Source organism: Tachypleus tridentatus, chromosome 9 (assembly GCF_004210375.1).
Source record: "Tachypleus tridentatus isolate NWPU-2018 chromosome 9, ASM421037v1, whole genome shotgun sequence".
Lineage (NCBI taxonomy): Eukaryota > Metazoa > Arthropoda > Merostomata > Xiphosura > Limulidae > Tachypleus > Tachypleus tridentatus.
Window position 1 is genome coordinate 53,247,165 of NC_134833.1, and position 144,179 is coordinate 53,391,343.

The 144,179-nt window shown below is 33.2% G+C and overlaps 1 protein-coding gene across 3 annotated transcripts; it reads left to right on the top strand.

Moving 5' to 3' along the window:
* The first annotated feature begins 70,493 nt into the window (after positions 1-70,493).
* LOC143225258 (uncharacterized) lies at positions 70,494-113,453 on the top strand. Of its 3 annotated transcripts, none has more exons than XM_076454338.1 (8): positions 70,494-70,541; positions 84,845-85,026; positions 87,927-88,069; positions 98,719-99,694; positions 105,109-105,232; positions 109,071-109,264; positions 112,568-112,741; positions 113,164-113,453. In XM_076454338.1, the coding sequence occupies exons 1-8, from the start codon at positions 70,509-70,511 to the stop codon at positions 113,327-113,329; spliced, it is 1,992 nt and encodes a 663-aa protein (XP_076310453.1). In that variant the 5' UTR covers positions 70,494-70,508; the 3' UTR covers positions 113,330-113,453. The 3 variants fall into 3 exon arrangements, with proteins under 3 accessions (XP_076310453.1, XP_076310456.1, XP_076310455.1); XM_076454341.1 differs by having other exon boundaries at positions 98,815-99,694; XM_076454340.1 differs by lacking the exon at positions 70,494-70,541 and adding an exon at positions 70,712-70,918.
* Positions 113,454-144,179: the final 30,726 nt, after the last annotated feature.

A 144,179-nucleotide genomic window follows, 5' to 3' on the forward strand; every position in this document is an offset into this window, starting at 1 on the left:
TATTTTAGTGAGTATAAATATTTTTTTAAAAACATAATACAAAACATTAATTAAAACAATATTAGAGACAAGAGAATAGTTAAAAATTTGTTCAATATATATTGAATGTACATATTTGTTTGCTTGTTATTTACTTTAATTGTCCCTAATTTTGAGAGTTATGAACAATAACAACTATTGAACAACGTACAGTGAGATTAACCATATATTATAACGCCCCCAGAGCTGAAAGAACGAAAATATTAGGTGACGGAATTTGAACTTATAATTCGCAGATTGCGAGTCAGGTGTTTGTTTGTTTTTTTAATTTCGCGCAAAGCTACACGAGAGCTGTCTACTTCAGCTGTCCTTAATTTAGTAGTGTAAGACTAGAGGGAAGCTAGTCATCTCACCCACAAACAACTATTGGACGATTCTTTTACCAACGAATAGTGGGATTGACCGTGACATTATACTGCCCCTACGACTGAGAGAGCGAGCATGTTTGATGTGACGGAGATTCGAATCCGTGACCCTCAGATTTCGAGTCAAGCGCCTTAACCACCTGGGCATGCCGGACCGCGAGTCAGGTAGCCAAGACACCTGAACATGCAAGGCCGTATGTTGAAATTAAATTCAGAATTACGTATTTTTGTCATTAAGTTTAAGTATTTAATGTATTAAAACTGATTATATACTTATTGTTTAGGATGCTGATATATGTGATAAGTATAGTTCAAAATCTTAAGCCCCCTAGTGGCTTAGCGGTATGTCTACAGACTTACAACGCTATAAAACTGGGTTTCGATACACGTGGTGGACAGAGCACAGATAGCCCATTGTGTAGCTTTGTGCTTAATTCAATGCAACCACAACAGAATCTTAAATTTAACGAACCATTGTTGATTGCGAAAACATATATTCACAATTATCTACGTTATAAGATTAATATTTATTGTTTTGGATGATGTTTCATGTGATAAGTACAGTTCAGCACCTTGAACAAATTATGTAGGTCGTAACATTTAACGTCCATCAAGCTGTTTAATTTTGTATAAATACTTTTTTCTACGTCCAAATGCACTTCACAAGAAAAGAGAAACACAACAAATAATTAGTGAGTTAGCTGTCTCCAAAATTAAGACTATTGTTTTCTGCGTAATTTAGTAGAGGTGAATAAAAACGCTATAACACAAAAGCTTTCGAAAGATGAGCCGTTCTTCCTCAGGAACAAATGTTCAGGTTATGTTGTTTTTATTTATTTCTATCAAGACTTGTTAACTTACGTGTTTTTTCTAACATCAAGCATATATATAATCTAGCAAATATTGATGTTTTGTGCCTGTCCTCATTGTATTACCTTTTATCAAACCATGTTGCGTTTTACCCAAATATACCTCTGACTTCTCAATTTAAGCGTATGATTTAAATGTCAATTGCCATTTAAATTACAATGATCAAATGTAATATCTGGATATTCTTGGGACACCAGAAATGTGTGGAAAAAGGAGTGGTTTGAGCTGATACTCTTAAGCAAGTCAATATATATATGTTTCATTTCTTAGTCGATTTCAATAGATTATGAGATACAGTTCCCTGAAAAATTATTCCCTATAATTCAGTCTAGCATCTGTTTATAGTTTAAATACGACGGTTATAAGTCGTTCACTGTTGAATTTCCAAAAATGGGTTTAGGAACTTTTTGTGAGCTATATCTTAACGGCCTGCAATAGCAATAAATATTCATGAGGTGGATGATAAAAATAACACTTTGGCAATGATGTATGTTATAGTTTGAGAAAGTGTCAATCTTGTTTTTATAGTCGCAAATCTCGTTTAGGAAGCAATGAGTTTCACGAACGTGAATGTACGCATGCGGTATGGAAATGTATAAAGAACAATAAATATCTCTCATAAAACTGTTTCTCCTTAAAAAACCCAGAAGAAAACAATTGAATATTCACGTTATAAACGTTAAGTTTGATATAGCGAATTACTTTGGAGAAAGCGAAAATGAAATGTAAATATTTCTGAGGTAATCTGCCAATGTTTATTACCGACGAGTAATGTAGCATCATTTACATAATATTATAACACAATAGTACGTGCTACAGTACGGTTTGAATCGGTATCTATATAAATGTAATAGTACCGCTTATTGTACGTTCATGTAACTAGTTCGTACGATGAAGGTAGATCTTCACCATAAATGATGTGTGAAGGCTAATTAGATCCATGCGGGGGTAAATAAAATTTTAGTTTTGCTTCTTTCATTTTGAGGTTTTTGTAAGGCCCGACACGGCCTCGTCATCTGAGGGTCGCGGGTTCGAGTTTCAGTCGCACCAAACATGCTCGCCGTAGGGGCGTTATAATGTTACGGTCAATCCCACTATTCGTTGGTAAAAGAGTAGCCCAAGAGTTGACAATGAGTGGTGATGACTAGCTGCCGTCCCTCTAGTCTTACACTGCTAAATTATGGACGGTTACCGCATATAGCCCTCGAGTAGCTTTGCGCGAAATTCAATTTCAAAAACACGTTTTCGTGTTATTACCACTACTTCGTCCCATGTTGATGGATCTTCAACAAACTTGACATGAAGGTTGGGTGGGTCCATACGGAGATATATACAAGGTTGCAAACACACATTTTATTGTTTGTAGTCTTTATAGACGTTTTTACGTTTTTTTACAATTTCAAATAAGAGAAACAACTTTTCACATCCTAAATTAACCTTTTATTGACCATGAATTTACGTAACTTCCGGTTCTCCGCTGTGACAGCGATAAGTTTTCGAATTTACAAAGCTACTGGTACTCCAGCTAGTTGTATGATGCAATATTACATGATATAGTTCCACATAAATTATTGTTACATTATTTGAGTAAGTTTGTTTTAGTAAATATATAGATATCAATTATTTCATTAATCAAGAATTCCAGAATAAATTTTACGAAACAGGAGAAAAATATTTCTTGTTTGGCTCCCCGCTGGGACATCTGTAGGTCTACGGGCTTAAAACACTAAAATCAGAGGTTCGATTCCCCTCGGTGGACACAGCAAATAGCCGAATGTGACTTTGCTATAAGAAACACACACACACCTCTTGTTTGTTTGTTCTCGAATGTTCGCTAAATATTACCCCGATAGTCAGTTCTAAATTTGAGCTGAATGAGAAGACTGAAAACAGTCAACACACCGCCAACCTTTGGTCTACGCTTATATCGCATAATAAGCTTTGACGTTACTCTTATAACATATCTACGGCTCCAAAGTGCAATGGAAGATTTTCATTTTTATAGTAACAAAGCTGAACAATGGATTTTAAAAATATAATGTTGTAAGTACAGTGTTACTATTCTTCATTCTTACTTTTTCTGGTTCTCTCAGTGGTACAGTGGAATGTCTGCGGATTTATGATACTACGCTAAAAATAGGGTGTTGATACCCATGGGGAGCGGAGCTTTGAGTTTAACTATAAACAAACAAAATTTACTTCTAATAATTTTATTCTTCTGCCATTGAAAATTAAATATTCGATTTAAATGAATTGAGAACTGTTGTTCTATATTAAGATCAAAATCAGGCAATGGACTTTCTTCACTGATTTCTGTCATTTTCGGATTTTTATAGCTTAGTTTCTGGGACACATTTTGGAGGAAGGTATTCAAACATACACGGCGATCTATAAGATGTTATGAGTTATACAAGACGTACCAAAAACAGTGTTGATAGTAACAATAAAAAATTGAGTTTTTTGCTGCTAGTATAGATTTTGAAACTACAATGTTATAAATACAATGTTATATATCCCATATTCGTTTTGTACTTAATTTAAAGATAAAGAAGCTGTTGAATCTAATTAATTTGTGATAAATCAGAAATATTGATAAATAAACACTTACAAATTATAGTTTTCTTTTCTTTTTGGCTGTTTTAATCTAATTTTAATCTAATTGAGGAACATTAAGGCAGATCTGGTTGAATACCACTATATATGAATGAGGTTAATAAACATGTGACCGACTTTTGTTTCATATAATTATAGACGGCCAAATTTTAAGACCAAAGATAATGAAATAGTATTTGTTTGCTATTAAAGGTAAAAAAAACATGGACCAGAGTTATCAGGCCCGGCATGGCCAGTTGGGTTAAGACTTGTAATCTGAGGGTCGCGGATTCGAACCCCTGTCGCACCAAACATGCTCGCCCTTTCACCCGTGGGGCCGTTATAATGTGACGGTTAATCTCACTATTCTTTGGTAAAAGAGTAGCCCAAGAGTCGGCGGTGGGTGTTGATGACTAGCTGCCTTCCCTCTAGTCTTACACTGCTAAATTAGGGAAGGCTAGCGCAGATAACCCTCGAGTGGCTTTGCGCGAAATTCAAAAACGAACAAGGGCCACAGTTATTAAAATATTAAATGCCTTTTTGCCACGACACTTTGTGATTTTACTTTCTGTCGGAATTACAATAAAACAGTTATAATATTTTTAATTATTACACGTCATACAATTACACATTAGCTACTAAGCACTACTGAATGTGGATTAGACGTTCTTTATCTCATGATTTAGGATATCTTGATTATCTGTTTTAACTTATCAACACACTTGCTGCAATTGGGTTAGGGTGACTAATAAAGTGCTAACACCAATAAAACACTTTGCAAAAACAAACATAGGAAAGATATTTATATTGAGGCAGCTAAAGTTTAGCATAAGTGATTGTTTTACACAATAAAAATCGACAGTAGAATGTTAAGAAGTCAGTTTTAAATGATGCGATTTAAAGCATTACAAAGTTTTATTGTAACTGTCAAAGTTTAGGAAAAAAAGGCCCACCTAAGAACAAATTATAGATAGAGGAATATTGGCATTCCAAAAATTCCAACACCAAACAGAGTGGGGAGCATCCTTAGAAGTATAGGGGAAAATGCAGGATATGCAAGGAATTATAATCAGCTAGAGGAAAGTGTTCGAAGGTGGCTGCAAAGAAATAAAGAGATCCATATTAGAAAATGGTACTAAAGCTTTAAATTTCACGTGAGTGATATAAATAATCACAACTAGAAACTATGGAAAAGTAGTGATTTGGAAAAGGAATCACGAAAAGTTCAGGTAACTATGAGTGAAACTGGGCATAAAATGGAGTTGTTGACTTTTTTCTGTTGTAGTTAGATGAGATAGTGCCAACAATGACGCAAAACACGTTTAAACTAATCTGTATTAATTACAGAAGATTGAAGAGCAAAGAGGAAATATCGATTGTTACTCTTTAAAAAGTTGACTGCACTACGTCGTCATACAGCTTTTGAAAGATCTACTGAACGGTATTCAGTTTGATATGTTGAAAAATAAGCCTTATACTTAGTATTAGAGCGTTAAATATACATAAAAATGTTAATTTATATCTTGCAATTAGAGTTTTTGCTAATATTATATGCATGTATGTATAGATTTTTAAGAAAGAAAATTTCCGTGTGCAACTAAACCAAAGAAACAGCTTCATTGCACTTGTTAAAGTGTAGGGTGAAAAAACTATATAACCCACAAAAAAATTAAAAAATCTTCCAGAAGGAAGAACTCGGCTGATTGTAACAATACTTTTATTCCCTACACCGCGACACAGCGGTATATCTGCGGACTGATACACTTAGAAATCTGGTTTCGATACCCGCGATGGGCAGAAGACAGATAGCCCATTGTGCAGCTTTGGGCTTAATATTAAACAACAATGCTTTTAATAAGTGGACTTCGGGTGACGTTTTTGTAACATATAAAAGTTTGTTATATAAATATTTTAAAACAGTTGAATTGGGCCCGACATGGCCAGATGGTTAAGGCACTCGACTCGTAATCTGAAAGTCGCGGGTACGTATCCTATCACAACAAACATGCTTGTTCTTTCAGCCGTGTGGGCGTTATAATGTTACAATCAATCATACTATTCGTTTGTAAAAAATAGCTCAAGAGTTGGCTGTGGATGGTGATGATTACCTGCCTTCCCTCTTACACTGCTAAATTTGGGACGGCTAGCGCAGATAGCCCTCGTGTTGCTTCGCATATAAGTCTTAATAATTTTGTGTATGTTAATCTTGTAGTGTAATATTAAACTTTATTTTTCATGATGACGACAAACCCACTTGAAGCAAAAACGTATTCTAAAGACGGCTGATATGGGTATTAAAACCTTAATTAAAATAAAGGGTTAAAGGGCGCGCATATTTAGTGTGATTGGAACTTGAACCCGCGGACGTCAGATTGTTGGTTGAATTCCCTACTTCTCTGACTACACTAGATCTAGCATATTCCTTTCCTGTCTAGTAATCATGAATGTTCAAGGTATTCTAAGGTTAGTTAAAAGTCGTGTTTGTTCTAGATGGTATGTGAATTAAAATATTGAAAAAATAAAAAAACAATATCAAAATTCAGTAAAAAATAAGTTGTTTTAAATTTCTTCAGATTTCATATCAAACATCCTTGTCCTTTCAACCATGAAGGCGTTATAATATTATGATCAATCCCACTATTAGTTGGTAAAAGAGTACCCCAAGAGTTGGCGGTGGATGACGAAGACTAGTTGTCTTTCCTTATAGTCTTACACTGCTAAATTAGTGACGGCTCGCGCAGATAGCCCTCGGGTTGCTTTGAGCGAAATTTAAAAAATGCAAACTAGAAATCAAACATACATTAAAGTAACGGTTTCGACCTTGCGATATTTTTTAAGTATGTTCCAAAATAGAAATAAAAACTGGACTAGCGAACGTAGCTATAAATATTTCTATTCAAGAAATTCGAAACGTAATTCGACGTTGAACAACGATACAGTTGTTCATGTTAATTTTCCGAACTATCTCAAATTGTCGAAAGTGATTTTCCTCCAAACAATCAATCTACCTCAAAACTATTCCAGAGTCTCTCTACGAAAGCCTTTAATTTCACTGTATTAATTAACATACGGTGTTTAAAATCAGAACAGTAAAATTCTTATAATCTCCAAAAAATCAATCAGGACATTGTTTTATTAAAATGAATGGATAAAAGAAATTCTGTTATTGTCATCAGCTCCTGTCAGCATCTCAGTGACATGAACATCATGTTAAATAATTTGGTATTGTGCAATTAAATGGTGGTTTAAAGTCCAAGCAACTGTGGAAACTAAATCCTTTTTACTACAGCTGAAGAAATCTGATGAACCTTCTAATGATTTATTAAACTTATTACAACTTTCAAATTCTCTTACGTCATAAAGATATGCCCTACGAAAAAAACATTCATAAGCAAAATGCTTTCTTTACGTTCTATAGGCTCTTCTTATAAATTTCACAGATATAATCTCGATAAACTCCATGTTTGGGTATTTGTTCCTTACCTCATTAAAGTTTCTTCTTTTGTCGAACACTCTGAATCTTTTGTCTCAAGTCTAAAGAATTCCGAACTGGTCGCAGTTATGGTTAACTTTGATGCAGAGGATATATTCATTTTGCTCTGGATTGTCTTAAAAACGAAAACAACCGTTGGTCTTTATTTACGATATTTCTTTGTAACTTTGTACCAAACTTTTCTAGTTCTTGTACAAATTTTCTACTTTATAACGTCGACTATAACCACATCAACAATGCCATAATACCATTTTTACTCTTTAAAGAAATTGAATTATATCGATAGTTTGGTGTTTTTACATTTTAACATAACATCGTGTTCATGTTTACAATTGAAAATGAAATCTTTAGAAACTCTTCTTATTAGACATCTTGAATGAGATGTGGAATTTAATTCACAATACTGTTTTTTCGTGTATGTGTTTATGAAGTAAGACGATTCTGATATTGTTAAATTATGGGAAAATAACACTGTTTAGGAATGGAAGAATGAAAACAAAGGACCAAACTCTATTAAGAAGGTGTTAAGCAAACTTGGATCTTAAATGCAAAGTAGCACAATGAGTTATCCGTTCTATGCTACCAAAGATTAACGTTATAAGAAAGAATTTAAACTTGCATGTAAGCCTTCCATAGATGTTTGACAAACTTATATATATTGACGAAATGAAACACTCAATTTCAACTTTTTTGTAATTTTTATTAAGTCAGTATATCTTTAAAATATTTCTAACATGATAATTGTGCAAGCTCATTAACAAACGTAAATTATGTAATTCATCTAAAAAATTTCCTGGAGCGTGGAATACTAGTGAGTAAATAAATGTTGTTCTTTCTTTTTACCCATCATGAATCAGATGTAAGATTGAAGGTTTCTAACACTAAAAATCATGTTTCGATACACGTGCAGGCTGATTACAGCACCAATAGACCCTCGTTTAACTTTGTACTTAAAAAGAAACAAACAAACTATTACAGTTTCTTCGTAATACTAGGTGATGTGCATGATAAACGAAGGGACTAGTTATATAGGAACGTCATATCAATATATAAAAGGCTAGAAGCAAATTTTTCAATGCTTTCTTTTATTTCTTATGCCCAGAAAGGTGCTTTACACTCAAAATAAAGTACACAATAGTCCATCTATAAGAACAAGTTCATACACTTCTATTCAGCTCACAAAATTCTGCTTTTGTAACCCAAGTTTCCCTTAGCTCGAAGGTCGCCAAAACAAATGAAGCACACAAATGTTTTTTGTATTGTAATGTATTATACTTTATAGACGATTTAGAAAATAAATAAACTCTATGATTCATTTCATAGTTCCAAAATAGGTATGATTGCTAAGAACATTATGTAAAGAGTAACTGAATGACCAAATATTTGCATTTTAGATTATACGATCCATGAATATAGCAACTTTTTCAGCTGTACTAATTAATGGAATCCTTTAACATCCATTACTTGAATCAGACAGTATATTATTTTATCTAATAATTATTATTAAATTGGTTAATTAGCCTTGGAGATAAAATATGGACTATAAAGGATCTTTTGCTCTTTCAAATTGCCTCTGTATACCCATGACAAAAAAGAAAAAAGTGAAATTAAACTCATCTTTTATTTTTGAGGAAAGTGTTGACTCCCCTTTCAAATTTGCTTAAGGCGTCGGCTCACACTTCAGCTGAAAACAATTTATTTCCGAAAGTACTTACCTTGTTAGAAAGACAAAACTGTCTTAAGTGGTGCCTGAACCGTGTTTTCAAACTTTAATTTTCTACGCTCTCATCTTATTATCTTCAACATTCAACACAAAGAAATCATAATGTTTTACCCTATCGCCACCCCGAATAATATTACCTTGCTTTTCTCAAGAGAACATAACTTAAGGGATCTTAACCTACACACTAAGATAACCCTTTCCTTATGGAATCATCACGATAACCCTCGTCTGAATACTTTCTAATAAGTCTATGTTTCTTAGTAGATAAAAATATGTAATTTATGCACAAAATTATAAACGAGGCTTAATTAGTAATGTCTATAAAATGATAATTACATTTTTATTTAATTCTAATCAATATATTTAAACATATAACCGAAAATTTGCGACCCGGCATGGCCAAGCGTGTTAAGGCGTTCGACTCGTAATCCAAGGGTCGCGAGTTCGAATCCCGGTCGCACTAAACATGCTCGCCCTTTCAGCCGTGGGAGTGTTATAATGTGACGGTCAATCCCACTATTCATTGGTAAAAGAGTAGCACAGAGTTGTGGTGGGTCGTGATGACTAGCTGCCTTCCCTCTAGTCTTACACTACGAAATTAGGAACGGCTAGCGCAGATTGCCCTCGAGTAGCTTTGCGCGAAATTCAAACAACTAACCGAAAATTTATTATGTCCCATATATTTTAAACGTGTTCCCAAATCATTGTATTACTTTCCACTCACTATAATTGAATGCCACTTTCAGCTATTTGTTCAACTTTCAAATTGATCCAAGTCATTCTGTAGTACCTCAACATCCTCAGTACAACTAGAAATACCCAACAGATTAATGTTCTCAGTAAAAGTTACCAATTTTCTAAATATGCCATTATCAATGTTATTAAGTAAAAAAAAAAAAAACCCAAATGTTAACTCCACTAGTCACAAATTTCCAGTTTAACTGAACTGCATTAATAACTCTGTTTTCTCCCATCCAAGCATCCTACAATCCAATAAACTAGTGTTTATCCATAAATTACTGATGTGATTTTCTGACCGAATCTTTTTGTGGCACCTTATCAAGAGCCTTTTTAAAAATCTAATTACACCACATTCACCCTTTATACCACCTAGATAACAATATTGTTAAAAGGCTTAAGAGATTAGTAAAACGAAACTTTTCCTAGAAACTTTTATTTTTCTTTCATTTTACAATAACATATTTACTAAATAGTTTTGTATAACTTTTTCACTACATAAATAAGTCTATAACTTTCACTGTTTCTTATTCTCCCTTACAAATACTAAGTGTAATATTAGTAGTTTTTAATACTGAGAAACCTAAAAAAAAACGAGAGAAAGAAACTCGTATATCTTGACCTTGACCTTTAAACATGTAAACATTTTCTGCATTTGGTAATTTATCTTTTTGTAACCTCTGGATCTTTTTATTTATCGTCAAAGGAACAATAAGTACATTATTATTCAGTTCGTTTCAATATTTCTCGTATAATGCCCTGTTTTACCATTAATATAAATAAGTGCTAACTTATTTTCTTGCAAAAAACAGATGAAAAGAAAATTTTAAATGTCAGCCATTTCATACTCTTGAACAAATCCCTGTCATAAACAACGAAGGCCCAATCTCTATTTTCACATTTGGGTTACATTTTATATATTAAAAATAATCTTATTAGCTATTAGCTTTAACATTATGAATCGTTTCTTATAAGCTCTTCTTGCCTTCCCGTGTTTCACTGCATTTTACATCACATCTTTTAGCCCAACCCTCTATAATATATTGTAATTGTAACTGATCTCCTTTATTTCTTCAGTAAGTCAGTTAGATTCAGTCTTCCTACATCACTTTTTGACTCGTTTTCCTAATTCAGTGACAGTAAATCTTGTCTCGTGGCATTGAAAGTGGCTTTCTGAAAACTAAGACCTAAGATTTATTTCTTATGGATTACAACGTGCTGCAGAACATCGAATAAAGTTACGCTATAACCATTTCTCTACATACTCTCCCCTCTTTCAACTTGTACAACAATATTTAACAATGTTTAACGATGTAATATTATTATTTCCTGTTTGATATAAGATCCAACATGAACCATTTAAAGAAGCCTTCTCTACTTGACTTCACAAAATCCTAATCAACATGTCTAAAATTTATGCTCTCCATGATTATTGCATTTGTATCTTTATTAACATCAATGACCACGTTATAAAATTTCTCGTTCGTGTCATTCGTCAGATCGGTAGTTTTCTATACCAATTACGAATCCAATGTTTCCTTCCCTTTAAAATTATTTTTCTAACCTACCTTTCATCTTATCAATTATCCCTTTACTATGCATCTAGTATCAATGTAGAAAGACACTGTAGTCTTGTAAATAAAAGTATATATCTCTATTAAATAACTTAAGGTTGTACTTCCAAAATAAATTAAGCTTGTACTTCCAAAATAACTTAAGCCTGAACTTCCAAAATAACTTATTTTATAAATGTCCACCAAACACCTAAATATGTTTTATCTTAACTCTTATTATATCACAGCGTTTCATCTCAATTTAAACCTTATGCTTATTCATATTTTCCATGTACTCTAAGCATTATGTGTTCATAAAGCTATTATGTTTCCCTCCAAGTGGTATCGAGAGAAGTTTAAATGTTTATGTTAACTTTATATTTATAAATGTACATATCTTAAAATGTATTGCGAAATTCCCGCTAATTCACTAAAGTTGTAGAAGATTATCGAGTGTAAGAATGAACAGTATATGTATGTGTGTAAACACTAGTGTATCGTTAATGTTGTTGTGCATGCTGAAATTTCTAAAAACTCTCCTCACGCCAAGCGACACTATATGTTATCGGTTTGCTGTAGTCGAGGTTATCTAGACCTCAGAAGCGATAACTGTGTTTAACGCTTATTAATAGGGGACTTTAGATATTTTAATCAGAAACGTTTATAGATTCGAATGCTACAAATATTTTAACTTCATTGAATTCATTATTATTATACCAGTCAACAATATATTCTTCTCAAAATGTTTTCGTCACACCGTAGTCTGAAGTAATATATTATGAATTCTAAAGTTTTTATTTCTCTTTGTAACAAGATCACAAGTTAAAGTGGGGTAGCTTAAACAGAATTAACAAATAAGAGCTGGAATACCAATATATTGTGTGCATGAATGACTGATCCTCATATGTGTAATTTGTATAATTTTGAAATAAGTGGGAAAGGGGAGTAACTAGTTTTAAATTATAACAGTGGTTTTAACTTCTTATGTTGGCTATAAATTATAATATTACAAGTTATAATTATCATTTGTATTGTGTAGTAGTATGTATATAAATATCTAGGTGTGTCCTTGAGTGTCAGTGTGCACAGTAAATGAAGGAATTTTAATGACTTAGTTCGATTATATGCGCTATCCATCAGTACTAACCAGATTAAGTTGATGTGATATGTTAAAGTATAAGGTTTAATAAAGGAATTAAACTTTTTATGAAATGCTGTTGTTAACTTTTCAATAAAATATACGTGTATATCATTATCTATACACCTTACTATATCATTTTATCATCAATTTATTCACATATCTTTTTAAAATCTCTAAGGTATTTCATCTAAATCATCAAAAAAGGTGTCTACCTCTGGTTCACAAATCACATTTTATTGCCTGACTGAAATTCCTGGCCACTTTTTATTTTTTATTTCTTTTCTCTTTCTGAGAAGTACTACCATTAAATTGAAAGTGGAATCGTTTTTAAAGCTTCGTTATTTTTTCATATCAAAGCGGTCTGAAATGTCAGGGATCTAAGAAAAAGAAATTTTCCAGAAGCTGTATGTAATAGCTTCAGATAAACTAGTTTCTCTCATAAAACTTTACTTCTTTGAAAACTGTCAAGTATATTTTGTAAAAAAAAAAAAAGTAATAATAATCATATCAGAGATAAACGACCCCTTTTTGAATTCAGTTTCTCTGTTTCTTAATTTCGCGCAAAGCAATACGAGGGCTATCCGCGTCAACAGTCCATAATTTAGAGTATAAAACTAGAGAGTAGGCAGCTAGTCATCACTACCCACAGCCAACTCTTTGGCTTCACTTTTACCAACAAATAGTGCGATTGACTGTTACATTATAACGCCTCTAAGGATGAAAGGGCGAGTATGTTTGGTGCGGCAGGGATTAGAATCCGCGACCCTCTAATTACGAGGCGAACGCCTTATCCGCCTGGCCATGTTGGATCTTCATAAACTGACTCAACAAATGCTTAATAAATGATACAGTGAGTGAATTATTACTGTTTGTAACCTCATATTGTTATTCATGTAAAAAGATGATTTTGGAATTTTGTGTTTTGAAATTAGGTGGGTTTTTTCCTGATTCCATTATTTGTGATAGTTAATATTTATATTTGTTTTATTGTTCATTAACATCAATATCAGATCAGGCACGTGTTTACTAAATGTTTTTGGAAAATGCTAATTTTATTCCTAGTGTTGTAACAACATGATAAATTGTTTTTTCGTTTAGCCCTGTTTCTAGCGACGTGTTATATTAGACCGTGATAGTTAGTAGACGGACTTATCAAACCTAGTTGAATGCAATAAGTACCACGTAAGTCAGTTGAAAATACTGCTGGCGTGTCGGTTTCTTGCTGCTTATTTACACCTTTCACTATTCACGTCTTGTCATAAAGGAACCTATTGGGGATAAATTATATTGTCATCTATAAGTGTGTGTATTTGTGTTTTTCGTATAGCAAAGCCACAAAGGACTATCTGCTCAGCCCACCGAGGGGAATCGAACCCCTGATTTTAGCGTTGTAAATCCGGAGACATATCGCTGTACTGGCAGGGGGCTCATCTACAAGAAAAGACTTAAAATGAAAATAGACTTCTAATCTGTGGTTCAAGTCGTCAACGCAATGAGACGCAGGTCATATCACTTCAGTGTAGACGTACTACATTATTTAAGAATACGGTTTTCATTTACAAATATAAATTTATTTGTCGCAGTATTTCGTAGGTATACATAATAAATTACGACAAACTCAGATTATTTTTTATACGTATTTCACGTTTCTCTCAGATGCAACTGGACATAAAAGTAGCTTATTATCCCCAAATGCTTTTATTTATTGCATATCAACTTCGTACATGTTAATTTTCCAGTTACTTTTCAACATACCCGATATAAGAAATGAATATCATGCTGCAAAAGCTCAGTAAATATCTTTGTTGCATACAGCGTCCTTTTTCTAGAGATAAATTTATTTAGGCTAACGTAGTCACTTAACTATGTAAAGTAGTTATTTTAGGAATGAAATATATATGCTAAAAATAAGTAAATATGTGTGTTTGTGTGTTTTTCATATAGCAAAGCCACAAAGGGTTATCTGTTCAGCCCACCGAGGGGAATCAAACCCCTGATTTTAGCGTTGTAAATCCGGAGACATACCGCTGTACTAGCGGGGGTCAATAAGTAAATAAATTCGTGGTTTCACTATCAACTACAAGCTCTGCTCAGTAAGGTTTATTATGTAAACCATAATAATGTCTAGAAAGCTCGTCATTTACCTAGCTGTTCAATAAAACTTTTTAATTAAGGCTGATTTCCTTTCTGGTCAATCTTTGATTCTCAAAAGGCATACTAGCCTTTCATTAAGTAAATCATTAATAGGGTCTGATTTTCTGAAGTATCCGGTAAATTTATAATGGAATATTTAAAGTTAATTTTACAAGATACGAAAACTGGTAAAGATGCCAAATAAAAAACATTTAGAGAGCTTAAACAATGAAAAATAAATCACGTAAGCAAATGAATTAAAATCTCATAAACTAATTTACGAGATACACTACATGGTCAACTTCAAAATTCAGTGCTTTTATGGTTACTCATTTCAAAGTTCAGATTATGATATATGTTCAACATTAGCATGATTAAGGTTCCTTTGTTACTTGAAAATCGTACAAATTTTCACGATAGGTATTGGCGCTAGCCGCCCCTAGTTTTTAAGCAATAGACCAGAAGAAATGTGCCATATAATGGGAGTTGACCGCCACACGTACGACGCACTCACATTCCGGAAGTACGAAGTATTAGGTTTTGTTATCTTTTGGCAGCAACAGAACGGGAACTATGCTACTTAATATTCATATTCCGGCACTTTAATCACTGGGCCACGCTTGGCTTACTTGGTTAACTAATTTCCAAAGTGACCCTTTATGCAATACATAAACCTATGTAAGCAAAGTCAATCGAAAATTTCAATAACGGAAAAATGAAAAATATATGATTTATTACGTCTAAGAACCCGTTAAAAAAAGTTGAAATTCGCCAAAATATGTATTGAGTCTCGTGTTTTTTTCCTAACTTAAATATTCCGCTCGTACTCTCCGTAGTGTAAAAAGTGCAAACACTTCGTGTAGTCTTGCACTAAGGAAAGAACTCCTCGATAAATCATTTGATTTCATGATGCGTGGAAAACATTAGACGTATTCGTTAGATATATCTTAGGTTTATGTGTGTAACAACAGTTCCACCTAGATCGTAAAGCTATTTATTTCGTTTAATTCCCAGCGTAATAAATTCTACAAATTATTAATCAGTATTATGTGCTTTCCATCAAGTACCCGTTTTACTTTCTGTTTACAAAATAAGCAAAAAGTGAAAAATCAGTTTAACGATAGCCACATGAATATAAGTTGAAAGTTCAAAACTGATTCTTTGTAACGTATGGACCAACCGATTTTATTCACTCAGTGCCTGTGTGTTTTTGAATTTCGCGCAAAGCTACTCGAGGGCTATCTATGCTAGCCATCCCTAATGTTGCAGTATAAGACAAGAGGGAAGGCAGCTAGTCATCACCACCCACCGCCGACTTTTGGGCTACTCTTTTACCAACCAATACTGAGATTGACCGTCACATTATAACACCTCCACGGCTAAAAGGGTGAACATGTTTAGTGCGATGGGAAGTCGAACCTGCGACCCTCATATTACGAGTCGAACACCTTAGCCCACCTGGCCATGCCGGGCCCTTAAATACAGAGCAGAAACATATTCCCGGTTTTGCAAGTTAGAATTGACGAATATTAGTTGGTTCCCTACATAAAAAACACATTGTCTTACTCTCTCAGAGTAAATTGCTTTCCTGCTACGTGTAAGTCAAGAAAACGATACTTACTTTTTACATAAAAAAATAGGTGATAGTAAAACAGTACTAAAGGAAATAAATAGTACCTTAAAGCTACTAGTTATCGAATTATAGTTTGTTTGTTTGAGGTTAAGTCCATAGCTATCTGTTTTTAGTTGTATAAGCTTTCAAGCTTACCGCCGTGCCAATTGAGGCTTTCTAACTGTAAACACAAGTGCTTCAGTGAAGTGATTGATGCAATGAAATATCTTTTGACACTTAGGATAAAAAAAATTAATATTGTTATAAACATGTTTCCTCAAAATCACCAAAATTTCCAACCTCGTTTAAATTAGACATGTTTTGACTTCAAATTAAAAGACAGGATGAAATAATCTTGGTTCAATATATTTCAAATAAACAAGGACTATTTGAGCTAGCTATCTCTAATTTTGAATAGTGTGAAGAAAGTTAGTCAACTCTTGAATAACTCCAATTGTATAGCGTGATTTGACTGCAATAAAGAAAATCCACAAAAACATTTCCAAGCTTAAAGTCCAACTTTGCCAGAAACATCTAAAATTGAAGATTGGAACAGACTTGACTTCGTCAGGTGGTTTAGACCAACCAACACTATAGAAAACAACAGGCGCAAACAAGAAAATAACTTCAAGTAATTTTCAAAAAACCAAAAAGAAGAGATTAAAATGTTCTTACCTGTTAGTCTTCCTCCTTCCAGTGATGTCAACATAAACAAACCCAAAATTAAAGAAGCCTTACTCATACAACAATTTAAACCCAAAATAAACCAATATAAGGGAACGCCTTTATACCTATATCAGTATAATAAAATAAATAAAATTATATATTCAAACATCTAACACCGCCCTCTACATTCCGACACTCAGTTACGCAACCCCTTCCAAACATGTGGTCAGCTTCCGATCAGTTACCTCTTTCTTTCTTTGTGAACCTGACGATGAACGAAAAAAGGTCGAAACGTTGTTCGCTCTTCTATGTATAATATTTTCTCAACCCAAACGAGCCGTTTTTGCATATATACTTCCTCCTTCCGTTTCAAATATATCTTGTGATCCATTAGCTAATAATCACATTTCTGTGTTAAACGTATGTTTACCTTTGTTTTTGAACATAGTACTTTACCTATGGAACAGCTTGCTGCTACTCTTGATGACGAGAAACCCACTTGAAATAAAAATGTATCTCAGAACAGCTGGTATGGGTATTAACACTTTTATTGATAAGGAGAGAACAACGTTTCGATCTTCTTTGGTCATCTTCAGGTTAAGAAAGAGAGAGTTTGAATGTGACGGTTGATGGACATATGTCTTAGGGACGAGAGTATAAACGGGTACGGGATTGTAGGAGGCGTTGCAGGTGGATGTTAGGTTATTAATTAGTATAGATATGAAGGTGTTCATTAATATTAGTTTAAGTTTGGTTTTAGTTGTTGTATAAGTAGGAATTCTTTGATTTTGTGTTTGTTTGTATTTGTTTCCCTACTTAATACGTGGGTGTTTTGTAAGGTTATGTTGTGTTTATTTGATTTGCAGTGTTCAAAAAACGTGTGAAGGTGTTTTTTGTGTTCTTTGAATATAGTTTCCATTTTTCTGCTTGTGTCTCCAATATAGAAGTCTTGGCAGCTGTTACATTGTATTTTATAAATTATGTTGGTGGTTTGTCTGTCAATGTATTTTTACATAGTATGGACTTTAGTTTTGTACCTGTTTTTTGAAGAAATTTAGTGTTTACTGGAATGTTGTGTTTTGTTATAAGTTTTTTCCAAATGTTGGTTAGTTTGTCGCTGATGTAGGGAACATATGGTATGTAGCAGTATTAGGTTTTGTAGTTTGTTGTATCTTGGGATTTATTGTTGTTTGTTTGTTGTTGGTCTGGGTGTGCGCGTATAATATTTTCAACGGATTTTGGAGAAAATTTGTTGATGTTGATGAAGTGTTGTTTCATTTTGTTTATTTCGTCGTTAATTTTATCGGGTGAACATAGTTTTATTTGGTTTCTTAATCTGTTGAGATTTTGTTTTGTTTCATGTGCTTAGTCCCAGGCAATGTATAATCCAGTATGTACGTTTTGTATATGTGAATCAAGCAATTGCATCATCAACATGCCTGTACCAGTATAGTGGTAGGTGTAAAGTTGAATTGATCGCTTGTGATTCAATCTGTGTCACAAAAATGTTGACTAGAACTGGTGGCACGGGATTTCTCATACTTGGGCCATTTATTTGTAGGTAGTTTTGGTTATTGAACATAAAGTTATTATTGGTGGTATTTAATTCTATAAGGGTTCCTAATTGGTTGCTGGGGACATGTATCAATGGGTTGGGGTCTTGGTTATAAAGTTCTAAAGCTATCTTGTAGGCTTTAGTTGCTGGGACTTCTATAAAGAGGGAGATTACATAAAAACTGGAAATTAAAACTTTATGATTTAGTTTATTAAGAATAGATTTAAAGTTAAAAGAGTCTTTGAAAAAGGAGCCGGATGATGTCATATATTTAGAAAATGCCCACGTTATGTATTTACCGAGGTTGTAATTAAATGATTCGTAGGTTGACATTATGGGTCGTAGTGGACAATGAGGCTTGTGAGATATGGGTGCCATATCCTCACACACTATTATCCTCCTTTTTCACATTTTTCAATAAAATTAACAAAAATAACATTCTTTTCATTGGTCTGACCAGCATGGTCAGGTAGTTAGGGCGCTTGACTCGTAATCTGAGAGTCATGGGTTCAGATAACTATCACAACAAACATGCAAGTTCTTGTAAAAGTTAGAACATATTTCTAGCACTTCTGTTCTTTCTGCTTTAATGATATTTTCCTTTTGGTCCACTGCCTTTCTGTAATATTTCTCGATCATTTATTTCCTTTTATGTCTTGTTCTCGCTCTTATTTTCTTTTTTGACAGTTTTGTTCCGTTTGCCACTTTCTACCCCTTACTTTACTTTGCTGTTTTGTTCCGTTTATCACTTTCTACCCCTTACTTTACTTTGCTGTTTTGTTCCGTTTGCTACCTTCTACCCCTTACTTTACTTTGCTGTTTTGTTCCTTTCTTATTTGGAAATAAATTCACACAAATCATGAAATCTGAAATCTGACCAATTCACGTTGACGATAATTTTATAATAAAGCGATGTGGAAAACATGAATTACCTGATATCTCATCGAATTCTTAAAAACTTGAGACCAAATGTTATAATTTTGCACACAGGAAGTAGAATCTAATAGCTTTTTTCCTTTAGATATGCTAAAGTAAAAAAAAAAAAAAAAAACAATAAAGAGAACACGAGTACACATAGGAAACCTCCTTCCGTCACCAAGCCACCACACATAAGATCCATCTCATCACCACTACAGAAAAGTCCTCCTATTTCACCTGCGTTACGCTATACAACTTTATATATACAAACAAGGCTTACAAAGTGGATTACTTAAAGAATGTAGTACAATGTAGTCTTCAACCCAATATAATGGATAGACATTTTATTAAACTTTAAACCCTAAGCCTTCAGTAGCACAGCGGTATGCCTGCAGACTTACAACTCTTGAATCCGGGTTTCCATACCGGTGGTGGACAGAGCCCAGATCGCCCAATGTTTAAGTTTTTGCTTAATTACAAACAAAATCAATACCGGAAAAAATGTTATCTCTAGCCTATTCCCTATAAACATTTTTTTTGTGTGTTTTTATGCTCGATGTTGTTGTTTTGAATTAAGCACAAAGCTACGCAATGGGCTATCTGTGCTCTGCCCACAACTGGTATAGAAACCCGGTTTTTAGCGTTGTAAGTCCGCAGACATACCACTGAGCCACTGAGGGACTTTTATGTTCGAAGAAAACAGACCAATGTTTGGTCGAGATATTTAATATATTCCCTAATCAATAAATAATAAACTTATTATGCTTATAATCGTTGTTTGGCAACTTATTATTTAGGATAGTAGGTTTTATAAGTCTTTTATTTTCAATTAAACATATGCACACACGTACCTAAGTTTGGTTCATACAATGGGCTGCACTTGATAATATGTAGATATAAATGTCAGCACACATAAACAAGTGAAATAAACTGCTTTTTTGCAATCTATTAAAAGACTTAATCTAAACTGTAAGTACTATTAATCTCTTTCACATACTGTTGGATAATTACACCAACTTAGTTACTTTAAACCCTTTTATTTCTGCTTGTTTTTGCGCGCTCTTAAAGGCTAGTGAATTAACGTCTGAAATGCAGTTTTTAAATCACCAACTTAAACCCCGGGCAAGCTTTATACGTCTCAAGCTCAAGGGCCGTAAACAACGAGTATTATTTTTTTACTTATTCTTCAATTGTCCCTTTGCCTTTGTTTGTTCCTTCATAGTGCCGTAATTCTTTCAACACTGAAGACAATGTTCTAAACGAGCAGCTTTAATAGACAAGGTTCATGTTGTCTGCAGTCCAATATTACGTTTAATATATATTGTTTATTCTTAAACGTAGTTATTAAGCACTTAAGTAAAAGCCATCCTTAGCACATCTTAAAAACTGCGATTATTAATCTTTTGTTTTTGAAATGAAATAAAACTTGAACGTCGTTAACACGTGACAAATTTCAAAAGGTTGAAATACGACTGTTAATTTGTATTTCATTATTAACCGTCAAAGGCCTAACAATCGTAAAAACTTCTTACAGCGATCTTTCTTTCAATGGTTTGTAACTACATCTGTACACTGCTTGTTCACCTAAGTTATTTAAAACTGTTCAGTTATTAACGGTATTTTAATACAGATTTTTGACTAGGTCTAACGATGTCTCAGTCATGTTTCTTGTACCTTTTATTTCATCTGTGTTGTCAGAAAAAAAACATAAAACATAAAAGATTTCTCGATTTCTCACAAGTTATGGAAATTAAATGAGCACATATAATAGAGACAAGATACCCTGTGGTCCAAAATCAAATAATCCGCACAAAGTAATATGCATCCAAGTCATACCTGCTTATTTCAAATTCACTCATTCTATGGTCCGGCATGGCCAAGCGCGTTAAGGCGTGTGACTCGTAATCTGAGGGTAGCGGGTTCGCGTCCCGGTCGCGCCAAATATACTCGCCCTTTCAGCCGTGGGGGCGTTATAACGTAATGGTCAATCCCATTATTCGTTGGTAAAAGAGTAGCCTAAAATTTGGCAGTGGGTGGTGATGACTAGCTGCCTTCCCTCTAGTCTTACACTGCTAAATTAGGGAGGGCAAGCACAGATAGCCCTCGAGTAGCTTTGTGCGAAATTCAAAAAACAAGCAATCACGCATTCTATTAAGGCGTTTACATCATAACTTAACCACCTATCATAAAAAATTATTGTTTTGACGGAGTGGGAGCAAAACATAAAACAAACAAAAACAACAAGTATATAATTTTGAAAGCTTTTTATAAACCATATACAAAGAACTGATTTCAAATACATTTGGAATATGAAATTTTCAAAAGATTTATAACTTGTAACAGTTTACCTGAGGGATGTGACCTCTTTTGTCCAACACGTTCATAAGAGGTTAGCTATAAATAAGGGTTTGCTCAAACCGAAAGGACTTAATGGGAGAGCTAATGGCGCTCTAAAACCTCTGTTGTTACCCTCACTGCCTTGTGGGTAGGACCAAAAGTTCAGAAGGCTACAGGAAGAACAACTATAAGAAGAAACCCGTCAGCAACGCACCCAGCCACCACATTGATGGTAACCCAAATTCCTGCCAAATAATGAAAGGAAGAAATTAAAAGAAGGCCCTAACGCTCGAGGCCCCAAAAGGCAAAGACAACTTGTAGCCTCAGAGAAGCTATCTCTTAATGACATGTTACGATTAAACCCTAAATGGAGTTGTAAGGTCGAAAGAGCGAAAACTGATTCTGTCAAAATCATCTTATGTACATACAATACAAAAATAATCAGAGCTGGAAATGAATTTGAAAGATTAACCTTGGAGCTAAGAAAAATATCTTGAGATGTTGATAGAGTGAGTGAAACGAAACACAAAAGAAGGAAGACTCAGTGAACTAAAGGAAGACATATGGAATTCGTTTCGGGAAAAGAAAAGAAAACACAAATGCAAAAGGCATAGCAGTTATGATGTGTCCAAGACTAAAGGACTACACGTTGAAAAGTTTGAAACAAATTCATACTGAGTTATATCCTGCAAATTGAAACTTCACGGTGGTAAATCACTCCATGGATTGTTAATCCAAGAGTTCATGATCAGTGTTTCGTTCCTGCAAAAATTCACCTCGCACTTTGGTGCTGGTACCATACTACAAGAGTGACCCTTAAACCCAGAAAGCAGTCAGGTGATAGGTTTTTCGGTGAGTACAGTTGAATGATTGCTCTCCTAGAGTCTACCATTTCATATTTAAGATAAGCCTTATATGTGGTTTTGCGTAAAAATTAAAACAAGCAGACGGTTGTTGTTGTTTTGAATTAAGCACAAAGCTGCACAATTGGCTATCTGTGCTCTACCCATCACGGGTATCGAAACCCGGTTATTAGCGTTGCAAGCAGATGGAGTAGCAAGCTGAATGTCTCTACGGAAATAATGAAAACTTAACAACGTTTCGACACTTTTGTAGTTGTCTTTAGAAGGATATACTGTAGATATTAACCGTTCTATTATCCTAATTAACTTTTTGGCTATACGATTTTGCACAATCTGGTACAGTCACAGTCACCGTCACTACTATAAAACGGTATTATTGTGTAGTTTGAAAACGCTTGTACATTAACGGAACATGTTTAAGCCTCTGTCATATCCAACATTTTTCTTTTCACACCACCCAACTTCAACTGAAATATTTCTTTTAACGTTTGGGATCGGATTACATGGAAGATGATTTTTCATATCTTAAGTTTACGTCGTTAGAGGAATCTTGAACGATTTGAAGCAAACATGGAGCCACTCTGCGGGTCTCTCTTTGATTTAGAGAAACATCACTCGTTAAGTATTAATATGGAGAACACGACTCTAAGGTTTACACGAACATGTTAACTTTATTTGTCACAATAACATTTTCTTTACTAAAGATTGTTAGTATGTGAATTTATACAGTCATTTAGAAGCTGTTCAAAAGGTTATTGATTAAATATGGTGCAATTAATTATCAAACTTAAAAGTTTAAAAACTTTAGATCCTTCTATGTCACAAGGATTATTACGTTACTTGAAGATGTCACCAGTGTACCAAGAGGCAAAAAAATTATGTTTTTCGAAAAATAAAGTGATAATTATATGTATATGTGTGTGTAAGAGAGAGTGAGTATATTTATTAATGAATAGGGAATTTGAAAAACAAAAACTAAAAGTATGTCATCTCTTATAATATCAATAAAATGGACTCTACCAGAATACTGCCACGTGCTGTTTATTTTTATTATACCTAGTCATCATCTAACTAATTAGAAAATGTTACACAAATACAAAGCGTATATATGCAATCATACTATGCGCATCATTAATAGTAAATTGAACACTTTCATGGCTCCAGGAACTGAAATTCTACACATTAACCACATAGAAATGAAACTTCTGACTTAGTAAAACTACTTTGCAGGAAAATTGCTGCAAGATTCAGCACGTAAGACTTTCAAAAGAGTTTGTAAAACTGGTACTGTTAGTAGCAGAAGTTGTCCAGGTAGGAAATGTAATAGTAAATATTTCATGGTACATTATTTACTCGGATAACGACGATCTAATACAGATCTTGATAAAGACTTTGCTGCAAATAGAGGTGATAATATATATCCGGGAAAATCAAAATACATATTAGAACAAAGATGTCTCAATGGACTTGCATCTACTTGAAAACCGCTTTCGGAAAGAGGTAATAAAAAGACCACCCATCAACAGTCGAATAAGCATAGCTGAATTTATTGTTGTTGTTGTTTATATGATCGAAGATCTCATTGGTCTCTAAACTATCAAGACAGTTTGTTTGGCGAAGGAGAAGAGAGCAACATCATATTCAATGAACACAATGAGGCAGGTTGAAAGATTAGTCCAAGTTTATTATTGCATCTCTACTAATGGTGTTATTGACCTCCATAAACTTGATGGCTTCCTGTTCAACAACAAGAAAAAACAAAGTCTTATCTTCAGGAATACGACAAAGACCTGATATGAGCTTTCTCGAGGCTATACGGACTATGAAAAACTGCGATAGATAAAAGATGAAGAAACTTGGCTCCATAGAAAGAAGTATTTGTTTGTTTGTTTCTCTTAAAAGTGAAGCCACCGCGGAGAATCGAACTCCTGATTTTAGCTTTTTAAATCCGGAGACATACCGCTATACTAGCGGGGAAGCGCTATACGGAAGTAAAGGAGGACATTGAAACAACATTCCATTATGGCGAATGGATAAGTTGCATGGATGCATGAAACTAAGGTGTAACCCTTTGAATAGAGCAAAAAGCTAACACTCAAAATATTAATATTAGTGCACTGTTTAGCTTATCTAATGTGGCTCTTATAATGTTTTATATTAAAAATTCATCACCGAGATGGCATTACTCGTTATTTGTAACTTCTATATATGTATTGCTAGTGCTGTTCTGTAATTCTATTCATTACAGTACATAAATATACACATGTATAATTTAATCTACAAGATTTATGTTCTGCACCGTAAACTCGTTTTGTTTTATAGAGCGGTGGGTACTGTATTAATGACGGTCAATTAAGAATTAACCCTGGCTGTTGTTCATTCCCTGCCTTCCGTCTAGCGTATAAGCTCAAACTTAGAGAAGGCTACGCTCACATTGTTCTTCTATAGCTTTGCGGGAAAATTCTAAACGAGAATTCTACAAGTATATCCAATTCTTGATGACGAGAAACCCACTTGAAATAAATATGTATCTCAGAACGGCTGGTATGAGTATTAACACTTTTATCGTAAGTATACCAATATTCCGTTTCACAAACAATGTATATATGTATTGTAGTTCCCTGCATTTCTTTCAGTCTTTTATTGTTTTATTTTCTTTATCTTGGCTATCTGTGATTAAATTCTTATTGTTGTTATTGTCACAACAAACTTACAAGAGAAAATAGTAAAGTTTTCCTTGTAGAGTGTTCGTCTTTAGAATATATTAAAACTAACTGTATTGAAATAAAATAGTATTTATGGTTAAGCTTTGGTCAAAATGGAACTATTTCTAACAAATCTGTCTATCTAAATAAATAATTTTAATCTTTTCACGTTCGACAGTTAGAACTGATTTTCCAAAAGACTAAGTTCCGTTGATAAAATTAAACAAGGTTAAATTGCTCTTTGATTTAAAAAAATTACTTATTTAAAGAACGTATCATTACGAAAATCATAGAAGACGTACGATTATTATGTGAACATCACCTTGAAATAGTGTAAGGATATTACATGAATTCCTCTCTATAGACAGTGTAAGATTATTCTATCAGCACTTCCCCAGAGATACTGTAAGATTCTTCAAGAGCACCGCTCCAGAGATACTGTAAGATTCTTCAAGAGCACCGCTCCAGACATACTGTAATATTCTTCAAGAGCACCGCTCCAGAAATACTGTAAGATTCTTCATGAGCACCGCTCCAGAGATAATGTATGATTCTTCGAGAACATCACTCCAAAGATACTGTAAGATTCTTCAAGAGCACCGCTCCAACCAGAGATACTGTAAGATTCTTCAAGATCCCCGCTCCAGAGATAGAGTAAAATTCTTCAAGAGCACTGCTCCAAAGATACTGTAAAATTCTTCAAGTGCACCGCTCCAGAGATACTGTAAGATTCTTCAAGAGCACCGCTCCAGAGATACTGTAAGATTCTTCAAGAGCACCGCTCCAGAGATACTGTAAGATTCTTCATTACCATCACTACAGAAATAGCGTAAGGATTTTGTATGAATATGTACTTCAGTTTTCTTCTATCGCTGTCGGAATGAAATATAAGAGCAGTCCATATCAAGAAATATGTTCTGTAATTCAGGAAGGATTAATGTCCTTAACAATAAAATAAGGACTCTACATCTAAGTCCTTCCTTAAACTTCCATGAAAAACTATTCTTAATGTGCTATCCTGATTTTAAAATATTTTAAAAATTCTCGTTTGCGCTTATAATATTTCAGCATGTAAGATAACAACTGAAACCAAGAGATGTTTACGTAATGTTACACACAGTCACAAAAATAAAAACTCATTAGTTCTCAAAGTTTTGGTTGGATATCAGTACATTTTGTGTTGTTTCTAAAGTTTCAACATTTTTCTGTTTACCCGTCTACTATCAACTCTGATTTTGAAAAAAACAGTTTATGAAGTAATCAGCTAATATTATGAATAACAACCTAGAAAAATAATGCAGCGCTATTTTTAATCTTATTTTTCTTATGTTTTATTATAGATTACGTATACCATTTTTCCAATAGGACACGTATTTTGACCTTTAGCAACAGTGTCACAGCGGCATGTCTGCGGATTTTCAAAAGTAACAAAATACCTGTAACCAATATTTTCTGTGCTGAACTTTATTTTTCCTCAGATAGAATTACATATATACCTAAGTGCACATTCAAGATAAGAAATCATTAGTCATATTTGTTTAAAAAAAACTATAGATAATACAAACTTTAATATACCCGACATCTCTAAACACATACTTATCAAAGGATTAGGTTTCTTTAGATAAGCCTTTCTACATCAACAAGGTTTGAAGAGTTCCACTCTTTCTTGCTGTTTGTTGCAAAAGGAAGTTTCACTTACGAAAATAAATTCTGTAGATGTGGTTTTGTTTTAAGTCCAACATAATTCTGAAATAAACCTATAAACCTTTCATTCGTTGTTAAAATAAACACCAGAGGACATTCTGTGACTGTTTTGAACTGGGTATTTTTACTGATATGTGTTTGTTAAATGTTAAAAAGTTCTGGTTAAAACGAACGGCTTAATTAAGCTTGTCTGATAATTATTGGCTTCAAAAATCTCAGTTTTGTTATTTCTGCAACATTGTCTAAAAGTATCTGTTAATGTGCACTCTGTTAAAGTTTAAGTGTAGTCTTGTGCGAAATTCAAAACAAACAAATTTGTTTCAGTGAACACAACTTTTATAAAAGGGAACTGGTATTGTATCCTTCCCTCATAAGCTTACTAGGCTTACCTCCACTGTTGAAGTGAATGCGAAACGTATTTAATTGCGCTAGTTAAATTTAATATAAGGCTAAGTATTCTTTATTATAACAAAGCAGGTTTTTAACACTCATTTTGGAATAATTTAATGCTCATCTAGCAGGGACTCAACAAAATGTTCGCGATCAACATATGATGAGTTAATGTATACGAGAAGCATTTGGTGATTTAGCACGAAATAGGCAATTGTTTTAGTGAATCTAATGACAGTTATATATATTTCTGCAGAGGTGTCATTATTCTCTGGTGCATGAGTAGCCTTGTGAACAATATGAAACTCATTAGAATTAAGTTTTTGTAGTTTATTTTAAATGGAGAAACATTAAAAGGTAATTTGAGGGTCTCGAGTTCGAATCCCCCGTCACACCAAAGATACTTGTCCTTTCAGCCATGGGGGTTTTATAATGTGCCGGTCATTTCTATTATTCTTTGGCAAAACAGTAGTCCAAGAAATGACGGTGAGTGGTGATGACTAGCTACTTTCCCTCTCGTCTTACACTGCTAAATTAGGGATAGGTAACGCAGATAGCCCTCGTGTAGCTTTGCGCGAAATTCAGAACAATCAAACAATCAGATTACAAAACTGATAAATATGTGCTAAGATACTATGTTGGTAAGTAGATTTTTTACAAAACACGCAAACAAAAAAGATCTAATTTCAAAATCGATATGGAAAGTTAAAATATTACTTCTTTTAGGATCATGGGTAACAGTGGGATGAATTAGTAAAGTAAATTGATGGTGAGCAGCCTGCTGAAACGATTCTTTTGTGGAGCCTTGAAAGGATTTATAAAAGTGTATTGAAAGGTTGTTTTTCGATCTGACAGAAATCAGTTGTTATATAGTTAAGTTAAAAGTTAGTTTTACTGATTGATTGATCATTTGAAATAAAGAACAAAACTACACAATGGACTATCTGTGCTCTACCCACCACTGGCGTTGAAACCCGGTTTCTATCAATGTAAATCCACAGACAATGCGCTATACCATTGGAGGACAGTGAGTTTTAACTCAAAAGGATAAAAATCGAACAAGATTCTTTACTATACGAAAATACACGCGCACACTCTTAATTCAGAAATATGTTTAAATGTGCTTGTAATTGAGTTGTCCCATTGCAGAAGTTTCTATTATAATGAGTTAAAATTCCGTTTCTAAAGAGGTTGTTTTATTCAAGAAATAAATGTTTGTTGGATTCTCAGAAGGGTTTTCTCATTCCTCGAGTTTGTATTTTTAGAGTTTCTAACGGAGTTTTTCATTTTCAGGCATTCGCATTCCATATATTTCTCACTCTTAATAAGAATTTATAAGAACAATTTGCATATGTTAATGCAGTGAAAGAAAGAACCAATATAATGAAACTGAATGTATTTCATGGTACCACTTTGAAGATATATACAAGAATTTGAAATGGACAAGAATTCAAAAGCTTCCAGCCACATTTTAAGAGAAGTTTCCCCAAAACAAGAATCCCTAAAATTTAGTTTTATGTTAATATATGTGCACTTACATGACTGTGCAATGCGTGTATATATTAATGCTTATATATAATATTACTGCTACAGTTTAATGAAAATATTAGCATTACCAACAAATATAAAAACATCTCGATGGTCAGTAGTTTTCAAAATACCAGTTTTATAAATGAAAGGTAATGTTCAATAGATTAGATTTAAAATAAAACCAGTCTTCAGTAACGTAGTTTAGCTTATTACTGAACGTCGTATGCTTCTGAAACTACTTCTCAAACATGATCATAATTTCTGCTCAAATAACGTCATTGGTGTAATTTCTTCTGAAATGACACAGTAAATTTAATTTTCTGGAAAGATATAACCCTTGAATGATGGTTTACGAGATGCTTTTTCGAATGAAAGAATTAATACTAGTGAGGATAAAATCTTTCAAAGGCCCACTTGGTTTGAAACAAGAGACAACACGTGACACTGTTAGTAGGAAGTATCTATAGAGATTTCTCAGCAGTCCTCCAAAACTGGCTCTTACTGTGGTGGTTAATAACAAAGGCTTTTAGGTACATTGGACATCAAAACCTTGAACACTTCTCACTTTGGATATAAATGCGAGTGAAAAAGCTATTGTGGGAATAAAACTATATAATTTATCTTGATTATTCTGCTTTTGGTTGCTTTACGAAACGTGGCCACTGCTGACACATTACACAACGTGAAATAACATAATTGCTAACTAAGTCTTAAAAGCATTTTCCAAAATCAGGCAACGGTATCACATTACGCATCTTTATTTGCCACGAAATCTTATGTGCAAGAATTAAATATCTTTTTTCTGTTCTTATAGAAAATTATAGATTTATATAATGAATCAAAAATAATTTATTTCACTCATTCCGTGAAATATAACTTATAACATTTTCAAACGTTTTTACTGAATGGTTTGTTTGTTTGTTTTTTGTTTATTGTAAAGCGGAAAGCTAAAAAACAACAACAGGTTCTCAGTGTTCTGCTCGCTGCGGATATCAAACCCCGGTTTTTAACGTTATAAGTTTCAACAACTGAAGGTTTATTGAATAAATTTAAGGATCTATTAGGGGAGTACAGAAAGTAGATGATGAAAACTTTTATCGTATTACGTAAAAACCGAACATTATATTCGTGATTTTGTATCACATATAAGTTAGTTGCTATTTGTTTTTCCTTATTAATACACGTGTACTTGTTTTAGGAAACAAATATGAAAGATGTCGCACGATTATTTGCTCTCGAAGTAATTTCGCAGAAGTTGATGGTTAATAACATGTGACTAATAAACTAACTAGATTGGTTACTTTAATCAAGGACCGAGAAACAACCTGGCTCTAACTCATAACTCACTTTGCTTAACATGATCAACATGAAGTGGAGAATGGGGAACTAGAAACCCAACTATATTGTGAAGCTTTTTGCGGATTGTTTTTGTTTGTTTGCCTTTGAATTTCGTGCAAAACTACGGGAGGGCTATCTGCGCTAGCCGTCCCTAATTTTGCAGTGTAAGACCAGTGGGAAGGCAGCTAGGCATCACCACCCAATGCCCATTCTTGGGCTACTCTTTTACTAACGAATAGTGAGATTAACCGTCACATTATAACGCATCTTTGGTGTGACGAGAATTCGAACCCGAAACGAGTCAAACGCCTTAACCACCTGGCTATGCCATGTGAAAGTTTCGAAAATATGTTTGGAATAAAACAGGCATTACTGCCTAATAAATTCATCTATTCAAAAGAACGTATTGTGGAACGTGATTTGAAAGATATACCACATTTCGAAGGAAACCTGTCAGCTTGTTCGTACTATATTTCTCACATAAATTCTAACTAAAGATATATTAAGTTTATTACAGCGACAATACTGTAGCCTGTGATAATCCTCTCTCTCTCCATAGAGTCAAAACACAAACAAAATGGTGACGTATATTTTATACAGCAATCTCTCGAGCTCAAAAATCCTTCTAAACAAATTTAACAAAAGGTCATAGCCCTCTCGTGGGAATTTCTGGGTGCTTAAATCTGCTCATTGATTCAGTTTTCAAGTGATTTTTCAAACTAAATTCTTAAAGATCCACCAGTCTACAAAGTCAAAAGCACAACAGTCCGTGGATTTAAGGATCAAACTACTTTAGAAATGATAGTTGTTAAATTAAGCACACGATACCTCATTTCACTCACGACTGTGCTTATACATTTCTTTTCTGAGTGTGTGAATCCTAGCAACAATGGTCTCTGTAAGCTTGTTTATAGCTTCATCCCTTGGAGACTATACTTTGAGAAAGAAAAACAAACTGAAAGCCCAATCACAAGATACCGTATTTTACTTTCTTAAAGTCTTCTTTGCATATAATGTTTTAAATCTCTAGCTTTTGTCCCTCTGATATTTCGAAACACACCAATCAAATGAACTGACGTAAGGTTTAAGCAAGATTTACGTATTTACACAAGACAGCGGTGTTATACACAAAGACTAATAGTTAAAAAAAAAAGTTTATCCAAGTTAGGATTGTTAAACATTTTGGCACCAGGCAATGATTCTTAAGGAAAAACAAAAATGGCCCTTATAGTTATCGTTTTTTTTTTGTCTATAATAAAATTAATTATTTTTTTCTTCTGAATTTTTCCAAGTGACAGTTTTGCCACTGCAGGTTTTTTTTTTCAATTTACTTTGCGCACATTTGTTTCATTTTATTAAAATTGATTTTAATTATATGCTTGTTTTTTGTTTGTTTGAAGTTAAGCATAAGGCTACACAATGGGCTAGTTGTGCTCTGCTTGCATTACAACGGGTTTCGAAACCCGGTTTCTAGCGTTGTATATCCGCTGTGCCTCTAAAGAGCTTTCCTTTTGTTACTCTGATGTGTAGGCTGAACCTTAATTAATGTGAATGTGATTCATTATACACACTGAATGAAAACAAAGAAGAACTCAAGATAAAGAAAATTAATAAATGCATTAATATTAAAGTAACATTAGTAATTGCACATAAAGTAAAATTCATAATCATACAGATAATTTAACATTAATAGTTGCACATAAAGTAAAATTCATAATCATACAGATAATTTAACATTAATAATTGCACATAAAGTAAAATTGATAATCATACAGATAATTTTAAATGAATAATTGCACATAAAGTAAAATTCATAATCATACAGATAATTTAATTTCTTAAACAAATAAATGAATCCTAGCTCGATATAAAGTTTCCGAACCAATTCAAATAAGTTAAGTTATTAGTCAAGTTCCCAAAACTGATGAACCAAGATAAGCTTCTTATAAAGTTTAGAAAACTCATGAATCAGGCCAAGCTACTTGTTTAGAATGTAAAACTAACTAACAAACTGCACTAAGGTGTTTGTTAAGATTTCAAAATTAAGGAATCGAGTTGAGATTCATCTGAAACATTCAAAACAGTTGAGTTAAACTAAGTTACTTGTGAGTTTTACACAACCAGCGCACACGCCCAGCATCCTGTTAAAATTCTCAATGTTGTGAATCAAGTTAGGCTACTTGTCGTTGTCAAAACTGGTGAGCATTCATCTTGTGCTAGTATTCTCTGAACAAGTTTCAAAAACCAAACATAGCAAAGAAGACAAAAAAGACGCACATTTGATCCGAATGATGTTTCATAAGCCTCATCCTAAATCATCAAAACAAAGGAAGCATATTGTGAACGGGCTCCGGGATGGGCAGATGGTTAAGGCACTTGACTCGTAATCTGAGGGTCGCGGATTTGAATCCCCATCGCACTAAACGTGCTCACCCTTTCAGCCGTAAGGGCGTTATTGTGTGACATTCAATCCCACTATTCGTTAGTAAAAAAATAGCTCAAACGTTGGAGGTAGATGGTGATGACTAGCTGTCTTCCCTCTAGTCTTACATTGCTAAATTAGGAACGGCTAGCGCGGATAGCCCTCGTGTAGCATTTCACGAAATTCAAAACAAACTAACAGTTTTCTGAAAATAAGACTCAAAAACCGCTTACTTAGACACCGAAGAGAAATATTGTTTTATTGTAATTATTGTTAATTACGAAACTACACAATGGGCTATATGTGCTCTGTCTATCACGGGTATTGAAACCCGAGTTGTTGTGCCGTTAAGCCTTAAAAGAATAGCAAGTAGCACTGTCGAATAATTATTTTTAAATTAAAACTTAAAATTTTGTTGTTGTTATTTTAATAAAGAAAACAAATATACATTAACTATTAGTCATGTATCAACTTCATTATTATATAAATATCATATTTTCATTCTACTTTTTTATTTAGTTCTCATGCTGGGAGAATAAAACTAGTTTTTATCTCACCAAATCTCTGTTCATTGTGCTTTGTAGCGATCATGTTGCTATAATATCAGTTCTTGCTATACAGACTTTCCACGTCTTTCCACAAGCTTCTTTCTGTTATTTCCTAGACGTAAACATTTTGAATGTAACGAAGTAAGTGCTTCTCCTAAGGATGTAAAGTGTTCACATGTAACACCAGAGGTGGATCGAATCACAGAGTGACGAATCCTAGCTACCAGTTTTAATGTCTTCCTTTCATCCATTAACTATTTCAAGTTAACCACAAGTTACAAAACGAAAAAAAGAAATTTTAACTTAAAGGTAATGAATAAATCAGTCAAAATATATATTATTACGTATAATCTGACTTTCTGCCATATAACGTTGCTGCTCAAGTTATGGGGTCTAACCAGTTTTGTAAAGATGTTTATATGAAGTGTTCAGTCTCCCGCTAGTACAGCGGTAGGTCTACAGATTTACAAGGCTAAAATCTGGGGTTCTATTCACCTCAGTAGACTCAGCAGATAGCCTGATGTGGCTTTGCTATAAGAAAACACACACACGAAGTATTTTTTCATTAAGTTTACAGATTTACAAGGCTAAAATCTGGGGTTCTATTTCCCTCGGTGGACTCAGCAGATAGCCTGATGTAACTTTACTATAAGAAAACACACATACATGAAGTATTTACTTATTAAATTGCCATAAGTTCATGACTTCGTTGGTTACAGAATCCTAATAATACATATGTCGCATGAAAAGTGTGAATAAACAAGCCATCAGCATTACAGTAGATTTCATTAATTACTTATGGAACTCTTAGGCATTTTACCTAAAAATTAATGATTTCATTGGTTAGTTTAGTCACTTCTTTGAACTTATTCTTGCAACACAAAAAACGTAAAAGCAATCCTCATTATGTGGAGTCCATCGGTAATGATCAAAGCGAATACACGTCAATAGTTTGAGAATTAAGAATGATTTGACTTTCGTAGGACGACTAGGTTGATTAAAAGTTTACTAAATATTTTTCAGTTGTAAACCACAACTATTAATGTTTAACTACGAGATCTAAACAAACTATTAATTGACATTAATGTGATCCTTAAATTTTTTATTTGTTATTACTACTTTTTAATATAAACTGCATTTTATGCCCACGTGAAACTAAATAACCAAGCTGAATAGAACTAGAGTTCACCTACACATTCCCAAATTTTGAACTAATAACCAGTTAGAAGGCCATTAAAACGGTTCTGTCCGGTTTTCAACTGAGTAAGAAATTGTATATCAGTCTTACAACTCACCCACAGCTGAAAGTGTCAAGGATGTACAGCGACTTCAATAAATACCCCACTAATCTCCCTTACTGTGATTTTTATTTAACACCATCATGGTGCCATCGATAAATAATTAGCTTTTCTTGTGAACATTCCGCTGAAAAGTTAGTAAACATTTTTTTTTCAGATATAATAGTGTTTTATGTTAAACAATAGAAAGAAATCTGAGTACAAAATGTGAAGACAGATTTAGCAAAGTGAAGAGTGTAATTAGTAAATCAAATCATTTTTATTGTTAGAAATACTCCGGCTCATAAGATTAACTCTGATGATTCCTCAAATAATTAATGTCAATAAAAGCAAATATATTTAATTGCTAATCTTCGCAAAATATTTTAAGACACTTTTACGCACGTAAATAAATAACCATAGAAGTACAGACACCAATATAAACACGACATACTAAATTATTATTTTACAATAACTACTATTCATAGGGATAAAATAACCTCAACAACAAATTTTAAAGAAACAAGTTATATATAAAAGTTTCAATAAACTTTTTGAAGTTTTATAACGAAACTGTAAATGTATATATATATATATATATCTACGTGAACAAACGTCGTTTATGTTAAGGCAGATATTACTTATGATTGAGAAGTACTGTAGAGTAAATGAATAACTAAATGGGAAAAAAAAGAAGCATACTAAGTCCACAATTACAAATTGCATGTTGATTTTGTTTCTGAATTTCGCGCAAAGCTACACGAGGGCTATCAGCCATTCCTACGTTTACTTCTTTTTTTTAACTTTTCCTTTATTTATTTTTAATATTTTGTGTTTACTTTGCTATTACCGTACAAATTACTCAGTGGATAAAATACATAAAACTGTACTTGTTTTCTACATCATCATCTAAAAACTTTCAAATAATCTAGCTCATTCTTAAAAAATCACTTATACTAATAAAAGGACTTAATAATTACTTTTCAACGATAAGTTTCTCTACTTTGTTAAAACTGTATATTATAGCTAAGAAGGTTAGTTCTCTAACGTCAAAGAATAAGAATTTATTCAATGCTTTGTGATCAAAAAACAAAACTTTCCTAAAACAAATACAGTATTTAAAATTATCTAATGGACCTAATAACTACGTCGTCATTTCATAATTTGGAATTAATGTTATAATAAAGTAAAATAATTCCTAAACAAAACATTCTGCTGTGATTACCATTCATTTATAATCAATGATTTATTTTCAAAAACCGGTAATTAATAATAGATTAAATGCAGTTTAAAAAAAAAACTTATCGTTGTAACAGTACTTATAATCATTATGCAGTTTTAAATGTGTATCAATTATGTAGTAAACAGTTACACGACAAGGTAGCAATGTAAATAAAAATAGCTAACTTGGTCAAAACAATCATAGTTAGTTATCACCATTAGATTCCATCTAGGAACATAGGGCCGCAATCGCTTGCGGATTCTTCAACAAGTATTTAAGTGAGTAGGTTGTTAGCCCACTGCACCGAGCCGTCCCTAATTTAGCAGTGTAAGACTAGAGGGAAGGCAGCTAGTCATCACCACCCACCGCCAACTCTTGGGCTACTCTTTTACCAACGAATAGTGGGATTGACCGTCACATTATAACGCCCCCACCGCTGGGAGGGCGAGCATGTTTGGCACGATGCGGGCGCGAACCCACGACCCTCGGATTACGAGTCGCACGCCTTACGCGTTAGACTATACCAGGCCAAATCAATCATTCATCAACATTAAAAATATTACATTTTTCCGGCCTTTCCAATATTATCGAAAGCTTTAAGAAAGGTCACTAGAGTCAGCTACTATCATATAAAGTTCCAAGAAATATTAGATTTCCTAATGATTTTTATTAAATTCGTTTATTTACGTAAGAGTAAACGCCGAATTTCAGTCACCTATCACGTTCTAAAATCATACGTGATTATGAAGAAACAGCCACCTATAGAGCTGTCCTAAAAATAATTTATCTTAAGAGAAATAAGTTTCCTTAGAAGAAATGGAAAATTACAAGTTTTATTCAAGAACGTTTAACAATGGTACAGGTATTTCAAAACCATCTCATACTAAATACATAAATTCGTTTTTGGCAAATTAACAATGTCTCACTTTTTCTTCCTCTTTCTTTCTACAACATGTACCAAACATTGCAAGGATCAGTGAACACTATCCAAAACAGGTAATGCTTACAACAGTTTCACTTAGAACTTGTGTTGATACGTTGAAGAAAAATGACAGAAACCATACTTATCACCAACTGCGGGTTTTTAAAACACCCTGTACCATTTATAGGTTTTTCTAATAGATTAATACATTTCAGGGAAATTGATTTTCCCTGGAAGGTGCTCTCCTGGGGCAAAGGTAAGTCTAATGACTTATAACGCTAAAATCATACGTTCTATTCCCCTCGGTGGACATAGCAGCTAGCCTGATGTAGCTTTCCAATTCACTGAAAGACAAATAACTTTTGAGACGTAATCACTCTATCGTATTCTAGCGCTTCATATCTAAGTTCAAGTTGGTTGTATAATTACTGATTTGTTTAATTTCATTATGATTTAAAGATATGTAGTTATTATATGTGAAGCTCTTGTTAGATACAGGTGTTCTACACTCTTGTTAGGTGTATGCATATCTATGGGTAAAGAAACATAGTATTGACTATAAGTCTGAGAATGAAACTGCTCTTATAATTCTAAACAAATCTTAAAACGTTTATATCACATTAAGAACAGTTGCTTCAAATCTGATTTAGTTTAAGAGAATTGAAGAGTTAAAATGGTAACATTATTGTTCATATACTTGTTGATAAAGCAAAATCTGCTGTGAACAAAGAAAAACCTGCACGACACATAATTCCAATAATCGGTTTTAATATTAACACGGACTTGAGAACTGTAGCAAGTACATGTTACCTGTATTAGTATATCGCTCTTCACATGTACTTATCTAAGAATGATTATGCAAAAGATTAGAAGTACAAGGAAAATATCAAATGAAGGAATGACATAGTGAAGTCATGCGTATATTCGTGAGATCTGTATCGAGTGTGAGTTAACTTAGTTTGGCTGATTCTTTTATTTGTTTTTTGTGTGTCTTATAAGTGTATTTCCACTAACGATTCGTGAGCCATTTTTATCCAGCTACTTTTTGTCTTTAGTTTCGTTCCTCTGGGGGGATCATTCATGTGTACAGGTAATTACGTCTTTCCCAGGAGGAGTAGATAATTCAGACAAGCTGCCTGAAATCTGCAAGGAACTACAAAGCGCTCCATTTTTTTGTAAAGCATCGTATATAGCAATAAAATGGTGATTTTAAGCTTGAATTATGCTCTATAGACATAATGGTTGGCCAAGTCTTTGCTTTTCAAACGATTTATTGGTTCGATTATAGTAAAGTCACTTTAGGCTATCTGCTTTATTCGTCATGTGGAATCGAAGCCCGGATTTAAGCGTTGTACTCTGTAAACTTACCACTTTTTCACTGGGAACTTTTCGATCACCACAAGTAACTTTTCAGTATGAAGTATGTCTTGACACTGTGAGGTTATATTTGATCGGTAATGTTATTTCTGATGAACGTGACTGTACTTCACGAGAAGGATGTCGTATTGAATAATAGTGAATTTCCTGACAGTGGAAATTAACATAAAGTTACAATATTAAAATACACACATAAACAACGTTTCGTAATGCATAATTAAAATCTTTATTTAAACCGATCAACCACTGTAAAAAATCACTCTAGATGTTTCAACGTGGTGTTGTCTCATTATACTCAAGAGTGTAGAAAACAGTTACATTGTGACATCTGTAGATGGCGTGATACTCTTTTTTAAGTTATAAACTAGTAGTTGCATGGCCATGGCTTTTGTGGTTACAGTAACCGTTTTTCATTCTTCTAAAGATTTTGGAGAACCACGTAAAGTGACTTTTACAACAATTGGTCGATTTAAACATAGATTTGAATTGTTTATTATAAAACATTGTTCGTTTGTGTATTTTAAATATGTACAGAAGTACCTTGAACTTTAACCTTTTAATACAACGTAAAGTTTTTATTTGGTTTGCTAATGATTGACAAATTATTCGGCTTATAGTTGTTGTGGTTTTTTACGCTCCTGATTTTTTAGTAAAACATTTTTATTTTTATGTGGTTTAAGAGATTTTAATTATGTTTTAAATTATTATATAGATAATAGTCCCTCAACTTAAGTGAATAGCAAACTAAGAATTATATTAAATGATAGTTTGGATATTTTTCTTCGATACTGTTCTCCTTCCCATAAATAATTTACGTAGATAAAAAAACTGGCTTGTGATGCAACTCATTGCAATCTAAATTGGATAAGATTTTTTTGTTCGGAAGCATTATCGTTCATAGTTTTCACATGGTCGTTCTTTCCCTATAGTAATCATAATGTGTCTTATGTTTTACGGCAGTACCTAGAAAGTCTGATGTATAGACCTTTAATAATAAATTTGTATAAGTTATAGAGTACCTTACTGCTCTTAAATATTTGATACTCGGGAGTGAGAATTGGGTGTCATGTAAAGTAGATTGAGTTTTTTTTTCTCTTTTATATTTTGTTTAAACAACCTTTCTCTGAAATTTATCTGTATTCACCGCATTTACAGATGCAGTTATTAAGCCCAAATCTAAGTTCTGACTAGAGAACCATCGTTTGACAGATTTCCCTAAATATCATTTTAATATTGCTTATTTCTTGAATATCATCTAACATAGTTAGAGTTTCGAACGATTAAGAGAACTTCGGGTTCGTGCGTGGTAAAACGGTTTGAAGAAACGAAGATAAGCAATCAATTATTTTTAGAAACTGAACAAATTTGGCAGCATAGGAATCATACAGGGAATCTATAGGATGAAAATTTCGCTTATAGTTACATAAATAATGTTTAAGATTGTGAATTTAGCTATTATAAAGACTTGTTTAGGAAAGTTGTTTTTGATAATGATTACATGTTTATTTTTGTTTCTCCTTTATCCAAGCGATTATCAATTTTAAAGTGCAGATATGTTAGGATCTCTATACATCTGGTGATAGTTACATGGGTTAAAGAGTATGTTTGTTTCTTTGTTTCTTAATTTCGCGAAAAGAAGTGTAAGACTAGACGGAAGGCAGTTAATAAACACCACCCACCACCAACTCTTGAGCTACTCTTTTACCAACGAATAGTGGGATTGATCATCACATTATACTGTTCCAACGGCTGAAAGGCTGTTTGAATCATCACTTTAACTTATTAATAACAAACTGAAATAATCATCAACTGATGGTGAATATTTAAACTTAATTAAAGCAATGTAAGTTTAAAAGCAATCACATATTGCAAAGTAATGACTTGAACATAAACGTTATATCAAATTTTTAAAATTATAATAATGTTTATTCATAAAACAAAACTTGTAGGTTGCTTTCCATATATCAACAAATGAAGATTTTGTGATCATTCAATTCTTAAACACCCTTCATCTCATTGACCATGAGAAAAGCATGGCTGTCAACTTTCATATTTTGACCTGGAATCCCTTTAGAATACTTAACATTGTATTAAGCGTCAACCTACCATGTTTGTTTGAGATTGACTCAATAGGCTGGGAGTAATTAACCAACATACTTTACAAAACAGAAATGGGGTTAAGTTCAATATTGATTCCCTTAAGACATTCCTCATACTTCGTAGTGTTTACACACAAATGTTGATTGAAACTGGTTGAACAGTCTCGAAGAAATTAGGGTGCAAAGAAATATACAAATATATATTGTTTGTTTGTTTTTTACTTTCGCGCAAAGCTATTCGAGGGCTATCTGCCCTAGCTGTCCCTAATTTAGCAGTGTAAGACTAGAGGAAAGTCAGCTAACCATCACCACCTACCTCACTGCTGAGCCACTATGATACTGTTTGTTTTTGTTTCTCAGAGTGATGTTCTACAAACGCACTGCTGAGCAACTATGATACTGTTTGTTTTTGTTTCTTAGAGTAGTGTTCTACAAACTCACTGCTGAGCCACTATGATACTGTTTGTTTTTGGTTTTGAATTTTGCACAAAGCTACTCGAGGACTATCTGTGCTAGCCGTCCCTAAATTAGCAGTGTAAGACTAGAGGAAAGGCAGCTAGTCATCACCACCCACCGCCAACTCTTGGGCTACTCTTTTACCAACGAATAGTAAGATTGATCGTCATATTATAATGCCATCACGGGGGAAAGGGCGAGCATGTTTGGCGCGACGGGGATGCGAACCCGCGATCCTCAGATTACGAGTCGCACGCCTTAAAGCGTATGGCCATGGCGAGCCAGGTTTTAAGTCGTGTGGTTCAATAACATTAATTAATCTATATAGTGAACTGACTATATATGGACAGTTGAAAGAAAAATAATAATAATTTATTTTATTCCAAAATTAACTTAGGTAATAATAATGGCTCATTTTGTTACTTGAAATAAACATTTAGTATTTTGTGGTTAAATAGAAATTCACGTTCCAGTATCTTCAATTTAATTATATATTTCCATTCCTTATTCTTTGTACTAAAGTCAGCTATTTGCGCATTAGTATCTCTGTTTTAACCAGTAGATTTGTATATTTTAAGCTGTGCATTGTACTGGGGATAAACATACTTTAATCTGTACACATTAACCTTTATTCCTTAATGATGATAATAATAATAATAAATATGTCACAAAATGAACGCAGAAGAAAATATATTTTTCAACATTAATTTTTAATTATATGTAATACTGTATTTTATAATGTTATCTTCTATTGAAGTAATAGCTGTATAACTGATTTCAGACATACCACTGTGCCACTGCGGGACTTCAACAATAGAAACAGTTGAATTGTTAACGTAGGTGTTCAGACCACCTGCCTGGGAGCTTTAGACAATAACTTACAGTCACAATCAGTATGGAACGTACTGGTAGCACCGTAAGAAATGAAAGTGTACATTGTGGTTAAGTAGTATCCGGTTAGTGTATCAGGGAGGTGGTGGCATCATAGTTCGAACTATGATGCTATAACCTCCCCTGTTACCATGTGCCCACTGGCGGACGGTGCTACTAAAGTTTAACCACAATGTACTAAGGCTTTCAGGTGGTCTTACCAATTGTGTTTCATTGTTGACGTTCCATAGTGCCATGCTGTGAGGCTATAAGTCATTGTCTAGAAGCACATTAAGAATACAGCGTTATCTAAAAAATTAACGTTAACAATTCAACTGCGTTCATTTTGTGACATATTTATTATTACATATCATTAAGGAGTAAAGGTTTGTGTATGTTGAGTCACCTACACGAAATTAAAATATACAAATCGACTGGTGACTATGGATACTAACCAAATAGCTGACGGTTAGTACAAAGAATAAGGAATGTTATAAGTATTAATCATGTGAATTTATATTTAACCACAAAATACTGTTTATCGTAACAAAATGAGTTATTATTTTGGAATTTTCGAATAAAATACTTATTATTATCTTTCTTTAGCTGTCCATAATTTAGCAGTGTAAGATTAATTAATGTTATTGAACCACACGACTCACCACCCACCATACGCTCTTGGGCTACTCGGGTTTACCAACGAATAATGGGATTCCCCGTGACATTATATACGACGCTCAATCTTACTATTCGCTGAAAGGGCGAGCATGTTTGATGCGACCAGCTGCCTTTCCTTAGTCTTACACTGCTAATTTTTAGCACAATTCGAGTAAAACAAACAAACAAACAAACTTGAAACCTCTACTGGTAATTCTAAAAAGTTTACATTGTGTTACTTTGTTTATTGTATTGTATTGCATCATAGTTTGGCTTGTTAAAAATAAGTAAATGATTAAAATAATATTATATTGCAATGTTCAGATTTTCAACTGTAGAAGCAGAAGCCTTTGAGATATCTATATCTAAGATTCATTATTAGATCTTGATCATCAAATTAAGCTTGCAGAAATTCAGATTACTTGTGTTAAGTACAGTAGATATTAGTTTACCATCTAGGGCAGCGATGGCGAACCAATGGCACGAGGCATGATGAGTCACCTCTTGATTCTTTAAACCCTAACGCTAACCCATAATAACCAAATGAATATATCTATAATGGTTATCTTTATTACCAAATGCTTCAACGAATGATTTTTTTTCCAAACCGGGAGCAGTAAGAAATGTTCACAGGAGACCTCTCACACCTTCTTGGCACCAGCTTCGCGGTTGCGAGAACATGTAACATCAAATGACACGCTTTAAATTCATCGCAGATCCAGTGTACACATCAGTATTTGAGTGAAAAAAGTAAACTGTTGGTATTGGCTCTCTCTGCTTATATTTTTTTTTTGTTGTTTGTGAGTAAATACTGGATAACTAGTGATAATAACGGTAAATATGCATTTATTTTTCAAAATAAATATATAAATTATATTTTTAAAATTATATTATTTGGCGTGGCATGCGTACAACTTTTATCAGTTAGCTGATTATAGATTTATTTTTATAGCAATGGCATAAATTTTCACCATTTGTTATGTTACGGCAAGTTAAATTATCTTATTTAAATTAATTGGTGACACATTTTAAAATTACTTACTTCATTGTGTCAGAATGTCAGCTCAACCAGCAAAGAAACGAAAACGTTCAAATGAAAGGAGCAGCGGCAGAGATTTTCAAGAATCGTGAACTGAAAAATTTGGCATTATCAGAAGGGGTGATAAAAGAAACGCAAAAGGGATATTTTTGTTATTTTAAAGAGAAATATATGTAATAACGTTACAAGCTCAAAGTGTGTGATGTTACACGTGTTAAGGCACTGATTGTCAGACCAAAATGACAATAAAAGTTGTGCACTTTGAAAACGGAGGAAAACATCAGATTTTTCGCCAAAACGCATGCGTGTCCAATAAATTTGTTTGAGAGATCTGCATGTTTTGCAAGTGCAACATGTGCAAAATCCCTATAAAAGTGACGGATTCTCGGTTTCCATAGCTCAGTGTTAAGCCACCGACACGCAATACAGTTACGCCAAGACTGACTGAAGCACAACGCAACGCCATTGGTCGCTTGGAAGCAGGCGAATCTCGATCATATGTTGCCATAGCTGTGAATGTCCACCCAAGCACCATCACAAGGCTATGGAATCGTCACCAACAACGTGGATCAACTCGTGACCGTCCACGATCTGGCAAACTTCGTGTGACCACGCCCGCACAAGATCGCTACATCCGGTTACGTCACCTTCGGGATAGGACCACCACTGCGACGTCTACTGCCTCAGACATACCAGGGCTGCGTGGGATTTCCGATCAGACCGCACGCAACCGTCTACGAGATGCAGGAATCCGACCTCGACGTACAGTCAGAGGCGTCATCCTCACCCAGCAACATCGTCAAGCACGGCTGCAGTGAATTCGGGCACATCGGGTATGGCCTCATCGACGATGGAGGCATATTTGGTTCAGCGATGAATCATGTTTTATGCTTCGTAGGCAGGATGGAAGGACCCGTGTTTACCGTCGCCGAGGTGAACGTTTTGCAGCAAACTGTGTGAAGGATGTTGACAGATATGGTGGTGGCAGCGTCATGATGTGGGCTGCCATAGCCTACAATGCCAGAACAGATGTTTTGCACATTCGAGGGAATCTTACGGCTCAACGATACGTCGACGAGATTCTTAGGCCTCATGTGCAACCCATCATGGTGAACGTCAACGACGATTTTCAACATGACAACGCCCGTCCTCACACAGCCCGACTCACCACTGTCTTCTTGAGACACCACAACATCAACGTTCTTCCCTGGTCCTCCAGATCACCAGATTTGAACCCCATCGAACATCTTTGGGACAAGTTAAACCGACGTCTGCGACGACGACAACCTCAACCGCAGACTCTACCTCAGTTTGCAGCAGCTTTGCAGGCTGAGTGGACAGCCATTCCACAGGATGTGATTCGTCATCTCATCGCTTCCATGGGCAAGAGATGCCAAGCAGTTATTGATGCTCACGGGGGGGGGGCATACTTGTTATTGACGTTGAGTGACGTTAAACTTCACCTAGTGAGCGTGGACTTCGCCTTTGCAGACTTTGGATGTTCATCAGTGAATGTGTAAAGTTTCACACACGTCATATAGAACTACCCGGAATAAACTTGTTAACAATTTGTCTCATATTTTGCCTTTTGCGTTTCTTTTTTTGAAGAGTATATTATGAAACAGTGGTGTTCCTTTGTAAAATGACGTTATGAAACTGTTCATAAATGGCTTTGTGATAAATGCGAGCAAGAACAAAAAAGAACACATTTCTCGAGAAGTCAGCAACAATAACATGCAGTCAAATGTTTTCATGAAATTTGTTTCAGGTAGTTCTAACTTACTTGCTGCTAGTTTTGAGATTTCAAAGATTATTGCTTAGCATGTAAATCGTCTTCTTGATGGGGAGTATATTAAAGATTCACGGTTTAAACGTGCTCCCTTCCTTTTTGACAATTTTTCTGAAAGAGAAAAAAATTATTCAGCACATTAAGGAATTGCCAGTGAGTAGAAAGACAGTAAAAGATAGAACATTAAAGATGGAAACAAACATAGCAGAACAGTTAACAAAAGGTATTGGTTCATGTAAATTCCTTTCCGTTTGTCTTGATGAGAGCACTGATGATACATCATCAGTTAGACTAGCTATTATTGCTCGATTTTGTAGGAGTGATGAAATCTGCCAACAACTGGTTAACTTGGTAACGTTACCTAAACATATCACAGGGGCTGAAACATGTAAGGTAGTAGTAAACGAATTATTTAATCGACAGGTTGACCTTTCAAAAATATTTTCCATGACAACTGATGGTGCACTCAGCATGATTGGTAAAGAAACAGGTTTTGTAAATTTATTTGAAAAATATGTTGGACATCCACTGATAGGCTTTTTTTATATTATACCTAAGAAGTGTTGTGTACAAAAGCTGGCCTTAAGAAGCTTGAAGAGTGATATAAACTGTAACCAAGGTAATTAACTTTATTTCTGCGCATGCTTTGAACAAAAGACAATTTCAGAATTTACTGAAATAAAAGAAATCGGTGTACACAGAACTACTTATGCACATAATGTTCGTTGGATAAGTAGTGGTTCCGTCCTTAAACGATTTGTTAAATGTTTGAATAAAATTGGTCTGTTTTTGACAAATTAAGATTTTTCTCGTCAATAATTATCTGATGTTTTTTACAGATTTCTCCTCACATTTAAATCACTTGGACACGAAATTGCAGGAATCTGACAAAACACTTGATGTTATGCTTGATAACGTAAAAGCTTTTGAAATCAAACTGAAAATTTTTAAACATGGTGTTTACAACGGCAATTTTAAATATTTCCCAAACCTAAAAAGAAACACATAACAGATCTTGAAATTCATAAAAAAATACACATTCTGAACTTGCTTATGCAATTTTCAAGCATCATTAATTCAACTTTTGAACACTTTTCTTTAAGATTTAATAAGTTTAAGTTATTTGAAGAAACTGCAAAAATTCATAAAGTATGCAGACAGTGTAACATCAGACAAACTGAACTTGGAAATGTTGCAATCGATTAATTTGGATAATTTTGAGATGCAGCTGAGTGATTTACAAAGCAGTTGCATTTTGAGGCAAAACTTTGTCGACTTAAGAGCTGAACTAGAAAATATTGAAAGAGATCGGTTAATAACTGGAATAACATAGAAAATTGTAAAAAATGAAGTTCTAAAACTCTAAAACTCTATTCCTGAAACTTTTAAGTGTCTGAAAAATGTCACAATGTCAATATTGACAGAATTTTCATCAATATATTTATGCTAGTCATTATTTTCAATGATGAACTTTGTAAAGTATAATTATAGAAATAGACACTTGTTGATGAAACTAGTGCTGCATGTATAGCCTTAAACAACCAAACACAAGTCTAATATAAAATATCTGTCATCATTGGTGCAGCAGCAGAACTCTCACTAAGACTAAAATATACTTATTTTCCTTTCCTTGGTTTTCAAATTTTTATGTTACATAATATGAACCAAAGCTTATATTTTCAAAAAATGTTTTTCTTAACAGTAAAACAATGAAAAAACGTAAATAAGTAAGAGGACTTCTTTTTTTCTTAAAAAATCCATTATTATTGTTACTAATTCATTTATTTTATTTCTTGTGAATTACAACAGTTATTAATAACATGTAACTCCTAAAGATGTTTTATATAAAATAACTCAGAATAATAATAAATGATAATCTGTTTCTAAAAATTACCATGGCACGCGAGAAAATATTTTAGAAGATTGTTTCCAATTTGGGCACACACTCTCAAAAAGGTTCGCCATCCCTGATCTAAGGTGTTGATTAAGAATAAAATATTTGTGGTTTTAGAAGACAAAATACATTAAAATGCTTTGGCAGATTATTCATATATTTCAATGGATTGTGCGTTATTCTGTTATAACAAAAACATGATTAATTTTTTAAAAGAATCATTAAAATTTAATTTATGTATAAAGACTCCTTTGACAAAAACAATCGATCTTTTAAACAATTTCATAATATTTGTTTTAAGATTATTGTCACATAACACAATATAAGCTAATTAACTGTTATGCAAATGAAATGGAATATTCAATCAGAAATAACATGTGATAGAATCGCCAACAAAATAATTATTTTGAGATGCTCAAGTTCAACAGTATTATGACATTAGTAGTCATGGGATGTGCTTTGTATCCAATTACAGTTGTAAACAAAATATTCTCACTTTTGGTTGCAGAAAATCTTATTCCACTTGTAAGAATTTCATTATTTACTAAATACTAAATAAACTGATTTTGATTTAGTTAAATTATTTGCTTATATATTTTTCTTAAAGTTTTCTAAAAAATAAAATAAGGTTTATCTTCCAAAATATGCTTTAATGTACGATAATTTACAATAAATAATTTTTTGAAATTTTCTTACTTATTATTACCTCAAATCACATACACTCTAAATAGTTTGTCTCACGTACAACAAACCTGTTATGAGTCATTCTGCTGTACTTCTGATGTTAAATGCATATTTATGTGTATGCTTTTATTGAACATTTTATGTACATATTTTTTCTAAAACCTTGATCGTATATGATACGATTTCAAAATAGCAACTAAATACATCTTACATATCTGCTATAAAACAAAAATTGGCTTAAAGTTGGATTAACTGCAGAAATACAACATTCGCTTACTAATCAGTATTCCAATAAGTTTTAGCTTATTAGCTTGTCTATACTCCTGCTATAACACTTTGAGAATTGTTAATGAACCCGATTCTTCAAAGTAACCAATGGAGCAACATGTAGGCAGTATTAGTTGTTATTAAAGATTTATTGTACGTGTATCATTTCAAACACCTTCACTCGATACATGTAACCATGTTAAAAACTTAATTTCTAAATGAAAATATCCCAGGCTTTCAAACTTCTCAATTTTAAATTTTTAACTGAGAAATTTGAAAATATTTAATAAGTTATTATTTCATATCGTGTGTGATTAAAGTTGTTAAAATACTAAGTAAGTTATAAACCAGATTATATGCGTTAATTACAACTATTACTAAACTGACAAAGGTTAATAAATTTTTAAAAAATGCCCTTAAACAAGCGAAGTTATTCTATTAGATTTTAATATCAGTAAATAATAATTCTATTAACTTATAACTAGATTTCTTATGGTTAACAGCGATGACCACAACTGAAAAGATGATCTCAGGTATCAAAGTTGTGCATATTGTTATTTCAATATTTGAAATCAATATTTATTAAACATTCGCGTTTATAACAAACTGCAACCCACAAAACATTTACGGTAGTCTTAATGCCCTTCGATTGTATTTTCCTTACTCTTTCATTTTCACTCACAGCATTTAAGCTAAGTTTTTTTGCACATATTTTGTGTTAGACCTATGAATCCAGATCTATTTCAAAATTTCATGTGATCAGACAAATAAACTCACGTAGACGTAAAACTAAACGAACTTAATTTTATTTAAAACGAATACACGTCAAATAAACATTAAAGTATAATGGATGTATTTATAATAATGTGCAGATCCAAAAACAGTTATGATATCTCAGTGTATGACACGGCTTTATGAGTTTAAACAAAACAAAAAATCTACGAGACGAACCAAAGCTAAATTATTGCAAAGTGCAGTAAATATAAGGTTGTACTGAAGAAAAAAAACTTGGATGATTATGCAAAAACGTCTGAATGTGTGTTCATAAAGTGATAAGCATCTGATTTTGAGCAAACTGTGGATGCGTATTTTAAACCTAAATAAGTCATGAAAGTCCGTAGCAATTGATATTGAATGTAATTTTCCTGTGTTTAAAAATTTGTATGTGAGTTAAGTGTTGTCTGTGTGGGCTACTTTGCAAACAAAAAATTAAAGTTGAAACTGACGCCAGCTGTCACGTGATAACAAGTATGCCATTGTGTAGCACGCCTGTTGCGTTAAAAATTTTGAGCAAGTAAAAAACAAAACTAAACAGGTAAGGTGATTCTGAATGTAAAAGCCAATATCCTAACTCCTCCAACAAAAGATCTTCTAACGATACGAGGTGTGAAACGTTTGACTGAGACATTTGTGAAAAAAGTTCTGGACAGACAATTTGTTTGTTTGTTTTGGAATTTCGCACAAAGCTACTCGAGGACTATCTGTGCTAGCCGTCCCTAATTTAGCAGTGTAAGACTAGAGGGAAGGCAGCTAGTCATCACCACCCACCGCCAACTCTTGGGCTACTCTTTTAACAACGAATAGTGGGATTGACCGTCACTTTATACACCCCCACGGCTGGGAGGGCGAGCATGTTTAGCGCGACACGGGCGCGAACCCGCGACCCTCGGATTACGAGTCGCACGCCTTACGCGCTTGGCCATGCCAGGCCACCTGGACAGACAAACACACGCACATTATGAGATAAGATACAGAACCAACTGATTTCAAATATCTTCACTTAAAAAAAGACAAAATTAACTTAAATGTTTTATCTCAGGTGAAATAGTAACCTATCATGTAAAAAATGTCTTTAAAGTTCAATATCCCAGGAGATTTTTTTCATTAAATCAATTGAGTTGAAGATGTCCACCGTGCCAGAGATTTATTATTCTTACAGGTCTTTTGAAGTTAGATCTCCTCCTGTGTATATCAATATTCATATTAGATCAAATTAAATTTTAAGAGAATATGAATTTATTATACATGAAAAATTATTACATACATATTTATAAGTATTATATCAACAAAGAAAAAATACTCGCTTTATGTAATCCGTAAGGAAGAACGAGAGTTTGGAGAAAATAGAAGAAAAGACTCATTTAATTGAAAATGACGTTCTGAATAACAATTTAAAAAAAGGTCATAATGGTTAGCATTAATACAAAATCAAAATAGCTTATGTATTACTCACTCGGTGAAAGGACCGACATGGCCAAGCGTGTTAAGGCGTGCGATCTCGTAATCTGAGGGTTGCGGGTTCGCATCCCCGTCGCACCAAACATGCTCGCCCTTTCAGCCGTGGGGGCGTTATAATGTTACGATCAATCCCACTATTTGTTGGTAAAAGAGTAGCCCAAGAGTTGGCGGTGGGTGGTGATGACTAGCTGCTTTCCCTCTAGTCTTACACTGCTAAATAAGGGACGGCTAGCACAGATAGCCCTCGAGTAGCTTTGTGCGAAATTCAAAAACAAAACACTCGGTAAACTTTTAAAATTAAGATTATTATTTTAGTAGCCCAAACTACCTAAATAATCCCCCCGCTAGTACAGCGGTATGCCCACGGATTTACCATGCTAAAATCAGGGGTTCGATTCTAAGTTTGGTCGTTGTTCAAATGTACACTAACTTTTGTCCAACTCCATCCGGCTGTTTTTGAGAAATCGTGCTGGCAAAAACACACACACACATAAAGGTGAAACATAACCTCTGTCCACCTTAAGTGGCGGAGGTGAATATGTCCTATAATGGAATATGTTGACTCTATGTACAAATACTCTAATAACATTCGTTTATTGAACAATGAAACAGTTACTAGTTTTATCGGTACTAAAGGGTCTGACTTTGCTTATGCATAAGGGTAATGCAAAACTCCTCTCCTTATTACTGTTAAAAACGTGTACCATTGATATTACAGCACATGTTACCTTCTCTCAATTTACAATTCATGTTCTATAACATATGCGATGTTACTGTTCTGCATGTAGTTGTGGTTCACAACTTCCCATTTTTTATAACTATCTGAGCGTATAATAAACACAAAGTATTCGGTGTATCCTCAAAAAAGAATGTCTAATAGAGTAAGATTAGGACAGTGGTCTGTATCAATGTCCCTTGACGACCTATCCTATCCATCTGACTGGAAAACCACGACATCCACCATGCCTGAAATTCAATGCTTATTGAAGCGGCGCACTGTCTTATCGAATGAAACCACATGTTCTTCGTAGCAGATCCGCTATTGTTAGACTAAAATATTTCTGCAAAAGGGCAAGAAATAGAAGAAGAAATATCATCATGTCATCCTGCCAGTACAATTTTTCTTAGGGGACTAACATGGCCGGGTGGTTAGAGCGTTCGACTCGTAACCTGAGAGTCACGGGTCTGAGTCCTGGTTACACCAAACATGCTCGCTTTTTTAGCTGTGCGGCGTTATGGAATTACAATCAATCCCACCATTCGTTAGTAAAAAAGTAGTCCAAGAGTTGACGGTGGGTGGTGATGACTAGCTGCCTTCCCTCTAGTCTTACACTGCTAAAGTAGGAATAGCTAGCGCAGATTGCTCTTGTGTATCTGTGCACCAAATTCTAAACAAACGCCAAAAATTCTTTTTCTCAGGAACACTATAAGTATTTGTGGCATTTAATTTTACTTTTGCCTTATTTTTCAAAGTACACTTCTCAGGTGAAGTGTTCATCAAATCGCGTCAAAGAACATTAAAAAAATTATAAACTAGTCTCAATCATCTTACGACAGCTTCTAGGATATACTCAGCTTGTAAAGCTGGAATGCATAAAAACAAAAGTTATCTCAAAATCTGTAATTCGTTTCTTTGGCTTATTCTAGTCTCTCTCGCAACCAGGTGAGTTGACCTTCTTCGTCTCATTAATACATCTCCGATCACCACATTTGCTGTCGTAAAAGGCCTTCCATAGGAAAAACATCAGACTTGGCAAACAAATAACCAACACATATATGAGACAAATTTTACCAAGATCTATTGATAACCCAGTCCAGGATCCCTTTTCAAAATTACAACTTTCATTTAGTTTAACAAAAAAAAGGTTAAAAACACAAACACGACTTAGAAGAATCACGGCAAGTGCGGAAGTTAAAACCTTTACGGTAGACACGACTTTTGTATCACTCTGTAAATGTATTTCTTAAGGCCTTATGCAACAGTCGATTAAAATTTATTATTTTCATGGTTCATAGCCTATATACGATCACCTAAGACTAGTTATTAACTAGTTACTATATTTTGCTAATGCATATTAATTACTAATTAATTTATATCCAATATTTTGGTTGCTAATTTACTGGTGTCTTCGTGAACGAAGCACACGAAATTTAAATATAAACTACTTAGTAACTAGTTTCTAGAAACAAAAAACTAACAAATTATAGTTAAACTTAAGTGATCATTGACAATAATTTGTTAGTTTTTTGGTTGCTATTTTACTGGTGTCTTCGTGAACGAAGCACCCAAAATTTAAATATAAACTACTTAATAACTAGTTTCTAGAAACAAAAAACTAACAAATTACAGTTAAACTTAAGTGATCATTGACAATAATTGGCATCTGATCACCACGGCCTTCAGTAGGTACTCAAGTAAATTTTAGTTTAAATTAAAATGGTATCTGTTCATATATTCATTTGTTTTTAAGCACAAAGAAACGCAATGGGCTACCTGTGTTGTACCCTCAACGTTTATCGAAACCTATTTTTTAGCGTTATAAGACTTTGGACCTACCACTTATCCACTGAGGTTGGGATTATTAATAATTTCTTTAGCCATTATTTCTTAGACTAGGTAATTTGAAATCATTGATTGATATGTTTTTTATAATCTTCGAATATTCACACAATGCTACACAATGGGTATCTGCATTAGTCTTACCTGAGTTATTCTCCTCTGATGGTGGTATCCGACTGTCACTCTTTTAACATAATAATGCATTCACGGATTCAAAGTGTGAAGATCGTTCGTTTTTTGTTTCGTTTTGTTTTTGTCAGAACTGGACGTTAACCAAGGGTTGTCCAATCTTCAGTCCAGCTCGCACTAGGTCCTACCTTGCCCGAGCATACTAGAATGTCCTGATGTTTTTTATTTATTTCCCTGCAGACAACGAACTTAAAGTACTCTCCACAAACGAAACTGAGCCATGTACTTCAATTTAAGTTTATATGTGTGTGTCATCCTGCCAGGATATAATGCAATGTTATTTATTGTTATCTGTCGAATACAGAAAATTAAGCTTAGTAATTGGAAGTCATCGGGCTATCTGCTATGTCTACCTATGGGAATCGAACCCTTTATATTAAAGTTGTAAATCAACTTACCACTATCCTTGAGTTTACGAAAAGGAGTAACAGCTGTGCCTTTCAAAAATACTTCTTAGTGTTGATCACAGAAAAACAAGTATTTAAAATGCAAGATCTAATCAAAAATAAAACTCTTAGCTCTTAAAATTAGATAATATCTTTGTTTCGTGGTTTATATTAATAAAAAACTTAATAAATATAAAGATTAAGGCACTCGCCTCACAAGTTGAAGGCTGCAGGTTCAAATCCGGCTCTTGAAATGTTCGCCCTCTCAAGCGGTGCAGGGTCATAATATTACACTCAATCTCTCTATTCTTTGACAGAAGAGTAGTCTAAGAGATAGCGGTGAGTGGCATTGATTATTAGCTTTCTCCCCAGACTATCAATTCAAAATTAGGGTTTGGTTGTTTATTTTACAGCAAAGCCATATTAGGCTATATGTTGTGTCCACCACAGTGAATCGAATTCCGGATTTAACGTCGAAAGTTTGTAGATTTACCTCTGTCCGCTGAGGACAACTATTGCAAATAACTTTTAGGTAGCGTTTCGCAAAATTCGAAAACATAAAAACAAACAAATAAATGTAAAATAAACATTACAACGTTATAATATGAATTCCAAAATTATTATTGAAGCGATAAGCCTAATGTGAATTCATAAAAGGTAACTTTCCATATTTGTTGCTAAATATGATAGATCTAACCACGAATACTTTGTGGCAGATAAACTTTTAATGAAGAAAAGATAGGTATCATAAGTTTCTTAGCGACTCATATTTCTGCTACTGAAAAACGTAAACATGTCACTTTATGTCATAAATTACAGTTTAGGTCCTAGCTACCAAGATTATCCATAGTAGGCACTGCAAGCCAACTAAAATAACTTACTTTCGAGTAGATTTTTTGTTAGCTTTGAGGAATTAAACTCCAAACACATTAGAAACTTTACGTGAATATCTCACACCTTTGAAGAAACTTCGTAAAATAAAATCGATCACCAAATCTATCGAATATCTGTCAAAAAAGTTGAGGTTAAAAATAAATATACTTTCAGATATTAACATAAATCCCACAAAATACCTGACATAAATCAATTTAGGGAAGAATTGTTTTAGAACAAAGCTACAGTGAACAACCTCTTGTGTACACTGCGGGAATCAAACGCTTGATTTAAGAGTTGTAAGTTCGGAAATTTATTGCTAATTCATCGGAGACCTCGGGAAACGATACTACAGAGTATAAATGCAATAGATACTCCAACATATAACCAAATTAATCTCTCAACTTTCAAAACTGACATTTCCATAACATGAATCATAAATACTAACAACATTGAGACGAAGTTGTTTCTTTGTATACAAATAACCAATAATATACTACATGTCTGCAATTCAACTGGTAATTAGCTGTTTCTAAATGTTCTTGCTCCTTATTTTTTTAATCGAATCCTTCCTCTCTGGTCAGTAATTACTGTTTCCATACCTCAACAAGTAACAACATTTTTCAGAGATTTTACAGCTTCAAAACATGAGGAAAAACATGATATCAATTCAAAATATATGTTATACGTAAATCTTGTAATAAATATAATACATTATATTTATTGTCTGTTGAATAAAAAAATTAGGCTTAGTAATGGGAAGTCATTTGTGACAATAACTCTTTAACACGCTATCAATATTATAAGCCAGAGACAATACCTCTCTATTTCATCGTTTGCAGACCGACCATACAATATATTAAACATAGGGCGTCAAAAACTTGATATCAGTAAATTATGTATTTTTATTATTATAACGTGTAACCTACAGAATAAACTATTTGTAGTTTTATGTTCTCAGTTTTATTTAGGATAAATATAAAACTACATGTTAGCGTCAACGAAGGTAATGCAGGCGATATAAAATTACAGTTATCCAAATAGTGTTTGAAACTGGTGTAATTTTAATTTTTCTCTTATTTAAAACTTTTTTTTAACTGTGTTGCCTAGATAGAACAAAATGTAACCGTTTTTTTCTGTCATTCACTTATATTACCCTCAAGATGTTAGGTAATTACAGCCAAACATAGCGGTTTTTGAATACTACACGTCAACTTAAATCCATTTGGGAACAAAGCGAAATATGAGAATTGCACCTTAGGCCATCTGTTGGCTTTCTGTAGAAACAGTTTTGCAAACCAGACTGATATTTAAAAAAAGTATAATAAAATTGAAAAAGTTTAAATAGTCAGAATGTATTTAGAATATACAATCACCCTTACTTTTATTTTAGTTGGTGAGCTGCAAAATTATGTCAAAATATTAGGTCAAAGTTTTATTCACTGCAAAAATTGATTGATCTGAAAGTACCGCAATCTATATTTCACGTCTTGTTCAGAGTTTGAAACATTGTTACGTGTACTATTATTGCAGAAAGTTAACCTTCTTATTTCACGTCTGTTATATATAACACAATCTCCAGTTTTTAACTGATAAATCAAGTGTTCGAGCAGAACTTTCTTATAATGTAACTTGTGATTTCTAGTAGTTACATATCACGAATATGCTTTTGAACAATACAGATTTGACCCTCACATTGGCCTATGTAAACAAATGAAAATAATATATTTATTGAAGAGAGCATTATAAATATTTATATACGATGGCCATGTTTTTCAGTCTTCTTAATAAATAAATATTTCTGTAAATATTTTGTCTCAGACTTTTAAACTATAATATATCAATTTTATTGTACTAAAAGCTTGTTTGTTTGGGAATTTCGCACAAAGCTACTCGAGGGCTATCTGTACTAGCCGTCCCTAATTTAGCAGTGTAAGACTAGAGGGAAGGCAGCTAGTCATCACCACCCACTGCCAACTGCCAACTCTTGGGCTACTCTTTTAACAACGAATAGTGAGATTGACCGTCACATATTAACGCCCCCATGGCTGAAAGGGCGAGAATGTTTGGCGCGACAGGGATGCGAACCCGCGACGCTCAGATTACAAGTCGCACGCCTTAACACGCTTGTCCATGCCGGGCCTGACGAGAGAAGATATGAAATAATTATACGGCACCTGTCTCTTCTGCTCCCAAGATTAGAAACCTATAGATTGAAATATAATAACAATTTCAGTAAAGAAGAGTTTGTTTACTTGTTTGTATGGAATTAAGCACAGAGCTATAGAATGGGCTAACTGTGCTCTGCCAACCACAGGTATCGAAATCCAGTTTCTAGCACTGTTAGTCCGCCGACATACCGTTGTGTTACTGGGGGGGAGAGACCGTTTAAAAAGAGATTAACCTATGATAAATGGAAATTTTAATGAGTTGAAGTCTATTTCGAATAGGCCAAGCGTGTTAAGGCATGCGACTCGTAATCTGAAGGTTGCGGGTTTGCATCCCCGGTGCGCCAAACATGCTCGCCCTTTAAGCCGTGGGGGCGTTATAATGTGACGGTCAATCCCACTCTTTTACCAACGAATAGTTGCTAAATTAGGGACGGCTAGCACAGATAGCTCTCGAGTAGCTTTGTTCAAAATTCAAACAAATATTTCGAATATCTATCGATGATTACTTAAAGTAGGTAAAAGTAATATATAATTAATTAATTTGGTAGTTTCACTCACAAACTTGCTACTTAAGCATTTTGTTTCTTGTGCAACCAATCTATATAAATACATTACGTTCACATTTTAACCATTTTTTACCCTGTAACTTATTAATGATAATTTACCTTATAGCTGTAATTACTGAACTAGTAACTTCTTCACTACAATTTAACTTATTATTCTATTATAAAGTTTATTATAAGAAATGTTACCACATTTATCTATATACCTTCCATCACTGCATTCTTCAATGATAAATTACCTAAGTAATTATTTTCTCATCTATATATTGTCAAACACGTAAACGCATTTTGTGCCTTTATAAAAATATTAGATTTCTTTCGTAATGTCACTAAGTGTGTCATACAGAAGTTATTTTAATTTTCAGTTGATACCAAAGAGATATTCTTCACACTTCTATAATGCATTTTTATTCATGAAAGCAACTTGAAATGACTAAACCTTTTCAAACTCACAAACATATGACGTAATATTTAAAAAAAACAACAAGAATATTTGTGCTTCTTTATTTATATAATGCCTTTACATGCATTAATTTTCGACTGTCGAAATTTTCTTTCGTCTCACAAATTTCAACACGGAATAACACAAATGCTGATTCCGGAACGATAAGTAAACAACACTGAAATAAAAAATTCAAGATATTTTGCAATGGAGACAGATATTTAACACGGTGCACGTCCTCAGCTGATTTAATAAAAAATACCCTGGGATACTGAACTCAAACAAATTCACGTGATATGTTACGTGTTTACCTAAGCTACACAAGAGCTACTTGCGCTAGCCGTGCCTAACTAGGAATGTATGACTAGAGGGAAAGTAGCTAGCCATCACCACCCACCGCCCACTCTTGGGTTACTCTTTCACGTATGAAGTGAGATTGACCTCTACAATATAACATTCTCACGGCTGAAAGGGCGAATATGTTAGGGATGACGGGGATTCGAACCCACGAATCGAGCGCCCTGACTATGTGGCCATGGTTGGCCCGTAACCCTAGATACAATTGTCAGTAGTGAAAGTTACACATTTATATACAGGGTTGTCTTAGTAGCTATTAACGACACTATAACCCATGGCAAACATAGTTAAACTCGGAACATTTATAACACTCGTGTCTTACTGTGGGTAATCTTAGTAGGTATGAAAGGTTCGTTGGTTATTATTAAACACCAAGCTACACAATGGGCTCTCTGTATTCTGCCAATCACAGGTATCTAAACCGATTTTTAGCGTCTTACGTCAGGGGGTTTATCGTTGAACCACCGTACACATGAGTGTGGATTGCTTCAAAACATTTAAAGCAAACAGCATGACGTCACGTTGGACTTGCCTGAGCAAGGCCAGCATTCGAAAATTAGGAAGGCCTGGCATGGCCAGGTGGTTAAGGCACTCGACTCGTAATCCGAGGATCACGGGTTCGAATCCTCATCACACAAAACATTCCCGCCCTTTCAGCCGTGGGGGCGTTATAAGTTACGGTCAATCCCACTATTCATTGGTAAAAGAGTAGCCCACTACTTGGCGTTTGATGGTGATGACTAGCTGCCTTCCCTCCAGTCTTACACTGCAAAATTAGGGACGGCTAGCGCAAGTAGCTCTTGTGTAGCTTAGGTATAGTCTAGCTCAGCTTAGCTAACCCTCGTGTAGCTTTGCGCGAAATTCAAACCAAACCAAAATTAGGAATAGTTAGCACAGGTGACCCTCGAATTACTTTGAGCGAAAGTCTTCAAACAAACAAATTCTGAGAAATAAAAGTTTGTTTGTTTCTTTTTAATTTCGCACAAAGCTACTCGAGGACTATCTGTGCTAGCCGTCCCTAATTTAGCAGTGTAAGACTAGAGGGAAGGCAGCTAGTCATAATCATCCACCGCTAACTCTTAGGCTACTCTTTTACCAACGAATAGTGGGATTGACCGTCACATTATAACGCCCCCACGGCTGAAAGGGCGAGCATGTTTGGCGCGACGGGGATGCGAAACCGCAACCCTCAAATTACGAGTCGCACGCCTTAACACGCTTGGCCATGCCGGGCCGAGAAATAAAAAGTCACGATTATGCAAACATCACAAAAACAAGCTATCAAACATATCAAGAGATTGTAACATAACGAAACTGACTGTAGCATTACTTCATTGATAACTCTACTCCTTATATGACACATTGAACGTAGGATCGATATTTCACTATTGTAAACTTTTATCAACAGCAAAATATGGATAATTGTATCTAATCAAATTACGTGGCCCTAACGAAATGCATGATATCATAAGAAGGGTGTTTGATGTCGGAAGTGAGAAAGGAAGGTCAAATAATCATACTTTGCTTATGAAAGACATTATGATTATCTGATTGTTAAGGGTTGAGCTAAGAGAATAGCATCAAATCTATTGACTGTTGAAAATTAAACATTTTAATTTCTTGTGTACTTAGAAAGGATTACGTTTGATAAAGCTGAATTCGAATCCCTAACTGAATCAAAGTTCAAGGTGAAAACGATGGCCACATCAATGTCGAGGTTGTACTAAAGTCAAAAGCCCCCTGGGGTCATAATGTTATCCCACCCATTGCTACTTTGTTTCCTTAATTTTTGGTGCTTTCTTTCCTATTTTTTAATTTTTATTTTTATTTTTTTACTCTTGTCTCACAGCTTTTTCCAGAATTATTGAGCTCTTGGTCTATCTTTCTCATAGCTGTTGTTAAAGTTGTTTCTCTATGGTTCCTGGCTTTTGCTGATATCTTTACTATAGTTTTCTTCGATCTGTCAGTGTGGCAGCTTTTTCTTTGGCGAGATTAATGGACTGGTTTGTTTCATATATTCAGCATTACTATTTCAAACTTTATCTCTATTCTAGCAGTAATGCTTTCTTCGCTTGAACAAAACTTGAACAAAAGGTTATCAACAAGAGATTTGTTTCATTTTCTTTCGTTTTGTTTCCTTAAAAGGCAAATTTTAAAAATCACACTGTTTCAAGTAGAACCTCAGATATCATCAGGTCACACTGTTTCAAAACAGTGCAAATGTAAATTATATAAGTTACTGTTCTTGTTTTTGATCAAGAGCAGTCAGGCAAAGCCGTGTCAAATTCGGCAGTAGCGTTTTTCTTCACATAGGAAACTCACGTCTTCGGTATTGACAGTTATCATAGAATTTCTTTGTCCAACAGAGAACTCTCGAGTCAGATTTATAAAACTTAAAACTTCGCTTTCAAAAGTTAAGTCGTAGCTAGAACCTAGATACAGAGAATTTATGTACTCCATGCTGTTTGTTTGTTTTTTAATCTAGGGCTGATACAGCTGCCTGCTAATCACAGAGCGTGCACATAAGCAATCGTTCACCCGCATGTGATATGAAAGTGTTTTGTTACTTGGCAATTCACAGAGCGTTTTCTTAATTGCAGAATATAACTACAAGTGTGTTGTTAGCTCATTAGTGGTGTTGCAAAATCATTATTGTTATTACTAAGGTTATAAGTAAAATTAAGAAATACGCTTTCAACCAAGTTAGTTTGTTTTGTTTGTTTTTAAATTTCGCACAAAGCTACACGAAGGCTATCTGCCCTAGCCGTATTTAATTTTGCAGAGTAAGACTAAAGGGAAGGCAGCTAGTCATCACCACCCACAGATAACTCTTGGGCTACTCTTTTACCAACGAATAGTGGGATTGACTGAACCATTATAACGCCCTCACGGTTGAAAGGGCGAGCATGTTTGGCGCGACGGGGATGCGAACCCGCGACCCTCAGATGACGAATCGCACGTCTTAACACGCTTGGCCATGCCGGGCCACCAAGTTAATATAATTCAATCATTTGCATTTATATTTGCATAAAGTAAAGGCAGGAGAAAACTAGGCTTTTCTGACAACGTTAATCAGTGAAACTGACAAAGCTGTGGTTTCGTGAAAGTTTTATTTTTATTCTACCGACCTTCTCAAGTGCTTTGGTAGCTTGTTACTCTGCAGTTGGTTTGTTTACCACTCAACAGTATGTTTAAAGTGCTTATAAAGTTTTGTTTACTTGCTGTTTGAAGTGTGTTTGTTATTTGATTTTATATTTCACATATCTGGCCAATTCCTACTACAAATACTACTCTACACATCATATGTATATATATATAAGGGTATGTTCTTCTAGAGTCTCATAAGTATATATAACTATTCAAAGTACCACCTAGTTTTTTGTACGTATAGCCTACGGTTACAAGTTAATATTAAAGAGGAAAAAAAGCTCTTGTACATCCAGCACTATAAGAAGAACTATTGGCTAAAGAGCAGTATTAAAGCTCCGAAAGCGCTACCTACTGATATATATATAAAATCACAGAGTTTTCGTGGGTATTCTAGCATGAACTTAGGATTTCAGTGCACAAACATGTCTTGAATTAAGTAATAATTTTGTTATGCTTCAAAATAATAATTATAATCAAATTACTCTTGAATCTTCAAGCAACATCGCACGTTAAAATATATTTTTAGAAATAATATGTATTTCTGAAATAGTGAAGAAAACAAATAAACTCTGAGAGTTACGTGCGCTTCAAGCGGCAAACTTTATATCAGTAAATTAACATTGTAGAAATGGGTGTTATGTGTGAAGTGTTAAGGGAATTTTACACGTGTAGTTGGTGTATTACTACATATCCTTTTTTGCTTTCACTCATAAGTTTGTATAATTACTAAACATCATTAATTCTCGTAACTTTATTAATATATAACAAAACACTACAAACCTTAGAATTTGCTGTCCTTTTCTCTTTGTTATTTTCTACCGGTTTCGTCACTTCGTTACATATATATAATCAAGTAAATAAACTAAAACCTACTGTATATAACATAAAGTAAAATTACAGTAATTACTATTGTTATTGTCCCTAGGTGATTAGGGCGCTTGACTCGCAATCTGGGGATCGCGAGCTCGAACGTCCGTCATCCAACATGCTTACCCTTTTAGCCATCGGGGCGTTATAACTAATAGTCACTTTCATTATTCGTTGGCAAAATAGTAGCCCCAAAAGTTGGCGATGGGCGTTGATGAGCCTTCCCTCTAGCGTTTTACTGCTAAATTGGGGGCGGCTAGCACAGATAGCCCTCCTGTAGCTTTGAGAGAAATTCGAAAAAACAAACAAAAAAAGACAAAGGAACCCCAGTTTTAAAATGTTGTCTAGAAGACCCCACTCACTCTGCAGCATCTACTATTTACGCTAAAGGATTTATAGTAACTCTTATAACTTACCCACAGCTGAAAATGCGGAAAACGTTTCTTAGTATCTCACGGAATCGAACCTAGTTCGGTAGCTCCAAAATCTAGCCTCCTCCCCGTGACACAGTTATAAAGCGAGTTTCAATAAACGTGGTCGGTAGAACACAGATAGCCCATCATGTAGCCTTGTGCTTAATTCCAAACAAACCAAAATCTACAGCTGTACCATTGTACCAACTCGACCCTGGAGAAAGGTTTGCATGAATAATGTGGCTAAAAGAGGAAAGAAATAATATTAAACCACGAAAATTTCAATTTATGTATACACCAAAACTATTTATGTATACACCAAAGCTCTATAATAAAAGCAAAAGGTCAGTTCATCGCTGTTACAATGTTGTACCGTTATATCATTGCTCAGCTCTTTGGGGTTGGACTTCTTTGTACTAAATTTGTTTCTTTGTTTTAATGTTGTTCTTCTTTATATTCGCAATTGTTTCAGTAACTAACAAAGACTGTTTATTTTTCAAAACAGAAATAAATAGAAAGTTAAGTAAAATCATTAACCTGGACTTAAATAATACAAATAACGTCTGTTAAAAAACTCGTAATAAACAAGTAACATACCATTCAGACAACAGAGTATAATTCAGTATTTAAAATTCATCCTTGACAACTCAGTGTTCAGAAAACTATAAAATTTAAGCCAACCTATATTTTTCAAGAAATATAACCGATTCTTCTCTTTAAACCTTCTATGTTGCTGGCTTTCACCTTCCACCCCTGCTGACGACAGCTCATCACCAGGATAGGAAAATAAAACGTCCTACACCGAAACCTTGTCCTACCATTTCTAAATATTAAACTTTTTATCATCGTCTTTGAAATATAGAACAAAGAAATCGAAGGCCTTTATCTTACTTATCCTTGGATAATCTTATAACATTAGTATGGTCAACTCTACCCTCAAGGAAAACTAAATTACGAAAGCTTGTCTTTCCCAAATATAACTCTCTCATCATCAAAATCAACCTAATAATAGCTCCAATGAAACCTTATCAGTAAATCAACGACTTTTCTTAAATAGGAACTTAAGTGTTCCAAATGAGGTCTAATTAGTGACTTATATTGCGAGTTTAATGTCTATATGATTCAGATCAATTCTGATATTTCTTGTAAAATTTAATAGCTCCGACACTTAGTAGTCTTCAACATAAGCTTTAACATTAACATTCTTTGAGCGGCTGGTACACCCATTTTTGTATTCGCCTTGCCTTTAAAACGATTGGGAAATCCGTGTTGTTAGATCTTACGTTTGCAGCCAGCTGTTTCTCAATCAAATTTACCTTAGATTCTCTTCACTGTTTCGAGCAAGCTAATTGAAATTCATCTTCCCTGTTATGCTTTCCCCTCTTCTTAAGAACAAATCTGTATTCGTATAAAATCAATTTATTTTTGAACGTTTCCCAAACTTGTCTCACATCTCCCCTTATCTCATCTTCCTAATCCGCTAATAATAAATATTGTCTCAAAATATTTCGCTCTTCTTATCTCATTATGTAACATAATATCAGAGTCTGGCCCAACAATCTGAAAGTCGTGGGACCTAATTCCCTTCACACCAATTATGCACGCCCTTTCAGTCACGAGGGAGCTATAACATGACAGTCAATCCCAATATCTATTGGTAAAAGAATAGTCCAAGATTTGACATTGGATAGAGATGACTAACTACCTTCACTTTAGTCTTACACTGCTAAATTATGGAAGGCTAGCGTGGATAGCTCTGGTGTAGCTTTGCGCGAATTTCTAAAACAAACATCAAAGCTAAATATCCAAAGATCTCTCTTCCACATTTGCCATCCTTCAACTCTTGTAACCACATCCTCATTATTAATTAAGAAGTAATTTAAATAAGTACCTGCCTTGATTGGCTCTCCGATCATTCAGTATTACTTCATTACTTCATTGTGCGACTCCATGCAATCTCTATTAATGGGCCTAAAATTAGAATTCTCTTGTAATTATTGTATCAGTATTTCTATTAGTAACACGACTAATCTAATTATACTATTTCTCTATATCATTAGGCGACCTATAGCACATTTTACTTTACTACTTGGCCCGGCATGGCCACGTGAGTTAAGGCGTTCGACTTGTAATCCGAGGGTCTCGGGTTCGAATCCTAGTCGCACCAAACATGCTTGCCCTTTCAGCCGTGAGGGCGTTGTATTGTGACGGTCAATCCCACTATTCGTTGGTAAAAGAGTAGCCCAAGAGTTGGCGGTGGGTGGTGATGACTAACTGCCTTCCCTCTAGTCTTACACTGCTAAATTAGGAACGGCTAGTCCAGATAGCCCTCGAGTAGCTTTGCGCGAAATTCAAGAAAACAAACTACAGACCTTAGTTTTGTGCCTGGTTTTTGAGTAAATTTGGTATTAACTTGAATGTCATATTTTGTTACCAGTTACTACTAAACCAAAGAATTATCAATAGAAGAAATGACATCTATTTCATAAAAACAAACTTCACTGCTTTCTTCTCTTGAGCTCCCCCCCCCGACTGAAACCGTAAAGATTCAAGATTATTTGTCTTTATATTCAGTTCTAATAGGCAGCAATGTGTCCATTCCACCTTTTAGGATTCACCAATGAGGCAGCCGTAAGTTTACAGACTTACAGTGCTTAAATCCGGGGTTCAATTCCTCGCGATAGATACAGCATTTAGTCCAGAGTGACTTTGCTCTAAAACAATTTTTTTAAAGCAGTATATGACTTATAACGTGGAATTTCAAAATAATTCCTATCATCATTATTTTCCAAATCTAGAAAAGTTTCTGTAATTTCCACTATGTCGTGCTCTTATATATCAACTACGGTCTTGTACTCATCCGTTTTGTTCCTTACGCTAGGACTATAACATTAATAATTTCGAATATTATCAAATCTTATAAAATATATTTTTAAAACTATTACCTGAATTGTTATGCTCTAATTTCTTTCCAACATCCTCAATGACCTAGCTATCCTATCAATTTGTTTATTCTCGATTCTCCAAACTCTATCACCACTATACTTGGTTAGTTCAAATTGTCTTTCATGCATTTATTTCAAGATTTTCGTACCTACCGTGCTTGAGTGGAGACACAACTCTAACATAAACTTCACTCTTACCCTGAAATTACTTCTTGATCTTATTATTCTAAGTGTATCCATGATAATATTTCGGTTAAGACTTCGATTCTGCGAATTTATTTATGAATCGATTCTCAGGGAGCACTCCCTTAGGGGCTTGGTGTTTATTTTTATTTCTAAGTATCTGATGAAATTATTTATCCTTTTAGCTTGTTTGTTTATAGTTGATTCACAAACGTACGCTATGGGCTACATGTGTTATGCCCACAATGTATATCGAAATCTGGTTTTAAACATTACAAGTCTAGAGACCTTCTCCTGAGACTTTTCTGGTTTACAATTTCCAATATCATCATTTTGTACATACACTACAAAAGAAATGCTTTTTGTTACCAGTAACTAAACTGTCAATATTCTTTTTAATGTCTTGTTCTTGATGTAGTAAATATATTCTGGTCCTAATCTTTCTGTGTTCGCACTGCAAATAGCTTTATCAGTTTACTTAACGTTACTAACTTGGTAATTCTTTTGATTATATCGTTCCTTATTGCTATCAGTCACATTTTAAAACATATCAGAAACTTATACCTGAGTGCTAACTGAACCTATTTCTATAACCTTAACTCTTTCACTTGGGTATATCCAAAACAGTAAAAAAACAAAAAAAAAACCATAACAACCTTCACTCTGTCTCTACAGATTTCCTTTTTTACTTCTTTCATATCTGCTCGTAATATGTTATACCCCTCTAATGGTTCAATATTCCCCAATGCTATCTGTAACTTATCTTTGAATGTGTAAGTCATTACCTTAAGACTGAAAAAAAAAGCCTAAAGCAAATCGTTTTCTCATCTGCTCCAAGAAGTGGTAATACACACAAATAGAGTTTAAATTGTAGTAGTCTATAGCCTTGTTATTGTACAATATGTAAGAAAATAAAAATGTTTAAAATTTTGGGATAAGAGATATAAAATTATCGCATATTCAACTATCAAATGAAACAGACTGGACATTGGTGTAATTCCTTTGTTTATCGATTAAACTCTGTAGGTTTTCTCGTAAAGGCAAATTATTACCAATATGTACGAAGGAATTAACCTTTATGAAATTACTTAAATTGTATATATAACTTCGTGGTGAGCGAAGCAAGGTAACACACTACAAATTCAGTGCCTTGAATGACCAAAAACCAAAATTTGAATTCAAGAATTTGTCATTCGCGTCAGGTTGCTGTTAAAATAAACTCAGCACTTTAGGACCATGCCTTCAGTATCACAATCACGTTGAATCTCACTATTCACTCAAAAGCAAACGTATCCACAAAGTTTAGGTTGAGTGCTCTTGAGTATCTGCCATCCTTCTTGTCTATTATTTGAAAATTAGGGACGCAGGTCGTCTTTATATAGTTTTGAGCGAAATTTCTAAACAAAAAATAAAACATTACACATTCAACACATAATTATATACCGGCTTTTGATCAACATATCAGCATTGTCCTTTTTCTCTTCTCTTTTTCACACGTTTAAAAGCCATATAGTTTCATTAATATCGAAATCAAGTAGTTTCATTCGCTTACAAGAGGTGGCAGCATGTTACTCCTGTACGTTTTCAAACAAACCGGTGTAATACAACCAAACGACATCATGTCCGAAAAGCAGACAAAAAAAACAAACTATTTCTATTTCCATTGATTTTAAATTAAACTAGAACAGTTTATCTAAAATTAAGTTACTCACCCTCTTACACAGCTATAGACATAAATCTAGTCTCAGCGTAACTATGTCTATACAAATTAGCAGACCGTGATATCTTGAAGACAAAGACTACCCACATTAAACCAATAACCTAAGACCATCATAAGTGTCTGAGATAACCATATAAAAATGTAAAAAGTTCATTGAACTATCCAATTTATGATAATAGAAAAAACACTGTTTGTCCGGTGGATTTAAATGGACCCGAGAAGTGTAGCACGACAATTGTTTGTTTGTTTTTTGGAATTTCGCACAAAGCTACTCGAGGGCTATCTGTGTAGCACGACAAGCAAAGAAAATTTACAATATGTCGAATAATACTTTCTTACAATATTTATTTACACGATAATCGTTTATTGACTCGTACCCGTCCCACCAACTACACAATGTGCTATCTGTGCTACGCCAACGGCGACTATTGAACCCGATTTTTAGCGTTATAAGCTCTCAGCCTTACCGCTAATCCATCAAGGACTATGTGAGAACATGTGTCTTGACTAGAAAAATTACACTACATAATTTTTTTAAATGAATGATATGCCAATAAATTAATCAAAATTATGATGGCAATCTCATGCTAAGCATTGTTTTAAGTTGTTAATATAACGCCAAAACAATACAAGATTATGCGTAGAATTAATGGTGATTGTAATCTTAGCTTTTTTAATCTACCTGAACTAAAACCTGTTCTAAGCAAAATTCTTTTTATGTATAAATTCCAAAATCCAACGTTAATACTCATAGTTGGCGCAGCCTTTTCCTAAAATCAACTTTGTCATTGTTGACTTCAGGTGTTGCTCACCATTATATCAACACACTCAACGTTTCGAAAAAGTGTTTATTCTGAAAAATGCAATATGTCAAATGTAATGAGACGCGAAATAATTGTGGTAGGTTATTTACAGTTTACTGTAAATGAGATACATCAACTTTTCTCATATAAAATAAAATCACTATGAAAACACAATGTTTTATCTTGCAACGTTACGAGCACTTGCTCTTCCTCAGGCATACTATGAAAACGCAATTGCTCGAAATGTAGCTCGGTAAAATGAATGTACAGTAATTTTATTCTATTGCAAATTCCACTTTTTAAACGTTCTTCTTTTACCTGGCGTCCACCTTGGAAATGTCAGTTAAGTATTTGTTTCTTTCTTTTAGAATTTTGTGCAAGGCCACACAAGGGATAACTGGGCTACCCGTCTCTAATTTAGCAGTGTAAGATTAGAAGGCAAGCAATTAGTCATCACCACCCACTGTTAATTTTTAAGGTACTCTTTTATCAACGAACAGTGAGATTAACCTTCACATAATAACGTCATCACAGCTGAAAGAGCAAACATGTTTGGTGTGACAGGGATTGGATCCCGCAACCTTTAAATTGTGAGTTGAACGACATAACCACATTCTTGGTTATGCCGGACATGTCAATTAAGTAAACAAAGCTTTCCAATCAGTGTGCTCCCCACTAGATTTACAACGTTAAAATAAGAGGTTCGATTCCCCTTGGTAGGTTCAGTAGATAGCCCGATGTGGCTTTGCTATAAGAAAAAAAACACACACATTCAATCAGCGTTTTACGAACAATAACGTCATGATAATTCGAACACTGATTAGTTTCGTTGAATTTTGAAATTCGCCTTATTTAACATTCTTCTTACAAGAAGCTCCCACACAGGAGGTAAAGAAGTGTACAACCAAAATATCAGTATATAAGGTTATAATGTTATTATATGAACTAATGTTATTTGAAAGCTTATCAAAAGTTTTTAAATAATATATTGTTATAGAACGTGTCCACTAAAGTATGTTTAACGCGGTTTTTGTTTACAACCGTTGAAACGAAATGTGGCGCGCATTCGTATTTAGACAGCAAGGTTGACATACATTTTTAAAATAGACAAAAACTGAGCATTATTATTATATGTATTGTAAAAGACAAATTACAAAAGTGCGTTTACAATTTGCGTAAATGGTGCATTTTCGGTACATCTTAGTCGAGATACACCTTTAGTTTTCGAACAGTCATAGACTACTCGTTTCTAGTTCACAGGAAGCTAAACAACTTAATTTACGTAATAAATGGATATGAGATTAGTGTGTAATCAAGAGACAGAGAGAGAGAGATTCACGTTCTGTTTTATTGTATTAGATTATAGAATATACACACATCTACTGCAAATGGTTTTGTTGTTAATCTTGTAAGGTGTTTTCCTCTTTCTTTTTTCTGCCAACCGTGCTGATAATTACGTTATCTCTTCGGGCAAGGGGTTAACAAAAACAGCATAAAGTAAGTTGTTGATACAGGTATGATCACCGAAGTTAATATTATTCATTTCTATCCGTCTATGACATCCATTTTCATTATTACAGTAATATTATAAAATATACTGACAGTTGTTACAATTTAGACAAAAAAATACCTTGTGTTGCATTTATAAATTTTGACTCTTGAGTGCTAGTTCTTTACTTCTGATTTCTTTCAACTGTCTCATGTGCAAAAAGATGACGGGTATTTTGGTTGATGAAGAACCTTAAAAAATTTGTTTGTTTGTTTGTTTTTGAATTTCGAGCAAAGATACACGAGGAATATCTGCGCTAGCCATCCATAATTTTGTAGTGTAAGACTGAGGAAAGGAAGCTAGTCATCACCACCCACCGCCAACTCTTGGGCTACTTTTTTATCAACGAATAGTGGGATTGACCGTTACATTATAACGTCCCCACGGCTGAAAGGAAGAGCGTGTTTGGTACGATGGGGATTCGAACCCGCGACCCTCAGATTACGAGTTGAACGCCTTAACCCACCTGGCCATGCCGGGCCTTATTGTCCTGGAATTCAATTATTTGACAGAATTATTCTGTTTTCTTCTGGGATGAAAGAGATAGTATAGGAAGTCCAAAAAGTAAAAGCTTTCGTCTCATTTTATCAGTTCGCTTTGCTTTGTATTATTTGTTTGATAAATATAAGTTAGTTATCTTAGACGGAGTTAGCAGGCATTGAGGTGGGATTAACTTTCTAACTCTTAATATAAAGTTTCTTTAAGACTTTTCGGTAACCGTATATTCTAAAGTTAAGATCGCAAAAAATAAAAACTTCAAGGCTTTATTAAAATTTCAATAGACAATCAGCTGCTACAAAAAAATCCTCCCTCACACTATAAAATACACTAACTTACAAGTTGCACTTTAATTTTTGTCCAAAGTTTATTTTGGAACAGAAATTTTGGTTAATTTGCATTGAATTCCCATATCCAGGACTGACCTAAACATATGCAGTAGTATGAATAAGACCGTTGACTCAGCAGATTGTCCAATGTGGCTTTGCTATAAGAAAACACACACAGATGAATTAGACCATTTATTAAATAAATTTAATAAGTTATTGTACCGTGTTTTGATACGCTTTTTTCGACGTTTGAAGCCAGCTTATTTTACCAAACATAAAACATTGCTAAATCTTTAGTATATTTGTAAGGTTTTAAAACATAAGAAAATATTAACTTTAATTTAAAGCATTGTTTTTCTTGAATTATTGTTTTCAAATATTACAAAAGTTACCAAAGATTCTCAAACCGCTTTGTATTTGGTACTTCAATAAGAATTTATTTACAAAGATTTACAAGTTCAATTTGTTCCAGATTAAAACTGTCATGTATTCTTATTGTTTTCCACTTTCCTTTTTGGTAAATGTAATCACTGTATTTCAATAGATTAATTTTTATAACAAATTTATTACTTCAGTCATACTTTTACAATTTTCAGTTTGGCATTAATTTATTAATATATTTTTGCCAAATCCTACTTTTAAATCACAGTCTACTCTATTTCTCTAAATTTTGATTTATTTTAAACTTAAAGTTAAGAAAAAAAGTTTAATTTCGATTTTGGATAATCCTAGTACAGTAATGGCGTTAAAGAGTGATTGCTATACTTGTTTCAGAAAATTATTATATCGTACTTCTGGTTCTTAATAAGTTACTACACAAGTCAATAGAATAAATTCCTCTTTCTATTATATAGCCTTCAGAAGCGTTACGTAGGAGAGACTGCATTACTTGAGGTAAAATATTAGATAAAATATACACTGCAGAGTCGTATTTTGAATATAACCCTTTCCAATATTTCTTTCTAAATCTTATTCTTAGATAAAATAAAAATTGTGGACAACAATCTAATTCTAAGTTCAACGTTTAATCAAGTGAGGCCTAACGAGTAATATCAGTAGTATATTGTTTAGACTTGCGGTCGATATAACTTAAGTATACCCTAAAATTCTTGTACTAAATTACAGTCATTGGAGGGTTACTGGGATAATAATTCTGTGGATTGAGTTTTCTTTGGTAAAGATTAATGTGTCAGAGAAAGATACCTCTTTCCAAAGAAATACATTTTTGTGACAGTGGTTCAAGACGATATTTAGTCATGTACTGTTTGTGCGTTCAAAAGTATTGTATTGTACAGGGTGTTTCGGAAAGTCACTGTGCATTTATTAACAGACATGTTTCAATATAGAATACAGGAGATAAATATGAATGACAATTATAAACAATGTTGAAAGTGACCCCTGTTGGCATCAATACAGGCTTGGATCCTTATTTTGTTTCTAAACATCGCTATCAGTTGCTGGCTTGAAATAGACTGAATGAATGGTGATTACAAAATTGCACAGTGACTTTCTGAACACACTGTATATTCATTGTTGCTTTATTCTGATAAGACATTATTAACACCGAAAGTATTAGGTAGGCCTGGCATGGCCAGGTGGTTAGCATGCTGAATTCATACAATCTGAGGGTTGTGGGATCGAATCCCCATCACACCAGACATGCTTGCCCTTTCAGCCATAGTGTCTTTATAAGTTATGGTCAATCCCACTATTCATTGGTAAAAGAGTAGCCAAAGAGTTGGCAGTGGGTGATGATGACGACTAGTTGCCTTCCTATATTTGTACACTGCTAAATTAGGAACAGCTTGTGCATATGGTCCTCATGTGGCTTTGTGCAAACTTCAAAAACAAGTTAACAAATATAGTTAGGTAGTATATAAAATGTAATTACATTTTGTTTGACTTATTGTTTATTATCATTGTTTTGAAATGTTAACTTAACATTTAGATATTGAGACTGATATAAACCAGCCAATTCTTGAGATATTATTGGAATTGCACTTTTCACAAGAGAAAGAACCATTGACAACAAGGGCACCCAACTGATCAAACAGTGCATTCTTATCTTCATGAGTAGAAATTTATGAAAAGTATTCTTAATCAGTGATACTGATCGTAAGGTTGGTTTTTAGTCTTGTTCTAACTTAAGTAAATGGGATTTAAATTTTGTACAGATCAACCACCAGTATATCTTTTTTAAATGGGAAAATTTCACTAGTTTTCAAATAAAAATATGCGGCTTTCTGGATGATAGTAAACATGTTTCCTAAGATTGTAAAGTTCTTGGAGAGAGACATTTCAGTGGTGTGTATTTATGCAGGTGTGGCAAAAAAAGATTCAGCATGCAACTTAAAAGAATAAAATAACAATTGGTAGCTATACTTAAGCTTTTATAAGAATTTTAAAGGAAATACTCGTTCATTTTATTTTACCTTCAAAAAAGTTTCACTGGTATTATTACCATTGTGGTATGTGTTGCATGAGTAGTCGGTATCAGTTAGGTAGAGAAAAGAACATAGAAAATTGAGAATGACATTTCCACAGAGAAATGGATGTCTAACGTTAGTACACAGTTATCAAATAATTGAAAAGTAATTGCCTTTAGATTTCATGTGATAAACTTAAGATTCTTGTCATAGTGTGTGACAGACATTCTATACTTCAGTGACAACAAACTCACTCTAATTCTGGAAAACAAAGACCTCAACGTGTATTGTTTGGCCAGAAGACTTGTGGTACTATTGGATAGTCTCTTTCCAAAGTACTTTCAGAAATATTAAAACATTACAATACCAAAAGTATTGTTAATTCCTGTTGTTTTACAGTTTTTCTAATTTCATGATTTATGTGGAAAATGTAAAAAAACAATCACTTCATAAATGTAAACAGTGTATAGGATTTTGAGTGGATTGTTAACCCTTTCACTGTGGGCTCAGTGTAATATACATGAGTTAGTCTACACATTTGCATGCACACATAAAGTGTGTGCATTATAATTTTTGATTATAATGTAATAATAAGTTTCACTAAGGTTGGTGAACTTTTAGTAAAGATTGTAAGTATTTTGTGTACAAAATATGAGATTTTTCTTAATAAAATATTTTTACTAAGGGTTTATTCATGAAAATAGAGTTTGTTTCAATACAAGTCTGAGTGAAAAGTGATTTCATGTTATGATTAAAAAAAACATTCTTTGTTCCAAAAATCTCAAGTATTATTTGTGTAATCTCTAAAACCTCCTAAATACATTTCAAATGTTTGTTTTCAGTAAGACTTTATATTTTGTTTCTTGTATACTCCAACTATGAGGGGGTCTGTCTCGTGACCAACCTCATAACCATAATGTTTAGTCTAAGTAGCTTAGGTCTCATAACACTATATATTTACTTGTGCATGTATTAATTTTTATTATTTCAACCTTCTAGTCATGCCTAGCTAACATTACCTAATTTGCATTGACCCAGTGCACATATACTCATCTTACGTATCCAGTGATATAAAACTGACCTTTAGTTTTCCCTGTCTTTGCTGTGTTTTGGTGGACAAATATTCTTTAATATACAGTCACATTTCAATTATTATACATTCTACATATAAATTTATATAGATTATTACTATTTAGAGATAAATTATTAAACTTATTTTTCTTAAAATATAGAAAAATAAATCCAGAAGTGAAGCAAACAATTATCTCTTCACTGTTGCTGCTGGACACAGGTTGCTAAGCCTTTTGAAATTTTGCATATGAAGGATATGAAACTTTTTTGTAGGTTTTATATATACAATTTAATAACCAAAAAAATCAGACCTAATTACACTGATACCATATAATTCCACTATAATTTATTAAGCTTAGTAACTAAGATGTATTTAAATTTTAAAAAATGTGAAACTTGAAGCAGACTAAAGACACCATCTACCTTCTTGAAATCTTGGGTTGAAACTACATGGTATCCTTTTCGAAGATAAAAGTAGCTGAGAAAACCATTCTGGGGACATTTGAAGCTCTGGATTAGTTATTCACATGTCATTTATTGAAGTTAGTGTACATAAGGGACCGTTTCCAAAAAATGGAAAGAGGTGAAGGAGACTACTGTTTATGATTCTGTAGAAAAGCCATATCTCAGCAAAATAAAAAGATATGAGGTTCTTATTTTATATTCTAGCTTGATAATATTAGTAACTTGAAATTCTGATTTGTACAAAATTACAGACTTAGTATTTTTACATCACAAACATATAATTTCAAATGAGTGCTGAATTAAACATACCAGGTGACTCACTAAAATCTGTATGTGGATGTGTTCTTTTATAGTTACTTTTAAAATAAGAAATTAACTCATATATAATATTAAAGTTTGAATTATAATCTACAATTTGATTCTTAACAAATAGACATAAGTTCACATAGTTCAATAAAATTTTGAATGTAACTCAACAAATGCAGTGATATGGCCTTTGACCTGTGACTTGTTGTGAAAAGGTTAATCTAAGTTCAGAAAGAACCCATTAAAGTGATTAATATCTTTACATTTTATAGTGCAGGTTCAAAGAAGCTGTAGAAACATGAGCTTAGAAACAAATAAACAACTTGAGGAAGTGAGGCCAATATTGATATCCACATCTTCCCTTTTTGTTGCTTCCTGTTTAGCTGTAGCTCGTCTCAGTTAATCCTTTCACTATAGGCTCGGTATAAAATACCTAAGTTCACATACACATGCATATGTTCAGTATTTATATGATAACTTTTAATGCTATATGTTTATCTTCTCAAAATTTACTAAGTTTTTAGTAATGATTAGAAGTATTTTATATACACAAAAAAAAAGTTTTTAATGAACTGTATTTTTTACTAAATATTTGTTTGTGATAATATCAAGTCTGTCTCACTACTAGTCCAAATGGAAAGTGATTTTCACAGTATGACTAAAAACTATTCTTTGTCACCAAAATCTCAGATATTACTACTGTGATCTCTAAAACTGTTTAAATACATTTCAAATACTTGTTTTTAGTAAGACTATATTTTGTTTATTACTTTCTCTACCCTAATATAGTATCTGTCAGTTTGATTAACTTCATAACTATCATAAAAGATTAGGATATAAATATAAATTAAGCTTTTTTTCATTCTAGAATCACTACATATTATGACACAAAAATACAAATGTTTAGGCAAAATAGCTTAAGTCTCATAACATTATACATTTATTATTTTATTATATTGAACTTCCAGTCATGCCTGGTTAACATTACAAAAGCTGTAATGATGTAGTGCATATGTACTTGTGGTACAGTATCCAAGAGTATAAACACTGTAAAACTGACCTGTAGTCCTTCCTGTCTTGGCTGTGTTTTTGTGTAAAATAGAGTCACATTTCATGTACAATACATTATATATGTAAAAACATTATTACTGTTTACAAATAGGTTCTTAAACTTATTTTTCTTAAAACATAGAATAGTAAATAAAAAGGTATAAGAAATAATACTACAGGGTGTTCGGAAAGTCACTGTGCAGTTTTGTATGTTAATAGATATATAAGTGCACAATGACTTTCCAAACACCCTGTAGTTATGAACTTTATATTCAGTTACTGCTTATGTATCTCACGACAGCTGGTATGGGTATTAACACTTTCACTTCTAAAGCAGAAAACAATGTTTCGATATTCTTAGGTCATCTTCAAATTAAGATAACCTACCAAGATCGAAACATTGTTTCCTGCTTTAGTAGTGAAAGTGTTAATACCCATACCAGCCATCCTTAAATATATTTTTACGTCAAGTGGGTTTCTGATCGTCACTAACATTTTCTGCTTGCTGTAGTTAGCTAAGTTTTATCAAGTTTTGCATGAGGTGGATGAGAGAAAATGTTTTTTAGGTTTTGTTTATACATTTGAAATTAAAAAGCCATAACATACTATTTCATTACTATAGAATTTCATTATAATTTATCATGTTTAGTAACTAAGCTGTGTTTACGTCTAAAAAAATATTTTGAGCAGACTACAGTGTCAGCTTACCATCTCAGAAGTCAGAGTGAAAAAAAAGGATTTTCCACACAAATAATTTGCAAGGGATCAGGGAGCCACATGGTGGACATTCTGAGATTTTTATTGGTTATTCACAAATCAGACAGAAGTAGGCTTATGTCACCAGTATGTCGAATAATGAAAAGAGGTAGATGGACTGCTGTATTTGATTCAGTACATGAAGCCATTCCTCAGCAAATAGAAAAGACAGGAGGTTCTTATTTTATATTCTAGTTTGTCAGTTTCAGTAATTTAATTTATCCAATGCTATAGACTAAATACAGTCCAAATATGGACATCACAAACATATAATTTGAACCAATGCTACATTCAACATATCACTACACATAAAAGTTGATTCTTAGGTGTGTTCTTTTAATATTTACTTTTAGATTAAGAAATTAACTAATGGATAATACTAAAATTTAAATTTTAATCTACGATTTAATACCATGTGTAATAATATAAATTTATAAAATGGTAGTTCAATAAAATTTTAAATGAAAGTGAACAAACAAGTTGACATGGTCTTTGATGCATGAAGATAGGGTTAATTAGGATTCCTGTTTGTGTAAAGTTAGCTTGTTTTTAATCCATATCTCAGTAATTTTTAACTAGCACGATTAAATATGCCAACTATTTATCAATCTTTACTGAGCCAACACAGAATAATGAATATTAATTTTCTGTAACTTTTTTATTGTTATTAACCCAAAGTAACACTGGTTAAATATTTTTATTGTAATAAGTATGGTCCTCTAGAAATTGCTTGTGGGCCCATTTCCCCCTGATAAAATTTTGTTTGGCGTGCAATTCCATGGTTGGAGCACAATTTCATATATTTTATTCAAGAAAATGAAAAGAGTGAAAATTGGTATCGTATATCATGGTCAGAGTTTTAATAATTTTAAAATATTACGTTCAATGTACTTTCAGTTACAAAATTAAGATTACATTTAGTATTCACTGAATAGAGTGAAGAGTGCTTTGAAACAAGGCTTGTTTTTAATACATATTTATGGAGCACCAATGTGTGAATCATCTGTTACTGTGGCTTCTAACTTTTGGAGTAAGCAAGTAATCCCACAGTATGAAATCATATTACACTTGGCTAATAGCTAAAAACTCAGTGAAATTCTAAATCCTACTGTTGGATACAAGGCTATGAATGGTGTAGATTATTTAGCATTTACACTTTGACAAAATGCATAACACTTAAATTTTCTGTTTAATTACAGTATACAAACTGTGTTGATACCACTGAAATAATGTTATTCCCAAAGTAAGTCAAAACATGTTAAAGGTGAAAGGAAAACTAATGAAATCTTGAGATTATTATTAAGAACGACTTTTAATTACTTCTCATTATATAACTGTTTTCATGAGGCACAACTGCCATGTGTTTAATGTATAATAGTCACTCAAAAGGATTTTTCACATTTGTATAATAACATAATCAAACTAAACCAGTTGTATTTGTTATACCAATGTTTTAGTTGAAGTTTCTTGTGTAATGAGTATAAGAACTACTATTTTTCAAAGACTCTTGATTTTCTGTGTTAATTTATAGCTAAAAGTTCTTTTAATGGTTGATGTTTGTTAAGATTGCATATGATAAACAGTGTGAGAGGCCAATGTGACAATATTTTCAATTGTTTAAGGAGACCTACTGATTCTCTAATTAATCAGCTGCTGAAGATATACTTAACTACAATAAAAATAGTAGAAAACGTATAAAAGGCTAAGATACTGCATTGTCTAAAGCATCATTTTACCAAAATTATGGGACTGGTTTTTCTCGAGGGGATGCACCATTTGTCACACTAAGTTTACTGTGAAAGAGAATCACGTCAACTGAGAAGGTTAACAGGGCAAAACTGTGTGTGTGTACCATAATTCCAGAATGTGGTTGAAGGTTGAATTAAGACTTGGAAATAATGAAATTAATGTGGATCTAGACATTTAAATGGTATATTAAAATGTTTGTATAGATACACCAGAAACAATAACATACATCACAAAAAATGTTAATAATATACACAGGAGGCCTAAAATAACTTATGTTTTACTACACCAGTTCAAGACATATAACTGAAAATATATTGAAATAATTTTGTAATAATTACTCTCAGAGAGTCTTTGTATTCTTTTGAAGGAAATAACAGGATTTTTCTTTTTTAATAATATTTGAACATTATTATAAAAACAAATACACAAGAATAATTTACTGAATGCACATCAAATAAGCTTCATCAAATGGAGAAATTATCAGTTTTGACATTTTTTATCTCGTGGAGATGTATCATCTGTGTTGTATGAAACCTATAACATGATAAAAATAAGATTAATAATGTTTAGTTGGTTTCACCCTGTACGTTTTCACAAAAGTAAGTTAGGAGATGGCTTGAATTGGTAATTATGAAAAGTATATTATAAATGTACAATATTTCAATAAGATTGTCATCATCAAATACAAATAGTTTAGAGATGTAAAAATATAGATATAATGTGTAACAAAGATGTTTTATGACTGAAGATTGCTTAATGGTTTAGTAAAGATACCTTGGTAGGTATCCTGGGTTGTTGGTTTAGAGTTGGGCTGTTGTTAATTAAGATAGCATCCGTTATTTTTATTTTTTTGGTATGTGGTTCTTTTTGTAAAGGTACAGAGTTTTTACAGACACACTGTACTTTTTTGAATTGCAGTGGTGGTAAACATAGGAGGATGTTCTTTTTTGTTCAATGAACATGGTTAAGACAGTGTCATTCTCCTGTTGTAAGGTTGGCTTCCAGAACAGGCTACCTTTCCAAGTGGTAGGGTGCAGGTAATTTAAGGGAATTCTTGATAAAAATTTTAATGATAAGAGCTGGTTCTTAATTATTTTTTTTAATACTTAGTGTAGCAGATACGACAGCCTAGATCTATCAAAAAGTTCTTTAATGTTGTGCTGTTTCATAGTTAAACATATTATCACATACAATTGGTAATCTTATTTCACATGTAGTTATCCTTATTCATTACTGTCCCAGAGAAGGTTCTGTTGTTTCAGTTACCCCCACTGTGGTCTAAACATCAATTCATGTGTTTCGTGTGCATCGTGACTTGTGAAGGGGATCATGGTGATTGAGGGGTCCAATCATAATGTACCACTTTGGCCTTAAATTCTTGTAAAAGTGCAGCCTTGGGGTGGCCCCCTAGGGTTACTCGGCTGGTCCACTTGAGCTAGGGTCAACCAAGTACTAGTGTTCGATGTTCTCAACAGGTGTTGTGGAGATTGTATCTGATGTTGGTGTTTGAGTATGGTGCTAATGAAATGCTGACATTGCTGCAATGTCCTTGTTTGGTATTGTGGTGCCTCCACTTGTAGGGCTTCATGGTGGATGGGGATAGTGGGCACCTAAACATTCTTTTTTTATTATGGATCCCCCAAATAAAAAATAGAATAGTGAAAAAACAGTCCATAGGTAAACGACCATGTCTTGAAGATTCTGAGCAGTAATCTTCAACATCTGTAACACCTGTACCTCATATTCTTATATTACATTCTCTTTCAGACAAATTTTTAGGGCAGATGTCTCCCTTTTTTATTCAGAAGAAACTAGAAGGACTTGTTGGCTCTCCAAAGTCAGTCAAAAAGCTTTGCTCTGGTAACATATTGGTGGAAACATTCACATCTAAAAACAGTGTACTCCTCTTACATTCAAAGGCAATTGGGGATATACCAATTGAGGTTACTCCCCATGCTACTATAAATTTGTTGTGAGGAGTTATTGTTGAGAGGAATTTGAAGTAATGACGAAGATGGAATTGTGATGCCAACCAATGTCCTCATTTTAACATTTACATCACCTCATCAACCTGCTACCATCAAGATGGGGTTATCTTAATTGCAAGGTACAGCCATACATTCCAAACCCTCTCGCATGTTTCCAGTGTAAGCAGTTAAGTCACTCTAAGACATCATGTTGTGGTTCCTTGACATGTGCCCGTTGCAGTGGCAAGGATCATGATGGCAATGAGAATAAAACAGACCCTCATTAAGTTAATTGTAACAGTTCTTGCTCTAAGTGGTTGGAAGAAAAAGAGGTAAAGCATTTGAAAACAATTCAAAACATTATTTACTCTGAAGCTCAAAAGTTGCTGTCCACCACTTCATCTTGGATGCATGCTGCTACACTTCATTCCACCACTACAGTGGGAGTGCGGAAAGATCTCTCCATGCCTCTGAAAGAATCATGCTCAAACCATATGAAAAGTCTTTTGCCTTCCATGATTAAAAAGTTAATGAATCAATGTCAACACCCATCTATGTCCCTGACATTCATTCCAGCAAACCCCAAGATCCACTTCCTTTGGTTCTTTATATGGACATTTCTTCAGGTACATCTTCTACTACTACCCCAAGATGCAAAACAATCAATTGTTCATGCATCAGTCACTGTAATCCTCTTCCAATGACAGAGACCTGCCCAATCGACCCAGGGCAGGATCCATGGAGGTTGATTTGACCTTCCTCTAATTAAGAAAATAAAGAAAAAAAGAGATGGTTGAAAACAAAAGGGAGCTTTCCACTCTATTTGCCTACACATAAATAAAACTGGCCACCTTGATACAATGGAACTGTAGAGGTTTACGTTCTAATCTGGATGACATCAAAACACTGATTGCTTCCTACCATCCTGTATCTTTCCTTACAGGAAACATTTCTGAAACCTGCCAATACAGTTACTTTTTGGCAGTTTTCTTTGTACAGAAATTACAGGCTGTGTAATGGATGAGTGCATGGAGGGGTGGCACTGATGGTTGATTCGCATGTGTCCACCATATCTTTGCCACTCGACACACCCTTGAAAGCCGTAGCCATCTGTGTTTCCTTGGGTCATACCATCACTGTTTGTTCTGTCTACCTGTTGCCTGGAGAGACATATGGTCAATCAGACCTTGATGCTCTCATTGAACAATTGCCATCTCCATTTTTAATCCTGGTGGACTTTTATGAACATCATCCCTTCTGGGGAAGTGCTCATATTGATAGGAAGGGTCTCTCTGTAGAGCATATGCACTCTGATCACAACCTTTCTCTTTTCAATACTGGTTCTTTTACTTATTTTCATGCACCTGGTCAGTTCTTTACTGCTACTGATCTCTCAATTTGCTCCCTTTCATTATTCTTCCTTTTTTCTTGGAGGGTTGACAATAATCCACAAGGCACACATGATCAATGCCACACCATCCACATGCCCTGGTGGAAGTTGGATCATGCAAACTGACCCTCTATCATTGCTCTCACAGAACTCGATCCTGCCAATAGATGACTGTGTGGCAGCAGTAACTGACTGTATTATATGAGCAGCTGCTCAATGTATTCCTAAAACTTTGACATGTTTTCCACTGTATACTCGTCTGTGGAGGAATCCTGCCTGCCACATGGCACGGAAGGCTCAAAAACGAACCTGGGATACTTTTCGTAGATATCCCATACTCTCTAACCTCATCACTTTCCAGCAGGCCCTGCACTTGCTCGGTTGGTAAAACGTCAAACCCAGAAGGAATGTTGGATTAAGTTCATAACCAGCATATCATTGTACCACCAGTTCCAAAGTCATATGAGATGAGATTCGAAAGGTCAGTGGGCAATATAATTCTGTCCCCCTCTCGATCTTGCTCTCTGATGGCCAGGAAGTAGCTGATACCTGGAGCATTGCCAATACTCTAGGTGAATGCTTTTGCCTGGAATATAGCACTTCTGCTTCATCCTCCACCTTCTTAGCCATCAAGACTTGGGAAGAGTGATCACCTCTTTCCTTTCAAGCTGATTGTCTTTTTGACTACAATTGTCCCTTTACACTGGTTGAACTCAAACTGGCCCTTCATTGATCTGGCAGTACATCTATTGGACCTGATGATGTACCCTATGAAATGCTGCACCATCTATCTCCTGCTTTTCTTGCTATTCTTTTGATTGTTTTTAACTGGATCTGGCAAGGGAATGTTTTTCCTTATGCCTGGTGCCAGGCTATTGTGGTTAATGCTCATCCTGTTTGGTTCCTGGAACGAAACCTCCTCCTCTCACCCACCCAATGTGGGTTCCAATGACAGTGCTCCACCTTGGAGCACCCGATTCAACTTGAAACCTCAATCAGAGAAGCCTTTCTCAAATGACAACATCTTGTATCAGTATCATTTGACATTGAGAAGTCAAATGATACAATATGGAGGTATGGCATTTTGTGAACCTCCATATATATGGGTTATGTGGCCATTTGGTCATTTTTATTAACATTTTTTAATGGACAGGAGATTCCAAGTTCATGTGGGTTCGACACTTTCCCGTTCTTTTCTGCAGGAACTTGGAGTCCCTCAGGGCTGTGTTTTGAGTGTCTCACTTTTCAGTATAAAAATTAATGTCATCACTGAACAAATCCCTCTCACTGTTGCAAACGGGCTCTATGTTGATGACTTTCACATCTCACGTCAGTTGTCGAACATGAGGTATATTGCACAGCAGCTACAGACTACCCTCAGTCATTTACTGAAGTGGACTACAGCAAACAGCTTTAACTTCTTTCTCTCTTTAAAACCGTTTGCATGTACTTTTGCTGCCAACGGGGTATTCATCCTGATCCAGAACTCCATATTGGTGAAGTTGTGCTGCCTGTGGTCCCTGAGACAAAGTTCTTGGGGCTTATCTTTGACCATAAGCAGACCTTTATACCACACATCAACCAGCTATGGGTCAAATGTACAAGAGCACTGAACATCTTCTGTGTTCTCTCTTCCACCACTTGGAGAGCAGATCAGTGTTCTGTGCTAAAGATGTATTGTGCTCTTATTTGATCAAAACTCAACTATGAATCACTGGTCTATGGCTCTGCCAGACCCTCGGCCTTAAAGATCTGAACTTTGGCTCTGCACTGGGGCTTTCCACACTTTCCCAGTTCAGAGCTTATACATGGAGTCTCATGAACCTTCTTTGCATCTCCACCGTTTGCAACTGTTTTTACTATATGCTTCGAAACTTCGTTCCTTACCTAAGCATCCCCCCTGGGGTTTTGTTTTCCTTCCTCGGTGAGCCATACTTTTTCTGAACGTACAATCTGCCATTGCTTTTTGGCCTTTGAATCCAGGTGCAGTTGGATGAATTGGGTCTATCCTTGAATAACATTGCTATATCCACTGGTCAGCCCATCCCACCATGGCTTCTTACAGTCCCCAGATGTGCCCTATCTTTAAGTCATCTAAGAATAGCTGACACTCCTGATTGGAAATGCTGTCTGCTATTTGCTGAACATCTTTCGAACCATCCTTCCATTCCTATTTATACAAACAGTTCAAAATCAGATGACTGTGTGGGCTCTACCATGGTTTGTTGTGGTTCAGTGGTTGCGTGCAGAATCCCCTCTACAGCTTCTGTGTTCACTGCTGAACTGTACACCATTTCTCTTGCCCTGGATCACATAGAAGCTAAGCAGTTCTCAAACTCCACTATTTATACTGACTTGCTTAGTTCTCTACTGGCCCCTGGAATCGTTTCACGTGTTCACACCCTGTTCTCGCCGATATTCAAAACCAACTGGCCCATTTCTCTTTAACATCTACTTCTATCCAGTTTTTCTGGAAAGGCCAACTTCTGGTGACTGACAGTGGTTTTTGTACTTACCTGTTAGTCTTCCTGGCGAGTTATGATAATTACAATTATACTACAGAAAGTTCTTTACAACTTGTATAAGTGTAGTTTTTCACTTAACGTTATAAACTAGATGTAAACATTGGTTTTATGCTAATTTTTTTTAAACTTTGTTTTGTTTTACCTTAATTTCCTTTTATGAATTTTACTAAATTTACTTTAAGTTTAACTTTTTACTGGATGTTTGGGATAGATAGCCTAGCTGCTTTGTGCCATAAAACACTAAATCAGTCAACCAACCAACCAACCTAACCACATTAGGTTATATGTACTACTCAAAACTGGATTTAGCACTTTTTATAGTATTTATCAGTATTATTTTAAGTTGTATGCAAGAGAAATTTCAAAAAATGTTGATGCGAACCTTACAATGAATTATGTTTGAGTTGTTTAATTTGATACTTTGATAAATTCAAATGCTACAAAAATACTCTTATTTTTTATAATACCTGATCTTAAATCCTGACTTATTTTTAAAGTAAGTCTAATTCTGTGGTTACATAACAGTTGTTATAATTGTACCATTTAAAAACAATCATTCTTGAAGCAAGGATAGTTGGTGACTTTTAATAAGGTTAGGTATTTTAATACAAAACGTTTTTCTGTTTTTTGAGATGAACCAGAAAAAGTTAACATAGTTCATATCTTATACCACTTACATTATTTTCATGGCAGTAATACTATATAATGTACATAATTTTTTTCTTACTTATTTAAAGTGACTGTTAGAGCTACACAGTATTAGATGAGAGTTTATTGGTATATAATGTAAACTTTGTGACATTAATATCAATGGTTTTTTAAAATTAACTTTAGGTCTTAAAGTCTTAAGGTTTAGAAATAACATATGTATATTTCCTATTGGTGAGAAGTCATAATTTTTGAATGACTGTGTCAAAAGTGAAAATATACATTAATACTGAGGTCCATAGACTAATGTAAATATTTTTCATATTTGGTTTATGTACTTTATAACATTGATCGTCATTCTCTTCATTACAATCTTTGAAATTAAAATTAAGTGATCTAACTGTAATTTTAGTCATTCTGGTAAAGATGCACCTTGTAATAAATAATAATTCATGTTTTTTGTTAAGGATATTTCAGTGATGGCTGACTGTAAGGACTTCAATGTTGAGACATATCGCCAACCTTGGGAAAGTGATGAACACTGGGTTATGAGACGAGACTTTCTTTGTGCCCATTCTGATAAGTTACCATTGAATAGACTTCTGTGTTTGGCTCAAGTGTTTGTAAATATTGAGCTACTGGGCTGCAGGTAAGAAGTTGTATATTTCTATATACAGAAGTTTTTGGTTTGCTGTAAAACATGTTTCATTTTGGCAGGTGATATAAAACCAGAGCTGTTAAAATGTAATTAGATTTAAAAGAAATTATGTAAGATTCTGGAGTTCAGTCATTCAAACCTTTTGTTTTTTTTAAATGGTATAGAAATAGCAAGAACTTGATTAAAGTGTTCAAGATAGTTGAGTGTTTTGACAAATTGTCTCTTATAAACAGTTCTGAATTTCAAAATATCAGTTAATTTTACAGTTCTTAAAGTTTTCTAAAAATTATAAATCTGATGACAAATATCTTTCTGTTTAGTTTTCTTCTATACTCTTTGGTTAATTCACACTGCTAAAATGCTGTAATTCTCTTTTATTGGATATCTTATATAAATATTTGAAACATGTTTCTAACTTCGTTTATCAAAATATTTCAAGCTGATAATTAAGCAAAAGTTTTCAGTGTTTGTTTGTTTGCTGTGAGGTGAATTTTGCCACTGGATTGTACTTTATTTTGAAACAATACTTTTATTAATTTCAACTCTGTTACATTAACAGTTTGTATATTATTCTTTCTCCTGTTATTAATTTTAATTATTTAAAATATTGTTTTCAATAAGTTCATCTGTGGTTTTTCCCCAAGTTTAATAATATAGGTCTTATTATAATGAGAATTTTGAAAAGATATATTCTGAAGTAATAATGAGTTCAGCTAAAGGTAAATGAGTCTCTGCTTAGAAATAAGTTGACTAGAAAGAAGTAAGATATAATAAAAAAAACTACTTAAAACCAAGCACGATGTGTATGTTAGCTTTAGATAAGTATCTTAAAGACAAATCACTTCTACTTGAGAGTTAGATTATTTTCTAAAGATACATTACAGGCTGATATTCATGATAGTTATTTGAAAAATGGTAACATCAACATCAGACTTTTCCAGAATGACTAACATTAATCATGTGATGGGTTATTCCTAATTAAAAGTAAGGAAGCTGGTACTTGACTTATCTAACTTACCATTGCAAAGTACAGCTGTCTACTTCCATACAAATGGTGCAACTTAACAAATATATCTTTCATGAGCAGACCAAGTGTTATCTAAAGAAAATGACAGAGAACATAAATGGCGGTAGTAAAAATAAATAAGTGACTGTATTGATTATGTGCAGTATTCCTGTATATGGATGTGAATTGCTATGTTTAAGTTAGTGTTATGATTATGATGATTTTGTGTATGCATGGAATGGTTAAATCAGTTGTCTGATAATACAGGGTGTTCCAAAATAACATTTACACTCTTTGGATCATTATAACTTGCCTTGTTTATTGATTTTAACAATGAAACAAGATATATATGATAGCCAAAGGATTTATTTAAAGATTTAATACTGAAATCAAGAGAAAAAATAACAAATAAAATTCTTCCCAAGGAAAACTCTCCTTGGTTGAAATTGTGAAATGTCACATTTTGCTTGCTTCACTTCAGGTGTTCAAACTGAAATCCGTTCTGCTCCAGACACATCTCATAGCAAGAAGAAATGGAAATGCACACATCAAACACCATCTCATCTGGTATTAAAGCACATTGTTCTTCAATTGCAACTCTCAATTCGTCAATTGTTGCCCTTTTGTGCTGTAAACTTTGTCTGTCAGAAACCCCCACAAAAAGAAATTCATGGGTGTCAAATCTGGTGATCTAGCAGGAAATTCTACACTTCCTCTTCGTCCAATCCATCTGTCTGGCATAGATGCATCCAGATAAGCTCTCACGTTGCGATGGAAGTGGGGAGGAGCACCATCCTGCTGGAAGAAACACTCTTCTTCTCCAAATTGTTCTTGGATGAATGGCATGGCACGTGAATTTGCCTGGAGTGACTGTGTGGTGTGGTCTTTCCGCTAGGGGCCTCATCGGACAGACCACACCACACAGTCACTCCAGGCAAATTCAAGTGATGTTCCTCTGTAACATGTGGATTTTCTGTTGCCCAGTAGGTGCAGTTGTGTCGATTTATTGAGCCATTCAGCTTAAATGTTGCTTCGTCACTCCAAACAACTTTGAGTGGAAATTCATCATCGCCTGCACATCTAGCAAGATACCATTCACAGAACTCAACCCTTCGATCAGGGTCATCTTCATTCAGAGCGTGAACAAGCGATGGGATGAAACCTTGGAATTGGGAATGCTTCAAAATGCGATGAATGCTGGATTTAGGGATACCTGTTTCACGAGACAGTTGGTGCACTGATTTTCTTGGAGAATTCAGAACATTATCAATGACCTCTTGCTCTCTTGTTGGGGTTGTTGATGATCTTTTTCGACCTGAGTGACCCTTTCTCATATGGTGGAGAGTTCCATGTTCATCAAACTTGCCAATGATGCGTGAAATGCTGGGGCGAGATGGCGCATCCATTTGGAACTTTCTAGTAAAACGTCTTTGCACTTCAGCTTTGTTTTTGACTTTCCAAAAAGTTTTGAGAATGAATATTTTCTGCTCGATTGTAAGCTGATTATCTGCCATCCTTGGACACAAGTCAAATCTTAAACAAAAGAAACAGTTTATTAGCTATACACAGTCAAAGAGTGTAAACGTTATTTTGGGACACCCTGTATTTTTAGTTTTCTTACCATTTTTTAATTCATTTACATGATAGGTAAATTCTAGCTTATATTATTAGCAGACAAATTTATTCCCAGTTAAATTGTAAAACTTGTATTAAAACATGACCTTAAAACTATAATATAGAATTTCATAATAATGCAAACACAGTCAAAAGCTAGAAGTTTTACATGCAATTGTAAGTGTATGTATGTGAATGTCATATATATAATGTTTCTATAGTATCAGTAGTAGTAAGTTCTTTTAAAACAAATATTATATTTGTTCTTTAGATATCCTATTCCAGTAATGAGACAGGTAGCTGAACTTTCTAAAGAAATTAACAGTGCAAAAGAGTTGAAAGACAAACGGCAAGAAAGAACACAAATTCATTTTGTCATGGCAGATGAAGCCAAGAGGACACAACCTGTTAAAGGTATATGTGAGTGTTTGTTGATTCATGTACTTGTGTGATTCTAGAATTTCAGCTACATATTTAGTAATTCTAAAAATCAGGTATGTCGCAACATGTTTCCATAAAAAAATGTCTTGTTTCATGGTTACATTAACTCTTTCAACATGAGGTCGATCTGTGTGACTGATGACATGACCTCTTTACACTCATCTAAAATCCATTTATATTTAATACTTCTAACTTTCAATATAAGTTGTATATCCTCATAAAACATGGCGCTACTTAAATTAATATTACAAGTCTTTTAACATACAAAAATTGTATATTTTAGTGTAGTATTTCTAATAAAATAAAGATTTGTCCATGAATATGTTGAGTATTTGTTTTGAATAATCTGTGTGCAAAGTAATTTTCATGTTAAAATTAAAAATACTTTTCCGTATCTCAACGGTCTCAAACTCCATTTGTGCAATCCCTTAGACCAAAACATATTTCAACCTTTTTCTTTGTTAAAACTTGATAGTTTACATGTTATTTTCTCTAACCTAATTCAAAATGGAATTTGTAAATCTGGCTGACCTCATAAACACCAGAAAAAAAGAATTGAAATAAATCTAAATTACCTTTTTTTTTTCTGTAGTGACCATAAATTATAATATGAAACCACATTTGTTTATCCTAATTAGCTTTAAGTTTCTAAGAGTATACACCTACTTATAATTAAAGTTTATTGTTTTCCTGCCCTTTGAACTGTGACTAGCTATTGTCTGCATGCTTATGAGTTGTAAGTTACTCAGCGAATGTGTAGTTCGTGTTACACTATCGAAATACATTACCCAGAAGCTACTATGTCCAGTACAAACAGCTCATATGCATGCCACATTAAAAAAAAAATTTACTTTATTATTATTATTATTTATTTTACTTAATTCAATCTTAACTAACTAAAATATCCTTATTTTTATATTTTAGTTGCTTTTATAATTATACATAAAGAATAAATGTCAGAAATAAGAAATAAAATACTTATCAAATATTCTTTTTTTCTTGCTTGTGGTTGTAAAAAGAGTTAACTTTTTATATTACTTAAAGTATTGCAATTAATAATTATTATTTATTTAATTAATGCTTCAAACAATATAGACTAATAACTTGCAAAAAATAGAGAAATTCTTTTACCTCTCAAAATATTTCTGGCTTTCTATCTCTGGGACAATAGTTGTTACAAATTCTCCCAAGCTAGTTGTTAACTTTCTCATGGGAATGATGTTTATACTCTGAGTGAAACTGTTGTTTAATGGTTCAGAACATAACATTTCACAAGGCATCATAGATGAAAACCTTCAGTTTCTATTGGTTGTAGGTAATATATAATTAAATGTAAGAATGAATTATTAAAGGGGGTATGTTAACCAAAACATAGTTAAACACTATGAGAAATGTAGTTTATCTGAGCAATGATGATATTTTAAAGAGTAATTACATTTAATTGCATACTTTCTCAATGGATGAAATAGGGATGATCACATGCAAAGAGAAAATGTGTCACAGTAAGGGAAATTCAGGATTTCTTCAAATACTACCTTGTAGAATTAAGAACTTAAAACTCGTGTTATTAAAATATGGATATTAGTTCAGATTTTATGCTATTCTAATTGGTATAACATAAACAAAAAGTAGTTTAATAAAATTTCGAGTGTAAGACACTAAAACTTTGTGTCATGCACAGAAAAATATACCTGGATGGATAGAGTTAATCAAATTTGTGGCTTCTCTTAATAATAGTGTATTTCCTATTCACAATTCTCCCAATACTTTTTAGAATTTAGAAAACTACAAGACTTAATGGTGTTTATATAACACAGTAATGAGTAGCCTTTTAGATTTCTTGCTGTTACTAAGGGATCCTCAAATATTTTTAAGAATACATTTACAATACTAAAAAATAAATGTGTACCACTTGTCACTGAATTGTATTTATTGAGTTCAAGGAATTCCATCCTTCACCAGTAGCCCTAGACAAGGGAAGTTGCATGTTACCTCTTCTCTTAAGCAGCCAAAGTTGCTCGAAAATGAATTTGCCAAAAATAAAAAAAAAATAACTAAATTTTACAGTGCAGTAAATCAGAAACTATTAGAGATATTGATCTAATCTTTGGCAATTTTTCATTATATGGGTAAATGAGCAAATGTGAATTTTTTCAAGGCATTCTATGGGGGTCACTTGCAGCTTCCTGGATGTTTTGACATGGAATGACCCCCTATGCATTGGATGCCCTCTATTCAATTCTGTAAAACTTCTCATTGAGAAGTGGTTTTATCAAAATGTTTTTATTGTCTTGAAATTCATCCAACGTTTTTCAACTGATCTTTCTTATTATTATTCAAAAGTGTGTTGTTGTTTTTTTTTCAGTAGTTAATGACTTTTCAGCTAACTTATTTTTCCAGTCTTTTAATTTTTTTTTCTTAATGAAAAAATGGTATTTAATATTTATTTTTACATATTGAATTTGAAGTTCAGTTAACCATTTTTGAGATAATACCTTTAACTAACACACTGTCACATGATACAGCTAGGGGTGACTTGTCACCTGTAGCCTGTAATGAAATTGATTATTATATGAGTCAACCTGCTTTTTCTGATCTTGCCTCTATACCTTCTGAAGATTTTGAGAGGCTTTTTTAGAAATGGGGAAATGGATAAAATAGAACATACTTACCTAAGAAATCTCTTAGGTAGCTATGTTATATCTTATTTATTTTCCTTATTTTGTCCTTCTTTGTTATATGATACCTTCTCATCTCAGTTTTTGGTTTTCCCTTCTCCCCATATATTAGAGTTCATGCTAAGCATTTTGTTTCTAAGATGGTTAAGGGTACCAGTATACCTCATCCTCCATGGGCTTCAGATCAATTTGTCTTGGACAACCATCAGGCTTAATGTTCACTTTTCAATTCTCGACACTTAGAAACAATTTTGCCTGTGTGATGGACAGACCCTGAACATCCTGTTTGTTTATCCCGTACTCAATTTTCCCAACTTCACCTTAGTTTATCGAGTTTCCTGCAGTACTAGTTTACCATCATCCTGGAGATTTTTTTGTTTTTTTGATGGATTACCTTTTTGCTAATTACTTCTATGTTGGCATATTTGTCTCCTTTGACTAAAGCCATATACACGTTTTTTTTTGTTTTTCGAAATCTCAGGGAGGGATATAGCCTTGTGTCAAGTTTATTTACCAGCTACTTTTTCCAAGACTTGTGTATGGTCCCTTTTCTACAACGTAAGTTTTTAATAATATTTCTGAGACTTTAGAATCCTGTGTGGAGTCAGTGTGACATCATACTACCTTTTGTTCTCTAATGGTTAGTTTGTCTCATTCTGAGCCGAGACATGCTTCTATTACTGTTTCACACATAGCTCCTTCCCAGCTCTTACCTTGAGGTGCTTCTCATCTCTTCATTTTATTAAATGTAAATAGACACATTGTTACTATGCCAGTGACAAGCTGGTGGGTTCCAGTCCAGTGAGAACTGGCTTGACCAGTCTGTGTTCCCCTTTGGTGATTTTTCCCCACATATTTGTGGGTTATTCTGATACTATCTGAGGGATTTGTCATCCATTTTCTTTTCCCTTTTCTGTTATCTCAGATACCCATTTCTTTTCCACTGCCTTGGGACCCTATCACCAGTCAATATCATTGTCTCCCAGCAGGCCATCAAACCTGCTAATCATTTCTTTCCAGGTTTTTATACAAGGCTTTTATGATACCCAACAAACCTGAAGACTGGTGGCTTGTGATCAGTTTATCCCTCCTCAATCAGTTTTTGGTTCTACCTTGATTTGCCGTGGAGTCTTTTCTCTCTCTAAGGTAGACATTTTCTTTAAGTTTGTAGATAACCAAGGATGATATTACAAATGTTTACCAGCATGTCCTGATACCTTTACAGTCAAGATGCTATTTTTGATTTGTTTGTCATGAGGTGAGTTAGTTTATCAGTTTCATACTCTGCCCTTTAAGCTTGCTTTTACCCCATATGTTTTTTGTTGGGTCACCAGATATTTGCATGCTCGGGAATTGTTGATTCATTCCAATCAGGCATCTGTTTGAGTGGGTTGGCTAATCAAATTAGAGAAGCCTCAATCTCGCTAAACCTTCTCCACATTGACTTCCTTCAATGGAGCTTTCAATTCTCCATGCCCTTACTAGTCCATCTTAGAGCTCACAACTTCTATCAATTTTGGGGATGTGGTCTTCTGTGGAAACCCTTATCCTCTTGGGTTGAGCAATTACGAGGTCTCTTCACTGGACTCTGCAGGATCAATGGAATCTTGCATGGGATATGGGATCCATCAGAGACTCCTGTTTCCATTTCTCTTTCACGTGTAGGCAATCTGCATAGTTTGTTTGACCATACAGTTACAACAGAAAGTGTTTGTACCCCTGTGTTCCAAGTAGTTTTTTGGTCATGACTTAAAAAGTATCATGATTAGGCTAATAGACGTATGGTATACGTTATAAATATTATACTAACACACATTTACATAATTTTTATGTAAATTAAATGACAAATAAACTGTTTATAAAAAATAACCAAAAATAGGAGGAGCAGAAAGTGTTCGTACATTTCAGAACGTGTGAAAAACTGATATTCCCGAAAAAATTTTGTTTAGTTTGGCAAATAAACTACATTATACCATTCCAGAACTAGACACTGGGTTCATAATTATTGGAATTTACTTCTGGCAATTTAGCGCCATCTCCGTCATTATCTGTTTGATCATTATGGCAAACAGGAAACATCTGTCCAGTGATTTAAAAAAACGAATCATTGTAAAATACAAGTCTCGTGTGTCTCTTTCCAGTATTTCTACACAACTTAATGTGCTGAAATCTCCTGTTCAAAGCATAATTGCCAAGTTTAAGCATACAGAATCAACTGCTAACCTCTCTCGTTCCAGATGCCCCACCAAAATTCCAGAGAGAACCAAGAGGAAGGTTCTCAGAGAACTTAGTAGGAACCCTCGTTTAACACATAATGACATACAGAGATTGGTAAGGGAAATTGGGTTTGAAGTAAGCACCTCTACAGTTACGAACATGTTACGTTCTTCTGGGTTCAAAGCATGCCGTCCTCGTAGATCTCCATATTTAAAGCCTGTTTATTTAAAAACATGATTGAGGTATTCAAAAAAGCATGTAGATAAACCCTTTACCTATTGGAAGAGTATTCTTTGGTCAGACGAGACTAAAATTGAGCTTTTTGGCCACAATGATGTTCGCTATATTTTCCGTAAGAAGGGGGAACAAAATCTTCCAAAGAACACCGTCCCTACAGTTAAGCACGGAGGTGGCTTGATCATGCTATGGGGTTTCTTCAACTCTTCTGGTGTGAGCAGCCTTCACCGCATCAACTGAATCATGAAAAAAGAAGAGTATGTTGATATATTAGGCACTTGTATCAAGAATGATGCTCGGAACTTGCGACTTGTGCGTCGTTGGATATTCCAGCATAACAATGACCCTAAGCACACATCGAAATATGTGCAATTCTGGTTGCAGAGGAACCATATAAGTGTTCTGGAGTGGCCATCACAGTCACCCGATCTCAACTCAATTGAAAACGTTTGGCATGAGTTGAACACCAGGGTTCATCAGTGTCATCTGAAAAACTTGCAAGAGTTGGAGGCCTTCTGTAAAGAAGAATGGAAGAAAATACCAGTCAAGTACTGTCAAACAATCATGAAGGGCTATGAGGAGAGATTGCACCAAGTAATTCACCTGAAAGGCTACACAACTGACAATTAAAGTAGATGCACGAACACTTTCTGCCCTTCCTATGTTTATAAACAGTTTTTTTATCGTTCCATTTACATAAAAATTTATGTAGATGTGTGTTAGTATAATATTTATAATATACTATACTTTCATTATCCTAATCGTGATACCTTTTAAGTTATGAGGAAATAACTATTCACGACTCAGGGGTATGAACACTTTCTGTTGTAAATGTGCTTATACACCAGTAGATATTTCACTACCCTCTCTTTGACTGGATGTATATCTTCATGGACACTTCCCTTCAGGGCTTGGGGGATGTGAGTAGATCAGCAGGAAGCTTCAAGTAGATGGTCTCCAGCCAAAAGATCTTACCATATCAACATTTTGGGGCTTCTGGCTGTACATCGTGCCTTGGGTCATTCTCTTCATTTTGCCAGGACTCATCTGATCATAATCCATTCTAAAAGTTCTACAGTAGTGACTTATTTCAATCGCCAAGTTGGCACCTGTTCTCATTTCCTTTGTATTCAGAACTTGGAACTTCTTTTTGACCCACATACTCACATACTGAATTAAAGGTGAAAATAGTATCATCCTCTCTTTTACACCCCACATAGATGTGAGATCCTGGTAACTGGGTCTTGGATTATAGTTGACTTACAACTTGTATGATTCTCCTCCTCCTCCCCACTGATGGATTTCGGATAAAAATATTTTATTCACATAAAGGGAGCCTTAAACTAAAAGTTCGGGAACCATTGAAGTAATTGAATAAGTTACTGAAACAACTGAGTAATAATGTAATTGAATAATTTGATGGGGAAAAATACTATTGCCATATAGCAAATATATGCATTATTATTTATGTTTGCATGGGTGCAAATTTTATGACATGATTTTTCATGTTCTGGGTTTCTTAAAATCATAATGGTTGCTTTTATAATATTCTGATAATTAACTGCTTCATCTCTTTGCTGGTAGTAAAATGCACTGGGAGTTATTTACTGTGGAAGTAAAATGTGGTAGAATCATAGAAATTATGGAATTATTACATGGGGGAGATTGAAGAGTGGAAAGCCACAAAGGTCTGAAATAATTTTCAAGTGATATTTATTCTCACTTGAAATATTCTCACATCTCTTTATTTAAGAACTTGATTAGACAAAAAAAAGCCTTTAATTAAGAAGGTACGGATCTATAAATCCTTTGTTAAAGCTTAGATCTGTAAGCCTAGTACTTGAGATTTAGATGTGGAGGAAACAGGAGTACCCAAAGAAAACCCACTTTGACTGAATATTCTACTTTAACCGTGCCAACGCTGGAACCTAGACTAGAAGAAAAAGTCTAATCTAACTTCATGTATCTTTAAATGACTGGACTACTGGTGTACTGGATATCTGATTGAAGCATCCTTGGAAGTGTGATATATAGGATGTGAATAAAAGATATCCTATAGCATAATACATATATCCTTCACTGCTATATGAAGCTTAGTCTTATAATTTCAGTTTGCCCTTATTGAGGATTACAGAAGAGCTGTAGAATGCCCTGATACTGGTATAACTCATTGAGAGTAGCAAACAGTATGATAGATTGGGCTTCACATTTAATATCTAATACTTTAAACAGCTTATCAGCTGAATACTTTGCATGAATAAATTAATAGTATCAGTATTTTTGAAATGAAGAACATTTTCAAGAAATGTACATCTTAGAAAGGACAAAATTAGCTTCAGTGTTTTATCTTTACCATTATACATATTTTAATACCTTGGTATGTTTGAGTTTGATGCGTATGATGTATATTGTGGGATGTGTATTTTACAAGCCCCACCTGTTCTCTAAATTTGTTTTACAAAAGTGCTAGTGTGTTTTAGAATAATGTTGAATGTTTGAGAATTTTGCATGAATATATAAAAGCAAACCATCACAAGATGCCAAAGGAGAATATTGTTTGTGAGCTACAGTCAGTATACTACAAGCATTAGAAGCTGCAACAGTGATTAATGATCAATCAGAAAACTACAGAATTTGACCATGGATGTTTATAGATTTTGAATGTTACGAACCATTGAACTTCAGAGGATTAACTTTGGACATTATTATTTCTACAAGAACATTAGATATCTACTGTCCTCTGTGAAAAGTGAGCTTGTAAACTATGTTAGGCAAAACAAGAATAGAGCTAGCTAGCATTTCTGTCAAAGATATATATTTGTATATCAACATAAAAGTAATATGTGTCTCGTAGACCTGGATCAGCAATAGAATATTAAGTTCCAGACCAGATGGAAGACTGAATACTTTTTGTAAGTTTGTAAAATTTTAGTATGTAAATAATTATTTGTAATAACCAGTATTATTAAATATAGTATTTTTGTTGTTTTTTGTATATTAGTATATAAGGAAATTGTGTGTATCAATCTTGTTGACAAATATGATAAATTTGATACATTAATATTTAATTAACTTCTGGATTCAAATTCTAATTTCTGGTTATTTGAAAATGTAATATGTAACGTAATAGTGTAATAAATTGGACATTCACCTGAGATAAATTATGGTATGCACCACCTATATAAGAATTTGACTTAGTAACAGTCTTGCCAACTAACATGACTTGAGTTTTAAGAAGTGAATCCACCGTAGAAGAAACTTTTCTGGTGTGACATTCTGAGTTAGTATTTTATGGCCTGCATGCTGTTCTTTCAGTTGATGTAAAATGCTGGTCAAAATTTTCTTCTCATTCTTTCAGGTTCTGAACTAATACTTGGAGTTGAAATATTGCTATTGAAAATATTTTGAAACTACATGACATAATTTCCATTGTTCATCCGAGGTCAAAAATAAGAGGAAGGATTCAAAGTCCAAATCTCTCAATTAAGAATAAACTTCACTAGCAGTTTCACAGGCAAAATTCCAATTGTGCATAATAATGTTAATGTAAACTTCACATTAGTAATTGTGCTTAGAAGTGTGGTTTAATTTTCTGCTAGATTTGACCAATGTATTGTATTTGGTGACTGCAATATGCCATCCTTGAATTTGCTGTTGAAGATTTTTGAAAAGATTGTAACTTTGCTGTCTTCAATAAATGAAGATAAATTCTTGACTTCTACAAAGAAAGGTTTTGCCATTTTGATATTTTCATAGGTGCCAGCAACCACTAAATTTAAGCAGTGTGAAAAGCAGTACCTGTAATATGCATTTGGAGCCAAATATTTCACATGGCATCTTTCATCCATTGTAATATCAAACAAGGCATAACAGAGTGGTTATCATATCCTTCATCTTCAGTGTTGTCCAATCTAAAGCCATGATTAGCAAAAATATTAGCAGTTGACTGAACATTCCTGCTGTCTAGCATATTTTACTGTGTGTGAGAAACAGTTTCTAATGTTACAAATAATTGCAATGCCTAATAAATTAATTTTTATGCTATGTTTAATGTTTAGTAAAGAGTGTGTCTATATATATATATATACCATTTAAACAAGGTATTTGTAAACATGTGCTTTGTTGAAATATAGAGTGCAACAATACTAAGATATTGTAATGTAAAATAGAGTAAATAGAGAGGTTTGAAAATATGTTGTGTGTTTTATTAAGCTAATGTCTTGTATAAGTAACTAAGAAGACCAAGGAAACATAATGAAACAAAATAATGAATATTTAGAAAAAGTGAATTTACCCTGTATACTTAGTTTTATTTTTTAGCTTAAAAATCTTATTAAAATAGAAACAGACGTGCAAGATAAAAATAAAAGATGCCGTCATTGAAGGTCATAGCTTGGAGGTGGATCAATTGTTAAAATGGATTTGTAGAGAACCACCTGTTGGAGATAAAATTTCAGTAAACTTCTGCAGATCTTTTTTAGGTCTGTAATTTTGTAGAGGTGGTTGTATTTTTGTCTTGTAAGGTGTCAATAAGGGAGAACTCTTGTGAACTGTGTGTGATATTGTCTTGATTGAATGGAGGTGGGTCATGATTGTGTTATTGATTTTGTGAACAAGGCTTGTGATTGGCTAATTTTTGTGGCATTTAATCTATAGAAAAAATTCAATTACTAAGAATGAACCTTTTAAAAAATAGATGAAATATCAAGTAGTTTCACTGATATTTTCCTAGTTAATTTTGTTTGCAATTTATAGTTTTAGTAGTACTTTTGTGGGTATGAAATATATATCATAAAGTCAAAGTCATCATGTTACTTGTTTTTGTTCACTTAAGTGAACTTGTACATTTAAAAACCTTTTGTTTTGCTATGTTTTGTTGTTGAAATAGATAAGTTAACACACATTTAGCTGATTCATTCTATTTATGTTTGTTTTAAACTAATATTTAAATGCTACCCATAAAAACTTGTATTTTTGTTGTGTATTTCAACTGCTGCTTTTGTTATCAATCTCATTAATTTTTAAAATTACTATTACTGATATGTTAACTGTTTTTTTTGTGAATTTTACTACAAGTCAAATGAGGTTAGATAAAGTCTTCAGTTATGTTCTTAACCATATATTTACATAATACAATTACATTTATAAAAACTTATATTTAGTGAAAAACATTATCCTAAATTATTCAGTGCTTGGTATTAATTATGCAGTATCATTCAGTATGTTAAATTTTACTCTAAGTGATAACATAAACTTACTGACTAGTTAGTAGTCATAAGAAAATCTAACATCATTGCTTGTTATTAAATATCAAAATATCTTCATTATTATAAGTATTTATAGTATTCTAAACTTTTATAAAGATAAAAAACATTATGTATCATAATATAACAATTACCAGAGTCCAAATTTTTGTATTAACAGAAGTAAATCCCATACTTTTTCATTTCTACAATATATTCTTTATTAATTTGTTTTTCAACTTTTCAGGAGATAAGCGAAAGTATTCATCTGTGATGCAAACAAGTGATCAAAATAAAACCAGAAAAACACTAGGAAAATATAATTCAAGTTTTCTTCCATTAGGATCTTCAGGCACCACAAACTCTTTATTTGGCTGCAATTTTGTCGAGCATTCTTCCAAGAAGGACAAAAATGTTAGTGGGGAGTGTGGTTGTAATACCTCTGATTCTTCCAATGTGATGATTGTTGAATGTGTTAATTCAGCTGACAGAAGTTTATCCCAGGATAAAACTGATCTCAAAAATGGTAATCTCTCCAGACACAAGGTAGAAAAAAGACAGTCATACTTCTCAGCTGCTCCGTATTCAAAATCTAATAATAAATCACCTGTTCCAGGGCCTACTCCGCTAGAACAAACATTTTACCAATTGGCTGCTCTTGTTAAGAACCAGGTTGCACACCAACCCAATGCTTTACAAGCTATTCAAGTTAGTGTTAGCAAGTTGCATTTGAATTATGTTTGGGTTTTTGATGAAGTTGCTGGCCAGAATCAAGGAAATCCTAAATACTTGTGTTGTCTGTATATAGAAAATGTTTTAGTGGGAAAAGGTGAGGGGAAAAATAAGAAATTAGCAAAATCACAAGCATATGACAATGCTGTTGAGAAACTTCAAAATCCCAGGCTTCAGGTCTTGTCTACTGGTAACAAAGGAGAAGAAAAACTAAAACTCTTAGCTTCAAGCTTCTCTCCAAGTTCATCAGGACAATCTTTTGTGTATTCTTCAGACTTAAGAATCTGTCAGTCAGGAGGGATTAATAACATGCCAAAACAATCCAGTCAACATCCTGGGACCTGCTTGGATGATTTTATTGTTATTGATGATCTGGATGTTAACAGAAATGCTAATGAAATTACAGTTCTTATGAATACGGCATCTTTCAATCGTATAAATATAGCTTTCAAATTTTCTGCAGCTCAAGACACAGTGGAAAATTGTATAAGGTGAGTTGTGATGAATGATATTAAATTGAACAATATTCAACAACAGCAAGATTAACCTTAGGTTTATACAACAGCCCTTGTTTTCAATATGGTACATTCTTCTGCTCACAAGATTAGCTTTTTCTGTTTTGTGCTGCACTCTGTATGTGAATTATGCAGAAGGCTTGTGACATGCATTATAAAAAAGTTTGCATATAGAAGGCAACTCAAAACAGAAAAAGCTAATCTTGTGGAGGGAAGTACCTATCGAAAATAACTCTTTAGTGCAGGAAACTTATAACTTTGATAAAACCAACTATATTTGACATTCTATAACCCTCAAACACCCAACCAACATATCATTCACACTTACTGTCTGTGAAAATACACCCATTCTGACCATATATAAATGTTTGATGATTATTGTAATAGATTGTGAAAACTTTTTCTGAATGATAAAATGGTACACTTATGTCATGAATCAACATAATTTCTCTCAACATGGATAGGTGAAAATGTACGTCACAATGCTTTACATTTATATAAAAATATAATAATATAATATAATGTATATGAATATAATTAGTATCAAATCTTAATTAATAAATTGCCTAAGTTTTAATTTCTCAATTTCAAAAGAAATTTTTAAAAAATTCTATTTCTCTTCATCTGCATAATGTGACATTTTTTCAGCCTGACTTGCCCACTTTCTGTTTGTTTTCATCACCTCTATATGATGTCATGAATTTAACATAATTATTCATTTGACTTACATGCAATTCTGGATGTTTTTTACAAATCTATAAATTTTTCCTAGTTTGAGCATTGTAATTATAAAGTCAGCCTTTTAACTAGTGGCTTTATACCTACAGCCAATAAATTTGGTGTTTTGAGAAATGGAAGTAAAAAAATGCTCAGAACTACAGAACTAATACAATTAGCCATTATAATATTAGTATTACTAAGGCATACTCTAATTTTAATAGCCTTCAGTTGCCTTTGTTTTCAGAAATATAAACCAGAAAATAAAACCTACTTGCCATACCTTTATGTTACATACTCACTCTCTTTCACAAATTGTTGATAATTCTCTCTGATGTTTGCTATTACATCATTTATAACCAATCAGAAGAAAACATTTGAATTTATCAAATTATGTTAAACACTACCTTGTTTTCAGTAAATATATCTAGTTATTTTGCTTGCACGTTCAAAATTATCATCACTGGGTTCTGATTGAGGAACTAAGGGAATTATTTTAAATCACTTATGCCTTAGTTAGAAAGCCAATTAAATTATAATATTTATAGGATGTTGTTTGCTTTATGTATGTTGTTATTTTGTATTATTAAGGCCATATATGGAATAAATAATGATTATCTGTTTACTAGCATCATCATTATAAAACAATAGGCTTAAGTTTCATCAGTAGACCAATACCAAAAAAAATGATGCCAAATGTAAGTACTAAATTTCTTGTTTTTATAAATATACTTTTATTTATTCTTATAAAAGTAACTGAAATATAAAATTAAAGAATTGTTAGGTTAGATGACAAAACATTTCCACAAGGAATAACTTGTGTTTATGTAATTGAATACCATAAGCTACTAACTTGTCATGATTTACTGCTTGTATTTGCAAGATTATTAGTTAAACACAATTCAAAAAGCAAAAAAAAGTGTTTAAAACTTATGCAAACAGTTGTTAACTGTTTAGAATAAATAATTGTAATTTTCTGTTACACTTCGTAGTCATTCTAGAAAGATAAATGGGAATTTAGATTTCTTTTTATTTTCATTGGTTGGGTTGGTTAATTTGCCCAGAAATCCATATAATGTTAAGGTAAAGAAAATAACTGATACAAATAGAAATATTTACTGAAAAAAAAAACACCTCAATTTGTGAAGGAGGTTTAGAAGTTAGGCTAATGAAATTTGTAAACTGTAAGATGAAAAACCAGAGAGCATATGATCTGAACAGTACAATTACATTGTACTCAGACTAGTCAGATTTTGAGTTGCATTCAGGTTACATATATATATTCCATATAAATCTTTAGCTAAAATACTTATTTAAAAAATCTGATTTTTTATGTGTAGAAGACTTGTGATGTTTACTAAAAGTTTGCCAAACTTTGTGAAGATACATTGTATAACCTGATGGTTGCAAGATATATCAGAATAACTGGGCCTGTATTGAGAGAATTAAATGGTGGGTACCTGTAAGACAAGTGTCAAATGCATACAGTTGCTTGTGTAATGTGTACTTGATAATATATTTTTGAGTCACTTGTCATGTTTATCTGTCACAAGAATAAGCTTAAAAATTTCCCTACTTCATTTGAACAGTAATCCTTTAGGTTTGTGGTTGAATATTTCCTACACAGTACTTTAACTCATTTCTGTGTCTTCATGCACCTGGCAGTGAGTTCATTTATTAACGTTTCTGATCACAAAGAAAGTTTTCCTAGATGTGTTACTGTTCCCTGCTGTGAGTGCAGTAAACTACAAACTTAGATTGATCTGAAAAGCAGTTTTTATTATTTTTATTGGCTACATTGTTAGTTTGTTACAGAAACTACAGCCTTGTGAATACTTTGGCTTAATAGTTGCACAAAAGTTTTATAAACTTTTAGGCTTGGTCTGATCCTATCTGGAATAAAATTAAAATATATTTCTGTTTTTTATAAATATATATTTCCCAGAACCAGCTATGCATAATACTTGATGTGTGTGTTTTAATGTTTTTTTCCATATTTGATTATTATATGGACAATCTTGGATTTATTACACACTTTAACAGTGATAAAAATTTGTCGTTGTACCAGACTTTCAGCTAGTAGAAGACTTACTACTTTCTTCTATAACAGGAAGTAATTCAAGAAATTTCCAATTTTTTTGTAGTTGAAAGGAAATTGTCACTGACTGAAGCCCCCTCAGCAGTACAATGGTATGTCTCCAGACTTACAATCTGAAATTCTGTGTTTCTATACCTGTGGTGGGCTGAGCACAGATAGCCCATTGTGCTAACTTATAAAAATAGCCAATCATGGCATGATAGTTAGGACACTTGACTCTCAGTCTGCAGGTCACAGGTTTCAATCCCCATCCTACAAAACCTGCTTACCCTTTCAACCATATGGGCATTATAATGTAACATTCAATTCCACTATTTGTTGTTGAAGAGTATCCCAAGAGCTGGAGGTCAGTGGTGATGACCAGGGACAACCAGTGTAGATAGCTCTTGTGTAGCTTTGTGCAAAATGCATAACAAATAAAATTAAAAAAAATCAAATTACTTGTCTGAAAATATGACAGACTATTATTATTATTAAACTATGTTGAGGCTGTTTATTACAAAGTGCATAGTGTATTTCATAAGGTTTTGCTGAGAATGTCATTATTAAGCCTGTTTTTACATACAAAAAGCTGGTTGTTGGAAAAGCATACAGGTGTCTTGAACCAGCAAGTTGAATTGTTTTAAAAGCATTCACATGATGATATATACTTCTTACCTAAAGGGTTGTCAGGCTTAAGTATGAATGAAATATTGCATTGTTTCATCATAATACAGGACTTCAAGTTGCACAGACAATGGTTTAATTTACATGAGACTTTCAGCACAGCTATCAAAATAGTACTTGTAACTGTCTAATGGTTATTAGCTGAATGTTAGGTTAATATCATTTTAGTGAATGAAAAGTATGTGTGGGTTAATAACACAAGCAGTAAGAAGCCTAAACCTCAAAATGTCAGCTGATATCCTTTTTTTGTTTTTTTATGTGACTGATTGTTAGATTACATAACATACAAATTATTTCATATGTATTCATATTTTAAAAGCAGTAAACGTGTGGTTAACCATTCCCGTGTTATATGTATTTATGCTATTTTTAATACAATTTTGGCTTATTAAATGGCCCTTTTTTTACACAGTTACGATGGTCTGGTATTTTACACTTATAAGTTAAGCATTTGTGAAAACTCCTGATGTTCAAGCCATCTTATTTGTTAATGTAAAAGGATTGGTTTATAAATTGTGTAATCCCAATTATGTTACACATATATCACTGTTTTCACTTATATTAATGTTTTTCGACATGTTAGTTATAATTGGTTAATTCACATTGTACAGTTAACTGTTGTAATGAAGTTTCTGGCTTTTGAACACTGAACATTTTTCATCATATTACACAAAATTACTGAATTAGATTTTACGGACAAGTATTAACAGTTAATTAAATATGTAAGTAACTGTGTTTTATAAAGTAATTGTTTCTTTTTTAAAACTAAAATAACTTATGTGTGGGTAGAACCACTATACGAGAAACCATTACAATGAATTGGTAAAAATGGCATGTAAAGATTATTTCCTGTTGTATGATGATGTTGAAAAAAAAAGTAAAAATACATGGTATTTCACAAATTCAGTAAAATTTAGTACCTTATATCCTGAGTAACAGTAAAATGAAGAAATAAAAACTATTTTATATGTGTTTTTATGACTTTAAATTGGCAGATCAATCTGCTAAGGGATGATTTTGTTTTTGTCATTTGAAATATAATTATTTTTGTACTAACTAGACTAAGATAAAAAATTTATACATGTAGTTCATACAGCATAAATAGCAGTACTTTTCTTTTGTCCTCTTTATTATTTGTTATTTGCAGGAGGAACAGGTTATCAAAATGAACTTTTGGATACTTTAATGTAACACTTTACCTTGTTTTACAAATTTCATGTTTATTTTGTAGAAGAGACAGTTACATGAAGCTTTAGTCCTGCTAATGTGTGATAATTTCATTCATTTTAAGTAGTTTAACAATTTTCAGATAAATTTAAGTTAAAATTAAGCTGAAATACAAAATGAATGTTAAATATGTTAAAGGTGAACTGGACAATGTAAAATGATTATGCACAGTTGAACAAGAAAATGACCGAATATAAATTTTAATATATTTAAAATTAACAAAAAAGTCTGTGAGTCATACACTAACTAACAGTAAAGATTTTAATTAACATGTATTTGATTTTTTGTCTGTAAATAGCCCTCTTAGGTCTAAATTTGAAATATATTGGACTTCAAGTGATTTACTTTGGGCTTGAACTATTTTGCATTAGCAACTAAATAACTTCCTGAAGTTAGGTTTGAAATATTTTAAACAATGTAAGTAATTTGCTGTGAGTTAATTCTAACACACAACATTCCACCACAACTTTATATTTGCACACGACATAGCAATTTATGTACATAATTTCATTTATTGATCAAAGTTACACATTTTGTGCATAGAAAATACTGAAACTTTCTCGACAAAATAACATGGCATTATAAAAGGCAGATGATCTAAAGTTAATTTTGTAAAATTGTTTTGAATCTAAAGAATCTAACACTGATTCTTTCTCCCCCTTTTATTTTTTTTTTTACATAGATGTGTATTAAAACTTGAGGAGCAGCATGTCGGTGAAGGTTACGGTGAATCAAAACAGACAGCAAAACGTGCAGCAGCAAAAGATGCACTTCAAAACTTAAGGAATATTTCCTATACAGTGAAGGTAATATTTTAAGAGTTATTACAAGCTTGCTTGTTTGTTTTTTCTCGTCCCATATATACAAACCTTTTGGTGTAATTTTCCTGTCACTGCATCCACTTACTAAGACGTACTCTTTTGTTAAACAGTAAATTTATAAACTTATAAGGCAAAAATCTTGTATTTGATTCCTTTTGGTGGGCAGAGAGAGAGAGGCTGCCGTGAAGCTTTGTGCTAGAAATACAAAATAGAGACTAACATGTCTTGGGATGGTATATGTCCTTTTTTTATCACTAATCCTTGATTAATTTTAACAAAAAACATTGTTTTGAATTAGCTCTCATGCTACAGGCAGGTCAAAGTGCACATATCATGAGTTTTTAAGAGTTACTTTCAAAATTAAATTATAAATACTTTATTATCATGGTATAATAAACTTGGCATTAACATTTATTTAATAAATGAAGCATTAATATTATATGAGTTTTAAGTTCTTAATTTTATAAAGAAATATTTTCAAATTTCTCATTCTCCTCTACTGTGAGAATTGTAATATTTGTTCTCTAGGTCTTCCTTATTCTCTGCTCCCTGCTAGTACAGTGGTAAGTCTATGGATTTACAATGCTAAAATCAGGGGTTCGATTCCACTCAGTGGGCTCAGCAGATAGCTCGATGTAGCTTTGCTATAAGGAAACACACACATTCCTTATTCTCTAAATAATTTTCACACTACTGAAAAGTACAGAATTTAATGTAAATTACTTTTTATAATGTAATTATTATTCAGGTAAGACATAATTTTATAGCTTTGAATGTTATTTTGTGAGGGGAAGGTAAAATATCCTATTGGAATTTTTAATTGATGTCTGTGTAAACAAACTATCCTAAATTAGTGCTGCAAATTATCATAACTCACCACTAGACTTTCACCCCTTGCTTCTACCCATCTATCTATAAATGATAATGCAGCAACTCTCCACCAATAGGAGTGCAACACAACATCCATCCTAACCAGTGCCTCCTCCTCATTTGGACTCATTAATCTCTTCAAAATTGGTCAGAAGTCATACATCACATATCACTGGAAATGGAGAGGCTGGGTGGGAAGTGTGAGAGGGGATACATTTAGGAAAATGTTGAGAGCAAAGAGTATATCTGAAGCAGATGTGGTGCAGTCTCCTACTAAAGTTTGATCTTTTCTTTTTTGGTTCCACACCTCATGGCCTGTCTTTGGGTGCTTCCAAAAGGAAGATAATTTTTTTTCACCAGTCCTCCATCAATTCAATGTGGAAGTCTACCTATTTTGTGAGTGGAATTAAGATATCGTATTGAAATTTAACATTTACTGGAACTGAAAATGTATTACTGATAGATACTCACCCCTTTTCACTATAAGTGATATATGATGTAGAACTTCTGACCAATTTTGAAGTGATTAACAAGTGCAAATGTGGGGAGGTCACTGGTTATAATAGGGGTTGTGTTGCACTCCTGTCGTTGAAGAACTGCTGCATAAATATTGGGAGGTGGAAGGCTAGTGGTAAACTTTGAAATTTTTTGCCGATAGAAAGCAGTACTGTTCAAAAAACTATTTTGTGAGGGGAGATAAGTATCTGTCAAATACATTTTCAGTTTAGGAAAATGTTCATCTCACACCCACCTGCCACATCCTCTTTTCACAAGTTTCCAATAGTTTGTTCTGATGTATAATGCTATATTATTTTTAACCAACAGAAAGCCAGACTTGTAATCTATAAAATGACATATTATATTACACTGTTTTCTGAACAGAAACGTTTCTATTTCCCTTCTTGCTCAAACAGTATTTCCATAGAAAAGAAATTGACCAGCTTAGCTGTATTTTTAACATCTTTTCTCACATAGTTAAAAAGCCAAAAAAATTGTGGTAGTTATAGGCCATTAGATGCTTTTTATGGTATTAACTAGTTGCATAATATAATTAAGTAAAAAATATTTAGAAGAGTAGTTCTATTAGCATAGAAAAGTAAGGTTAACTTTCATCAGCAATTAACAGAAAAAAGAAAAAAAAAGTCTGAGAAGTATTTTTTTTATTTTTCTATGTATTATTTATTATTACAAAAGTTACTTAAATGTAAAAATTAGAAACTTATAAGGATAAAATAGGTAAGTTAAAGAAAATAATAATAATAATTTGTGAGATATGTTCCCCAATAGTTCGTGCATTGTGTAATATGATAGGGATAAAGTGAGCTACACATTCAGTGAATGATTTACAACTTGTAGTGAAATTATTATTTAAATATGGTTTAAAGTTCAAAAAAGTTTAAGTAGGAACAGAAACATACTATTATGAGCTTTAAGTTACTTGGGATAAACAAATGTAGTTTTCTGTTGCAATTGGAAGTCATTCTAGAGAGAGGAAAATGGTAGTGTAGATATTGTCATATGTTTTATGGTGGTTACTAAGCCGGTCAAATTTACCAACCATATATAGAGTTAAGGAAAGGAAAATAACATATAAAGTAAAATGTTTTGCTCGAATAAAAGCGTTAAATTTATTTAGGTTATAAAGACTGTGCAAATGGAATTTGAGATTTTTTAGATGTTGAAAAGTATTTTTAATTTTAACTTAAAAAAATCACTTTGTACTTGAAGCAGTCAACCTTTTGAACTCTATATATTCATAAAGACATATTGTGTAAAAATGCTATATTTAAAATCCTGTTTTGTTTTTTGCCTACAAAAGATGTAATGTGTACTCAAAGCTTGTGAAATTTAATGAAGCTACACTAAACATATGTGAAGTTATAGTATGGAAATTAAAGATCAACTTGGAGTCACAAACTCAGCTGAATTAACCAAATCCACAGAGTTAAAGAAAGCAAGATAGGTTATGGTATGCAAGTACACCATGCAGTTTCTTTCTCCTTATTTTAATGTAGTAGTTTTCAAAAATTTTAATTTGTTCTAAATGTCTTTAGTGTGTTGTCAAGAAAGTCCAAATTGATTTAATTGTCACTACTTTTGTTATTCAATGAAGATAACACGTGTTCTGACCATAGGGATTTTGGGTGTAATGCTACATGCTGAGCAGAAATGTTGATGGCCAATAAATACTCTCTAGTGGTACTTTAGATTATGTCTTGAGGTTAGTTTTCTTATTGTTTGAGTAATAATGGCCAGTAGCATCAGTAACATGCACTTTTAATTACTGTATTAACTATTGTTTACAGTCAATACAGAAAGATAATTTAGTTAAGTGATAATAAAACTGAATGAAGAAGAAGAGGACACTAAAAATCATTTGAAAATAACATTTTCTTTATAAAATTTACTGTAAACTATTTTCATTCATTTTCAAAATTAGTTCAGTGTAATATTAATCTCAACAACAAATAAATTGCTAGTAGAAAATTTCTAGTCAGTTAGAGGCTTATTAGTGTTAACAGTTATGCTGTCTACATTTTGGCTCATTAAAATGAAGAAAAAAAGTAAAGTAAGACTTACTTCAGTTATTTATAATTTTAATTTGAAGCTCATAATTTTATACTAGCTATGAAATTAGCATAAAGTTCAAATATTTAATAAACTACATATTTTACAGAGTGTTTGGAAAGTCACTGTGCACTTATATATTTATTAACAGACAAAACTGCACAGTGACTTTCCAAACACCCTGTATTAAATAATGATAAGAAAGAACATTCTTCATCTACTCATGGCTGTCTGTTGTGTATGTAAACAAGTAATTAAAATTAGTACCAGTGAAATGGTTTAAACATTTATTTGTAACCCATTAAATTAGAATTTATGTATTAACTTGCAATAATTTTATGTTAATGACATTTAAAGCTATAAAAAAAAAACATTTTATTGAAAGGTGAAACAGTTGGTTGCTGATGGAGGCCAGATAATATCCAAGGAAGAGGTGGGTGAAGGAGTAACATCGTCAGTTACAGATAACTTAGAAGTGATACCTGATTCCAATATAGGATTTAAGCTTTTGCAGATGATGGGTTGGAAAGGTGGTGGAGTTGGAAAGGAAGGAAACAAAGGAATAGTTGAACCTGTGAAGTTTGTATTTTATTTATACTTCTGTCTGTAAATTATCTTGAATCATTTTCTTTAACACTTTCAATAATAAGTTTTAATAAAATAAAAGTTGAATTACCTTAATAATATCACTTGTTAAAGAAATTACTCTCATTGGGTCCTTGCCTAATTTTATTTATAGGAATGCTAATCTTAATAGTACATTACTCAATTCAGGGTAAATCAGTTTTCGGTGTTGTAATTATTGAAAAGATATATACTTCTGTTAATTTATAATGTCAGTGACATCTTTGACTTCAGTATGATATATAAAATAACTGTCAGGTGACTGGTTAAATTATCCTACTTGCACATTTCAGTGATATACTAAAGTGAAGAAAACATATCTTCTCATTTAGCTGTTTGAAGAACAGAAAATTGTATAAAAAGGTCTAGATTAGTAGTGTATTATGCCAGGACCCCAGTAAAGACATATGGACATCTTGTAGTAGGTGATAATATAACACATGATATCAATTCACTTTCAGACCACAAATATATTCATCAAAAAACCCATTGATGACTCTGAAAATGACTGCTATCTAATAGTATGAGCTTGACACAACTGACACCACCAGCTTCCCAACCAAGTCAATAATTTAGAAAAGCAACACACAAATGATAAAGAACAAGCTTTATGAGATTGTTTTATGTTTTAAATCTGTGGTTCTTAAACATTTTTGGCTCAGATACCATTCTTGTGTAATTTTTTTTTTAATTACAAACCCAGGCCTAATTTTAAAAAATAAAAAAAGGTAATCTGGTAACAAAAATTCACATTTTTACACTTACCTATTAATGCAAAGGATGCAATTGTTTTTGGTTTTTTTTCTGGCATGACTGAAGAATATGTGGTACCATTTTTGTTAATTTTAATGGAAGAAAATACTGATGAGTGCTATGTATCATAATTTATCTGGGACGAGTCTACATTTATTATGTTACGTATGTTATGTATTATGATTTCAAACAGCTGGAAATTTTAATTTTAATTTAAAAGTTAATTGAATGTCAATATGTATTAAGTATATGATATTTACCAACAAGATTGATACACATTATTTTCTTTCTTAACACAAATATATTTTAATATACAAATAACAATACAGTTTATAATAATGGTTTATATACAACCATTTTATGAACTTACAGACAGTACTGACTCTCATATCCATTTTAGAACTGAATATTTTATCGACAATCCAGATCAGTGATGAGCAAATTGATTCTGAATTGATACTGCTACATCTTGCTTAAGCTAACTGGTGTGGTTGGCCTAATACCTCTTATAAGCTGACTTCTAAACAAGATAATTGACATCCTCGTAGAAATACTAATTAATGTTCATTGTTAATTTACTGAGTTTGAATAGTTAACATTCAAAATCTATAAAAATTCCTGGTCAAATTCTGTAGTTTTTCAATTAATGAGTGTTAATCACAATTATAGCTTTTGAGGCTTATAGTATACTGACCTTTGCTGACAAAAAATAATAATTTGTCTTTTGGAACATTGATTTATTTAGTTTAAGATGAGATTCCCAAAGGTCCAAAAATGTGCTAGCATTTTTATAAAACAAATATTGTTCATTCTTGCTCTTGAAAATCTTATACAAATTTATAGACCAGGCAGGACTTGTGCAGTACACATTGAACAATATATGTTACATGCATCTAGGTATTAAAATAAAGGGTTAACAGTAACTCTGTTACACAAGTCTATGTAAGTAGAGGATAAGTCTATACGTGAGGAGAGTAATGTGAATATGTAAGTTGGAAAGCTCAAATAGGACTTATTACAAATTTTATGATTTTTTTTATATTAATTTTCTCATGCATCATCATTGTCACAAAACACCATTTTTATAGTCGTAACAAGAAAATATGAATTGGTTAACTGATGTTCAGGTGAATAACCTTCTCACAAATGAGTGACATAAAAGATGTACGCAACTAGAGGAGGGGTGGGTAATACTTTTTGCAGGTAGGGGGGTACTCTGCTTATTTTGGTAAATCAGAGGAGGCTGCACATTTCTACTATATTAACTAAGTTACTTTAACATTGATTGTATAAAGACTCCATTACATTCTTTCCAAAATTGCTGGAGTCATGGTGAGCAAGACAGAAATGTTAGATGGGCAGGATCAGGTCTTCAGGCTATATTTTGTCTACCTCTGATCTAGAGCATGGCTGGATTTGGATCAATTGCTAACTTCATGAAAGACAGGCAAGCTTATTATGGGGATGACATACTGGTTTGGTCATGTTACAGTATTATCCACTACACTAATATTCATATTCTGTGGCATGGTTCAGTGAATGTCATGCAGTATAGTCTTGTAAATATTAGTGTTGCTATATGCACATGCAGTTGGTTAGATCTTTCTTCTAATGTAGTATATATAACGTGTGCCCTCACAAACGGGTTGTACTATACCTGTATTTAACACATACAAAGATCTGTAAAGAAGCATGGAAATACATAATTCATCTCCAAAGAGTATTGATTAACTGAAAGAAAAAGTGGGCCATATAATCAAAGAAGCTCAGTTATGCTATATAGGTGTATGTCATGTATTGGTGTCTGAGGTGATCAAACTCCTTAGTGTCAAACATTTTCTAGTTACTGACACCATTTTTGAATAAAAATGAACTCCATGATGTTATTGACATTATTTAGTTCTGGTATTCATATTTTTCAGAGTTATAAAAATAGAAAATATTGATTATTCATTAATTTGTTTTGAGCAGTGTATTTCATCTTAACATTGAACATTTTTCCTGCACTGAAAATGTCAATGCCTCTTGTAGTTTCCACAACCTAACCTTTTAAATATGTTGGGAATTTGAAGTTATCTTTTGTTTTAAAGATGAAAACACTCATACTTGCTATATATCTATATGATCATAAAATCACTTAAACTATTTGCCTTCATTATCAAATACAGAAATAATTGTTAGTGAATGAAGTCAGACACATACATTAAAATCTCAACCAAATAAAAATTCAAAATAATTTTCATTCTATTTGAATCGGACTGGTCGACTTCAAATAAATTGTCATATCTTGCAATTTCACATTAAAACATCATATCCAAACCCAAAACAGTATTTCTTTAACATTTCAAATAGAATTTATAAACCAAGCACCAATTATCAAAGTTGAATATGTAAACAATACGGTTGCTTTAAAATATATTTAGTAAGATAAGAACTGTTTGTGTGAGCTCTGTGAAAGAAAATTTTACCATAGACTTATCAGAAATTCTTGTATTTCCTTTGTAGTGTAAAAGATGTATATAAAAGAGAAGGACTTGGCTATTCAGGAGAAAGACAGATCACAAAGGAATTTAATTCCAAAATAAAAGAAATACTTACAAACTATAAAACATCTGCCTCTTTCTTTGATCTTCCATTTTCTCCAGAGTTCAACAAAGAAGAACGGAAAGAAATTCATAGGTTTGGTTTCATATTTTATCTTCATTTTTAACTTATCTGCAAATAATTTAAGCTACAAATAAACACTAAAATAATAATTTTTTTAACTTGGTTACCTAGAAATTCTATTTCAAGTTGTGATATTTTCTAAAAAATTGTATTAAAAAATTATAGTTTTTGTTTCTGTACAAGCATCTTCTATTCTAGTAAGTTAATAACTTATTATCATTATCGTCTTTTGTTTTCATAATTTTAAAACTTCATATGAGTATATTATTCACTTTACTTAGAAATTTGTGCATAGGTTTATTTGTAAGATATCTTCTAATATACATCATTAAAATCAGTTGTCTATATACATAGAAAAATATTTGAATATGCTACATTAGTACAAAAAGAATGAATTTTGAGATGTATTAAGACAAATGTAATTTTGTGTTTAGAATTGCTGACAAACTTAATCTGAAAAGCATCAGTCGAGGAGGACAGGGATCTGGGAGGTATCTTGTTATCAGCCATCGATTTAATCCACAGCAACTGCTGCAACATCTTTTGGAGTTGGGAGGATCTACTGATAAATATGAACTAATTCCTCCAGCAAAAAACTAAATCTTTATCATGGAACCATTTGTTGTTCAGCAAAAAATGAATTATACGACTGTTTTTAAATTACAGAAGTTTTCTTTATCAATATGTAACCATCTTTAGCCTGTAAAATAAATGATTAGAAAAATATTCCTCGGAAAAGTTGTATCAAGAATTCTATCCTACTGTGCAGAGAAACAATCATTTTTCTAAACTATATTTGTAACATTTCAATTTAAATGTTAGCTAGAAGGTGCATAACATTAATGTATGCCTAGGGTTGTGCATCTCAACCTTTTTGATACTAGGGACTGACTTGGTTGCCTTTTTAAACTATCAGGGTATAGTGAAAAACTATTACAATTTACATGTAAATATTATGTTAGTTTTTTTGTTTATTTTTGTGAAATCCCAGAAAGGCAGTTATTATAATAATCTGGCACTGGTTCATGGATTGGTGTTTGAAAAACACTGGCCTATAATGCTCTAGATGACACAAAAAAAAATCTAGTAATTTTTTCAAATATCTAAAATTGATATATCAGATATAAATACAATGGGCTGTTCAGTTAGTAAGCTAGCAGTGATTCAGTGAAGCATTGAGTAGTTTTGTATTTTTAGTTTGTAGAGTACCAGTCATTCAATTAAGTAATTACTTTTTGTTAAGTATTGGGATCGGTTTAGCTATACTGTATATTGTTACTCAGTCTATCAGTCATGAGATTGTACAAGGTCTGGCAGTACTTTAACTTGTCTTGAAGAATTCACATACTCACAAGGATTCATATCCATATCTGCAACTCCAGTTCTACCCAGCACTATATGGATGCTGGAACATTTTTGTGAAGCACTTGCAGTTATCAACTTTCTCAAAAAAAAAAAAAAAGTTGCAGTTTGATTTTGTTGGAAGAGGATCCCCAAATTTTCAGTGCAAATGGTTATAATACAGTATTAGGCTTGTTGAAATTGTTTATCTGCTACACATAGTGATATAGTAATGACATAAATAAGGGGAAATAATTATTTTTATTAAATCAAAACGAAACAAACAAAATGACTCTTTAGAAAGGATCTAACAGCAAATGAGGAAATAAACATTTTCCTTGTGGTAGTCTTCGTGCTGATATATTTCTGTTAGTTTAGTATTTATGTATTGATATCTGGGTATATTTTGGAAATAATCAGTGCATCTATCAAAGTTTTAGTTAGAACCTATACTTGGACACCTTTATTTATTTTGTTGTCCACTACAGAACATGATATATGGTTACTTACTCCACGTGGCAGCTGTATTGCAGCCATCTTGAATTTATTAAACGAGTAAGAAGTTATTTTCTTGTTAGTGTTGCCATTGGTTTCCTTCACCTCCAAAATCATTGTGCTATCTGTACTAAAGCTTGAGTTGTGGCTATTTAACCCTCTCAGCAGCTATCTTGGTGGTCATCTTTAATTTCTTTTTTTTTGCTGGCCCCAAAATGTATACCCTGATTTGTACGAATCTCATATGATATATGAAAAGTAATTATTCGAACATAAAAATGTCCACAAGCCCTCCGTCAGTCTTAGACCTATATATTCAGCATGTTGATTGATTTGCTACTACTACTGGAAATACTAGTACCAAAGTGATTTAAACGCGTTTTTACGTGTGTGCTCGTGAATACACGATTTATTGAGTTTATGCATAGGTGGTTTCTTTTTTTTTTATATGCTTTGTTATCCAAATGCATAATTTGTCTGTATTAGAACGACACTTTTTCTATTCAAGAACATCTAACATTGTTCGTTAATTTGTGTACGAGTCTTTCATATCTTGCGATGTTATTTTACCACTGTCTCAAAAAATAACACACCTTGAGGCATAGTTGTTTTTTTCTGTTATCAGTTGTATTCATAATAGGCAGGTAGAAAAATTTACCGTCTAATCTGAGTAATCCGCCCCCTGATTATACCTTTTATTTTTTTTAAGAGTACATAAAAAATTATAACTAAATAAAAATACTATCTTCGTGTATCAATTTGTTGCATCTCAATATCGTATCTTTATAAGAAAATTCATAAAATTACTTTATGATCTATTTAATCACATTGCAATGGGTAACACGTTACATTCTAAACCAAAATATGGAAAAGACCAAAATCGACAAAATATTAAGCACGAGAATCCTAAAAAAAAATTACAGCATTACGGCATTAGTTTTTAAATTATTTGTACAGTTAAAACATGGACCCGGCATGGCCAAATGCGTTAAGACGTGCGACTCGTAATCTGAGGGTCGCGGGTTCGCATCCACGTCGCGCCAAATATGCTCGCCCTCCCAGCCGTGGGGGCGTTATAATGTGACGGTCAATCCCACTATTCGTTGGTAAAAGAGTAGCCCAAGAATTGGGGTTGGTGGTGATGACTAGCTGTCTTCCCTCTAGTCTTACACTTCTAAATTAGGGTCGGCTAGCACAGATAGCCCTCGAGTAGCTTTGTGCGAAATTCCAAAACAAACAGTTAAAACATAAGACCTAAAATATATGCCTACTTATTTGTATAACTAACTAAACACAATATGCTAAAACTATACTACTTACATTAATTAGAATGCATTGTTTCAACTCCTCTATTCCCTCGACAATAACGATATTTTAGGTAATAAACCAATTAGAAAAAAAAAGGCCCGAAAGAAATACGACCCAAAACAAGGGTTTTTACCGCCTACAGGTTTCACACTGTCTTTGTATGGCAATGTTTTAATATCTTGTGTATTTAAAGTTTCATCATCTGGGATTTATTATGCAAAAAGAGTGTATAATTGTATACAAGGTGCAATGTAAAAGTAACATCGTTCCTCCTTTATTACGATTAAAAGTGATCACGTCTTATACTCGAATGTGTATTATCATGAAGTAGACTGAGAATGTATCTTCAGGAATAGTGTCTATAGCTTTATTTATTAAATTTATGAAGAATTTCCATTCCAGTATTTTATTACGTAACCCGACTGATCTTTAGTGTGACTGGTGTGTTTGTTTAAATATGTGAGCTCTTAGCAAGAAGAGGTTCCATTTAGGCTTAGTTCCAAATGTCTAATAAAATATTGTGTAGCCTCAACATAAATCTTTCTGAAATCGTTTTTTCAGGGTTGTTGAAGTTTTGGTAAATAGCAGAATGATTTCCATCGTGGTAGTTTTTATATCAAATGACTTGTATAATGACACCGAGTGTGGCCAAAACAACCTGTACGATACACCGTGTGTTATTAACAGGAGTGATAGATTAGCGAAAGTCCACCTTCCGTATCTCTGGCTGTGGTATTCCAAACTACCACGCATTTTCAGTGAATGTAGCTCTACTACTCTTACTTCACGTACTAAATTTCAAGGCGATCCAGTAAGAAATACCGGAGATATATCCAGTTTTGATGAGTTTCTTCCTTTTTTATTCGCACCAAGAGTACGGAAAATTAAATTGGTAGAAAAACGTATTTTACTTTTATGGGATTCCTGTCAAATTCGGCAGACTGACAGATCTTTTCAACCTACTATTATGATCCTCGTTTGGTATAAATACAAGCCACACGTGCAAAGTTATTTACAAAAAAAAAAAAACGCTCAAATTTGACGAAAATTTCTGCCAACGCAAAATGTCACGTGAGCTACTGGTATAACAGTTTTTCTACAGCTACACCTAAGAGTGAAAGTGGACTTTATTTACATTTTTTTTCATTTGAATGAAAGACCACTGATTTTAGGAGCAAAACTGTAAAGTGAAAATACCTTCTATCCCTCCCTTCCCCCCCCTTCGCTTTACGTTTATCCTGTCCATCATTAGATTTAATCAGTTGTTTCAGAGTTATCCGTACGTAATAGCTCTTGAAATTGGACATAACACTTGATCCCTTGGCTGGAGCAATAGAGTTGTGTTCTTGGTGATTTACTCAACTCTTACATGATCAGGAACTTCATACTAGTTCACTGAATGAGTGAATGGTACATTGATAAGCAATGGTTTATTATTGATATTACATTTGGCATAGTACTTTTTTTAGCAGGACAGACGATACTGATGAACTAGCCTTGAAAGATGCTTATAGTCATTCCAAGCCTTCTTATTTGAGCACCAAACCACTCGTAAGTTAGGTTTAGTTTATCCATTTAGAGCCCCTGGAGCTTCGACACTGTACGGCCCGGCATGGCCAAGCGTGTTAAGGCGTGCGACTCGTAATCTGAGGGTCGCGGGTTCGCATCTCCGTCGCGCCAAACATGCTCGCCCTTTCAGCCGTGGGGGCGTTATAATGTGACCGTCAATCCCACTATTCGTTGGTAAAAGAGTAGCCCAAGAGTTGGCGGTGGGTGGTGATGACTAGCTGCCTTTCCTCTAGTCTTACACTGCTAAATTAGGGACGGCTAGCACAGATAGCCCTCGAGTAGCTTTGTGCGAAATTCCAAAACAAACACAAACTCGACACTGTACATCATTAAGGGCTTAAATTATTTCCGGAAGCATTCCTATCCACAAGTAGAGTCAGACTATCTTTCGAAACCCTTGAACCCTGATACAGACTCTATTCCCCCCAAATCAATATTCTATCTGGCATGTGTTTCCAGAACAACCCCGTTTCATTTGCATTGAAGATATGTTCTGGACTGAAACCCTCGTCATCAATAACTTTCTGGAGTTCACTAGGGTATTTTCGAAAGTGCAGCTTCCATATCAGTACTTGCAGCCTCATCAATTAGTTTTATATTGTCCAAGTTAAAGTGCTTCATGAGCCTGTCAAACCATCCTTTATTTGCCAGGAAGGGTTTTTGAGAACTACCATTACCAATTTGTTCTATCATAAATTCATCATACAATATTTTTGCCTTAGTTTGTATAACCATCGTATTTAATGTCATTACGTGGAACCTAATTCTCAATTCATACACATAGAAGATGTTACATAAGCATTATTTCTTTCTATTAAAATACAAGGTAAGAGCACTTAGAAGTGTAGCTACTTTCGCACTTGCCTCAATTTATTTATTTTTTCTACTTTATTACCAAGTATTATATCCACTATAGAATAGCAAGCTCTGAAGGTTTAGCAATACACCTAAATACATTGAGTTTCACATCTAAAGTAATTCCCTTCCGTGCACTCTCTGGTGTACTGTTTCAACTTAATAGCCTCTTTCCAGACAAACTGAATAATGGCAATACACCGCAGAGGTTTAAAAACTGTTCAAAGAACAAACTGCATTGCTGAACGATGTTCGTAACAGAAGCGTTTGCTGACATGAAGAACTCGTGCCACGAACATCACTAACACTTGGAAATGTGCTCTGTATTTCTTAAAAGAATACGATTTTTAGCCAATTCGTTGTTTTTGCATTTTTATATAAAATTTTTTATACTTACCAAAAAATTCCGTAATTTCAAATTTACAATACGTACCTCGAATTTATTGGTCACGCTTTATAATTGCCTTATAAGCGAGATTCTATAACTTCAACGTCCGTACCAGGAGGGCATCCTCTTCTGGTTAAGCCAAGCAAACAAGATTAGCAGTTTTTAAAAGAATCGTAAGGGTTGATGGTTATTACTGATTATTTATTGCTCACCTTTCAGCACAAATTTATTAAATTTTATGAAATTGTGTTAATTAAAGCGAGTTTAGCATCACGTTATATTAGCTTAACCAATTAGCATAAATAACGACGCTTGAAACGGCTGTACCGATAATTACAAGAAACTGTTAATCTCAGTTTCATGGCGCTAATATAAAGGAATCTATTAACACTTTTAAAGGGGAAAAACTACCGCCATGTACTTTAAAGAATCTGGTTGTTTCTGTAAAGATCTGTTCCGAATAATAGGGTTGTGATCCTAAAGCTGACGTGTTACTACCGGGTGTCACTTATTTACTTGCTGTAGTCTGTTGGTGTGTATCGACTAAAAGTTATGTAATAAAAAATACCTTAGGTGTGAAAAAAGGTGTGGCCTCAATAAAAGTGTTAATATACATAACATCCATTCTGAGATAAATTTTAAATTAAAATGGGTTTCTCGTCATCAAGAAATACAGCTGAACTGTAGGTATTCGACAGGATCTAACGAAACTGTATTATGGAAATATTAAACTTATGTTAATTAACCACTTGCGGTAGTTTATCTTAAGATACTACCTGGTTTAAGAATAAATTACATTTTATATTCTTAACCAACCCTTTTCTCGTTTTATAATCAGTACCGAAGGTTAGCATGAAAGTCTTCAGTTCATGTTTTATTTTACCTTCACTATGAAAGCCCACAAGTTCGTTCGTTTTTGAATTTCGCGCAAAGCTACTCAAGGCTATATGCGCTAGCCGTCCCTAATTTAGCAGTGTAGGACTAGAGGGAAGGCAGCTAGTCATCACCACCCACCGCCAACTCTTGGGCTACTCTTTTACCAATGAATAGCGGGATTGACCATCACATTATGACGCCCCCACGGCTAAAAAACATGAGCATGTTTGATGCGACGGGGATTCGAACCCGCGACCCTCAGATGACGAGTCGAACGCCCTAACCCACCTGGTCATTCCGGGCCGAAAGCCCACAAAAGTACAGAGAATTCTACCATTGAATGATGCTTTTACTGTTGAAAATTTTCTGGGGGGCATTTGAAGTTTTATACAATTTTATATTTAATTTAATCCTACTGTTGTAGAATGAAACTGAAAATAATGTGAAGAGTACATAAACAAATGACTAACACAGAAATGTATGCTGAGTTAGGTTTTTGCCTAATATATCAGCATGGTATTTCTTCAAATTTTAGCAGTTAACAGGCTGGATGGCGTACAATATGTACAATAACAGTTGAGATGCTGTTTATATCATCAAAATTACATAATTCTCATAGCGTGAACTAGGTTAAGTTGGTGAAGTGTAATATTTTATTAATTTGGTGTGATTCCTTTGCAAATTAGAACTAGGATGAAACTTAGTAACAAAATTTTATTTATTTGTCTTGACAGCAGTCGTTTGTTATTATTATTTAATTTCACGAGAATTAACTTCACTCGTCATGCAAAAGTGACTAATTAATAAGCTAGTCTTACTATTCCAGCAACTACAGCGTTAAAGGAAGAAGCCAACAATAGCTTTAGCTCTGTTACTTTCAGCTTTGTGTAATTGTTTACCTCTGACGCATAACTAAGTATGAGAAGAAAAAGTTACGATAAAAAGCGTCACTAGAGTGCGTTAGGGCAAAACAGTTCAACCAATGAAACTTGTAATGAAATATCAGAGTGATTACCAGTAAGTAATTTTAAATAACAATGAACTCGTGCTTCAATGAAATCAGATGTTTAATTTACCTAGATTTTGCTTTGATGAAATACGTCAAATATTTACTAAGAAAAATTTGCATATTTTTGTACTCACAGTCTCTAGGTAAAATGAATACTTTTATAAATGGTGTGTTTGTGTGTTTTTCATATAGCAAAGCCACATTGGGCTAGCTGCCGACTCCACCGAGGGGAACAGAGCCCCTAATTTTGGCGTTGTAAATCCATAGACTTACCGCTGTACCGACGGGGAACTCTATAAATAGCATTATGATAAATGATTATTACCAAAAAACACATGTAACATTAGGTACGGTGGTAATTACATTCGTAACAAATATTTCGCATTTTATTTTAGAATACAATCCTGTTGAGATTAACGATACAGAAGGAAATAGATTGTCAGAGTTACTAGTTATTTTTTATTATAATTATTGTATTATTATTTTTCATATTATTTCGTTGAGAAAATGACTTGTTTCATTACAAGGTATTGAAGAATCTCATTTTGAATACAACTTTGTAACGCTATTGAAACGTTAGTAACGTAATTTTGCCATAATTACTATTTTTACTTCAGTCACATGTTAAGCGAATTGTCTGGACTCGCACAACTTTGAGTGATGCAAAGTTATTGGTGTTTTTAATGTTCGGTATGTTAATTATGGCCATTGTCTGAAGTTTATCATTATTTGCTTTAGGCAGACTTTAAATGGCTTGTTACACATTTATGAGCTCGTGCACTTTTGTTAACAATAGCTTGTTGCCTTTCACGCTCGATAATTTGTAATGTTACTTGGTATATCTGAAGCAGTCACGAAAGACGTTTGTTCAAACTTGCTTGAAGCATCAGATATATTTTCTATGTTTAGGTTCATAGCTTTTCTGCGTCCTTAGTGGTACAGCGGTATGTCTGTGGACTCACCACAAAAAAAAAAACGTGTTTCGATACCTGTGGTAGGCAGAGCACATATAGCCCACTGTGTAGCTTTATGCTTAATTATAAACGAACAAAGCTTTTCTGCACGATTCTCTCGATGAAAACAACGATAAGTCTAAAGATCGGGGTTCGAATCTCTGTGGTGGACACAGTAGACAGTCCAATGTGGCTTTGCTCTGAAATAAACTTCTACACTGTCGATGAATTCTGTGTAGCACACATGTAGAATATATATAATAAAAATGTTATTAGACTCAATGATTACACATTACAATGCTATATCCTATTTTAGAGTAATGAGCATTCTACAATTCAATTTCCACTGCTAAGTAGTACTGAGGTTAACTTTGTGATTATATAACCAGACAAACACACACAAAGTTCCTAATGACATGCAATTTAACCCGTGCGGTTACTATCTCGCACAAGTTTTAAAATGCTTGTGAAAATGGCTTTAGTGAGTAGGTACACCTGGAGTCAAGATACATTTTCGTGTGTTTTTCTTACAGCAAAGCCACATCGGGCCGTGTTCACCGAGGGGAATCGAAACCCTGAATTTAGCTTTGTAAATCCGTAGACTTATCACTGTCTCAGTGGGGGTCGATCCATTTTCGTGCATTAGGAAGGTCCAAATAAATAATTTAATCATTGCAACTTGTCACTTCTCAGAAGCAAAACTATATTTTTGGTCGTAATGCATCTCATAAGTGCGCAGATATACCTAAGATATCCTAAGATATACCACAAATATAAAGTAACTAGTTTCACGAAATCGTCGCTTTACAGTATCTTTTAGGTTAATTGTAATATACTTGTTGAATAAACGAGCTAATTACGAATAATATTGTACAAATTGGATATGCGTCATATGGTTTAACCAAGATTTAAAAAATGCAATTTGAAATGTAAAATTCCGACATGTAGAACTATAAATACAACAAAATGGTATAAAGTTAAAGATAATAGTTAGAAAAACAAAACACACACACACAACTGTTATTCGTATTCTTTTACACGAGTGAATTAAACAATTAGGCTAACAGTTACTTACGCCTAATTTATTTAGTACTTAAAATAAACACGGGAAGCCAAGGTTGATACGGTGTTTTTAAAAGTAAAAGTGTGTCATTGTTACAGGGTTAGTGAAGATTATCTCATCTTACAGAGATTTGAAATTCATAGCAGTATGCTACTTGATATTACATACATTCGGGCTTGTAAATAACTTAGGCGAATACTAGCCTAATCGATTTAATAATAGCCCACTGTCACAACGATATCAGTGGGTATACGTACGCGCGTTCGTTTATAGACACACACGCATATATTAATAAGCTATCACAGTTAATAACAATATTGCAGATCCTATGCTTCCGGTGAAACTGCTTCGTAGTCAATGGTCGTGATTATACACTACCACCCAACAACACAATTTGCATTGTAACGAACTTCCTTACTTGTGTTCGCTAGCTTATGAGCTTTTGTAATTTCCAGCTATTATTTATTTATCTTGTTACAAGTACCCAAAGATATTCCAGCTTCATAACAACGCGTCATATCAAATTTTACAACTACGTCAAAAAACTAAAGGTTCTCTTTTTTTGTGAAGATGTTGCGTTTATTTGGCCGCTACATCATTAACGATTTCACTATACCATTAATTTTCCTCAACAAAAAAACATTGTGACATATACCTTCGGGTATAGATTGCACCGTCGAATGGTTTATAACCAACTATAGAGGTGGTAAACACGTTTCATCCTGACTCTCTTCAAGTGTGAAAATTCATTATATTATCATCTAGAAATCATTCTGATACATTTTATTTTGTTAGAATTTTGTACAAAACCAAGCAAGATCACACATAGCATTTGTTTTTAAACTTTTAAACTGACAGACTAGAATGAATGCTCCCCGGTGGACTCAGCAGATACCCCGATGTGGCTTGCTATAAGAAAACACAGAAGGAATGTAACTAGTCGACAACATTCAACAAGATAATTGCAGGCGCATACGTACTCTTGTTGATGCCTATCACATTCAAGCCTCTGTACATTGTTATTTGAGTTAGTAGATATAACGACTAAAATCTGACATGAAATTTTTACTCTGGAAAACCCACAAACAACGTCTACAAAAACGTCGTCTTTGTGAATATATACATATATTCAGACACATACAGCCAACCAAAAAGTAAAAATACACCACAGAGAACACAAACTAGCCGTCTTCATCTCCAGATATAGCTCGGAAAATAGTCCAGAGTACAAAAGGCTAATCTACAAAAGAAATGATCTTGGTTATAAAGCATATATTCATGAAGTCAAACACGTGGATGATAGGAGGGCGACCTAAGCCAGCGCGGTCACTTGAAAAGAATGGCCAAAACGTTGCTATTGTTTCAAGACAGGTGCAAGTGTGCCCCAATACTAAGTTATCTTCATAATTTGAGCTATAATGGCAGAGTAGCTAGATGGACACTATGGCTCACTACACGCAGTGTCATGTAACGACAACAGGGAATCACAGATTCTCTCACACCCTCCTCATATTTTGGAATACTGGTATATTTCCTGCGAATTCTGATTTATACAATTCTTGGTCAATGGCCGGACCTGTATTTGAGGATTTTTATTCCAGGAATTTTCGTTGAACTGTCTGCGAATCATGAAAAAATACCGATACAATGTAAAATTTCATGTATGCATCTGATGATATGCGAAAATTCAGTCACAGCTGCGCGATACAATAAAATTCTCGTGTAAGATTTTTTACTTGTTTCAGCTTATGAATGGTTTACAAGACAAAGAAGTGTTTTCAAACAAAATAAGATTATTGCTCATTTAGATTAAGTCGTGAAATGGTGGCTTAGAGGTCAGGATGTTACTATTCTCCTCTGACCTGGCCAATAGTAAACTATTAATCTAGAGCATGTCTGGTTCATAACTGATTATTCCCTAAAAAGGTAACATAAAACCAAATTCAAAGCTCCCTTTGCAAAGTTCTTCACCAGTTGCAGATATTGTGAAATGTAGCCGATATCTCAAAGAACAAATCCATTAAAGATAAATGAATTACAACAAAAGAAAGAATGACATGAAGTTTACACCAAAACCTTAGATGAGATGTAATTAAATGTAATTTAGTTGTTCTTGTTTGTTATTAAGCACAAAGCTACACAAAGGGCTATCTTTGCTCTGCGTGTCACAAGTGTAGAAACCAGGTAGTTTTTTTTTGTTTGTTTTAGGTACTGGCGGAAGTCAGACCCAAATTGCGTTGGATTTGTTTGTTTTTTTGTTTTGAATTTCGCGCAAAGCCATCCCTAATTTAGCAGTGTAAGACGAGATGGAAAGCAGCTAGTCTTCACCACCCACCGCCAACTTTTGAGCTACTCTTTTACCAACGAATAGTTAGATTGACCGTCACATTATAAGACTGAAAGGGTAAGCATGTTTGGTGCGACCGGGATTCAAACTCGCGACCCTCGGATAACGAGTCGAACGCAATAACACACTAGGCCATGCAGAGCCTAATTGCGTTGGAAGTACACCTATTTAGTTTAACTTCGTTAGCCTCACATGTTTAGAAAATATAAAAAAAAGAAAAATAGAGTATAAATTTTAGAAATAATTTTGATTGCGTATATTATAACTTTCTTTAAATGACTATTTTCGAATTTATATAAATACTTTTATAACTATTATAAATAATTTAAAATATTTAATAAAAATGTCCTCATGAGATTCATCAAAAATTAATTTATGTTTTAATATTAGATAGTAAGAACGAACATTACTACAAATTTTACAATACCTGAGAAACTGTGAATGTACAACATTCTGTATATCTTTTGTTGATACATTATTATTTGGAAAGTTCTGAAATTTGAAACGTTTAATCATTTCTTTTATTGCAAAAACTGATAGCACTATATTAGTTATCTTAATACCTAAGCCTAAAAACGATTGCTTCAGCATTTGATGTATAACTGTTCTTGATATGTAGAACTGTAAGATAGATATTGCGAATATATTGACTTATTACTGAATTATTATCACTCAATAAATTGTCAATATTTCTATATATTAAGGAAAATAATTCTGTATTTGAATTATCTTAAATTTATTTTCATAATAATAAAGGTATAAATTATCAAGACAGCTTGAATAATTATAATCCATCGATATATCTATCATTTGTTTATAAATGTGTTTATCAAAATTAATATAATAATTATATGCACAAAACTGAATATATTTTTATTTTAGTAGCAATAAAAGCTTGTTTTTATATTTTTATGGGTAGATCTGTAAGCTTATCTAATAAATATATATACCAGTTACCAAATTATTAAGTGATATTGTTGTAAATAACGTAGTGAAATCGTATTTTTGGATTATATAAGCTGATTCTGTTTTATTTAAATTTTTTTTATTTGTTCATATAGGTTTATTATTTTTATTATCCAGAAATTATATTTATTATTTGCATTTCATTGTAATTTAACAAGTAAATGATTCAGTAATTTGTTTAATAAAATTGTGTTGTTTCAGTACAGTATTCATTGTGTGACTGATTTATTATTATATTGTAATTTTAATGTCGATGTATGTTTTAGTTAAATACATATTTAGAAATGCATGCAAGATATATTATTCAATGCAAAATTCCCGTCTATTCTCTAAATTTTCGAGCATAAGGTTCAACAACGTATATACCAACGTAAATACAAAACTTTTGAGAATTCCGCCTTATTTATAAACCGTAAAACGCGGAGAGACAATTATATATTGTTGGTTTGCTGCACTGAGTATATAAACGTCGGAAGTTATAACTGTGATAAATGCTTACTAATAGGAAAACTACAAATATTTGACCAGACACATTTATAGATTTCAAACATTACAAATGGTCTAACTTCAGTAAATTAACTTCGGACAGTGGCATTTCTACAAAGACGTTATATAACTTCAACTGAAAAATCTCGTGTGAAGAAGCTAGTTAGCTTGTTAGCTTTCAGTCAAATTTAGTGTACCTGTGTATCAACATAGAATTAATTCGCTTATCGTAAACTGTCGATAAAATATTCAGTTCCAGACCAGATAGAAAACTCGATATTGTTTGTAAGATTATAAAACTTTTGTATATAAATCATTATTTGTAATAACCGTTATTATAAATTGTATTTTGTTTGTACGTTTGTGTAAAGAAAGAAAATTGTGTGTATCAATCTGTTGGCAAATATCATAGAATTGATACATATCAGCATTCAATTAACTTCTAAATTAAAATTAAAATTTTCAACTATTTGAAGTCCTAATACGTAACACTAAAAATAAGACGAAATTTAACGCCAGATTTATGTAATTTGAGTAGTACTCATATATAAGGTAATTCTGAATGTAGGTTATTTTAAAGTCAAATTGTTATTAATATCTTCCTAAACTTATTTTGTAATTTAAAAGTGTGTATTATTTATCTCATAAGTTACAACTTATGTAAAGATAAAACTAACATATATACACATCGATATGCACAACAATATATTTCTCCTTTATTTTACTGATTCTAGTTTTAAATTGAAGAAATGATACATTTGTTGAATACTTATTTAAATTAATAAAAGCTATCATTTTTAAATTCTGTAATAATATAATATCTCTGTTCTATAAACCAATTTGGAGGATAAGGTGTAGAATAATTAAGTTTCAGGACATAATAATTTATGTCTTCCTTTACAGAATTTAAAATGTCTACTTTTCACATTTTGTGGCTATTCTGTATCTATTACATTTTCCCATAATTTTATGCAAAGAATTATCTTTTATTATATCTAAATTTCCAATAATAATATGTTTATGAAAATAATCAGCCAAGTAATGTCAGTAACCACCATCTGATAAATTCTACACATTATTTATATTTAAATTATTTTAAGAATGTTTGTAATTATATAAGAGGTCCCATTTGAATTTCGAATTAAAACTGATAATAAGTTCTAAAATTTTAAAGGAAAATATTTTACGTTACAAAATCATACAAAATTTTGGAAATTTGCAAATATTTGACAATTTATCTTTAAAATGAATTATTTGTAATCCTTTAATCATATCACTTAAAATTATTTACATTTAAATCCAAAAATATAAAAAATATCATATATGTTTAAGATAAATGAAGTTTATGATAAATGGTAGAATGTCTTCTATTAGAAAAGTAATTTGTGAAGCTTGGAGACACACAACGATGGACCTGCACGTGTACCGTATTTAATATTTATTCATAAACTAAACACAGGAAATTAAAATTCAGTATTCTGTAGGTGTTCGTATTCACAATATTTGAGACTACAACTATCGTTCACCATCTTAAGTCAGCTGTAGATAGATAGTCGCTCCTTTGAGATCTGCACAATCAGAAAGAACGAAAAAAACAAAACACGAGCAAAATGTAAAACTGTGTATTCTGATGTTGGCATTCTCGCTCAATCGTTATACCATGTTGATAATGAAGCTGAAGATGCCACGGTTAACAAGTATTACTACATCAAGAAATATGGCTAGACATCACATTCTTAATATCAACACTTCAGTACACCAGCTGAACCTTTCCTCGAAGTAACCACTTATTACATCACGCCATCCATTAGTCATTTAAGATAGCCTTTGCATATGAGGAGACCAAAATAGGTATGATATTAATAAACTAGTCTTTACTTTGGAAATATATTTTTTAATATAAAATATGTAAAGAAAGTCCATGTATAAAGAGAAAAAAATTTTCGACTCCTTTTAAAACTTAGGTATCAACCGAATCTTAACTTAACTGTTTATATCTGAATGATGAGTTTCGATAAAAATAAAATAGAAATCCTATAATCTGTAGGTTTTTATTTCATTTTTATCAATACTTCTTGAACCTACGTGTTTTTTCAAACATCATGAGTGAATGGTGAGTTTATCAATCATAGTGATGTTTTATGTTAGTATCTCAGGAAGTTGTAGAGAATGAATGTAGTTATTAATGTTACAATTAATCAAAGTTCATATCAATCATGCATTTGTATGTTGCACAAGTGAAGAGAAGACTTCAAAAACGTAAATGTATGGATGGCTAATATCAACTCTTCAAAAACAATACAAATAAGACAGTGGGGATTGAATAGTTTTATAAATATTGTTGTATGTTAATTCTTACCTTTGCATATTATGTAGTGATGATATTTATATCATCACTACTATTTTGTTTGTATGGTGTCAGAATGACTGATGTCAGCCATCCTCACATTTACTTCATTTCTTTGAAAAAAACATTTTTTACTTGTTTGCTTGTTTTTAACGCAGTGTTTCAAGAGAGATAGATAGGTTGTATTTATAACCAAGTTCTAAATACAATGAAGTTTCAACTGTAATTTTTATTGTTTAGTTATTATTGGCAGATAATTCTGTTTCACCCTGTACTTAAGCTTTATAAGGGAACATCAAATTTCTGTAAGAAAGCTAACTTCAAGGCGTAAAGATAACATCGTTTACACTATAATTATGATATTTCTTGAAATTACTACTAGTTATTAATAATACTTATAAAAGTGGATATTCCGTTTGAAACTATATCACCTCAGTGAAATTTGACACCATTGTTTTGGTTTTTGAGTTATTATGTAATAATAAAAAGCAGAAGAAAGAAAAATAAGAGATTCAAAGTGTTTCTATAATATTTAGAGACATTCACAGAATTTGTGACTCAGTCATTATATAGATATTGTCATAAAAGGAAACACTGTGAAAAGTTCTGATGACGTATTTAAGATATTTAAAATAACATTACGATGAACAATACCACTCATCTCGACATTGACAGTGCAGCTGCCTGACTAATATATAATAAAAAAACTGACGTAATTGGTTTTTGGAACCAAACTCTTTATATAGGTGAATACACAATTAAGCACGTTTATGCAAATTATTTTAGCTTATTACTAGTTGCTTGTACTTATGTTTGTTTAAAAGTATTAGAAATACATAAAATGCGAAAAACGTTATGATCAAAAACCTTAAAATTTGGAAATTTTTGTTTGGTTATTTGAACAACACCTTATGCACACAATGTGATAAACGGTCAATCCAAAAACTTACAATCTTTAGTTGTAGCTGCCATAACTTAGATCCTCAACCAGAGAAAATGGAACTAGTCGACAATACCCGCAGCTTCTCTAACTTAGAGCCCAAACGAGTGTCGCTCTTAACGTTTAGAGACATAGTGGATGGGTAGTAAAAATACAACTTTATTACAAATGTACAACGTTTTAACAAACTTTTTCCGTTATCAGATGCCATTTTAGCAACTGTTCAGTGTCGTTTTGTACTCGATCTGACCCGTTGAAAGCAAGAGCTGAGTTGGATCCTTGGCGCGTTGTAGTTTTGTCAGTTTCTCTAGTTGTTGTCGTCTATAGATTCCTCCTCTTGGTTAACGATAAAGTTGCTTTGGCTGATGATTGCAACTCATCATTGAAACATCTGTATACTGGTTTAGATTTTTGGACAACTTAGCTATTAAAAAGTTGGGAATTAACTGTTCTGAGGAAGGAAATATCGTCTCTCCTTTTGATGTTACGAAGTTTAGAGATTGTTTCATGATACAGTAGGTGTATGCTAGCAGCTAAATAACGAAACATACTAAAAAGGAATATGTAGAATGGCAAAGACAAACGTTTAGATTTACTCGATCTCGAGTAATCTCCGCGATGATTTCAGATTTGAATGTTAAATAAATTTGTCTAAATATCCTACGTTTCTAATAAAGGTTTGTTCACTATCCATTCGAGCCATCTCCAAACTTTAGTTTACAAACCTTGGATTCCTCGTCATCAAATGCACCTGTCAAACACACATATATATATGTTTAGAAAATTAATATTCGACAATCAAGTAAAACAAAGGCTTGCGTTAAAAACAGCAACTCCAAACCTCTGACTAATGATATTTTGTAATAAACAAAAACATGCCCAAATAAAAATAAAAAACGCTGCACATATCAAAAGAAGCTGCAAGATTTAGGCTATAATGTGAGAAATAAAATGTATCCTAGGTTTAGAAGAGGACTGAAGAAGTAAGACCCACATTGCGGTGGGGATACACCATTTTGTTGTTTGTTGTTTTAAATTAAGCATAAAGCTACACAATGGGCTGTCTGTGCTCTGCTCACCACGGGTATCGAGACCCGGATTCTAGGATTGTAAGTACGCAGATTTGCCGCTATGCCACTGAGAAGTGATACACTGTCTATCAGACTTAACATCCATTCGCCAGTCTCACATGAAGAAATTCATAAAACTTACTAAATAATAATTAAAAAATAGAAACTTGGAGAGTGAGATGTGAGTGATCAAAGCCACAACGTTCCACGTCTCTATCATTCTTCACTGCCCACATACAGTTGTGGGAAGGTGACTGCTCTCCAAAGTAAAGAAGAAAAAGAAAAACACGAAATAAGGTACTACCACTTGCCTTCTGCAGTTGGCATTCCAGCCTACATTATAGTCCATTATAATGGTAAAGCACTAACTGCTAACACAGTAGGCATTTTATACTGTTATAAAGAATTCCACCCATTTACCTAAACTTACTAGTATAACTCCCAACCACAACCAATTAAGTCCACTGTAACAGTCCAATTTTCAGATTATAAATTAATCTTTATATGCTATAAGATGTTTATTTGCATAAAAGTTGTACCAAGTTGTTTGAATTACCTTATTAACAACTAAAACACTTATCAAAATCTTTCCTTGATTTTTATTTCTCTAAATTTTTAGTATATTTTATATTTTAATAATATCATACAAAATTTATTTATTAAATCCGTTAAATATTAAATATTGTTATCTTGTTGCCCACATCACATTCTTTTAATTTATATTTCTTTTGATTATTTTAGTACTTCATTAATTTTCACAAATGTGTTCATGTGAGACTGGTGAATGGAGGTTGAGACTGATAGACGGTGTATACCCACCCCAAAGTAGGTCCTACTTTCCAGTTACCTCCAAAACCATGCTATATACCACATTATAGCCTGTACCCTTGGGATCCTTTTCATTATTGCGGTGTTTTATGTTTGTTTATTATAAAATATATATCATTATCTCTCTCTCTTTCCATATATATATATAGGGATAACAGTCAATTCCAACTATTCAGTCAGAAAATAATAGTTCAAGAGTTGGCGGTTGGTGCAGTTGATTAGCTGCCTTCCATCTAGTTTATCAGTTCAAAACTAGAGACTGCGTACTCAGATAATCCTTGCCCTAATATTTGAAAATAAACTATACATAATTTAAAACAAACCAGTACTCCATGTTGAAACACCCCCCATTGGCACAGCAGTATATCTGCGGACTCAAACCGCTAGAAACCGAGTTTCGATACCCGTGGTGGGCAGCGCACAAATAGTCCATTGTGCAGCTTTGTACTTAATTCCAAAAAGCAAACCATATTGAAATAGTGTAACCTCACTGTAATGCTTCTAATATCGATATTTAAACTCGTCTTTAAATTTTACTCTTATAGGTTATCTCCAGCGACTTTTAAAATGTTAACTCTAACGAATAATGGTAGTCATCAATCCGAAGAAATACAACTTTAATATGGTTGTTCGTCGAATGGTTGCTACGATCACCCTTTTATAACAGGCAGAAACCAAAATTACTAACACTGACATTTAGTATTATGAGACTTAACATACACTCCAATTAAGTTATAAAATAATGGTGTACTAAAATCAGTTTGCAATTTCACAGTAGTTTATGGCGTATTCCTCCATTGTATTTACAATGAACAGATGGTATGCGTTGGAAAAGAGGTGAATATCTGTTAATAGGTAGGCTTATCTCAGTATCAGTGGGAATCTTGTACAGATTGAGTTAATGAAATGGCCCCTAATTCAAAAGAACAGCTGGCACGTTTAGTTAGTTCCAGTAAGAATATTTCAAGAATGGTAAATATTAACTTCTCACCTTTTCCCTGCTAATTAATTAGAAATAAAGTTATAATTACAGGAATTTCTGTGGTAAATATAATATCAATTTGGTATTGTCATTTTAGCTTTATTTGTTGCAAAATGTTCTACTTTGTAATTTAAAGTTTCTCATTTTTTCCCTCTCTCTACATATATCCACTGATGCAGAACTATTACTTATATATAGAGCAGTATTAATATTTAAGTCTGTATAACAGAAATTTATGATATAATTTATATGACTCGAAACAATTTCAGCATTTTTGTTTATTCTTTTTCGGTGGCGCAATTAGTTTTTATGAAACTCATAAGGTGATATAAAACCACTAAAAATAACTTTATTGAACATGATAGGCTTGCAAGATATAAAGGGAAAAGTAAATACAATTTTGTTATGATATTTGTCTATCTATATAACCATTATTTTATAGTATTTTCTTCTCTTGTAGAACTTAAACTAACAGGTAAGTTCGATAGGATTTGTCAAGCAGGTTTGAATGAAACCTAACGATATCAGCTGTTTTCATTTCTATAACGTTCCATCATCACACGTAAATTTCATATGGTTTGTTTGTACCTGAATTTCCGCTCAGAGCTATACCCGGAGGGTGTACCTGCTTATAGCTGTCCCTAATTTTAAGCAGCACTCATTGTTATCTTTTGAACTACTCTTATCTCAATCAATAATCAATTCGACTGCCGATTTTATAGAACACCCATGACCTCAAAGTATGGAGCGAGATTTTAGAGCAACGGGATGCGATCCATGAATTATTGGACTCACATGCTGGGGAGTTTAACATGAACATATCCATTCATACCAAAGAACTTAAACTTAAATCCAGAAAATTGTTCTTTGGCAATCAAAAATGTTGCATAATGTTTTGAAATATTCTTTACACATAAAATGTTGGTACTTTTCACAACAACTATTTCTATGTTTTTGTTTATTGGCTTCTTATAATTTTGTAGTCCGTATCCGATTTCTTCTGCTTCGTCGTGGTCGTTTCTTGTTTTATTTCATTACATTTTTTCTTCAAGTATTTGCAGAAAACAGTATCCCTTAAGTGACAGTTAGAGTCGACATGAACCTAGAAAATAAAATAATTTAGTTACCATGCATGTTGTAGAAAACTGCAATTAACCATTCTGGTTTTCTTCTGTTAAAGTAGTTAATTTCTTAATACTTAGACAGCAGTATTCAATCTTCATTTGGTATTGTTGTAATCTAGGGCTACCATTGGCTTTTTGACTGCTGTATTGATGTTTAATTTTGGGTGATTTTACATGGTCCTTAACACCACAGCTATTTACTCTTCTTAGCCCCCTCTCCCACCACCACCACCACCACCACGCACACACACAAATAGTGGCTCAATGGTAAGTCTACGGTTACAAAGTTAAAAACCAAGTTTCTAGAGAGCTCTTTGGTTCTAATGATGTCAGGACAACATATTTAATTGAAAACTTTAGAGACAATTTAAGGAAAAACATAGAGTTCAATTTGTTTTTTCTACTGTAATGTTGACCCTACGTTTAGTGAAGGTTTAACCAACTCCAAAGTAAATACCATTATCACGAGTTACATTGTGTCCCTTGTTTTCTAGTCATATTTAGCACTAACCCCTTTCATGGGGTTTATTCTCATGCTTATCCCTTTATTTCCTATACATATTTGCATATCATAAATAACTTATCATGTATCGCTCTCACGAAAAGACCAAACTTTGATACCCTATTTAAAGAATGTATTGGAACATATCAGTTAAAAGTATCTACCATAGAAATGGACGGGTTCTATATATATATATATATATATATATATATATTATAAGCGCAAAATATTCAAGCCATGATTTGCAGTGTTCGAAAACGTGTGAAGGTGACTTTTGTGTTCTTTGAATCTGGTTTCCATTTTTCTACTTGTTTCTCCAGTGTAGAAGTCGTGGCAGGTATCACATTGTATTTTACAAATAATGTTGGTGTGGTGTTTGTCAGTGTAGTTTTTACACAGAATAGACCTTAGTTTGGTTCTTGTAATTTTGACTTCATGTGTGAACAGGAAGAAAGCAATCAAATATAATTTCTTAACCTCAAAATTACAAGAACCGATACACACTTTAAAACAGAAATCCACCGAAAAATCACCCATACCGGACTATACATTCCTTGGGACTCAGCACATGAAACAAAACAAAAACTCAACATATTAAGAAACCAAATAAACACAGCCATAAGACTATGCTTACCAGATAAAATTAACGACGAATTAGACAAAATAAAACAATACTTCATCAACTTAAATATGTTTCCTCCACAAACCGTAAAAAACATTATACGCACACACCGAGACAAAAAGCAAAATCAACTAACAAAAGTAAATAATCCTACGATTTAAAAAATCACAAAACCATATATTGCTGCATACTATATATTCCCGACATCAGCAGAAAAGTAACCAATATTTGGCAAAAACTAATAATAAAATATGAAATTCCAGTTAATACTAAATTTATTTAAAAGCCAGGCACAAAACTGAGGTCTGTACTATGTAAAAACTACACTGACAAGCACCACACCAACATTATTTATAAAATACAATGTGATAACTGCCACGACTTCTACATTGGAGAAACAAGTAGAAAAATGGAAACCAGATTCAAAGAACACAAAAAGTCACCTTCACACGTTTTCGAACACTTCAAATCAAATAACCACAACATAACCATAGAAAACACCCAAATATTAAATAAAAAAACCAACATAAACAAATGCAAGATTAAAGAAGTCTTACTTATCCTTACTTATACAACAACTCAAGCTCAAAATAAACCAATACAAAGGAACACCTTTATATCTATATTAATAATATAATATAATCAAACATTTAAGCACGCCCTCTACATTCATTTACTCAGTTACACAACCCCCTTCAAACATGTGGTCAGCTATCGGTCAGTTACCTCTTTCTTTCTTTGTGAACCTGACGATGAACGAAGAAGGTCAAAACGTTATTCGCTCTTCCGCATAAAAAAAATTCTCAACCCAAATCAGCCGTTTTAACTGATAACGACCATCATATACCTATTACCAGGAGAGGACTAGCTATGCAGTTAATAGTTTTAAACTATCTGAATGAGTTTCCCAGGTGTGGTAGGTTTTTCTTCTCAACAACATATAATAAAATGTCGATATCATCTTTTTTCATCTTCTCATGATTGCAACCAGTTAAACCAATTTTGTATTTTGTGAAATACTCTATAGCTCTCAAGTCCTCGTTAAAGAGTCTCCTACTGCAAAGAACTTTGGATCATTAGCTCACCATAGGTTAGGCTGTGTTTTTGTAGGTTTCAGCAATGAGTTATACGCTTGAAAAGTTGTAGTTCAAATGATGACACACTCCATTTTTCTTAAAGTTAGTTTCAATTAATATGTTTGGAGTAACTTTACTTATTTATTACACTTATGAAGTGTAAATAATAAATGTTTGATACGTACGTGGATTTAGAAATAAACTAATTTTTTAACTCACCAAATGTCATGGTAGAAGCATTGCCATGAGGATAAACCCGATTAATAACTTAGTAATTGTCCCAATATGTAACAAACACACTCGCTGTATTGAAAAGGCAAATAAATTATGTTTTAAACGACAAATTATAATTTAGTTATTTATTGTAAATAAGCAAACTTCGACAACTTCATCGGATCAAGATCAAAGCCTATCTGAAGGCTACAGTGATTATGTAAGATTACGTAAAAATTAATTGTTTTGAGAACGCTATAAGAGTGATGGTAAAACCTGCTCGTCGGTTTGACAAGAGTAGTTAAGACTTGGCTGTGGGTAGATTTGACCAACGGCCTTCATTCTAGTCTATCGCTTCAAAATTAGTGACTCTGCTCAGCGCTGATAGCTCTCGTGTTGCTTTGTGCGAAACCCAACAAACAAACACATTATTTTTATGCTCACGATTTAGAGGTCAAAATGCACCTGTCACATCTTTTTAAAGAGTGCTATTTAACGTGATATTAAGTATTTCATATCAGAGTTACCAGCTATTCATTTCACTTTTCATTGCTGTTTAACGACAGTTCATGGTGGAGAAGAGTTAATACCGGATATATTAGACAGGAATATTTTAAAGAGAAAATGTAGATATGCATTCCCGAGGTTTTAGAAGGTGTGCAAATGTAATATCTAAAGTATAGAATGAACGACAGTATCTTTATTCTTACCTTGAACATGACATTGCACTCTGAAGTGTCAACGTCTGAATGAAAATGACAACGTTAATTCACAGACGTATATTTGGTACAGATACCTTTGTAAGTTATTTGATTTCTTATGTGCAACATACTTGTACACACTGCTGACAGCTGGACACGTTTCGAGTAGATAGACTTAGTAAGTTGGACATTATAGTTGATGTTGCCTCCACATATATGAGGACTGTTCAATAGATCGGACCTTTATACAGAGTCGGTGATGTTAAAAACTCTTCTTACATGCGCGAAATACAACATTCAATTAAAACAATGGAAACACAAATTTTAAGTCGGAAATTAAAAAAACAACAACAAATGAAAAACACTGAAATTCTTAGTAATGTTAATAAAAACAGCATCTTTTGAAGTATATTTGAAGCAGAACAGCTACATATATTTTAATCTCAAACAATAAACTATAACCTTAAAAATCTTAATGCCCTTTTATTTTAATTGAAGTAGTAACGTATTTTACTGACTTTCCAAACGTGAATACCTTCGTTCTTTTGAAGAATCTAATGATAAAATATGCCTGACTGAGTTTCCAGCTGGTGCCTGAATTAAAGTTACGTCAGCAGAAGTCAGTCGAGTGAACACAGACAACTTGTTAGAAACGTTGTCAACATAATTATGTATTGCTACCAAGTTATGTAGTTTTGATCAAATGAAATTACCATGTAATTCTTCTGAGTGAGTTATTGGTTAATTTTCAGTCGTGACTTTGTAAATGTTCAAAATGCTCATTTCTTTCTCAATTGTTTTCTATAACATACTAGTAGCGCTATCTAGGGAAATACGTAAATTATTTTCAACATACGCAATGAAGCATTTTCTCTAACTTTTTAAAAATAATACAAATAAACAAAGTAATTGAAATATTTATGTATGTGCGCATGATTAAGTGCAGTTAAAAAGGCTGTGCCTTGGTATGCACTGGTGCTCTTTTTCCTTAGCCATGCTCTATAACTTGAGTTATTTTCGATTGTTTTGTAAACCTACATATAATAAAACTGGTTTCAGGGTGATGCTAAGTGAAACGTATACTTTTAGAACTAACAATTTTTTTTTTACTAAAATTATGTTCATATTGAAGTTGGATACATATTTCATATGAAGAAAAAATTAAGAAGCAATTGAAAATGCATAGTTAATCACGTGAAAAAATTAGCCAATTAATTAAAGACAAGTTACACTCTAAGAAAATTAAAACACATATAATTCTATACTTAAAATTGTTCTATTTCCAGGAGCCGTGTTACTACGATGGAAAGAAAAAAGTGTACGACAAAAAATATTTAGATAATTTACGTATGTTCATGATATTTTATTAACACTTTTGAAACAGATTTAATCAATAAAAAACACACATTTAATAAAGTCTATAATATTTTACAACTTCTTTCTTTTGTTCACCTTTTTCATTACAAAACAAATAAAAACATTATTGTACTGTAATACAAGCGTTACTTGTATGTTTGATGTATTTTCTAATAAAATAGCAATTTTATTTCTGCATAGTTCTGCTCTTAAATATATCGTTCGCAGAATCCGATGACGACAAACAACGACTAAAACATTCTATATGATAAAAATCTCCAAGGCCATAAATGTTAAAGCTACGCTCAACATTGATGTTTAGGTATTTTCATTCATTCAAAATTCATTAGGGTAACTGGAGGCTTTTCCTGTCAGAGCACCTGTCTTATAACAAGTGTTACTATAGCGACAATTACATCAAGTATCATGAGACAACAAGAGCCTTACCATAGCAACAAGAACGCGCTGAAGCCATTGGTTGGAAATGTAAAATGTCAAGTACCTAAAGTAGAAGAATTTTGCTTACACAATAGTGCATCAAGATAACTGACGCTGTCGTGTGCACTGTTAGCCATTATATACATATATATAAACTGTAAATTGATTTGGAAATCGAATTAAATATAACTGGTTCTGTTTGGTTCACTAAATACAAAGCAAAAAAAAAAATGCCACTCATCTTTGTAACCAGAGCAGTTAACCTCAGAAAACCTTAAAATATAATTGTTATTAATATATGTATATATATATTTGTAGTGATGTTTATGTGATTTTATCCAGTTAACATCGTGGAACATCAATTGCTAATATATAAACAGAGGGCTAGGATGCTAAACAAATCAAAATGATGAAGTGTTGAATGCTTACTGAAGCACATCTTCACACGGTCAACACAGATTATCTAATGGAAGTAACTGATAACAAACTGTTGTATAATATTTAATACAATATCACAGCCTATCAACTAGACATATGCTCCATCATTTTTTAAATCAATATTTGTGTTTGTCGCCATTTACGAGAGACATCTCGTGGAATCCAGGCTGAGGCTTTAATTGCTTCAATATTTCTTTTAGATGCTGCTATTTCTCAATAGAGCTTAAAGAATAAACATCACACAAATTGTCCCTTATTGGGACAATGATGATTTATGGATTTACAACTCTAAAATCTGTGGACTGGTTTCCTTCAATGGACACAGTAGATAACCAATGCCAATGTTGCTTTGTTCTGAAACAAACAAATAACCTCAAATTAACCCAGAGAAATAAAAAAACACAATTTTTAAACAAATTTCTTATAACAGAAGAGGTATGAATCACTTTGATTATTTATTATATAAAAATAAAACCTTTCAACACAGCCCTCAATCAGTATTCAAAAATAGCCAAAAATACATTTTATAAAGTCAAAAATATATTATGGAAATGTTCTTAATGTTTGTTTCTTTGGAAATAAAACTGCCAGTTTGTTTTCATTTTATATTTCAGTTTAGTGCAATTATTGATAGTGAGTTGTATTTTGATAGATTGACTTTAATATTTTCTATATAAATCAATTTTGTGTATTTAATATATTATACCACATTCATTACCTTCGCTTCAGTCTTAACCATTGAAACAGATTAATGCACTCAGTGTTATTGGATAACTTTCTATTATTTTGACTCCAGTCTTCTCCATATAGATCAGTTTAATGTACTTAATGTTATTTGACCACTTTCTATTAGATTGGCTTTAGTCTTGTGTACCCATTGACGAATTGTGGCTGTTGCCATCCTCACTGTTGGATCTGGAAAGTTAGGGGCAGTTAATGCTAGTAACTTAATGGTTCTATAATCATTCTAGCCGAGTCACTTTTCTTTCATTATTTTTATTTTATTTGAGCGTCTTTGGTTTGTATCTTTCGAGCTGGAAGTTCACTGATAAGCGCTGTATCATTACTCATATGGGTCTTATCGTCTAATGTTGATATTGTATGATTTTGCAATGTTTTGCTTGTGCGTTATGCTTCTGGCAAAAAACAGGAATGCGCGAAATTACATATAAATACGCATAAATCAGAACCTGTGCCTAATTAGAAGATTTAAGAAGCCTTTATGTTTGAGATGCTGTTAGATAACCAAAATGTCATATACTTAAATAATTGTATTTTTTTTCATTAAATTATTTTTGTTTGATTTCATGCAAAGCTACTCGAGGGCTATCTGCGCTAGCCGTCCCTAATTTAGCAGTGTAAGACTAGAGGGAAGGCAGCTAGTCATCACCACCCACGCCAACTCTTGGGCTACTCTTTTACCAACGAATAGTGGGATTGACCGTCACATTATAACGCCTCTACGGCTGAAAAGGCGAGTATGTTTGGTGTGACGGGGACGCGAACTCGCGACCCTCAGATTACGAGTCACGTGCCTTAACCCACCTGGCCATGCCGGGCTTTTTCATTAAATAATAATAATAATGTATTTCAAAATGTTCCTTCAAGCAGCGTTCACCAGTTTTGTAAACTAATTTAATCATTTTTCATGTCTAGGTTATTAATGAGCATCCTAAGTCACTTGTGATGACTCTTTAGATATCCTCTATTATTTGTGTGGTTCGGTTACTTACTTTGATAATAAGTAACTGTGTTCTAAGCATCAAATTATTTATGTAGATGGTTGTAAACCAAACACATTGTTTTCTTAATTTCAACTTAATCAACATATTGTTAACAGTCTGATCGTCTGTAGTTTGTCCTTTAGTGGGCTATAGATAAGTTTACTAGCTTAAAACGCTAAAATCCGAAGTCTTATTCCCCGCCCTATAGAGAGCGCAGATATCCCAATTTGAGCTTTGCTCTTAAACAGAAACAAATAAGTCTGTTAGTTTTAGTTTTACCGATGTATTTATAAAGAGAATCATTAAATCTAAAGTGCTGATAGAATGTCAGCCTCTATCAGGTACATTTCTCGTTAATGCTCTCACAGGCTAGAGCTGGACGTGACCTTGTGGTAAGTATGCAGGACTGTGAACCACATGATCCATTGTTTATGTCCTAATACCCCAAAATGAAGAGAGAATAAAATCGAACTATGCGCGTAAGGGTCGTGTGAGTATGTTACAGAAGTTATGACTAAATCTCACAATTTAATTAGAGTATCCTAAGAGATAGCGGTGAGTAATGTTGACAAGTTGTTTATCCTCTAGACTAGAGAGCAGGTCACACCTGTCTCGAATATCCGAAACAAACAAATCACAGATTAATAAATATATATATATATTCTGCTTTTTCAAAGTATTTTCATAACAGGCAACTTGTATGGTATGTTAGTTTCTGAGGCCATTATTCATATTATATTAATTATTTTAAATAGCTATTTTTATTTTGTTTCGTGAAGTATATAATACGATAATTATTGTTGTCAGATTGTCAGAGACGTTTAATATTTCGGGGTTATTACACTGAAAAGGCTGTTTCGACGTTAAGCGCAAAGCTACACAATGAGTTATCTGTGCTCTGCTCACCACGGATATTGAGACCCAGATAATAAAGTTATAAGTCCGCAGACATACCGCTGTGCCACTGGGAGGGAGAGGGCCACTGAAAAGGTCATTAACACCAAACCTATCTGTTTTCCTAAGATTGTTTTCACAAAAATATTAATGGTCGCTTTTTATCTGCTTAAGTCAGTTGGTACCACAAACGAAATCTTAATAGTTCATATCATGCGTTGAAAAATTAACGCCAAACGTATCTGTTATTCTAAGACTGTTTTAACAAAAATATTAATAGTTTGCTTTTTATCTGCTGAGCCCACCGAGGGGAATCTAGCCCCTGATTTTAGTGTTGTAAATCCGAAGACATACCGCTGTACTCGCGGGGGGCCTGCTTTTCTCTCTTTATTTGACTGTACAAAAAATATCCTATACGTTCTCCGTACTTTGTAATTATACAAAAACCGTATTATCACCGTCTAAGACTACTGTTGAATATTATAACTTTTGATCAGTTCACTAGCAATAATCAAGGATGGTTCAAATTCATATAGAATTGATTAAAGCGGTAAGATAAAACAATGAACCTCTGGTTGGAAACAGCTTTAAGCCCTTGTAATTCTGAGTAGAAAATACAACAAACAACACTATTATGATTTGGGTAAGAACAATTAATTGTTAGGGTGTAAACTCGTTTTACAAATTGTTAAGATGTGATTACAGTGATCTATTCTTGTCATAAGACATTAGTGTTATACCTATTATATTTTTAACACTACATTCTTTATTTAGATCTAGACCCTTAGGAATTTTCATGTATTAGACCACACTATATTTATCATATCTGTATCTCAGAACGGCTGGTATGGGTATTAACACTTTTATTGATAAGGAGAGAACAACATTTCGACTTCCTAGGTCATCTTCAGGTCAAAACGTTGTTCTCTCCTATTCAATAAAAGTGTTAATATCATACCAGCCGTTCTGAGATACATTTTTATATAAAGTGGGTTTCTCATCATCAAGACCACATTTATCGCTGAACATAATGTGGTTGAAATACTATTATTATAATACTCTCTTTAAATTCATGAAAATCCCAAAGGGTCTAAATGTAACTAAGGAATGTGGTGTTAAAAATATAATATGCCTAATGGTAATGTCTTATGACAAGTTTAACTAAAAACAGTTTAAGTGGTAAACAAGGAAATACGGATTTATACGTTATTGGCTGACTGCCTATTCACACAGTGAGTTGTTTGTTGACAAGATATTAATGACGATTTTTCAGAGAAAGCTCCATCAAAATTGATGAGATTTCTATTCTGGGAATGTGCTAAGATGGGAAAACAAGACTGTCCAGAAATATTGACATGCTGTTCTCGAATTTTCAAAATTACGTGAAAAGTTTTTCGTTTTTGATTTGCTATATACACACAACTTAAAATCATGTGTGAAAAGTCTTATCTGTTCAGTTCAGAATATTTACTCAAAAACAAAACGGTATTAATCAGGTTTGTCAATACCAAGTTTAAAGAAAGCGTATTTGTTCTAAACACATATATATTTAGGAGAAGTTTTTGTTGTTGTTTTTTAATGGGGGAAACCCTATTTAGTTAAAATAAAACATTTAACTATTTTCACATTACCCTAGTTCCCAGTGTATTAATATCATTTTGCATTCTCTTAGTGTGAAAGCCAACATTTAGCACACGTATGTTAACAAAACCCATCCCTCTACCTCCAAAAAATTGTTAGCCTGTAGTTGCCATATTAGCCTATAGTTGTCATAACAATGATATCATGCTACCTGTCAAGTTTCTACACGTGGTGCAAGTCCAGCGCGTTTTCAAGGTTTTCTGAACACTGCCATTTACGCTGTTGTTTTGTTTCGAGGTTGTTGAACGTACCGTGAACAAGCGGATTTAGAAAAAACCTCATTCTGTAACTCATAATATTACCTGTAGTGTTCACGCGTAATGCTTCTGTTACATGGATTGCCGTCAGAAAATAGCTGCTGAAAAATAGTTCATCTCATATATATAGATATAATACAGTTCAGATTAAAGAAAATACTTCATTATATTTGTATGTGCTCAATTCAGGATATATGTGTGTGTTATAGCAAAGCCATATTAGGCTGTCTGCTGCGACCACTATGGGGAAGCGACACCTGGATTTTACGTTACAAGATAATAGACCTACCTCTGTTCCACCGGGAGACGTAGTTCAGAGCCAAAAAAGAAAGAAAGAAAAGATTTTTAATTGTACATACTCATTACATATTAATAAAAGGTTTAACTTTACATATATGTCCCAATCCATATTAAAAAAAGGGTTAACTTTACATATATGTCCCAATTCGTATTAATAAAAGGGTTAATTTTATCTTTATGTATTCAATTCATATAAATAAAAGGGTTAATTTTATCTTTATGTACTCCATTCATATTGATAAATGGAATAATTTTATCTTTGTGTATATAATTCACATTAATAAAAGGGTTAACTTTATATACTCAATTCATATTGATAAAAAAATTAATTTTATCTTTGT

Bases quoted from the DNA above. Each gene is read 5' to 3' on its own strand.
- LOC143225258 (XM_076454338.1), top strand. From the start codon at position 70,509: ATGTATTCTTATTGTTTTCCACTTTCCTTTTTG. The intron at 88,070-98,718 runs GTATATGTGAGT...TCAACTTTTCAG, and splicing joins GAGGACACAACCTGTTAAAG to GAGATAAGCGAAAGTATTCA. The intron at 112,742-113,163 runs GTTTGGTTTCAT...TTTTGTGTTTAG, and splicing joins GAACGGAAAGAAATTCATAG to AATTGCTGACAAACTTAATC.